Below are 144,179 nucleotides of genomic sequence, written 5' to 3' on the forward strand. Positions count from 1 at the left end.
AGTTATCACACTTGGGAGGGTGCTAGACAGGCTAATTGTGCCCTACTTCCACTAATCCATTATGGTCTCCCTAGGGTACACATAGATCTGCTGACACCATTGCTTCAGCCCCTCCTCTAAGCCCATTACCATTCCCCTAGGACCTGTCTTCAGAGGGGGTGTGGACCCTGAGTTCCCCTAGTTTTCCCTATGCTTCCCTCCTAAGATCTTCCTTCCAGACCATCTCCATCCCTTTTATGACACTCAGTTTATATAAGGTTTAACCAAAATACATGTATTAAAATTTCCATAGCATATCTACTTGTAATGTATAACTGTCAATAACTCAAATATACATCTGCAGTTGAAAGAATATAAAAGGACACTTAAACGATGAAATATTATAGAGAAATGGCACATTCCAAAACATAGATTAATCTTAAAAATAAAGTAGCAAGCAGAAAAATCTAAAAATTGAGTGTCATCTTACTGAGTTATAACAATTTCAAGCACAAAGGAAATCTATGATTCTAAAGAGTACTTGTATTGTAGGTGAATACCAAGACAGGAGCTACAGATTCCAGGAAGAGATGATGTATCTTTGTGGGATTATATTACTCAAGTTTGGGGAAGTCACTTTAAAAAGTATGTTCATAATTGAAATAGAATTATATTACTTTCCTGTCTCCATTTCCTCCCTCCAGCCCCTTCCAGGTACTCTCATTCAAACCCCTCCCATGCTCCCTTATTCTCAAGGTGATAGCCTCTTTCATTTATTATTACCATTACTTACATACACAAGTGTGTGTGTGTGTGTGTGTGTGTGTGTGTGTGTGCGTGTGTGTGTGTGTGTGTGTGTGTAAAGCGACATAGATAAATATAACCTGATGATTCTGTTTTTGTTGTTTATGTGCAAGTAATTTCAAGACTGACCACTCTGCACTGGACAACCAATAACGGGGCTCTTCCCTGGCTCCACCCTCTTCTTCTCCCAATATTCATTAGTTGTCCACCCCAACCCTTTTTCAAATCTAGGAGTGGAAACTCACATTTTCTTTCTTCCACATTAAGATGTCCGTTGATATTTCTATTGTTCCAGTCTTGTTTATGAGGTCATTTCTTGTGTGTTGCTGTGTTTTGTTTTCCTTTTTGTGTTTTGCAGCAAGCTCTCAGCTGGATTCTTCTGCCTCTACCTCCCAAGTACTGGTATTACAGAGACATTTGACAAGCTTGGACTTATACTTATTTTATGAACTTCTCTTATTTAGAGAAACCAGAAGGTGTCACCAGAATACATGCTGCTTTAACATAATTTTTCTTGCAAATAAAGAAGCACTGCTTTCTCGCCTCTGTACATTGTCTTATGCAAAGGATGCTGCAATGTTATTTCATATACACCTTTAACTTTCTCACACATTTATCCTCACAGTTTCCTATCTCTGTAAGCCTGTCTTCTTTTCTCTCTTTTGTGACTTCTCTTATTTCTTTGACTTTTCTTTTTACAAGTCTTTCTCCACAAGATATATACATCATGCATGAAATAAAAACATCTTTCCCCATAACTATCCTGTCTTTTATTACCAACATGTATTCTAACTATAAACTTGTGTGCATTGAAAGAAACAAACTTATTTAGATCCTCTCTATTATAGATTGCATTTGTATAGCAATACTATAATAATAGCATGACATATAAATTTTACTCTGGACTTAGTGAAAATATATACAGAATGAAAATTTATTTCATCAGGAAAAAACTCTCTAAAGCTTTTCTAAAAGAAAAACATTTTCCTTCTTAAGAGAAAAAAGGAAAGGATGCAATGTTGATCATAGATACCAAGCATGTAATCATGCATGCTTTCATAACAAAAGTTTGTAAGTAGAAGAAAATGATTTGGAAACATTTAGATTAGTTGACAACTTGGTGATGCTTATGAAAGGACAAGGCAAAATCAGGCATAGACTCTGCGCCTCTTCTCCCATCACTGGCCCTGTATATCATTTATATCTGATTATTTACCTGTGACCTTCTAAATAGTATTTAACAATACATATCAGCAAAATAATCTTGTGTGTTCTATGAGCCACACGAGCAAAGTAAGCATGAGGATGTGGTCATGGGAACCCTGATTTCTAGTCTGTCAGTCATAGACACAACTCATATCCTTGAGCATCTAGATGTCTTCTGACATTGAAGGGATCCTGTTTGTGATTTTAACCCATAAAGGTATATAGTATAAAAATTTAGGTAAAATAAAGGCTGTCTAGCTGGTATTAGCTAGATAGCTTACCTTTTGGTATTTGAGGTAAAGCTTCTAAAATTTTTGGTTACTGGATATGGGTAATCATCTGTAAGTAGTAAGAAAAAATTATATTTCCCTTAGAGAAGAAAAACGTATGGAGTTTGTTTTTTGTTTTTCAGTTTTTATAAATGAAGTAACCAGCAAGACTTTTTTTATTTGAAAACCCACTATATGTTGATCCATGACTATCAAAGCAAGAAACAGATGTTTACATTCAATGTAAACTGAAACTCTAAGATAGCATCTCCAAAACAAGAAGGAATTAACAAATATTAAACATGAAAAGTCAGTATGACTTCTCCTCATGATGTTCTCCAGCTGAGTATTCCAAGACTCAGATAAGAATCTAGCAGGAGAAAGTGAGATAGGAGTCAATGCAAGGGCCATGAGTCTGAAAATCACCTATAAAGAATATAAAATGAATAGTTAGAGAAAGAATCAAATAGGAATTTGCTAAGAATCAAATTTTGCACATGTGAACACTTCGTTGGCAAAAAGGTTAAGACTGACAAAGGAAGTACAGTGTCATCACAGGAACTGGAAAATTAAGTAGATGTTGAACTGTTCACACACCAACTCTCCTTTTTAGTGGAAGATGGTGTTAGACTTTCATGCTTATATTATATTGTGACCAGGTGATTTGATTTGTCCAAGGAAATACGTAAACATTAATGTGTGTTATTTCTGGATGGTATTGATAAGAAAGAGAATTAGACTTGACCAGATGTTTTTTTTTTCCCTTTGCATAGTAATTATGGCAATTTGAGAGACTATGTTGAGATGTCTATCATCTGAATTTTCCATTGGCCTGAATTCTATATTTACTTCCAGCTCACTATGAACATGTAGCATAAGCTCAAGATAAAAATTCCATTGTGTTTACAATGAACTCTCAGAATTGCTTGCTTCTACAATGTAACCTAGGCTAACTCGATCACACTAGGAACTTTTGTAGAAACAGGGAAAAACCAGTGGTAGTATATTTGGTGGAGAAGCATTAAAGGCCATAGTGATAAGAGAAAGGGACATTAGCTTTGATAAATAACATGGTCATCAAGGAATGCCTGATGGATCAGTGGGTAAAGGTACATGCCACTAAACCTTATGATCTCATTTGATCCCAGTCCCCACATGGTAGAAGTACAGAACTGACACCCTCAAGATATACTCTTCTAACCACATATGCACTATGGCACAAGTTCACCTCACACATACATGCATAAATTTCCACAACATATAATTGAAGTAAGAATATGTTTGTGGTGACCTGAAAAGAAATGGGTACAAATGACTATAAGTGAAGAAATAAGTATCTAAAAAGATCTGACATTAAGACACAAAGGACACATTTTAGAGCATATTTGAAATAGATCGAGTAACAGTTAAAGTAACACCAAGAGTCGCAAAGTACCAGTCCTTTGTTCTTACGTATCTTTTGCTCTTAAGTATCTTCTCTGCAATATAAAGCAAAGGTCAGCACAAGAATCCTGCCTTCTCTATTCTTAGGTATCTGTATAGTGCTGGAAAGTATAGGATAGTTGCACTATTACAAACTCATAATACAAAAGTCAGTTGATTTCCAGGAATTTCTTTTATCATAAATCTTTCTTCTTTCATATCCATAATTGTTCCAAACCTCAATCATCCTCTAGCCTCATGCTGAATTCCACTCCACACAATCTAAACAGAGAATCTGTTTCTAGGGCTATAAAGAACCTTCCTTCATAAATATTCAGTTTCCACCTTCTACTAGCTTAAATTCACCCATAATCCTCTTTACTCATTTCTTAGTGTTCCAGAATAAGATACCTGTATTCCTTGTAGGCATTTCTTTTGCCTAAGTCATCTGACATGACCTTCTTTGGGACTTTGCCCCATTAGGTTAGTTCTTCTCTCCTCATTGCTTCCTTTGCTTAAACTCTACCAGTTCTTACTAATTTGGTCTATGAATAAGCTATGAACACTGTCTTGAATTATCCATCTCTCATCACTGCCATCTAATCATCTTGGAAACTTGGCATACCTAATTAGCCCTTTATAACTGTTGACTACGTTCAAAATCGCTGACTTAATTTTGCTTGGTCTCTCAGTATCTCTTCTTGGCATTACCCTGAAATGGTGACAATCTCAAGAGTTTTCCCCTTAGTCCACCGTTCTCATTGTACAATCTCTATAAGGGATCTCATTTGTCTGCATGAATATTAGGTATATGCTGTTGATGATTTCCAAACCTGAACTGTATGTCCAGGTCTCTTTGTTGATGTTTAAACCCATAATAAACTATTGAACCCTCAAATCCAACATGCCCAGAAATAAATTCTGTTTTTCTTTCTAAATCCATTAGCTCTTTAATGTTTCTATCAATGAAAGTATCATCTAGCACAAGTCCTGGGGTGGCCTATTTTTAAATCAAGTTTGGCGGAAGATATGGTTGCCTGTTTTCATTCCTAGGGTCTTGCCATCTCCATATGTGCCAGTCTGACTGGCTGACAGTGGTACCTGCATCTCTGTGAATTTCAAGTAAGAAGACCAAATGATTAGTAGCCTCTGCTTTGGACCAGTGGTTGATGAGAACTGGTTTATAAATATCCTCCATCCATTCTCTTTGGGTGGCATGCATTTTTATGTGTCTGTTAACATAGTTATAAAGCATATGTTCTCTACTGTCTTCTAAAGTTTCTTAGCAGGATTATGTGCCAGTTGCCCACAGTGGTAATTTGCATGAAAATATGCCCTTTATTCACTGAAATATCTTCCTTGCTTTATTTCCTTATTTTCTTGATGGCATTTTCTTCCTTTCCAAATTAAACTGTTACCACTTGAATTCTCATCTCAAGGTCTGCTTCTAAAAAACCTAAGCCAAGACAGCTTAGCTTTCTTCTGAATATAGAGTCAAACACTTGATTTGCATTAGTAACTATATCCAGATTCTATCCACATTATTTCTACTGTGTTTTACATTCCCACAATCTTTTCCTCTTGGAAAGTTCTGCAGACTCTTCTTTTGCTCATGTTTCTGGTTCTACACCTGCCTAACTCAAAATCCATTGTTCACACTGCTAGAAGAATTATGTGCATTCTTCCGTTGGGTTGACATCCGACATTATGAGTACCAACATTCAGTAGAACAGTTCTGCTGCTTCTTTGGCCAAAACCTTTCAATGGCCTCCTGTCACCAAGGAGAATCTTGACTTCTTATCAATATTCATTGATGATCTCTATCATTATGTGACCCTGCCTATATTTTAATCACACTTGTCTCACCTGATATGTTTCATTCCCAAACCACCAAATGAATTGATATCTCACTATCAATCTTGTCCTCATATTTCTAGATAACCAAATCACAACCCTGAACTATATATTCCAGAAAGAACCCCTATGTTCTTTTTAACCTCTCTTTTAGGCCATCATTCATCTTGTCTCAGTTCAACATGTTCCAGCCAAAATTCATTTTCTAATCTTCTGATACAATGCTAAATGTCACAATTCTTTTGGTTTTTGGCTTAGGATAACACAGTTGTCTATAGAAATCTCCATATTTCAAATTCTCCCCCTTTTCAATGTAAATGACACAATTCTGCTGAAGTTAAATTTTAATAAGTTAATTTTAACAACAGTATCTGACTCCTTCTCCAGTTACTCAACTCTAGTCTTCTGTTCCAGTTTTATAAAATTAAACTACTTTTTTATTCAATGCCATAGTTCCTTGTTCTTTCATGTTTGTATGTATCAGTATGCATCTCTGACTGAGATCTCTGGATCTGCTCAACTAATAACCAATCTAGTTTTATCACAAATACAACTGTTCCTTAGTGCAAGCTGCAAATTTTCTCCCTCCCTGCTGGAAAGTAATTTCTCCTAATGGTGTCTCCTGGTACCTAGAAGTATTCCCTTCCTAACATTTACTACATAGCCTTGTAATTATTTGTAAGAACTTTATGGGCCATTTTTTCTCAGCTTAATATCTGATATAAAGCAAATAATCAAGAAAGAATTCCTGGGAAGGCCTAACTCAGTATACAAATTAATGGAAAGGAAAACTACTGTTTAATCAAGATGAAGGCAATCACTGAGTAGCAAATATGTTGATCACAGTGCAGTTATAACTTAGAAGTGTATCTCTCTTTCCTAATCAAAATACAATGCTCCACCTGAACATATACTTTAAAAAAATCTAGGGAGAAAAATCAGAGGTAAATATAAAGACATAGGAGGAATATGGGGCTGGATAAAGAAATGTATAATGGAGACAAGGAAGACGGAATAAGACACATTCCCCAATCCTTGTCATCTCCATCTCAAGAAGCTTGTTCTGAAGAGAATTCCCAAAGAAAGACCATAGCAATGTTAAAGACTAATAAGCTAATACAATGGACTTGTGTGATTTTGGACTATTAGAATGTTACAGATTGAAAACCCAAAGTGCCTATGTCGCTTTAGCCATTTGAAATGACATTTATCACTCACCCCTTTAGCTGACCTAACATCCCTTTGACTTTCAGGTAAATCCTCTGGAATTTATTAACTTAGCAGACAATTACCTCATGCCAACCAAAAAGCCAACATGGTCAGCAGACAACATAGAAAACCTATAAAAGAGATTTCTGTGTCTTGCTGTAGGCTGACTACCTGACATTCCCAGAAATGTGTTTAGTAAATGTGTAGGTTTATGAATTTCTTTTATTCTGTTATTATAAAAATTTAATTACTTAATTCCCACAATGGCAAATGTCATCCAAGGCAACCTGAATCCAAGTTCCTGAATCACATTCATCCATGTTTGTCTCTGAGGGGAGAATCTCTCATTTCATCTGAGAAATAGCTGCATTTTCCCTCACAGTTTTATAGAAGTTGCATAATTTATTCATATACATGGTCTCTATATTCAATGTCCACTCATGTTACATTCATTGAAACTTAAGTGACAAAGATTAAGTATTATTTTTCTCAGAGGCGCTTTAGTTTCACATCATACATTCTCTGAAGGCACCAGGGATTTAAACTTCCAGCCTAGAGATATTGCACATTGTATCAAGTCAGAGAAGGAACATAAGTTAAAAGCAATAATAATAAAATTAAACCTTCTTGGTCTTAAATGGAATAAGTATTTTCCAAAATGAAGCAAATTATTTAATGGATTGTTGTTACCGGCTGGTCATTTTAGCGGCAGATGGATGGTGATGCATCCTACCCCTTTCAGGTGAGGTTTCATGCTCTGAACATCTGTCTGCTGACAGAGAAAATATGTTCCATTCAGTCTGAGAAGTGTGAGATATTCACAGGTCTAAATTGAGGGAATAATTCCATTTAAGGGGGAAAAAGTTGATCATTTTGGCTTTGCAGGGAGGGGTGTAGGGATTTAAAGCGAAATAGATTAGTTGGGGAACAGAAATAAGTTGCATAAGTAACACAAATACAGAATTTTAGCTCAAATCTGAAGCTCAGTGGCTAAGTCTACAGCATTGTTGGCCATGTTAATGACTGGGTGGTAGTTGGTGCTGCTCGTTATGCTTCCCTGTCCTATCACTCACCCAGTAGGAACTCCAAAAATATCTCATTATAGTTAAGCACTGCAAGTATTAACCTCTTCCCTGGAAAGTTCTGGTTGTCTTCTGTGATAGATTTCCCATTAAAAATTCACCAGTAGAAGAGTTGGGAAGACATAAGAAAATCTGTCTACTAACGTTCATTAATCAAAAAGTAAGAACATTATTTACTCATTCCCCTGAGTGACATGTTTGTGCCCTATCCCAGGGTTTAATACCTTGCCTTCCTTTTCCTACCTATCACTCCCCTACTATAAGGAGAACAATTTCCTCAGAGCTATCAAACACATCACACCTTGGCATCAGCTTGTACAAGGATGTTTTTTAAAAGGCAATGTCTGAATATGACAAATGACATCAGCCCCGTGTTTGGCAGGGTCACAGGCAAAGCTGAATCTGATATTTACAGTATGCTTTATAAAACCACAAACATATTCCTTAGTCCTATGGGATGTCATGTCACAGGGAACATATGCAATTAATCTCCCAGTGTGACATTTATCACCTTTTTCCTCAGGCAGGCCTTTCCCAGGGACGGTTAAGTAGCCATTGCTGGAGCTGCAACCTATCAGAAAGAGTCACATGCTGGAATTGTATGGTTCGACATTAATGTAACACTTGAATCAGCAGTGTCATGGAGTAGTGAGCCTTGAAAAGAGGCTCACGTGTAACTGATTGTGTCACAAAAATCTTTCCTCACTAGAATAAAACATGCACTGCTTAGAAGAGATGCTGTCCTATGGGAACTGGCTGTGATCGGTTTTAAGCCTTATATAAATTTGCCTTAATTTAGCTCTAAAATGACCATTTATTTCAAGACTTGAATACACTGAAATTGCAGAAGCAGAAGTTTCAATCCTGGAAACCATGGGTTTTAATCTCTACAATTACTCAAATCAAGGCAGTGCTAACAAAATGATCTGAATGGCTAACTAAAGTTTATAGGAAAAATGTTCAAAGCTAGATCTCTATAATCAGCCTATATTTATATACTGTACTCATAGTCCAACTCAAAGTCCTACCCTTCCTTTAAGAGGCATGGTCAAGTCTAAACACTGAGGCAGATGCCTAAGTAAAGTTTCTCTGTCAAAGAAGACCTCAGAGCTAAGATCTCACTTGCACAGACAGCATCTTGATGATACTGAAAATGATCAGACAGACATAGTTCACTGAGACAAGTACAGATTTACCCTTTCATATTAAACAGTTACTTCAACAGCATCTTCCAACTCTGACCCCCATCAAGATTGACATTTGTTTATGATACCTCCCCATAAACACCTATACACATATATACTTATGTTGGTTTTAAATTCTAAACATTTCTGATAATTAAGAAAGTTTATCAGAGAGTATGACTGTCTTGTTAGAACTATTATTGATTCTTTTTATTGAATATAAAGGTTAAAACATTTATGTATATTTTTATTTCCTTATAAATGGTAGGATAATCTAACAAAATTCAGAGGTTGAGACTCTATGCTCTTTGTATGCTCACCCAGTCTACCAAGTAAGAAATGTTTGTTGTTCACTGATTTTCTTTATTTCTAGTCATCCTTGTTTTCAAAATGAGTTTTTGTCCCTATGTGTATGTTTTATCTTAATGTGTTGGATGTTGTCATTTTTCCACCTAATAATTTCAGTACCCAATTCATATGCACATTTAATCATGATCAAAAGAGAAGTACTAGGTTATCTGACTAAGGTCCCATAACTGCTAAAGTTTAAATCTTGGACTTGAATCTAGTTTTGTCCTGCTGCACAGGTCATGCTAGCTATTCTTCTACTTCTAATAGTACTATGCTCCAATCATTACTTCCAAAAAACAGCAGTGTCACAAACTGTGACCCAACCTACATTTGTAGCCTTGATTTTTCTTCATATTGTAAGGCCAATATCAAATGAATTCTCTCTGATGACTCTTTTCATAAACATGACAGAAGTGATTGTTCCACTCTGAGCAGTACTTCTCACATGAACTGTAAAAATCTGCTACAGATCCTGCTAATGACTACAAGGCAACAGAACTCTCTCCTAACCAGAATTACCCATATGCCTTTTAATGTCAATAGGGTAAGGATGAGAAATCCTAATATAAATGTTGTTGCTATTTGTAACTTACTCATGAATTTTAACAATTTTCTATCACACAACATTCTGAATCTTCCCAGAGGTCACAGACTTTGTCTCACAATCTATGTTCCACAACAATTTCCTCAAATATGACTAACATTCTCCAATAACTAAAAAGTGCCCAAATGTTTGGGAAATGAATACTGATGGCTACTCTCCTGACTTTCATCACTTAGAGTTATCCCTGAAGCAGTTAAAGAATTTTGTGGGATAATGCCTGTGAAAAGAATACCCCAAACTTGTAAAGTGGAAAATGCATTTGAGGAGCACCAATCTCAGTCTTAAAAGATGGCTTGGGATGACCAGAGGAGTAAGAGAGATGATCAAAGTCACAGATCAGTGCCACGTTCTCAGTCTTTAGGAACCACCCTAAACAATAGCACAAGACCAAAAAGAGAAAGCTTCATTTTAAAATGCACAATTTATCCTTTCCAGGAAAATGAAAACCTCTTCATGGTATATGATGAGTATGTGAGGTTTTTTTTTTTTCTTTTCAAAATCATAAACATGCTATGCATCGGTGCTTCCTCTAATCATACTGACAGTGGCGATCAATGCCTTTTACCGAGATTTGTGGAAACCACAAAGAGTCAAGCGTTGCTACTATGGAGATAAATGTCCTTGAAGGCTCTCGGCCTTAGCTCACCACTAAATGCCTCCTTAGAGGATGCTTTATTTTATCCCAAGTTATTACTGTGTTGGGGCAGTGGTTCATACTGACTCAAGAAAGAGTCCAAGGTGGTATATAAGGACCTCACTTTATGATTCCTGTGAAAGACTCCTTCCCCCATTATTCTTCTTGTCCTCTTGTCCTCCTCATGATTCTTCAGTCAATTAGTTCATGGCATTTCTTTAGTTCTTTGAAAATAACAATAAACCACAATGTGAAATTTAATCCAGGTTGCTCAAGCTACACAGAGGAAGGAACCTGCTTCTTTTGGATCACCCATTTCTTCAATTTCTCTTCCTGATGAGTTGATATTCATTTGCAGATCACTTTGTGATGGGATGAAATGCTTACAGAATTGCTGAGTATTTCAATATGAGCCATATATATATATATATATATATATATATATATATATATATATATATATATATATATATATATATATATACCATGTCTCTCTTAGAAAGGGATTGTTGGTTGCTCAGCCCTCAACAGGTTTTGCTAGGCTTAGAGAATGCCACTCCAGTCTAAGATTAAGGTGTATTCTGTGTCAATGAATAGGCAGAGTTGCAAATAATAGAACAATAGAAGTCTAATGTTTTAGATAGTTATCCAAATATCTAGGTCTTTCTACAGGTAGTAACATCAGGGGCTGAGTGGCTAAAGAGACAAGCTTCCATTAAAGACTCTCCCACTCCACATAAAACAATAAAGAAGTTGTGATGTCCCCCTAAAGAAAGATTTTTTGCCTCTTTCCAACCTGGTTACTGATCCTGGTGTCAGAGAACTTAGTTACATTTGCACACACACCTTGTATCCATTATAACTGTACTCTTCCGTCCATGGACCAAATTAAATGCTTACATAGATAATGAGAGTTAGACCCAGGAGCAGAAATGTATGAATCTCTCAGCCTTTCATAACGATTTTACTTCTCTCCATCTTTAGACACAACAATTAAACCCCAGAGGGAAAATTATCCTCTGTGGCTAATGCACACAGTGGATTCTTAATCATATGTGTGGATTCATAATGATGCTACTATTATTAAGAGGGACACTAATGAATAAATTTGCTACTAAAAATAAGAGGTAGCTGAGATTTTTATAACCCTGTTAAATATCTGTATTTTATATGTTGCATATTATTTTTCTCTCTATGAGATGACCTGAGTCACATATGCATTTTTATAGCTTCCTAGAGAAATCAGAAAATGGAGCTATAACTTTTCTTTTTTTTTACCATATGTGATAGGTCTGAGAATAATATGTATCAAAAATACCCTCTTACTTTATCATTGTTCTTTTATTTTTATCTGGAAAGGAGAGATTGTTATTGTTTGCTGAATTTTATTCAAAAGAACTAGTTTTATGCCGTGGGCATTTGAGTGGAAAAGAAAGGTATTACTCCCCCAGACAGTCTACTCAAATAAAACCATCCATTTAATGCTATAGTGTTTTCTGAGTGGCTTTTGCCATTTACTACTCTAATAGAAGTGCCTAAAAGTAAAGCAAGTAATGCTTCAGGATTCAGAGCTAACATTGAAATCACAGTCTGCATGTAAGCAGACAAATATTGGGAATTCAAGATGAGCACTCATTTGGGTACCATTCCTCCAAATGCCTTAATAATTGACTCGACTTCCTTGCTCCAAAGGAAAACAACAGACAGAATGAAAGAGTGACATGAAGAAAACATTTTAACAGAACCAGATGGCTCAAAGAAGAGGTGAAAGTGCAAAAGATCACAGTTGTACACATTCAGTGGGGTTTTTTTAATGGCAGGTATTCACATCTAGAATGCACTAAAGAGTCATTCCTTGGTTTCCTTCTATCGGCTTGAGGCTGCAGATGTTGTCTAGATGTCAGATCTAGTCATGAAGTTTCACTTGGGAAAGAACCTTCAAAGTGCCTGCTCAGTTGGAAAAAGTCCAGGTCCCAAGGGATGCTGAAGGGGAAACAGTCTCATAATTCTTAAGTGCTACCATGTCACCCCCAACTCTGGCTCCTGCTAGCTTCCTCGTAGTGTTCAGAAAGTTTTCTTTTTGGTTAATATCACATGTATCCTGCATCACCTGGGTCAATTGTTCAAGCCCAGACTTCTGAAGCTTGCAAGTCTAGAAATTAGGATTTGCATTTCTAACAATTTTCTAGATGATGACCAGATTTCAGGTCTCCAAACTACATTTTGTAGATCACAATTATATTCTATTACATACAGACTTTCATACCAAATCTTACTCAAACACCTATAAAAATCTAACCTCACCATTTTTAAAATATACTACTACTACAATCAGAAATTTTAAATTATACGTTTAATGAATTAACTTTACCCACTTGGAATCAAACCTCCATGGTATTTAAACTATTTGAATTCATTGGTATGGATATCCACAAGATATGCTATGGACTTCTGTTGAAGAACATTTAATTCTACTGACAGATAAAAGGAAATGCCAAGTAAGCCTTATCCTTTATAGTGTCAGATTCTTTACATGTTGTAAAAATATTATGACCAGTATGTAGGAAGAATAGGTTATAGATGTCACATCATTTGGTGTTTAATTTTAATACTTTCACACAGCCTTCCTTCTGAGGCTATTTCATCCAATAAAATGTTTATCGCCTATAAGAGAATGAAATGCCTACTACGTACATGGGAGTCTTCCACTCCCTGTAGATCTTTTTTAAAAAAAATCAATGGAGAGCAAAGTCTCTTAGTTAAAAGCACACCCTTACACATAGCATAAAAAAATAAAAGATACAATTTCCTATAAGAAGTCCCAGAGTCAATAGTCAGATGTATGGTGTAGTCTCTGTAGGAGATTTGCCCTCTTCTGAATGTTCTGATTTTTTTCCTTTCATAGAGAAGTGGTCATTGCCACTTTGATTAGGTGTTTTAGTGACTGCACTCTGCCTATGTCAATCATTCTGTTGATTACTATTGTCTCTCTTTTTTTTTCTCCCATAGGCCTGCTCAGCTGGATATAACAAAATATCATAAGCGTGTAGCGTAAAATCAAATCACATTTATTTCTCAGAATTGGAAAAACCAAATTGGGATATCCAAGACCCAGGATCAGCAGACACAATGACTGTTGAGGGTCAGTTCCCCATGATTAATATTTTCTACCTATGCTGTCACATAGACAAGGCAAGGCAGCTCTCTGGGGCCTCCCTTCTGATGCACTAAGCCTATTCATGGAGGCTCTTCTTTCACAATCTAATCTCCTCTCAGTGTTCCCACCTTCCACTATCATTATATGAGTGACTGGGTTTCAGCATATGAATATTCACAGGGTACAAACATGGATTCCTAATAAAGTTATCCCAATTCCTTTGACCTTTCACTCAACCAAACCTTAATTATCATATTTCAATAACAGCTATTTCCCTGGGAAAGGAGAACAAAAATAAGTCAGACTACAAATCATCCCCCTAGAACCACTAGGAGAAAGAGAGAAAGATAAAAAGGTACTGGTGTCATGGTGCCGTAAGTGATGAGACAAGAGAGAGACCAGGTAGGGAAGGGTTTTCTGGGTCCCTTAATACTTGAGACCAATTCAGATTTAAAAGTAGGAGAAGCCAAAGAACAAATTAGGAAAATGGCAGAGGGAACAGTATTATCATAGTAGAACACTTTGTTTATTAAGGAAATCCAAATTGTTCACCAACTGCTCAAAGAAAAATGTAAGGAAATAACACAAATCATATCTCAGTAGGATATAAAGTTCCTTTCACATCCAGAATTTATTTTTTATTCACAGAATTTAGAGGAGCTTGGGTTTCCCTCTAAGAATCAGAATCTACTCATTAATTTGAAGACGAGAGAATGGCAAGATGAGGTTTGGACTTTGGAACAAGTAGAAGTATTTTCTAAGATGTAAAGTTGTTGGAGCTTTGGGTCGTTGCCCTCTCTGGGTGATGATGACCTAAAGGGAAAACAAAAAGTGCCAAGAAGAAATGATAATATCAACTCATCAGTTAGTGTTGTGACTTACATATAACACCCCATGGAGGCTCAGGATGTACTATTTTCCAGATTTGGTTTCTACATCTCTATTTGAGATATGTGATGTGGCAGAGCCTTCAGTCAAGACAAGGAGACGACTCCATCCTAGGTCTGAGAGACACGTTGACTCTATGAAAGGACTGTCCTCATTTGGTTTTCACAATGACACATTTGCTTTCTACCAGACTTAAGGGTAAAATAAACAAAGAGCTGGGCATCGATCTGGCCAGTTGTCAGCCATAATGATCCTTATATATTTTCTTACCAAACTATTCAAAATTGTCTTGGTTTTACTTGTCTCACAGTATTAGAGTTTGAGCCACAAGATACTACTCTTTCTTTTTGCAGGATGTTTCTGCTGCTGCCTAATCACCATCTAAATTCTCAATCACTTGGAATTTTCACCCTTTGTTTCAGATTGCTCATCCATGCCTTACTGGACTGGTGTCTCTTCATTTCATGGTTGTCTGGCACTCTCCATTGGCTGTCTCTTATTCTCCCCAAATTAAATTCAATAAATGTCATTTTAATGTTTGGAACTTTGGACTAAAAACATGATAAAGGTATTTTGAGTATAGACCTTAAAAGTAATAACAGAGAAGGAATCAGAGTTTTCTGAACTATAGTACCTTTTCCTGCCTCTACTCTTTTTTACTTTTTGAAGAAAATTTAAAAATGAATACCTGGAATGTTCTATAATATCTTTAAAGGAAGCAATTTAATCAAAAATCAGAGAGTTTCTAGTTATTTTAATTCCCTCCAGACTCACATTCCTTCCAAATTGCACACTTCAAAACCACAGAGGCAAAGAACGTTAGATGCCCTCTGAGAATGCCTGAAGAGAAGGGGGAAAAGGTCCATGAAAGAAAATGAAAGTAAAAGCTAATTTATGGAAAGAAAAGAGAAAATAGTGAGGAAGTTTCAATTAATCTGTGATTGATTTAGCACTTAAGACAGATTGTTACAAAGAAAAGCAATATTAGCATTTAATTAATTATTTAGGAGCCATTGTAGGGAATATATTGTGTAGTGTTCCAAACCTATAGCCAGCATGAAGAATGGATTAAAACTCCCCTAGGAGATTGCTAAAGTATGAAGTACCAAAGGAACACTCTAATTCCAAGTTTAAAGATGAAAGAATAAAAATGCATAATGGAGGAGGCTGGGGAGATGGAACAGTTGGCAATGTGCTTGCTGTACAAGCATGAGGAGCTAGTCAGCTTCTCAGGAGTCATGTAAAAAGCTGGGCATGGTAATAGATGCCTTCAATCCAAGTGCTGAAGAGAAAGACACAGGAGGCTCCCTGGAGTTCACTGGTCTGCTAACCTAGCCAAAAGAGTGAGCTCCAGGCTCAGCCTGATGCCCTGTCTCAAACATGAGGAAGAGAATGATTGAGTGATTGAGGAAGAAGTTTATTGTTGATCTCTGACATGTACAAGCAAATGCATGCAAATGAACATGTACACACATACACAAATGCACACATACATACAGCCCCTCTCACAAGCATACATGTTCACACAGGAACATGTACATGTCCATACATAAAATGAAAAATAAGGTAGATGTTGGAAGTGTATCTATTGTGAATTGCACACAGTTTTATGTACCTGGATCACATAAAGTCATTGACAACTGGTTTGGCAAATCTAAAAATCTGAAGTAACAAACTGCTTATTTCTAAAATATCAGAGTCTCCAGACATTAAGGTCTCTAAAAAAAAACTAAACCATCATTATCTTGATGTCCCCTTGAGATAGCTGACCTGAGCTTGTGGGAGCTCAAGGACTCTGGATAGATAGCTAGGGAGCTGACACGGTACCTACCTAGGTCCTCTGCATCTAGGTGACAGTTGTGTAGCTTGGTCTTTTGTGGAGTTCTTAGTAATGGGACCAGGACCTGTCCCTGATGCGTGAGCTGACTTTTTGTAACCTGTTCCCTATGGTGGGATACCTTGTTCAGCCTTGATGCAGTGGGGAGGAGCTTGGTCCTGCCACAATATTTGATATGCCATGCTTTGTTGATTCCCAAGGGAGACCTTACCACGTCTGAATGAAGACAGAGAAGGAGTGGATGGGGCAGGGTAAAAGGGAGGTGCAGGGAAGGAACAGGAGGAGAAGAAGCATGGAAAACTGTGGTTAGTACATAAAATGAAATAAAGAAAAAATAAATAAGTTAAAATTTAAAAAGCTAAGACAGGTAATAATCACATATATTCCCACAGGAGCCATAGTAGTTAGGAATTATTGTTAGAAATATATTCTGTAACATTTTCTGACTAAATAAGAGAAAGAGCAGTGAAGGAGTAAAACTGCTAGGATGTCTATGGTCCCTTATAAATAATTTGGGTATTGTTTAACAGTTCATATCATTTTCAGCTTTATTGTTGATTGGGAAATCTTGATCTAGGCATGTAATTATGTTAAATGTGTTCGTCTTTTATTTGTTTCTTTCTAGATATGTTTGTCTAACTTTCATATTTCTATACATCCATGTGTCCACATGCCTATCTGTCTGTCACATGCATTCAAGACTGGGCAAGGAAGGAAACATAAGCATTTATGAAGTATTTGGTTAGGTATATTAATCTTGGGACATACCTTCTATGTCCACTGTGCTGTGTATCTGAGGAAATTCGATCTGCAGCTTTAATCTGGATCCACCTTATGTCTTTTCATTTTGGAATCATTTCTGTGGCTCTGAAACAGATCAGATCACTTTCCCTCTCATGTTGTTTTTAGTTCAACAACCATCTAGCTACCCATGCTCTTCAATGGCAGCAGCAATCTCTAGCCAGACATGACATGAGCTCTCTTCTAAACACTTTATATGCATTCAGGGTTATGACACTGGACAGTAACTGTTAGTTACAATTGACACTATTATTTCCATTCCTCAGATGAAGACACAAAAGTTGGAAAAAATTATATTTATATATATAGATATATATATCATATATATCTAGATATCTATCTAGCTATATATATATATAGCATATATATATGCTATATATATATATATATTCCCAAGGATGCAGAGCCCAGCAGTCCTGAATTCAGAACCAAAATATAGATGACTATAACCCAAATTCCAAACACTATACTAATAAATTTCTGCTTTGTTGTAGGGGGTAAAGAAACCACAATGTCAACATTATTGAGCTTTAGGATAAATTTATTTTACCTTTCATTTGGAATTCAAGTACATCCAAATGCACAGTCTTTGGTTTTCACACGAGATGGTCACTATACATATAACTTTTTTCTTTCTTATCAACATACTATAAATTATCTGCATATAAATTAGGTATAAAAGAAGAAGCCACGGCATTAGACACCAGGACAACTGATTTATGCATCAATATTAGAAAATTAGTAAAATACAGGAGGATGGAATTTTTTTTCTAATGACTATACATTGACTTCCATAAATTTTAGGCACATGTTCTAAGATTTAGGGACTGAAAATATAGAGATGGTAGTTCTAATATACTCTAAACCCAAAAGATTTCACTTCTCAAGATAAAGGTTAAAAACAGTTAAAAGGACATTTTGCTGAAGGCTGGTAGAAAGAATGATTTTTAACTCCAGCTGCCAGTCTGTTCAGGCTGACCTCTTCTGCCTTCTGGGGGACGCATTAGCATGTCCAGAGAGTATATTAACATGGATATTCAATCCCTATAGGGCTTCTGAAAATTTCCAAACCTTAGAAGGCTTATCAAAAGGTACACATTGCTACCCATGCTGCTTTCAGTTTAAATGCAATCAATGAAATCCACAGAGACAGCATTCCCCAAACTGGAAAAAAAAATTGTGGAAGCCCCATCTCCATATATTGCTCTCACTCCTGGTGGCATTGTGCTCATTATTGTGCTCATTCCTTGGGGTTTACCCCTTTACAGTCCATGTCTGGTTCATGTCAAGGCTTGGAAATTTCCCTAATTTCTATGCCTTATGACCTACTGCACACATGAATTGCCCATCCTCTACTACAATTGAAATGTCTTGATCTTTGGAGTCTGGTTCAAATGTAGATCTGATACTTACAGGCACTTAATATTTAACCACTTGGGTTTCAGTATCCTGACTATAAAATGGGCATAATAATAAAATCTCTTAGGGCTGTTTGCAGGTCATAAAAGTAATAACACATGAAATATATTCAATGTATCACCTACCCATTTTAAGCTCTCACTAAGTGATGCCAGACATCCATAGCATATGTAAATCCCATCTTTAAGGAGATAGCCATTCATTCCTTTCCTTGCATTATTGTAATATGCCTCACAATAGCTTATGTGAGTCCAGTTTATTTGATATTCTCCTATGTGAACTTAGTAACAGCTACTCTATAGCCAATGTATTTATTCTGTAAGTTACTACATAAAAGTTTTCTTAAATACTTCTTACTCATGACCCTTGAATGATGTGTGAACATCTTAAAAATTTTCAAACTAAGTATAAATTCCTCTGTCCTTCAATCATGTTGGCCCTACCAAATCCCTTTCTCATCTTTCATAAGCATTTATTATAGAAGAGCTAAGCCATCTCACTATACTGAAAAAAAATTTCTATTTCATTTGAATGTTTATGAACTTTTCATTCTGTCCTAAACTACTGGGCTGGCACCTTTATTGTGAACATATCTCTTCTTTCCTGAGACAATCTACCTTTTTTCCTAATGTTTCCAAATTATCACCACTCAATGCTGATATGTTTTAATATGTAGATCTCTAAGTATTTGCTTATAAGTTGCAATTTACTGATGTGGTGTGTATTGCATATTTGTTTCGTCTTGGAAATGGCTTCCTTTTTTGAAAAAAAAAAACTTTTATACCAATGTGTCTTTAACATGAGTTTTAGTAGTATATATCCTTTTTAATGTTGCTTTTTTGGATGAGTAAGTGCCCCAATCAGTGACAGCAGCATGCTCTTGAACTAGACACTGGAACCCTATTCCCCATCCCATATTTGTTTCTATCTATCTATCTGTCTATCTATCTATCTATCTATCTATCTATCTATCTATCTATACATATATAGATAGAGAGAGGGAGAGAAATAGATGATAAAGAGATAAAGGTAGAGATATAGTATAGAAAGATAGATGATAGATAAGATAGATAGATAGATAGACAGACAGATAGATACAGAGATCGATAGAGAGATAGATAGATGATAGACATAGATATAGATGATATAGACAGATACTTCCTCCTCTTCTATGTCAGGAGGTAAACAGCTCAGTTCCAACATAAGCTTCCCACCAGGGATGTACAATGTCTCTACAGGTCCAAAGCAACAAGACCAAATGATGATGAACTAAAACAGACAGCCAAAAAATCATCAAACCCATTGTCTTCAACATTTTGTCACAGTAACAAAAAAGTCACTAATGCAGCTATTTTCTAAAATGTTAAGCTATGGGTCTGGATACTGGGGTAAACATTCATGAAATACATTCTTTCACATGGTGAGCAGTGCCAGAGTAAGAACATGCATGTGACTGTTCTCACTCACCTAATCTCTGTAGGCTTCATGTTTTCACTCCCTACTGGTAGACCTAAAATTGAAGGACCTCTGATATTGCTTCTCCTGTTCTTATAAAAATAAATTCCGGTACCAATTACTTAAAACAGCTAACTCATGAACTTATGTGTAGAGCCCAAATCATAGTGAAGTTTCCCCATCTCCCTCTTCCACTCTTTCCTTTCTAAATTGTTGCCATAGAAACCACGCTGAGTTTTCATTCTCTGCCTTCGTCATGCATGCTTCTTTCCTGAAGTCAGGGAGAGGGAGACATTGATCAGTGATGCAAAGACACAGCCTCTGGGGAGAGAAGAAGGCCACAGGGGAGTACGTGCTCAGGACACTGGATCACAACTACTCTTGCAGCAAAGACAGGTCGATTCATCCATCGTTTAGGAGGATTTAATTAAAAACCAGTCTGGGCCAGCCGTGTGCAGCACAGTGGCAGCATGGATCACCAGTATCCAATAGTGGCATGTCAAAGAAGGTGAGGGTTACACAGAAATGGCCCCAAGTATATCAGAGATTGCTGGTGTGTGATTCTGGCAAGCAAGAAATTCATTTGGTGTTCACCCTTTTAGCAAGGGAGATTTAGTGACCATGAGCAGAGTTCACTGCTCATGGTATGAGGTCTCTCTGGGGATGGGGAGATGTCTTTCCCCATTCCTGTGGCTTTTTCTATGATATAGACTGCTGCATCATTGCACACATAGATTAAAGGAAGCACACAGGCTGGGGAAATGATTAGCTTTCACTGTATTCTTACCCCGGTCACATCATTGCTGAAGTTTCCCGTGGTATCCTTTCATATGTAACTTACAGATACAATTGCATTTTTAGTATTTTTTTCCTCATCAACGAGGAAAGTGGAAGAGGTTGTTGGTATCCAAAGTCCCACTCAGAAGCCACCTGTGAGTAGCTGACACATGTAAGCAGAGGCTCCTGATGCTTAGCTAGGGAACTTCTCTAGCCCATTTATTAGAGTTCTACTATTCCTTAGAATGAGCCAGCTTTCCAAGTACCTGGCAAGCAGGGGAGAAATTTAGAGAATGCAGGACCTATTGGCTACATACTACATACCTTTTGCAACTGTGTGGTTCAAATCTTCTTGCCCTAATACCTTCTCCTACTCATGCCTCTCTATTCATATTTTCTTAACCTCCACTTGTGTCCCTCCCTTGCCTTGTTTATGTTGTATTGACATGATTTGCTTAAAGTTTATTTAATACATGAAAGGTAGCTAATAGCATCTTCATCTTCAAGTGCAAATATTACAGATATTGTAATCACTACAATTTACTCTAATATTTGGTCTAATTGTCTACTCCTTTTGCCCCACCTATTTCAGTACACATCCTGGGTACACTGTTTTATAAATTAGAGACTTTGAGCATATCTGTTTCTTACTTCCTTGCAAATCCAAAGTTACATATTTAACAAGCCACCATATCTTGCCAATCTAAAGCTACATATGTCACAAGCCACTATAGATAAATTGAGTAATATATGTCTTAACTATTGTCAATCAGTCTAGCATTTGGAAGTATGTATCATCTTCCACAAGAAAATCCCCTGCACTCAGGAACATATGGGCAACCCTATAAAGAGGATTCTCAAATTTATGGTTACAATCAGCCTTCTGCCTCAACATTCACTCTTAATGTTTCCTGGGATAGAGGCTCTATGAGTAGTCCAGGCCAGCCTCAAACTTCCAATGATCCAATTTTCTCTGTCTCCTGAGAGATGGATTTACAGTAATATACCATAATGGCAAGCCCACTTTTATCTTAACTTTCATGATTATGTATACCATGATGCTGTATTTACTATGAGCCTTCTAACTTACTTACAAAAATAGTTAAAACAGAATGATTTTTATGATCCTATAAACTTGTCAATCTATGACTCTGCATTGCTCTCAGATAACTCACTGAACCTCAGTTCTAGCTTACTCTACTGTAATACCTCATTACTTGTCAGCTGCTTATTAGTTTCATATTTTTGAGAAGATAATGCTTGAGTGCTCATTATTTTTGACTCATCAGTTATCTAATTGGACATTTAATTTATCTTCAAAGTCAAATTGAATACTACATTGTGTTTTTTTATAATCTTTCCATTTGTGCAATTGTTCTGATTCTTATTATTATGAGCTATGCCTTCCTCTTCATACCCCCAGTCCAGACCACACTGCTACAAACAGAACAGCTGTAGCATCACATGGACCCGGGAAAGGAAATAAAGTAGTGGTAGATGGAGACATGGGACTCTGGGTTCATTTTGATAATGAACAATTTTTATTTTTTCCTACTATTAATATGTTGTTTAGCTAGCTACTAGCGATTAACACTGTTAGCAGAGCCTGAGAAAACATTTATCTTTGACCCCTTGTCTGAGTTCTTCCTTCCACACATTCCTGCCCTTATGCCTTTGTTTTGCCCCAGAGGACATGCCTCATCCTTGGCCTTATCTCATGCCTGTAGTTTTCCAGAATCACATGGCCACAACTGGCTCAGGGTTTATGCTTGAGATCATCTGGACCTCAATACCACATGAGTTCTTGTTCAATACTTGCTGTTAAAGAGAACTTAGAATTCTTGTCTTTTCAGAGCACTGCTTTTCCTGCTCACTGTTCTCACACCCATTTGCTTAGTATACTTACTCACTAATCAAAATGCATTTCAAGTTTTCTCAGTGTGTGTGTGTGTGTGTGTGTGTGTGTGTGTGTGTGTGTGTGTGTATTGCCAATAAAAATACATTTCAAAAATTTTATTTCATGTAAGCATGATTTATTAATTTCACACACACACACACATACACACACACACACAAAATCATTTCTATGCCCCTGTCTGAAATGTCCCATTATCTTACTTCAGACATGAAACTATTCCTTTTGTTCAAAATGTCACTTCACACCATCTTCCATGAAGTCATCTTTGACTCAAAGTCTCTTAGATTTGATTTGGCCTCTGATATGTGTAATGTTCCCTGTGAACCTACCACTTTATCATGCACAGCCCTACATATAACTGCTATTATATGTGGAGTACTGTTGGTTTACATAAAGGATCCTCAATGATTTTACAAGTTTATTGATGTAGTCACTTAATTAAAGTATTTCCAGTATAGAATTATGTTGTTGGTATTTTACACTTTTTGGGGGTCTCCCCCACCCAGCTCCCAGATAAGCTCTCCCTCACTCATGGAGGCTTATTCTTACTTACGAATGTCTGGCCTTAGCTTGGTTAGTTTCTAGCCAGCTTTCCTTAACTTATCCCATCCACTTTTTGCCTATGGGCTTTTCTGGTTCACTTATTTATGTAAATCTTACTCTTACTCCGTAGCTTGCTGTGTAGCTGGGTGGCTGGCCCCTGGAGTGCTCCTCCTCTGGCCTCTAGGTCTCCCTCCTTTCCCAGATTTCTCCTTCTATATATTCTCTCTGCCTGCCTAGCCTTTCTCCTGCCTTGTTATTGGCCAGTTCTTTATTAGACCATCAGGCGTTTTATACCAGCACAGCAACACAGCTTCCCAGAGTTAAACAAATGCAAGAAACAAAAGTAACACACCTTAAAATAATATTCTACTAGAACTACTATATCAAGTTCTAATGAATTATATGAGAGTCAAACAAGAGCAAAGGGTACACACAATACCTGTCTTATAGAATTTTTAACTTAGTGTATGTGCATGCAGCTAAACAGACAGAAAGTATGATGAGTGGCATGAACATGCTGAGAATAAGGAGCACTAAGAGCACCAATATAGGCCAAATATGGTCCAGATGGGAAAGATGCATGAACGGAGAGAATTTCAATCTCCCCTCTCCATCCTTCCCTCAATGCCCCTTCTCTGTCTGTCTCTGTCTCTATCTCCGTCTCTCTCTCCTCTGTCTGTCTGTCTGTCTGTCTCTCCTCTCTCTCTCTCTCTCTCTCTCTCTCTCTCTCTCTCTCTCTCTCTCTCTCTCTCTCTCTGTGTGTGTGTGTGTGTGTGTGTGTGTGTGTGTGTGTGTTTTCATGTGTGCAAGTATGCCTAGCTGTGTGCACATGGGGAAGCCAGAGAGGAAGATGTCAGGCATCTTGCTCTATCACTTAATCTTTAGTACAGGCTTCTCCAGTCCCCAGTGTTTCTCTTGTCTCTTTCCCCTGCATCACTGGGCTTACAGCATAAGGGCCTCACCCAGATGTTTATATAAGTGCTGATGTCAGAACTCAGGTCTTCATGCTTGTGCAGCAAGCCTTCAGTCACCAGACAGTGGAATCTCATGACTGAATTTGCATGCAATTGGGAACCTAGATAACAATTAGCAATGCAGTCATTGAATGAGGATGAGGGAATTAATGTGAGATTGGGAGAATCTTGGAGGTAAAATAAAGAGCATACACAAAATTGTAAGTATTAAACAGAGCATTGACCATTCAAAGAACTAAAAGATGCTTGGGATGGCAGAGCTTGTGGATGCAAGAGATGTTATCTGAGCTTTTACTAAATACGGGACTTGCAGATTATAATGAAGATTTAGAAATTCAGTCCGATAATGCATTTTAATATTGAGTATAATATGATTAATTTCTTAATATACAGTAATCTGGGAAGAACATGAGGGCTGCTTAAATTGCACCTTCTGTGGCTAAGATGGAATAAAGTAGATGGATGCAGGAGATGTTGATGAAGTAAAATTAACAGGAACTGATGGGAGTCTAGACTCCTAAGGGTAGAAACTGTACTTTAGTGTCTGTGTATCCCTCACAATGCCTGCCATGGTATTTTAGTGCAGAAAGGACTCGATAAATATTTGTTGAATGAATGAATAAATGAAGCCTCTAAAACTTCTCTCCCTAGAAGAAATATGAATTACATTCATGTTTCATTTATAAGGAATGTAATGAATGCTGAAAGCCGAAGCAAAGGCCTTTCAGCATCAGTCTTGTTGAAGGAGCTAGTAAGTAAGAATTTCAGATACTGCTGTGTACAGCCCCAGTGTACAGCCCCAGGGGACTATGCTGGTTTCAGGCCAAGGAGTTGGGGCTTCTATCATAGCCAGCTGGGAGAACACAGCAGACTGAGGAGGTGAAAGGGCAGCTGCAAATCTAATTTCTGAGTTTTGCAAGCCTAATACGGATTCCTGGAAACAATACTTGCATCAGAAATACTACAATTACTCATACCAGGAGAGGGAATATGCTACCTATGAATTTGCATGCTTCTTCAGAAAGTTGAGTTGGGCTTAGGAGAGGGCACTTAATTCAGCACCATATTCTATAAGCCCAATTCTGGTCTGGATGTCTTTCCATGTCATAAAGAGTTCATTTGCAAAGCATGTTGTTTTATTCTATATGATCTCTCCCTTCTTCTACTCTGAAATTTCTTTCCTCGTGCCTTCCATTTCTCTTGCATTCTTTTCTTGTTTCTTTATCAATCTTTGTTCTCTTTTACTTAGCTCCAGTTTCTCCTTACCCAGATCAAGCCCTATATAGAATGATCTTTGGGTTTGAGAGAATAAAAAAATACTTTACCAGGCCTAGTAGGTTCAATAGTCTGCAATACCATATTAAAGTGCATATTAAAAGGGTTGGACATGTAGCTTAGTGGTACAGTATTGTTCAGAATGACTGTGCACACAAAACACACTTACATGCACATACACTGATGACAGTACCTACTGATCAAAGATTATTTATATTTAATGTTCCATCACTAAGAGAGAAAAATACTAAACTACTAAGAAAATGATAGAACTTCATGACACGTGTCCATATAGCTATCAAAATGCTATTTGTGAAGGGACCTAAATAAGAAACCCTTTTATTATCATGTTAACAAAGAAGCCTAAGAACAAACTTTTCATTATAATTTTATAAGGTGCAAATGTGAATTACATAATAGAAATTCATATACTGATGTGTCAGCTGATTAATTTTGTACACGACTTTCATTTCCTTCAAGATATGGTTGGGTATTTCCAATTTGTCTGAAATAAACATGTGATCAAATTGGATATCATGCAGTGTGTCTGATTCATAGGAAGGGTTCCTTTAAGTGAGTGTACTGAGCTTGACATGACTCTCTAAGAGAATGTGACTTTTTCAGGTGTCCGTTGGAACATGAACTGAAAGAGTTAAATAGCCTTTAGTTCTTTGTGAGTATCTTTTAGCTCAAGGAGACAGGGAAAACACAGAATATCTCTTTCTAAGAGTCATTAAATGGGCCTAATTCTCAATTTTAATCATTCTCCCACCATCTTAAGAACGGAGTGTGCTGAGTGACAATTGTGCTAAATACTTTATAGATTTGTTTAACCATTTATTTGTGTACTGATTTTTCCCTATTTCAGGGGTGCATTTTGCCTATATATTCTCTGGCCTGCTCCATGGTTTACTTCTTTTTCTGTAGTTTTGATTAAAATATTTTGGCTACAAGTAGTTCTGAAGTATGTGTGAGCATACATTGTTTGGGGAATTATGCATTCAACATCTGTTTTGGTAAAAAGATTTCTGTAAAACCACAAAATAAAGATGTGAAACATTTGCCATCAAATGATCTATAAAGACTCCTTCAGCTTTGCTTTTTTTTTAATTATTTTTTTCTCTTCCTCCTAGCTAGTCTGTGACACTCTCAGTCATGCCTTTGGATTTTTATAGCTGAGATTTTAAGTTGAAATTCTTGTAGGGAGGATGAATGCTAGAAGGTACTAGTCTGCCATCTTATTGACATTTGTTTTCTTGGCTGTGCTTTAAATAGTCTGTGGGACTCCCTGTTCTCAACCCACCTACCCTGACTATTCTAAGGGAAGAAAATTATCACCAACCTGAGAATCCCAAGAAAGAGTTTAATACAACACTCTGCCTCTGCTCAGAAACCCAAGAATTTCAGTCTTTAGCAAAACCACACACACACACACACACACACACACACACACACACACACACACGTGTTTCCATCTATCCCAGTGTTACTTGTCTTAACATAGAGAGGCTGTGTCCAGTAGAGGACACAATGCTTGTGGATGTCACATGCATCATACATTTCATCAAATATCACTGTAGTGATGGCTGAGTGTATTCAATGAATTCAATGCATTTTGTATTTGTGAACACTCAAGGACAGACTTGATAATATGTCATGTGTAATGGTGATATCTCTTTCCCCCTCTCAATGACTAGATAAGCCCCTTAAAGACTTCTTTCCTATTTTTTGTGGGTTCCTGTCTTCCACCATGTCATTCCGTATAATCCATGCCAAAGAGACCCTCAGTACCTCCCTGACTGCTCAATTCCCCCTAATTTGCCTCTCTGTTGCATTAAGCATGTTCACTGACTGATCTCTTCATTTCTCTAAACTTGATCTTCTTTCCTGCCTTTTATGTCTTTCCTCTCAGAGCTCCTTTCATCAATTTACAACCAATATGTGGTATTTTGCCTGTTCTAGTTACTTCATTTCTTCTTCATTTTTTTCCTTTTCATTAGATAACCTCATCCACATATAGCTGCAGTTAACCCTTCCTGAAAACACATTCCAGCATTATGGTCATTACCTAGAGCAATTCCTTGATTTAAATGTTGCCACATATCATTACTTGGAAGCCTAACACCTCTAACTAAACCCACCAATAACTGGGATTTTGATGTTTTCCCCCCAGATTTATCTCTACCTCTTGAATTTATCATCTTCTCACCTTAGCTAAGCTTTGTGAAGTTGGCCAACAGATCTCATTGTTGCTAAGTTCCCACTCCTCTATCTGTTCATTATACCCTGACTGAAGCATAATTTCAAAATTCTCAGTGCCATCAATTCCTTAAATGAGATCCAGTTTTGACTCTGAGTACCCACATATCTTTAGTTATAAACTAAACTAAAATACAACCCCTTTCTAATAGTCACTCAGATCTTTCACTATAGAAAACTTTACCACGCTGGGTTCTGTAACCTGGTAAACTCCTGAACATCTTTCACAGGAACTGATCATCACTCTCTAACAAAGCACGTTATTGTTCCTGTTTTATCTCAATAGAAAGGCTCTTTCAATCTTCTGAAATTCTATTGTAGACAATACATATTTCCACAATAGCATCTATCATCTATTAGTTTTGATTTTTTGGTAGTGAACTTAAACATATTTGTTTTCTTATTATAATAACATTCAACAGGAATATAATCTCTTAAATTTTTATTGTGTAATATTTTAATAACTATAAATGGAATATTACACATGTCTAGGACTTAATCATCTATATAAGTGAAACTTTAAACCCAGTAATTATCAGATCTATACTTTAACTTCCACACTAGTTCATACCAACCACTCCTTTTAACAATTAATGTGCCCTTATTAATTAGTTTGTTCACTGAACAAATCATTATTGAGTGATCTTTAAAAGTATATGATTGAGAATTAGATAGAATTGAGTTGTTACCTGGTCTGAATAACATGAAAGTTTTGGCAAATGACTTTATTTCGCCAAGCTAAGACTAGAAAAATGTTATTATCTAATGGAAGACCATGAAAGAATGTATATAATATCTCTTTGGCTTATAATAACTCCTCAGCTAACATCAACCTGTTTTCATTGTTTGGCCACCATAGTACATTATGGCCATGATATTATTAATAGTGGAGAACTGTGTATAACTCACACTGAATAGTCTCACTAGCTGGCGATGATGGAAATAGAGACAATTTCATTTCCCTGTATTGAGGAAATATATAGATACATAAACTCTTCCATCCTTCCTGCTCTGCTTGACATTTTCAATGTAGGTTTATAATAACAGTCATGCCCTCTTCAGTTTTGTGCTTCATTTAATCTTACCTGATCAAAGAGAAAATATATGGTGAATATTACATAATTACCACAACCCTCTTCATGTGAGTGATTCTCACTGATTTGATCACTGTAACATAGGAAATTTTCTGTTCAAAATTTATAAAATAAAAGTGTGAATATTTGCCCTTTACATCCCAGATCTGAGATATACATCCACAAAATGGTGATCATAGTATCATCCACACTGACACATTTATTTATAAATGCTACCAAGAAGAGAGTGCACAAAACTTACAAATAAAGAAATGTATCTGGAAATAGAATCTTTAGATTACTGATGTTTGGATGACAATTATTTCAAAACAAAACAACTTTCTATACAGGCAACCTACTTCTTACCTCTCTGGAGATTCAATTTGAATCACTCTAGACATCATGCAGAAAGGAAGGTTAGGGTCATCAGTAAAGTCCTGGGAAACATCATAACAAAGGTGATTCCTGCTGCAACCCAGTTTCCTCCATCCATACAAGCAGAAAATGGATGGCAACTGTATCACAAATGGTAGAGGGAGTAAAAGCAAGAAAATCCTCTATACAACATCAACAAACTCCACCAGCAGCACATAGTATTGTTGGTTTAAGTCATTTCAGAGAGGATATATCTTTTATATGTGCAGCAAAAAGGCCCAACTATAGCAGTAAAGACTGCTCAGCTCAACGCCATAGTCACAAAGAAAGGACAGTTGGTTGCATCATATAATGCAGTCAAAGCCCAATGGATTCTGGTGTAAGTCCTAAGAAACACACACACACACACACACACACACACACACACACACACACACACACACCGCCTCACACAGAAAGAAGATATAATATTATAGACCAGTGGTTCTCAACCTTCCTATTGCAGCCAATCTTTAATACAGTTCCCCATGATGTGGTGATCCCACCACAAAATTAATTTTCTTGCTACTTCATAACTGTAATTTTGCTACATTATGAATTGTAATATAAATTCCTATGTTTTATGATGGTCTTGAAAGACCCCTGATGAAAGGGTCATTCCATCCCAAATGGGTCGCAACCCACGGATTGAGAACCACTTTTATAGACACATCCATATTCAGTGTGCTACCTAACAAGACATCCAAACAAGACTTCCAGTCTAAAGAGAGCACAAGCTGTGTTAACTCACAGTGTATGATCAAAAGAGCAGTGGCAAGAAATGACTGCAAGAAGATCTAAGGTACATCAGGAGATGGGCCACTAGGAAAGAGTGGCATGATTGTGATATAATTGGCTATAGATTATCTAAAATGTACCTGCACCATTTTTACCATTCTTGGGAAGAAATGGTGAAAAATAATTGATGAGTACTTAAAGTGCTACAAAGAGAACTATTCTGTACACAGGAAGTAAAAACATAAGAAAGTTATAAAACAATTGGTTATCATGAACTAAATAATAATGAAAGCATTCAGCTTATGAAAAGTCAAATTTGATACCCACTGTAGGGCAAACTTCTGAGTTCTATTACTGTACAACACTCAAGGAAAGAATGGAAAATGGCACAGCATAGAAGAATACAAATTTGAATGACAATAAAAATATCATAAACATGTCTATCCTTTCATTCCCAAACCATTACTTACATACCCCCCACATACCAGTTAGTAAAGAAGAACAGGTGTTCTCTATTTTGTGGGATACAGATATATCCTCTTCAGAAAGACAATTGCATATGTGTGTGTGTGTGTGTGTGTGTGTGTGTGTGTGTACATGCACATCAGAAAATGAACACTGCTAAAAGAAAAATTGAATTAAAGCAAGGTGAGGGAATTAAGTGTGAGTGGATTCTATCACAAATGTTAAAAAAAAATTCTGTACAGGGGTCAATTCTGACAGATATGAATAAAGGAAATCATGATCCCAGGGCAAGTTCTATGAAAGAGAGCATCAAAGGCACAGGAACTTTAAGGACAAAGGACTGGGTACACTATACACTTACCATATTCCCCAAGCACACAGCAGTTTGTTCTAGGGGGGCTTGACAGAAAGGAAGTTAATTCAGAGTGGCAAGCAATGGTTAGACCATACATATTCTCCTGAACTATATCAAGAACATTTGGTGTGCTAAGGACTAGGTTGTGATTGGGTCTTATTAGCATTGTTAACATTATCAAACTATCATAATTTTAATTATTCTATAAATTTTGTCATTATCATTACAATATGAAGTCTTTATAGTGCATATCACTTAAGAACTGCTTGATTTTAAATATGTTGATAGAAGCTAGTAATAACCTATGGGGCTAGATTTTGGCAACACTGACAGTTATGACAGCTAAAGCATGGGCCTAATGCATTTTAGTAGAGAGTGGGAGGTTCATTCAGCAGGAATTTAATTTACATGGGTAGATGGGAAAATTACAGATAGACTGGAGCAGATGATGCTGGGGTGACGTTAGACAGAGTGTGTACTGAACCAGTGGATCATGACAAACACAGAAGAATTTGAAAACAGCGGATTTAATGATGCCTTCTGAAAATTCAAAACTATTAAATGAGTGAGGATCATGCTATTGTGCCACAAGAAGGCAAGATACATTATGGACCACAGCACACATCCTTATGATACTTCAAATCTCTAAAGAATTAAGGAGAACTTGAAACTGTTTTGGTTGGCAGTAGCATGACAGAAAAGGGAAAATGACAGAGTCTCTTCTGCACGTGCCCAGAACCTCAGCACACTCAGGCATGGAGACAGAGATGGATGCGTGCAGCCGTTAGAACCTGATGAGACCAAGCATCTGAATGAAGCAGCATGCTGTCCCAGCAATCTTCTACTAATGTGGGTCCCTCTCCAGCCTGTCCATGGGGCTGAAAGCCACTGGTCAGACCAATGCAAATGTCTGGTCTAGTTAACCATAATATTTTTCATTGTAAATTAATACATGGCTTTCCAATTTATATGCTTGTGTCTTCTGTGAGATTTTACAAGTCATCTCCTTTGAATAATCAGCTCTGGACATTAACCAGACCAAGTGTTGAGACCTGCAATGCTGAGGTCTGGACTCCAGCTGTGATAAACTAACCATGGCCTCCAAAGTCCCTTGGCAACTGGCCTTCTCCTGGGACACACTGACCTTGCAGTACCTTATATTTAAAATGGTGACATGTGCATTCCCACACCGGCTCTCCTAGGACTACTCACTGGGACATGTGTACCAGGGATAGAAGCTGTGATTAATTGTATATTGAAGAAATGTCTCTGTTAGTGGAAATATAATTTTAATTATGGATACACTCTTTAAGTATGGTATCAAAAGTAAATATTTTTGGTTTGTTTAATAATTTCTGAGTACTAAGTACTGGATAAGCATTTTAATAATGGTTTTATTTAAGCACTACTGTCATTTTTATTTGTGGACTAGAAAGACAGAAGAAAAAGCATGTAATTTGCACAAGTTCACACTCAAGAATGGAACATTGATTTTTCACTCACACCTGCAATTCCCTAAGTGAAGCCCATGTGCTCTGTAAGAGACTCACTTTGCCTCAATCCCAGATCAGAGCATACTGGATTTTTGTCCTTAGATGAAAATTTGGGTCATTTTAAATCAGTTTGTCTCCATCTAGCTAATGTATGGAGCTGTAATAAATGAAAGTATAAAAGTAAAGTCCTTAGCAATATCAAGTACTGGCTACCTCTTGCACCTCAAGAAAGATAAAGACAGGTTATTTGTTATTTATGGTATGATGTAATGTTTAAGATACTTGCTAGATTAGAGTTTATGCTCTAGATATTGATCAGTGGCTAGGTAGTTCTTACCACTCTTCTTGTTCCATTCTTATGCCATTATGTATTAAGGATATAATGACGTATTTATGTATGCTTCATTACAAAAAAATGTATCTGGATTTACAAATATATTCATATGGATAAAGGAAATAGATCAAATAATGACCAAGATGTTTGTTTAGAGGATCTCAGAAGTCCTAGCGAGTGAAAGGATTTGGTGCCTTTTAAGTTTCACGGTGTCCATAAGATTTGATCAAATCCCTGCCATAATTAAGAGGCTGACAGAACATACCACCTGGGTCTTCGTGAAGCCAGAACCACATATCAAATAAGCCCTGATAATTCTTATCACAATAAACTCCAGTAGTTTGCAAATAATGATATTGCCTGTCATGAATGGAAAGTGTCACCTGGCTTGAAAAACTGCCGTTTGACTATCCTTCATCTTCACCCAGATGTGGGTGCTTCCACTACTCCCAAACTCTGTGTCACCCTGTCCTCATTCTGTGCAGAGCCCCCTCTGCAGTGAGCTACATTGTGCGTTCCCTCTCATCAGCTTTTATTCTGAATTCCATGTGCTTTTTTCCATTTCATTTGGGTTGTATTTTCCAATTCTCTGGCAATGCACAGAGGAGGTCAAAGTCATTCATCTGGAACTAGAAAAAAAAATTTCACGAAATAGTGAACTTACTATTCCAAATAGTAAATGGGTGGGAGAGAGCAAATGCCTCTGGAACTTGAAAGCCCAGCTTCAGACAATAAATCAAAACCACTTAAGTTAGGACCAAAGCACCTTGGGCTTTCATACCTGACTGGAAAAAATTGAAATAAAAAAATAAAAAAGGGTAGTGATGAAGAATAGAAAATGTCACCGTCCCCTATGGAGCTGTAAACACAGTGGGAGGGGAATCGCAATGGGTTCTTGGTGTCTGGTTCCACATGTGAATGAAGCAGCTCCCCACAGCATCAGTGCTGTGCCAAAGGCTGACCCTGATCAAATCATGGCCTTTATTTTCTCCCCATTTTTTTTCTCACCCTTCATTCATCTCTGCATCGGATCCACCTTCTCAGCTTACATATACACTCTCACTGCCTCTTAAAATACTTATCCAAGACTCCACCTCCTCAGTTTTTTCCTTCTACCACCTTCACTGTGTGCCAGTCTGAGCCCTGGAATGACCTGAAGGGCCAAGGCCAGACTAGCACAGAAAGGTCAATTGCACACTGATTTTTTTTCTCAGTCTCAAGTGGGAAGTCCCAGGGTTCTTATACAAGGAGCCTGTCTTTTTCCCTGACATTTCCAGATTTAGCTTCAATAAAATAACTGAAACCCTGCCTTGGACATTTGCGAACAGCATGTTGCCTGATAGGTCTGATTTTGATTGCAAATCATATGTTCAGCTCAGCACGCAGCACGTGGTTGATAATCCTTGAGTTTTACTTTCCCTCTCTCTGCAGGGAAAAACCAACTGAGCTGTGCCATGCTCTGCCTTCCCACAGCTTCCTTCTCTTTCCTTTCTTCAGCATGGCACTCTAACCTTGGGCAAATTCTTGACAGTTTAGCTGTGTCTTTCACCTTGAATGGATGCTTATAGGAAGGGATCCTTAAACAGAATTAAGGTAATTTATTACAGGCTCAGTTCTTTGCTCTTGGACACCATGCAGGGGATGGTCACCATCATGCTGATTTCATGTAGCCACTTCTCTTCCTTTGGATGTAACACCAGCACCACAATGTTCGCCCTACTTGTAAGTTTCACTTGACATCCACTGAAAAATGGGTGCTGAAGTGTCTCAGTCAAAGACCTCTCCTAAAAACACAGTGTTCAGTTTATAGGCTAGAAATGAGCCTGACACAAAAATAGTAAATTGAAGGTGTTTGCTTTTCCCTCTGACAAATGAACATATATTCATTGCCTGGTGGCTGAGGAAGAATGAGGTTGTACAATTTTCCTAGTGCTCTTGCAGACTAGAGTTAAATATTATATTCTTTGTCTTCCTAGTGATAAAATACACAGGATGAAAGTGAAGTTTCTTCTACAAGTTCATAAATGTATGTTATTGTTTATACAAACATTAACAAAAACAGCTTCCAGAAGCCCAGTGTGGCATGAAAACACAGGCATCCATTATCTCAATTGCAGTGTCCACTGTCAACTCTCTGGTGGGGAACGTGTGCCTCAGATAGAGTTGGAGCAGTGGTAAACAAGAAGTCCTGGTATTTTCAACTTGGGTTCTCTGTGTTTCCATTGGCCCCTGATTTAGTATGTGTGGTAGTATCTCTCTACTGACAGGAACAGCATTTCTTGTTGCTTCGTGTGCTGAGCTATTTCTGCTCTGACATATATCAGTGGGATCAGGATGCTAAAGATTTATTGGGAGTGTTAATAATTGCGTGTGAGTAAGGTCCCAGCTCTTCATCTACAGCCCAGTGGGAGCCATGCTAAACGGAACCAGTGTAGATTGTCTTCTGACAGCGATATCATATTTAACACACAGCTTTGTCTTTCCTGACTGTTCTATGAAAAATTATGGTTTTAGTAAATAAATATGGAGCAGATTTTTTCTTAGTATCTTGGGTTTTTTTATTAGTTTGGTTGGGTTCAGTATTCAGCATTATGAAAAAATGTAAATTTATCTAAAAGCTTATTATATGATGATGTGATGTTTTAAATACTTTTGTTCTTAGCATATAATTTTATATTGTCTACTATTAGATTGTTATGGTTGAGAGAATCATATATTATACATTGGACATTTCTATAACTTGTTTCTTAAATTAAGGATCGTGTTCGGGTTTCAGTTTATAGATGTAGAAATTGGAATTTCTTTAACAATATCTTAAAGTATAGATTTCAAATATGAATATTTGCACACCTGATGCTGTGCAGGGAAATAAACAAAAGAAGAAACAATGCAATTTTTCTATGTCCATTTAGTATTCTCACCTTTACTTCCCCAAAGCAAGCTTTCTAAACTGTTAAGAAAACAGCAAAATTAGATTTGATCTGCCTGATCCAATGTAAAATTGAGCACCACTGAATCTATTAGGTATTAATTAAATGCAAGTTGAAAGCATCTATCCATTTGGTCCCCAAACCATTGGGTAGATCAGATTTAAGTGCCTCTGGGTTTTGTTATAAGCATTTTCAGAAGAAGCCAGTTGTGGTTAACATTCATAAAAGGTAGATACTCTTTGCATCCGATATTGCAATTGCCTAGAGATATTATTTTTATAGGCATTCATTTATTTCCAATTCTAAAACATTCTGAAAAACTTCTGCAAGAAAGATGAAATGCAAAAATGAAATACATAGCACCAGGTTATAGTTTGATGCTATAAATAGATCCCCATCAGTCATATTCATTCCCTGCATCATAATATATTAACAGTAATACCTTATCGTTTGTACACTGAAATTGCTGTTACATGTAATTATACATGACATGTAAGTATTTTGGTTCATAGTATATCATGTTTTAAATTCTATTAATGAGTTATAGCTAAGTAAAGCAAGTCTACAGTTATTGCATTACTAACTTGTGTCATATTGTGGTCCAGAAAGAAACGAAATGAGAATAAACAGCAACACAAAGGATGAGCAAAATATAAACCAACTTGCTCTTAAAACTAAGGTAACTTCAGATCCATACAGACCTGTAAGGCTTTGTATTGTGCACGTTTCCTTTTATAAATGAGGAAACAGCACAGAGGAACTTGTCTAATGACTCAGAGAGAGGTAGGCCCATATCTAAAACCAACAGGATAATGACATTTCATTTTGCTGACTTAAAATGCCTGTGTCAAGGGAGATCCTGCTTTTAGCAGAACCTCTTTTAGTTACGGTTTCATCTCTCTATTTTGCCTTTTAAATCTAAGTCCATCTTCTACTTTCTCCACTTCTAACACCAAAATGACATCTGTTTGAGCCCCTAAAATCTCATTAGCATTGTTTTTCTGTTGTTTCTTCCCTTGAATCTTCCTCTTTAACACCCTGAGGACTTCTGTGTAGAAGATAAGTCAGGTATGAGAGCCCAAGTATCCAGAGAATACAGAGTCTCCATTCCTAATATAGTATTCAATCAAATGTCTTAAATTCTGACAAAATGGACAAATTGATAAATTCAACGTGACATGAGATCTAAAACCAATTGCAAGAAGAAAAAAGAGGTAACAATGAATTCTTTATAATGTTTCCAAACACAGCCCTGCTTAGAGAAACGTAACAAGGATTCTGGGGAATTTTGCTACACAGATTAAGGAGACTATTAGAAACAAAAGACCCTGTCTGTACCACTCTAAACTCTCCTTACTCCACATATTTTTTTTTCTTGTAATCTAAGTACAACACAGAAGCATAAAAGGAAATAAATTTATGTAGCCCATTAGAAAAACAGTTCAAAACGCACCACATTGAGATCACAAAGCCATCATCTGCTAGTGTTAGAATGTCTGGGTGTCTGTGATGAATGCATTTGCAAATATTGCTGTGAAGTAATTTCCTTCCATTTCTAGAGTACTCCAGATAAATTAGATTTCCCTCTAATCACATCTGCTGCCTGTGTATGAGAAAAGCTGGCTTGTCTGCCTAAGACACATCATAAGTACATAGAGGGTAGAGAGCAGAGAGGCTTTCAGAATGTCACCGCATGCAACCATAATGGAGCAGAGTAAAAACAAATAAGAATTCTCTGCTTCTCCAGTACACATTATGTAAAATGACACCTGGAACATCAATGGGAAAAGCTGAATATTATGGGATATGTGCAAGTCACCTGTCAGATGTAAACATATAGGGCACCACATTGAGAACTGGCAAATTTTTGTTGAGTACTTTCAATACTAAAACAGATTTATGTTTCTATTTATTTGGTATATTTCCATTAAAGTCAGAAATCAGTCATGAAGTTATAAGACAAAACATAAACTGGATTAAATGATGAAATGTTCATACATAGTTTAGGAGTGTAGGTTTTTCTGACCATTTGAAATAATTAGCCACCAAGAACATCTGAACTCAGATAAGGAATAATCAAAGCAGTGGGTCTCTGACATAGCCAGTTTCTTTTATCCGTATACCATTGTACCATATGCTATTGCCAAATCATGTTTACTTGGGCCATGCCATTCAAAAGCTGTCTATACTATTCTGCTGTACACCCACAGGAATCTCTATGTAGTAGTTATCTCTTGATTTCCATATGGCAGGCTAGAAATGTTAAGAGGCTGATGTCCTGAAGAGCAGTGTTTAGCTAATGACACGAAAACATTGGAAAATTAAGAAGCATCCAGCTTCTTGACCTTTAGGTAGAATATTTCTGAGACTGAATTTCACTGGGCTTTAGTGTTTCCCAGTGATACTGAGACCAGTTTATACAAATCACATCTGCTGTAACTAGGTTTCTATTGTTGGCACAAAACCATGGTCAAAAGCAACTTTCAGAGGAAAGGGTTTATTTCACCTTACAGGTTATAGTCCATCATCCTGAGAACTCAGGGCAGAATCTCCAGGATAGAATCTGGAGGCAGGAACTGAAGCTGAGATGATGGGGTAATGCTCTTCACTGGTTTTCTTCCCCTGGCTTGCTAAGACAGCTTCCTTCCACAGTTCAGGCCTACCTGCCTAAGTATGGTACCAACAAAAGTAGATAGACTCTCTGATATCAACTAGAAATTAAGAAAATTCATTACAAACATGACTATGGACAAATATGATATAAGTAATTCTTCTATTTAGGTTTGCCTTTTCCAAGGTGGCTCTGGTTTGTGGCAGTTTAACAAATCTAATGAGAAAATCTAATTCCCCCTATTTTCTAATAGTCTTCAATTTTACATAATCTAAAATCACATCAGAAGAGAGTCTCAATAAGGGGTTTTTCTAGATTAGGTTGTTCTGGTTGTTCGATGTCTATATCTCTATAGGGTTACCATGATGACGTTAATTGATGTGGCGTGGGCAGCATCATCCCCTGGTATTTGGTCTGGAAATATATAAATCATTAGAGAGTGGGATGAACATGGGAAAACATGCATGCACTCATTCTCCTTCTACTCTAGAATTTGACTCTGACTGGCTTCCTGAGGTTTCTGTGTTCTTGACTTTCCCCAAAGAGATAGACTCTGGCCTGGAATTGAAAGTCAAATAAAGCCTTTTTTCCCTTGAAGTTATTTCTGTCAGAGTATGTTCACAGAAACAGTGACCAAGCTAGGATCACAGACATATTCTAGGGTTTGTGTTTTCTGGGGATATTTCCAATAGAAAATATTTGTATATTATCATTCCTTTGTCCTTCATGAGGAGTGAAGTCATGTAGGTTGAACTCTGCCACAGAAGAAAGTAGCCATTGCTAACAAAGGATATTCAGAAAAATTTCCATATCATGGAGTTCATAGAGTCTACTGCCATGAAAATGGTAACAAACATTAGGAGTATTGGTGTAAAAGGCAAATAAAATGTGAAAATATTAAATAACTTATAAAGCATTTAAAGTAGGGGTAATCAAGATTCAATAACTTAATAAGTCCTGACATCAGTAGTATAGTAGTAACTTAGTGCCATTCCTATTTATAGTGATGCCCTGATTCATTCATTAATCATTAAAAAGCTAAACAATAATTGTATTGTATACAAAAATATATGGAGTATGCTGCATAGTTTGTGAAACTGATATCAAAAATCATAACAATAAAGAGCTCATATTTAAAAATTGAGCATTAATTACCTGGAACTCATATTAATGTAACACATAATACTTTCCTATGACTGAAATAAAGTAAATGGTATAATATAGCTCTGTTGTAACTCAACTCAGGTAACTTGTTGAAACAAATATTGCTTTGACCTATACTATGCCTACTGAGAGCTGTCCTTGAGGTGAGAATTGGAGGCAAAGAAAATGTTACTCAGATTTGAGCAGAATATTCAGCTAATTTTAGATCAAAGTATCTTTGGGCTAATGCGACATGGTATCTCAACACATCCATCTACTAGAATAAATATAGCATTTCATCCTTTGCTCATGAGCTTAGCTTACAGGTCAGGATGAGTGTTAGTAGTGAGAGTGGGTGAATGTCATGGAAGGACTTAGGCTATAAAAATATCTTCCTGTTGATCAATAGTTGACACTTTGAATTCTGCCACTAGCAGCCTGTATCTTTGGTTTAATCACTGTTGTATTTCATCTTGTGAGATTAACATGTGCCTAAGGGAAGTATCAACTCACTCACACATTAATGTGTATCAGCAATGTCAAAAGCTTTATTTACCAACAAAAGGGACCTTCAGTTACAGATATTATAGTTACCACAGTAGTGGTGTTATTAAGGGTAGTATTGCTCATAAAACTATGCAAAACTCATACTCAGCTCTGTGAATACGACTAGCATTCAGGAATTACAGATAGATGCATAGCCACCTTTTATTTACTATCAGTCACTACAAGTACAGAGGCCAGAAAGAGTCAAACCATGTGGCATCTGCCCATTACTATGAGAAAAGGTCCTGATGCTTCTCTGACAAGCATTGATGTGCCTGCCTTCACGTTCATTGTGCTCATTTCCATGTCTTTGTCAAGATCCCCTTCAAAAGCCCATATCTTGGAAACATTCCTATACAGATCTATAGCCAACATTTCCTCAGAGCTTGTTCTGTTATCACTGACCTTCCTCCGTCTGTATGTGTGACCTCTGCGAAGAGAACAATCTCTGATGTAACTCTCTATGGCCAGACAAGCTAGACAGATGGCCTGGAACATTACCAATAGTCAAGCAGAACAGAAACTACTACCAAAAAGCAAAACGAAACAAAAATAAACAAACAAAAAACAGCAAAGAGGGAAACCCATTCAGTAAGGTCAAACATTTCAGCAATACAGAGACCAAAGAAAGTAAACTTCCTGTGGCCATCATGAGCTTCCTTAGTCCAGAGTCAAGTCACAAATTTCTGATACAATTTACATTCTTAAGAGATGGAATGTTAAAAGAAATCAACTCAATTCAAGTATTTTTGTTGTATCTACTCTGTGCCTAGTTCTACACAGGACAAACAGTTCAAAGCAAAGAGCAGGATCACAGTCTCTTTCCCTCAGAAATGTAGGGGATTCCCCTTACCCAGCATTGAAAAAGCAGAAGAAATGGTTGGTTCTCATGAATACAAAAGACAGTGTAACCTGAGTAAGTGGAAGCTCTGTTAGGGTTCATACAGTGGTCTGCATAGTATCACAGAGTGATTTGAGCTGCCAGTCATTCAGAGTGACTATTCCCACAAACTCTGACCTACTAGACAAGAAACCCTGCCAATAACTTACTAAGGAGGGAAGATGCAAGACCTGTCTGTGTTCCCTTCAATTAGTGAAGAAGTCTGGCCAGCACAGATCTGACACACACAAAAAAGACAAAATCTTTAAAACACCATAGAGTCTGACTAGACAACTGATCAAGACCCTGTTGGGACAGAGGAGAATTTGGGATGAAGGACAGCAAGGAACCGCTCAGACTTTGGATCTCTTATGCATTCCTATATGCATTTCAGGTCAGCATGCACTAATTTGCATTGAGGCCAAAGGCACAAGAATGGTCAGGATGACAGCAGCCTGAATGCCATGCATCTTCTGGTCATCTTGGCACAGATTTTGTCCTCAAGTGTGACAGACAATGGCAGCAGGCCTGAGAAGTTTTGGCAAGCATCCAGATTGTGTTCTGTGCATTTATTAGAATGACAAAGACTTCAGTAACATACAATAAATTTACCTTTTCATAACATCTCAATATTTTGTTTTTAATTCTTACTAATTCATAATACTCTCATTTGTCAAAGAAAGCAACTGAGTGGATTTTTTCATAGTGTTCCTCTATAAATTACCTCTGACTTCATTTTGTAAATGTATTTACCCATCACAAGACTTCCAACTAAAAGCCATCACTTTAATCATAGACATGGAATGAAGTGAGTTATGCATTCGTCCCTCTGCCTCCAATATAGTCCAAGCTCAAACACTCAAAGAAAAAAACAGCAAAACTGAAACTATCATGTGCTATATGCCATTGACACTATAATAGTATGAGGCACAGTCTTCTTTGAAGAAGACTTTTATTTAACAATGAAGCCAAGTCACACATGGGTATTTAAACAGTGAGACATAATAATAATAACAAATTAGAAAAGCACTATGCCCAAACATACCCATAGGTAGAACTGAGACAATGTGGATGACATTCATTAGAACAGTATCTTGATGGTATTATAGCACTGAGCTGTACTTTGAAGGAAAGGCAATAACAGCTTAGATAACAAAATAAAAAACATTTTATGTGTATTGGCAATCATGCATAAAATCCAACCAGTCCTTTGAAGCCATTCACAAGGTAAGTAGGGATGTTAGATAGGTTTATTTTCAACTTTAATTTAATTCTATTTTTCTTAAAATCTCAATGTTTTCCCCTAGAAATAAGTTTGTTCAGAGTCCTTCAAAACACAGCATCCTAACAGAGCTGGCGCCGACTCCTCTCTCTGCCTCTGCCTCTTCCAGTTTAAATAAAATCGTCTATGTGTTCCATGATGACAGAAAAGATGGCTGAGGTGCCACCTGTGACAAGCCTAAGTGGATAGTTTTGGACATCAATGGCTAGTACTGATCTCAGTGCCCCACAATTTGATTGCTTAGATGATTAATGGATTCTCATGACAGGTTTGTAGCATGTTTCTTCCTTTCTGTTATTTCTCTTTAATAAAAATGGGATTATCCATTTTTATCATGCTGTATCTAAAGAGGCAGTCAAGTAGAAAGAAAAAAGACCCTGAAATTTGTCTTAAGAAGGTGGAAGGCAAAAAAAAAAATGGCCTAAATCAGTTTTAATTTTTTCATGTTGTCGCCATGCAGGGAGTTTCCTGTTGTCTTATCTGACCAGGATCCTTCATTGTCTGTCTGACTGTAGATCCTGAATGCCTATGCTGTTGAGCACTAGCCTTCTGTCTGAGAATGAAGCAAATAATACAGCTGTAGCTCAAGGAAATCTGTGAACAGTAATTAATAAAACATGACCACTAAATCCAATGCAAACACAAAGCATCTTATGAAGCTACTTGGTTAGGTAGTAATAAAGTGAGGCCCATAAAGCACGGGACACTCTGATGGAGGCTCAGGGTCCTACCATCCTTATTCTGAATGGGTCTGCTTTGGTCCCCTCTTTCATAATGTTTCCCAAATCCCAGACACGGGACCCTTTCACATCAGAGGCTAAACTCAACACTAGACTGCTCTGGTTCCTTCTGTATCCATTATTTTTTTCTCTACTTTTGGCTCATCTTAGTTACTAGCTTTTCTTTTTCTTTTCTGTTTCTCTGTATTTGCTTTAATTTTTCTTCTTTGAGAAAGGGTAGAGTGTATTTCGATCTGGCCTTAAGGTATATGTGTGAGGATGACCTTGAACTCATCCACCTCTTGTCTCTACCTTGAATTTGCAGGGATTATGATACTGTGCTACCACACACAGTTTATGTGTTGCTGTAGATTCAGACCACAGATTTCTGCATGCTACTCAAGCAATCTAGAACTATGCAACATCCTTAGACCCCATTGATAGCTTTTCCTTTTCCTTTTTATTTAGGTATTTTTGAGAGAGAGAGAGAGAGAGAGAGAGAGAGAGAGAGAGAGAGAGAGAGAGAGAGAGAGAGAGAGAGAGAGCGCTGTCTGAGATGGTGCACATGTGAAGGTCAGAGGACATGTTGAAATTGGTGCTCTCCTTGTACCATGTGGGTTCTGAGAAGGTTCTGAGAATTGAACCCAGGTAGCCAAGCAAGGCAGCAGCAGCTTTAGCCACTGTGCTCTCTCTCTCTAGCCCTAGTTGCAGCTTTTGATTTACTATTTCTCACACAGACATTTCTCTTTTCAATTGTCTCATCCAATAAAATGTGCTTCCCACAGTAAGAGGAATCCCATACACACATGTTTCACCTAGGGAGTGGTGAGTACAATAGGTGTTTGTCCCCCAAGCCCATTATGCTCATCTCCACATGTTCACAGATGTGCATATGGAGAACTTAGCTTTCATTAATAGATGTTGTGAGACAAAAGAATATATCTTCTCTGGCTTCTAGATCTTGTAGCCAGTGAATATGAAAAAAGCAGATCAATTAAAAAGTTCAGTTTAAGCAAACTAAATACTTACAACTGAGGTTTGTCTCTGAATGGCTTTATACAACAAAGGTTAGTCTCTAGCCTCAAGAGAGATGTATACATGAGTGACCATATCATAAGCAGAACCATGGTGCGAGGAGAGAACAAACAGATGTATGCAGGAAGAATGGAAAATATGCAAGATGAAGAGTAAAGACAGTACCTATGAGGCCAATATATTGTGAGGATTGTTAGATTAAATTGAACTATTAAATGTGTTATATGCCAACTATTCTACAAACGACAATATAAAATCTGTGATATTTTTGGTATTTCCAAACACATCACCTATAACTCATGCAAGAAGTGCCACATTCCAAAAACTTCCATAGAGTTGGGTCTTCTTTATTTTTAACTCGTACATATACAATAATTACTCTTTTCCTGACCCTGCCACCTTATCTCCTATCAATACCCAATCAACTCTACCAATTTGTGTGTGTATGCACGTGCGCGTGAGTGTGTGTGTGTGTGTGTGTGTGTGTGTGTATGCGCATGTGTGTACATGCCTGTGCAGAGGTTTTCACCTGTGAAAGCATACCTGTGAACCAGAGGATGATGTTGGTATATCTTTTCTCAATCTCTTCTCCAACTCATTTTTAGAGACAAGGGTTCTCACTTAATTTGAAGCTTGCTTGGTGGCTGGGTGGCAACAACCTAGTTTTGGGGATTTACCTGTCACTGCCTGCCCCACATCCTATGCTGTTTTCCAGGTACACACCACCACCCTGCCCAGCTTTCACCTAGATTCAGGTCTTCTGCTTTTTTTTTTACATTTATTATAACGTCTATTATTTATATTTATATAGATTATATTGTGAAGGTGTAAAAATCCAGTGTGAAGCTCCACAGCTTCAAAATGGCTATTCTAACATTCTAACTGTATAAAAGTTTTTTGAGATGTATAGACTTTGGGTCTGGTTAATTTCAGTGTGCAATATCTTTATTTGTAAGTTTTTTATAATAAATTTTTAAAATTAAAATAACAATTAACCACAATGTATCTTCACCCATGGAAAAAAAAGTTCTTATTTCTGAAAAGGCATCGAAAGTGTTCATGACTGAAGTGATCACTTTACTTCACATCTCTTAACCCTAGTTATACTACCATGATCTTCAAGCTCTTCCCTTCTGCTCACTGTCATCTTTTTTTTTTTTTTTTTAATTTTGCAATACAATTCAGTTCTACATTTCAGCCACGGATTCCCTTATTTTCCCCCCTCCCGCCCCCCTCACCTTCCCTCCAGCCCACTCCTGATTCCCATCTCCTCCAGGGCAAAGCCTCCCCCAAGGACTGAGATCAACCTGGTAGACTCAGTCCAGACAGGTCCATTCCGTCCTCCCAGGCCGAGCCAAGTGACCCTGCATAGGCCCCAGGTTTCAAACAGCCAACTCATGCAATTAGCACAGGACCTGGTCCCACTGCCTGGATGCCTCCCAAACAGATCAAGCCAATCAACTGTCTCACCTATTCAGAGGTCCTGATCCAGTTGGTGACCCCTCAGCCATTGGTTCATAGTTCATGTGTTTCCGTTCCTTTGGCTATTTGTCCCTGTGCTTTATCCAACCTTGGTCTCAACAATTCTCGCTCATATAAACCCTCCTCTTTTTTGTGTGCACTCGGTGAATATCATTATATTATTGATATTAAGTAAATCCACATAGGCAGTTAGTTATACAGTAAGTAAATGGACACATGGAAACACATTTAAAGTATAGTGTGACATGAAGCAAGATTACACCTTTTCTATGATGTATCAGAACAAACCACTTACTGGAACAGCACTCATGAGGCCAACAACAAAACAAACAGCAAGGTCTCAGTGAAATACCTTGACCTGTCCCTGGAAACCATTGTCAAATGTCACAAAGCACAACACTGAAAGTGTATGGAACTGGAATGTGTCATGGGGATCAGTACAAATGAGATAATTTATGAAATGAGACTGAATGTTAATGACAACCTAAGATTTAAGGACAAGGTGAGAAATGTCTGGTTTTAAATAGTGTTTAGTTAGCTTAATTTCCCATTAAGTATAGAATCAAAGATATATTGTCTATTTCAGAGTAGAAGGATATCTGACATTCTTACCAGCTGTGATTTCTTCCCTAAGGGTTTAATGGGCTTGTATAATATTTGTACAAAGTAATATAATCATTATCATAAATGTTTTCTAATTATTTCTTGGGATTAATGAATGCATGTTGTATTATCGATAGATTAGGTACAATATTTATGAAACAGTGATAGGATTAAACAGAAATAAATATGTATATTTTTCCATGTGTAAATAATAAATATTAATTGCCTTCATCAATTTTGTGCAAAGTGGTTTAAATATACAACAGTTTTGATACATACTACTAACTTGCTAAACACTTCTCTTAGCTATTATGGACTTTTGAGTACAAAATAATGGTGATTTGTCAGCAACATAAAGAACCTGGATGAGGTCATTGAAGAATGTATGAAGCACAAAGCTCTGGTAAAAGGACAAATGAAACACAGACAATATGTTGGGATTTACTGAAATATGCAAATAGACCTTCAAATGGAAGGAACATAGCTTCTCTTAAGGACAGAAACAGACTAAATCTATGGGGTATCATAAATCTACACAGCACTTACCATGGATTCACAATTACTGGTTTATATGTATTCACATATGAATCACGTATCATAGCATCTCTGCAACTAAATTCTTGATTTTGGATCAGTCTGTTTTTCTTTCACATTTGGTTGCATAGTACAGGGATAAGCATCCATGTGATTGATGCTAAAGAAAAAAATCAGAGGGCTGGAGAGCTAGCTCAGCAGTTAAGAGCACTAGCTGTTCTTCCAAAGGACCGGGGTTCAATTCTTAGCACCTGCATGACATCGCACAACTGTCTGTAACTCCAGATCCAGGGGATGTGACACACTCACATAGAGTATATACAGGCAAAATACCAGTGTACATCAAATCATAAACCTTTAACCCTTCAATTCAATTGCAATTTGTGATTACCCACTGATTGGCTGAGAGATCTGAGAGAATGATATGTATGTTAACTCATTCTCTTGACATCATTTTTGATAACTAGGTTAATCTTTTACTGCAGCCAAGGACTTTGTTTTGTTATGAATGCAAAGCAATTTCTCTCCTCAACTACAAACTACAATTTCTCTCCTAAACTGCTATAATACATTTTAAGACTAAGATATGAACCATTCAAGAACCATATGTTTGCTAATGAGGTTCTAAAGAAATTACATCAGTGAACTGATGGAAGTCACTAAAGCAAATAGATTCATAAGAGACTACTGAAGCAATACTACAGTATTAAATCACAATTGCATCTTCAGAAGGCATCGAAAGTTGTTTTTCCCTTGGATTAATTTATTCAAAGTTAAAGGATAATGGTTCAGGGATTGAAATGCTCTTGTTTCTAGTCTATGAATAAATAGGAGTTTGAGTATCTTAACCTTCTGAATTTTTCATTTGATTAACTTGATCAATTTAATTTCTGCTTTAAATAAGTCTGTTTCTAACATACTATCCTCTTTCCCTACGGGCAAAGTTATTGTCAATAACCCTCATGATTCATTATCCTGGTCCTAATAGATTTGTTAAAAATGAAATAGCATCAGATAAAGAGGAATCATTTATAAAATCAGATTGGAAATCTGTAGCCTCTGTAGCAAGGCTCTTTTTTTCTAGAAAGTAAACCACACAATATGGTCTATTACAAAGTTTACCAGAATGACAGGTTACCACCTGTGAGGACACGCACAGATGCTGGGAGTTCAGGAAGCATCTCTAAATCTTTCATCCTAAGCTTTTCTAATTTGAACGTGTTTGGTCCATGATATAATGTGTTCTGTTTAGCCAAGTGTTTGTTTTTACCATGTTGCACCAAATTTAGTGCCATAACAACAAGTACCATTTCTTAATGTGAATGATTTAGAAGAGCTTGTCCAAGCAACAAGTGACAACACAGTACTATGCTTTCTGCTGATTCTAGGAAATATGACTTAAGTCAATGCCTCATTTCTTTAGGTAATTTTGCATTTCTGTATGACCCTGTGTAAATACCTAATTTAATGTAACCTACAAAAGTTACTCCTCATCAGCTTGTTGCATTTCATAGCCACTCAAATTAAAAACAAAAGATGTACCTAAGCACACAGAACTCCTGATTAACAAGTAGCCAGGTAAGTAGAGTGATAAAAACAAACTCAAATTAAGTTCAGGAGTCAGAAAATAAGTCAGATGGTATTTGTGTTGATCCATGTACAGGTTGTCTTTGGGAACGTTCATTCATCATAAGAATCAACCTACAAGCTGATTATGATTAATTATATGTAGGAACTAATGGGTTATTTATTATTCAAAAAGTATATAAGTATGTGTATTTCGGAGTGTGTGTTTGTACATGTGTGTGCGCACGCGTGCATGCATGCGTTTATAAGGAAGTCTTATTATGCTAATCTGGAATAAAACAAGGAAACTAATTTGTGATAAAATATACAAATCTTGATTTGATATCTTACAAAGGTGAATTCATGAAAATGGCGGGCTACATTGACATATAGTATACCAGCTGAGATATAATTAGTGATTCAGTTATTATTTTTATGCTAGCAAATACTTTAAGCAGCAAGAATAAAAGGCAATTGCTTTAACTGTGGTTTTCAGGTCTGGATAGAGGAGCATGGAAATGAGAGATGGTAGTTAAGAGTATCTTTTTGGAGTCCTAATATAGAGCATAGTAAATATATTTAATAACATGGTGTTGTATAATTGAAATGTGCAGAAAGTAATTTCAAATGTTCTTAAACCCTTCCCAAAAATAACAAGATTAATCAATTGATATAGTAATTGTGACAATCAGTTCATAATATATATATTACATCAAAGAATCACACTAGATACTGTAAATATATACAATTTTTATTGGCCAGTTTCACTTCAATAAAGCAGGAGAAATACTTTGAGGACACTGGAATGAATATTCAAATAAATAAATCAAGGCTTTTCCATCTGTAGGCTAGGTCAGTCACTCTGTAAATTTAATGAAGTCATATCTGCCTGAAAGTGAGCGTTAGTTTAACCACGATCATTATTACAAAAAGAATGTGATCCTATAAATAAATTACTATAAATATTTGTGAATTGCTTTATGAACATACTTTTAAAATAACATCTACTAGGAAAAAATACAAGCGTAGCTTTAGCACAGTAATTTTCCCAGTGTGGGTCTCAACCTAGCAGTAGCAGCTAAGAAATATTTAGAAATGACAATTCTTTAATCCCACCTCATACTTCCTCAACACAAAACATAAAAGGTATTTGGCTCAGTGGCCTACACTTTAACAGGGAACATCATCCAAATTCTCAACAGAGGCATATTTATTCCAGGCTATTTCCCTATAAAAATTAAATTAACCTGGAGTTCACTGGAAAATTGAGTTAGCTATAATATTTCAGTCTATAATCATGCCTATTGATTCAAATAAATTAGTTATTTTCCTCACTACAATATTTAGAAACTTTATTTCTATTAATGTTTAAGGTATCAGTTGTTATTTGTTTAATTACAATGGTAGCAAAATGTTTTAAATGATAAGATATAAGTAGATGTTTTAATACTTCTATCCGGCTAAGGCATAACCAGAGTATTTTGATATTTACATATCTATCAGGTTTTATATCAATGAAAGAATAAAAGATAATGTAAAGATTTTGCAATATCAAATTAACTATCCAGGAATATAGAAGGCTTTATGTAAATTGAGAATGAAACAGGCAGCCAGTGTTTTTATGTCTCCAGTGGAGCTGAGGTAAAGCACTGCATAGGAGAATAATATTCTCACTTCTTTTGGAGGCATTGATTCTGTATAGCTGAAAACCACTATGTAGACCTCCTGGCACATTTTTTCTCCTATCTTTCTCTTCTAATTGCCCTTGGCCAAATGAATGACCACTGGGCCATGAAAACAATCCCACCCACTCTGAGAGTGAAGGATTTCCAAGGCATAGATAACAGGGCCCTGAATTTTACAGTGCTGGAGCAGAAAATTGCATAAGGTGGAAAATGCAGAATGAAACAGTATCTTTTAGAGTCCGGCAGCCAGTAAAAAGCAGAAATGAGGCAATCAGGGGAAAGCTAGTCAGATTTGAGAGCTAAGAGAGTAGAGACGTGGCAAGCAGTAACAAGGTAGTCGGAGTGGGTAAGGTCAGGAGCCAAGTGAAATGAAAAACAGGAGGGACCAAGATAATTCAGAGATAGGCAAAGCTGCCCTTCCTTGAAATCCTATTGCAAGTTCTGATCTCAAGGTTTTAAGTTAAGGTCAGTTCATCTGGTAATGAACAGATGCTTTCGTGCCCACACTACTTAAGCTTCACTATACTCTTGAGGATGCAAGGCCTAGAGCCTTTCTATACTCTTTAGAACGCTGATGTTTGTCTTGTGGTAGTTCATTTTGTTCGGTTCGCTTTCCCTCCTCCTCTTTCTCAGGGAGAAAACACAAAATGCAAGTTCATTACTCAAAACATGTCTTGCTGTGTACCAGGATATGAGCTGTAAATGCGAGGAATCTCAACAGATTCTGCCTATTCTCTCACCGAGCATCTGAGACTATTGACTCGAAGCCATCATGCCTGAGCTTTTCCAAGCCTAAGTCACAATAGTCAAGTCAAAGCAATAGATCCAATAGTTAATGGTCAATCTTAATTAGCCATCTTAATGACTAAAACAATGGACATTTAGTCATTTCATCCATTAAAGGCATGGAATGGAATCATCTCTTCTGGGTGCAAAAGATGGGTTATGTAATTCCCCAAGTCCTTTAAAAAAGTAATTAACAATCCCATAAAGTAAAATTCAATGTCTTAATGAGGCTTAAGTATAAAATTTTGTTAAATATTTTGAAATACAGATGAGAAAGAAGGTTACAGCATTCACTGCTGACCTAAATCTAGATCATGAAAACCAAAGATGAATTTAGCCAGGAGAAGACTCTTATATGGACAAATCCCATTAAACTAACAATGATTCTGAGATGTTGAGTTCACACAAACATCTGGTGACAAAATCAAACCTAACCCAAAGGTTTATTCCGGCTAGTCCTCATTTCATTTTAGCAAACCTAAGCCACTAGAGTCCAAAATAAAACTATGTGGCAATTATCTGATAAATTTGATTGATGTATATAGACAAACAGGAATAAATATGGCCAGGAAATCCAATTTAGATCCTCAATTACCTACAGGGACTATCTACGTTGACCAAATAAACTGGATAATGGCCAAAAATGAACTCTCTACATTCTGTTGTGTACCCATACCCGGTGAAACACTTCATTGTGCTTTTGTGATTAGTAGGAATACCAACACTACCATGATGCCTGCAAAGTCTGACTGAAAAATCTAAATAAAGCATTTCCTATTTGGGAAACAGATTTGAAAGTTATCTCTGATTTCTCTGATTTATTGGAAAGGGAGACTATGCTATATGAATATATACATGCCACATAAATTCTGTGAATCTAACACTCAGCTGTTCCTCTCTGATCATTCTTGACTTTATTCAAGAAAAAACATGAATCTTAGTCATTTAAATTGAGACAAGCATCACAATTTGAAAAGTTGCTCACAGGTTGAAAACATTTGAAGAAAGAAATGTGAAAACAAATCCTCCAAAAATTTTCCCTTAAGAATTAAGGTTTCAAAGGAAAACTTTAGCCACTGGAATTGAGATTGGATTATCTACACAAAATTACAACAATTAAATATAATGTAAAAATCTGTTGCTTGGGGTTTAAATAAATAGTAAACACAGCTATTTCCTTCCAACATTAGCAATAGCAGCAGCAGCAATATGAGGAAAACTTGAACAGGAAATTCTAAAGAAAATTCAATTTTAAAAAAAGTGCAAGATGGTTAGGTAAAGTAGAACCCCTGCTGATCTGGGAATCAGAAAACCAGACTTCAATTCACATTTTTTACATGAAACTACTGAGCTACACTAGAAAATTCATCGTTTCACTAGACATTATTTCTCTTATCTCTAAACTGAGAAGATTGAATCAGATCAATTTCCAGGTGACTATTGGACGAGGAAAAGCAAGCAAAGGCTCATGGCCAAACAGAGGCCACTAGCTATGATAACTCAAGTTTGATTTGAAAGCAGTCAGACATGCATTCATTTCCATATATCTGTGGCTGCTTTACTCTTCTAAGAGCAGAGCTGAATAATGGTTACATATATTCTATGATCCACAAAGCCCAAAATGCTTACTGTCTGACTTCCACTATAAGTCATCCACGGCATTTCTAACATACCCAGGCACCTTGGTATCAGTGCTAACTCAAAGCCCATATTTAAGGCATTAAGATGAATTGTAGGTCTGTTTGTCTTTCATGTATCTAATGTGTAAGGCCATAATGAGTAATGTCTTTTGTTGTTTTCAAGTCATTGCGGTAATCATGACTATACTAATCCTTCAGTGTAAACTCAACATGTAACTGATGGCAATTAATAAGTACATTGTTTGGAGATGGAACATTGGAAGGTTTGGTAAAAGTGATGAAAAATCTACTTAAAAATTGGTCAGTAGCTCAGTTGCAGCATCAAGAACAAGCCATTCTCCATCTAAGTAATGAGAGTGTGTTGAAGTATTGATAACAGAAGAGGGAGCGAGGACAAAAAGAAATTTTAAACTCCATAATGTGGAAAGAGAAAAAGTCCATATAAGAGAGGGATGATATGATTCATATAACTTTAATCTTCTTGAGAAGAACAATCTATGTAGAACTCTAAAGTCTTATCAAAATTTGTAGGCTTCAATGGACCCAGACTCTGAAATTACAAATATATTTTAAAAGTCAAGTGGGAAGGAAACACTTCTATGCATGTGCTTTATCATAAAATCTGAATTCTCAGAGCTTCTCCCTTATTGGAAAGGTCTCTCATGACCACAGGGAGGGTCTAAGGACAACCTTATATGAATGCTACATTTTTCTGTCAACCAAAGACTTGCCTCACTCATCGTGCATGGGCCATTTCACAACTCACTTCCTCAATAATAATTCTGTTCTATACTTGCCACTAAAGACCCTGAGACATAGAAACTAGTTCCCCTGGAAAGCTCAAAAATCTGGCAAGGACAACCAAGAATAAATTTTCATTAAATTTATTACTTTTATATTTAAGATATGTATTTGATATCTATACATGTGATTGAGTATGTGTATCTATAGAACCCCATGGAAGTCAGAAGAGGCTAAGATACCCGGGATCAGGACTACAGACAATTGTGAGCTAATGTGGATGCTGGGAACCAAACCTGGATCCTTCACAAGATCTATAAGTGCTTTTGACTTCTGAGCTACATCTCCAGCTACCAACCACTTTCAGGTTTTAAGGTGTTATACAGGTGTAACGTGAAACCTCCTTGCTGGTGCTTCCAGATTGAACCTGGTATAGCATAATCCAATCCAGGTGAATATGTGGTTCATCACTCCTAATTTAGCACTTGTTTTCTGACACTTTCTTATGCTATGACATAGCAAGTTATATGAGCCCTCTGAACACCAATCTAGTCAACTACTTAATGCCAAAAGCTCTCCTTTAAAAATGTACTTAGAAGCTGGGCAGTGGTGGCGCACGCCTTTAATCCCAGCACTCAGGAGGCAGAGCCAGGCGGATCTCTGTGAGTTCGAGGCCAGCCTGGGCTACCAAGTGAGTCCCAGGAAAGGTGCAAAGCTACACAGAGAAACCCTGTCTCGAAAAACCAAAAAAAAAAATGTACTTAGAGTAGCATACAGCATGTAGGCCTATCGAAATATCTGTTGCTACTCTCAGAGTCATCATTCAGATATAATACCAAATATGTTAGTTCATAGTTTAACTCCACAAAGACATCATTAATTCTGCTTTTCAGAGAAGAAAACTATAATCTGAACAAGTTAATGGCTATATTAATTGTCACATGATGCCTAAATGGTATGACAGATATTGAATTCAGGCCTTTTTCATTCTAAACCATAGGCTCTTTCCTGAAATCCTTGTTGTCTTTCATTGATTGCTTCATTGGCACTATAAGATACACATGAGTTTCTAGTCTATAGTGCTGGTGACTTGGATATAGAGGTCTAGAACACATTAACTTTACCATTTAAGAATCATTTGCCCTCATTGGGTATAAAAGCTTATGCCTCAAGAGGATTCTCAGGCATTTATCCTATCTTTTTACATCTAGCATAGACTTTGGTCAGTGGACTCCAGCAGTATGGTGTGAAGTCTATCCTCTCCATCCCAGTTGATATGGCCAGTCCCTGGTGCTTATCATTACACCTATATATACAAAATAAAACATGAAGCAAATATCAACATCTCTCAGACCATTGGCATAAGCTAGTCATAACTAACCATTTTCAAAATCACTTTACCATGAATAAGATACTCTCTAGGCTTCCCCTTCCAGGGAAACTCAATACACATATGAATCGTTACAATTTTATCTAAAACTCAAATGTGAAATGCTCATTATGTATGGCAGATGTTGTTGGGTTATATAGCTAGTCTTCTCATTGTCTTGACCCTGTCTCCCTAGCTTTGCTTATCATTTGTTCAATAGGGCTTCCTTTAGTGTAGGTTTGAGGTTCACAGAGACAGGTCTGGAGCTGAATCAACTGCAGATGCTGAAATCAAAGATAATAAGAAACATCATCTATGACTTTTGTAACCTAAGTGATGTGAGTTGCTTCCTCATGTTGGGTCACATCAGGAACCAGTTTCAAAATGAGAGTCCCATGGGACCTCAAGGAGAAAAAGACTGCTGAGTGAGGGCCTTTTGAAAAAGTTGACTTTATTTAAATGCTGTTGCTTTTTAGAATCTGTGTTTTTCTGGTGAAATTGTTGTGGGTTATGAAAATAAAAAAAAAATTCTTGTAAAATATGCACATTTCCTCTAAGAAGTGTACTTCAGAATTTCATACAGGAAGTTCCTTTATAACTCAGTGTAATTTGTTCTAGCTCAACATAAATGTTTCTAAGATCCCAAAGGAAGTATGCAGAAAAGATATTTGAAATTAGAGAAGAAATGTAAAGGAAGAAAATGGGAGAGTTCTGCCTTTCAGTGTGCTAATTCTCTTGTGTATTCATCAGCTTCTACCCAAATACATTTGCGATCATATCTCACTTATAGACTATCTGAGAAAATAGTCCATCTCAATATATTCATATTTCATCTGATACAATTTCTAGTATTTAAAAATAACAACTACAAATTTGAAGAGATTCTCAATGCTTTTGAGATTCCATGGTCTAGGAAACCCACAGAGAGTGAACTCTTTCCAACTGCAACACTCCCAGGTGTATCTTTAGTAAACTTTAGTAGCAGTAGGTCACTGAAGTATGTCAATTTTCTATAGCACCTACAATAAACCTATTTAATAAAATGAATATATAATTCAATCAGTTAGATAACTAATTAGCAAATGAAAACATTAGAATTTGATTAGATATTAAAAACTGGTTTCTGATGATCTAACTCAAACACTGAAAACAGAATCAGATTTATCTTGGAGCTAATGAAAGCTAAGTTTGAGTGAAGGCACAGCTAAACTCCATTCTAAAACCATGGGGGAGAACCCCCCTAATATGTTAAATGTTTCAGAAATAACTTCTATATTCTTTTTCTGAGAAGCACGCCCCAGAATTGTAAAAGCCACAAGATCCACAAAATAGACAGTGTTCCTAGTTAAAAAATAAAAGAGGATGGTGATATAAAATGCATAAAGTAAGAAATTAGTATTAGCCATGCACAGAAAGTCGATGTCTTCCATTGAGGTTGACTCTTTTATTAATAAAAATGTCACACAATCTAAAGTAGATTGTAATTTATTGTCACATTTTCTTTCATTACTTTTTCAGTGATAGCTTATGCAGAAAGAATTGCCTCATTAATAACTTTGACCAATTGCCTTGCAAGATGTTGATTATTTTTACCTTTTGCATTTTACAAAGCTTAGAAACTGAGAAAAGGCCTTTCTTGTAAAATTGTGTTAGGTTAGTTTTAATAATAAGTCAACTGTGGGACTTTAAAAAAAACCAGTAATTTGTCTTGGACACACACACACTCTGCATGGTTCCCCAGTCACACATACACTCTGTGTGTGTGTGTGTGTGTGTGTGTGTGTGTGTGTGTGTGTGTGTGTGTATCTATGGAATGTTTAAGAAAGTAAGAAAAGAATTTTGAGTAAAACAACCAATTTGATTTGATTCATCTTGAATATATACTTTGGTAGATGATAATGTATCTAAAGGGACAGATGGTTTACAAAGGAGTTATGCTGTGGATTCATTTTCATTGAATTCTAGGACGTCTTTAATTTCTTTTTTTTATTTCTTCCTTGACCCAGAGGTAGTTCAGTTGAGAGTTATTCAGTCTCTATGAATTTGTAGGCTTTCTGTAGTTTTGGTTGATGTTGAACTCTAACGTTAGCCCATGGTGGTCCAATAAGATACAAGGGGTTATTCCATTTTTTTATATCTATCAATATTTGCTTTATGACCAAATATGTGGTTAATTTTAGAGAAGATTACATGAGGTGCTGAGAAGAAGGTATATTCTTTTGTGTTTGGGTGAAATGTTCTGTAGATGTCTATTAAGTTCACTTGGCATAAAAACAGGCATGTAGATCATTGGAATCAAATTAAAGATCCTGAAATTAATTAAACCTATGAACATCTGATTTTTGACAAAGAAGCCAAAAATATACGATGGAAAAAAAAAGAAAGCATCTTCAACAAATGGTGCTGGCATAACTGGATGGTGGCATGTAGAAGAATGCAAATAGACCCGTATCTATCGCCATGCACAAAACTCATGCACAAGTGGAATAAAGACTTCAACATAAATCCAGTCATGCTGAACCTGATAGAAAAGAACATGGGAAGTAGCCTTGAATGCCTTGGCAGAGGAGACAACTTCCTAAATATAACACCAGGAGCATAGAAACTGAGAGAAACAATTAGTAAATGAGACCTCCTGAAACTGAGAAGCTTTGGTAGGGCAAAAGACACAGTCAACAAGACAAAAAGACAGCCTACAGAATGGGAAAAGATCTTCACCAACTCTACATATGACAGAAGGCTGACCTCCAAAATGTATAAAGAACTCAGTAACTAAACATCAAAATACCAAATAATCCAATTAAAAAAATGGAGTACAGATTTAAACAAAGAATTCTCAAAATAAGAATTAATTAGAAAATAAAAATATTTAAAAAAAAAAAGAACCTCAAATGGCCGAAAGACAGTTAGAGAATTGCTCAACATACTTCGCCATCATGAAAATGCAAATCAAAATGACTCTGAAATACCATCTTACACCTGTCAGAACGGCTAAGATCAAAACACTGATGACAGCCTGTACTGGAGAGGATATGGAGTAAGGGGGTACTTCCACTGCTGGTAGGAGAACAAATTTGTATGGCCACTTTGGAAATCAGCATGGCAGTTACTCAGAAATCTGGGAATCAATCTACATCATGATCCAGCAATATCACTCTTGAGCATATATCCAAAGGATGCACATTCATACCACAAGGACATTTGCTCAACTGTCTTCATAGCAGCATTATTCATAGTAGCCCCAAACTAGAAACAACCTATATGCCCCTTAACCAAAGAATGGATAAAGAAAATGTGGTACGTTTACACAATGGAGTATCACCCAGCTCTAAAAAACAATGACATCATGAAATTTGCAGGCAAACAGATGGAACTAGAAAAAAAGCATCCTTAGTGAGGTAACCAAGACACAGAAAGACAAAAATGGTATGTTGTGGTGATATTTTATTTGTGCTGAAATGTGATATTGTATTTGTATGTTAATAAATAAAGGTTTGCCTGGAGCTCAGAGGTCAGTGAGCCATAAACAGAGGTCAGGTAGTGGTAGCCCATGCGCTTAATCCAATCACATGGCAGGCAGAGTCTCTGTGTGGTCAAGGACACAGCCAAGCATGGTGACAGGAGCCTTTAATCCCAGGACCAACCATAGAGACCTGGAGATCTGCATAGACAGGCAGTGATAAGGAAGTCATGTGGCTGTGTTTAGAGCCAATGAGAAGACAGAACAGGAAAGCAATAAAAGCACAGGTCAGACAGAAAGAAACTCTCTCTGTGGAAGCTACTGAGTGGTTGTTAGCTAAGGCTAGTCATGGCTATTCTCTCTGATCTCTTCAGCTATTACCTCTGTATTTGGCTCTGTGTTTCTTATTTAATAAGACTGTTTAGAAATTTGTCTACCATGGGGAGTCAGCAGAGCCCAGCACACTGAGCCTAGGCAGGTCCAAGCCCCTTCCTACTGCACCAAGACTGTGCAAGGTGTCACACCACAGGCACCGGATTCCAGAAGCCTGCCCATAACCTCGATTTGGGGGATGTGGGGTTGTGGGGTGGCTTTGGAAAGAGGACTGGAAGGTGGGAGGAGGGAGGAGGGGGGTTTGTATGTGGAATGAGTAGAAAATTTCTTAATAAAGAAAAATGAAAAATAAAAAGAAAAAAAAAGAAATTTGTCTACAGTATGTACTCACTCATAAGAAGATATTAACATAAAACCAAAAATAACCAGGCTACAATCACAACCCCAGAGAATTTAGGTAACAAGGAGGACCCTAAGAGATACTTGCATGAATTTCCCCTAGGAAGGAGAAATAGATAAGATCTCCTGAGTAAATCCGGAGCATGGGAGGGAGGGAGAAGATGTAAGGGGAGGTGGCAAGAGAGCATGAGGGAACAGGATGGTTGAGTTGGGGAGGGACAAAGGAGAGCAAGGAAAGAGATATCTTGATAGAGGGAGCCACTAGGAAGAAACTTGGTGCTAGGGAAATTCCCAGGAACCCACAAGGATGACTCCAAGCAATAGTGGAGAGGGTCCCTGAACTGGTCTTCCCTGTAATCAAATAGATGACTACCCAAATTGTCATCATAGAACCTTCATCCAGTAACTGATGGAAGCAGATGGGGAGATCCACAGCTAAGCACAGAGTGGAGCTCAGTCCAGGAGACCAGTCCAAGAGAAGAAGGAGGGGTCAAGATCATGATGGGGAAACCCTCAGGGACAGCTGACCTGAACTAGTTGGAGGTCACTGACTCTGGACTGACAGCTGGGGAACCTGCATGGGACAGAACTAGGCCCTCTGAATGTGGGTGATAGTTGTGTGGCTTGGGCAGTTTGTGGGGCCACTGCCAGTGTGACCAGGATTTATCTCTAGTTCATGAACTGGCTTTTTGGAGCCCATTCCCTATGAAGGGATACCTAGCTCAGCCTTGATACAGGGAGGAGGGGCTTGGTCCAGGCTTAACTTAATATGCTAGACTTTGTTGACTCACAGTGGGAGGCCTTACCCTCTCTGAGGAGTGCATGGGGGTGGGTTGGGGAGGAAGGTGGGGGTTGAGCAGGAGGAGGGGAGGGAGAACTGTGGTTGTTATGTAAAATGAAAAAAAAAAAGCTTTTAAATTAAAAGAAAAAAAGAAAAGAGATAACTCATGCTTTAAGGATGAGTCTGACTTCTGAAGGTGAGTACAGAAAAAATACCCTGCTAGAGTCATCAGGAAAGAGCACCTGTTTTTGCTAGATTGAAAGGCCTTCCTTTCAAAAGTCTTTTATTTTCTAGTATTCAATTTGATTAGCCTTGTCCTTCACATATGTCTAGCTTCTCACAGTAATATGTGGTAAAGAAAATTGTTTGCCTTAACTCAATATAAGTTTTAGTGAATTGATAATAATCTCAATGTATAATATTTACTAACATCAAAGTAAAAGTGAAAGCTAAATTCCTCTATAAGAGAAAAATTAACTTTCTAATTTTTAAAAGTGAGATCCCCAAATCAGTTACTGATTTGGGAAGTATCATAAAAATTCAAAGGATGCAACTGAAGATAATATGTGTTGCTCCTAAAACCCAGAGCAGATAGTTAAATGCACACAGTAAAAGCTGAAGGCCACTCAGTGGCTTCTGAACTGAAAACATTCCCAAGAGAGCCAATCCATTTTCTGACAAACTCAAGAGTTCAGAATTCAATCAAGAAGAGTTTTCTCAGGACTCTAACACTGGTACTCTCTATCCATCTACAAGCCATGTAAATTGCCACCTGTTTGGCTCCAAAAGATTATAAACCAGCCGAACATTAGCTTATTAAGCTAGACACCAAGGATATTTACAAAATTTCAAGTCAAAAGTAATTCAAATGCTCTATCTATCACAAATAATTTAAATCCCTACATATTCATATCATAAGGCAAAGGATTTTAGTGCCCTTATCCCCAATGACATAACTCTATTACCAACAGCACACTTATTAAAAAAAGGAGAAAAAAATCTTCCCCTATATCTGATGTCATCTTCTTTCCTTTTAATATAAAGCTTCTGATGATTCAATAATAAGGTTTAGCCTCAATAATATTCCTTCTCCTGTTGTTGTTGTTAACAGAAACTTCTCAGTCTTTTTTATTTCCCTGGTAACTACAAGCTAAACGACTTTCTTAACTGGGCCCTTAAATGCAGTTGTAAAATTTTCTCTGACTGTGTCTTAACAGAAGGCAGTTGTTGACTGTCAACCACAATATTTCTAGATGCTTTAGCCTTTTAGTGTCCATAACTTCCCCAAACCCTGTAGTCCAGGCTATGTCTACTGAAATAGCCAGATAATATCCAGGATTTCTTTATTATTCCCTTTATCTGCTGTAGACATTTATTCTGTGTTTGCAAACTTGACACATAGCTACAGAATGAAAGGCAGGCACACCGTCTCAGTTAATTTGCTGCTGCTATAACAGAATACACAAGACTGGGTAAAATAGAGAAAAGATTTATTTCTTAAAGTTCTAGGTTCTGGAAAATCCAAGGATGGAGGACTTGAATTGATACAGGACATTTTGTCTTTATCATTTTTTGCGGGCCATAGGGGACAGAAGCACAAGAACACAAAAAGTACTTTTTATTTATTTATTTTTTTAATCATGAATCTATTCCTGAGATAGCAGGGCCACTCCTGCCAGTAATGATGGTAAGTTATTTATGAGGATAGGACCTTCATGATCTAATCACCTTTCAAATGACCTAACTCTCATCATCATCACATTAAAAATTAAGTTTCCTACAGATGAGGTGCGAGGACAATTCAAATCATAGCACATACAACCATCATAAACACACACACACACACACACACACACAAAAAAAAATAGTGGTATCAATAAGAGCTTTAAAGTTGTTGATAAGCACAAAAAAAGAAAATGTACCTAAAGAACAACAAAGGAACAAGATGGGGAGCTAGTCATAGATAGGATAATGGAATGAACTCAGGCATCATAGATCCCTGGATGCACCCAGCCTGTGATTTTCGATTGAATCAATCCCATCTTCCTCTTACTCAAGAGCCTACCTACTATGTGACATTATTCAACAAGTGACTGCACACTTTCTCCACCAGAGGTCATTCCAGTAACCTGCACCTTTCATACCTGGGACACATAATAAGAAAAAGGAAATGGGGTGAGTGTTATTTCTAGGGCATTGTTCCTCAACTTTAACTCTTCTTCTGTCTTCTTTGGCATCAGATCCTCCTTGTATCCAGATTTCCATGTTCAGCCTGGACCCAGTGGAGTGTCTAGAAAGAATTTATTTCTTTTACAGCCCCTGAACAAAACCAGTGTTCATTTTCCAGGCTGGAATCACAAGAGAAATATGAAAGCTAACCGCACATAGTATAAATAAACATGGTATGGGAACACAGGAGCGGAACACAGTGGCCTGACATACACGAGAGAGAGAGACAATCCAGCATAACAAATAGTAAGTTGTGCTTTGCCGGTGGCATTTTCTGGCTCCATCAATAATTATATAATACAACAGTCACTGATTTCTCAGCCCTGGATCAATAATGGGTTTCATATCCCCTCCAGAGCTGGTTGTTGACCAAGGTGCTTGCTCAGACTCCCCACCCCATCCATGGCAAAAAATCGATTCTTGCATAACTGCTTGTGTGCTTGGAATGTCAGCATCAGAGCAATGGAGAACTGTGGAGCTTAATAACACTGTAGAAAACACGAAGATTTTATGTCTTCTTCTTGCCACACATCTCAACTAGTAGCTTCAAAGGAAGACCCCCAACCCAAAATATACAATGGAACTGGATTTTCTTAAGCAATAGTATAAAACAAAAAAATAAAAATAAAAAATAAAACTTGTAAAACATCAAGGACCAAAGAAGAGCCAGGGCAGGGTACCACACTTTCCTATTTATTATAACTGACATAGCCCATATTCAAACAGATGATCTGATCATATGTTATTCTACACTGTTAGCACAATAAGATTAGAATGTCTCAACACTATCTGGGATGAACCTGATTTATGGTCCCCAAATGTTCAATCATATCTTATGGGATATCCAAGGACAACTAGATCACACTTTAAAACATATCATTCAAAATGTAGAGAGGGTCTATGTTTTTTTTTTTTTTTTTTTTTAACACAGGAGTATATTTTTAGTTGAATATTCTCTGGAATACAATGCCATTTGTATGTATTCAACACAAAAGGAGAAGGGGATGCTTAGCAATCATCCTAATCTGATAAAAGCAGATGGCCAAACTTGATAATATAGATACCAAAGTAGATTTTCAAAATTGAGTTATCCTGTTTGGTTGTCTGCCTTGATTTGGTTAACTAGACAAAGGCTCTAAATCTTCACTACTAGTAAAGCTCTTCAGTGTAGTTTATGAATTAGAATAGCACTGTGAATTGTCTTGTTTTGTTATTTTAAAATTTGTTTCTTTTTTCCATTTATAGTTTCACCCTAACTGTTTTATGTAAATGGCAAAAAAAAAAACCTATCATAGGCAATGAAAGTCTTCACTTTACAACAGCAAAAACAACAGATTGACAAAACCTGGATAGAATAAGGAAAATGTCCAAAGTCAGAAAAAACACCCTAGTCTCATGGGTTCAGGACAGGCATATAACCAACTGTACAGAACTGTTTCTAAACTGAAAAGTACCTCTTTGGAATTTAGAATTCATGGCCTTGAATTATTTTTTGCTCAAAATAAGGTATGATCCCTTCTTTCCAAAATTCTTATGTTAAAAATCCTAATTGCCGATATGGTGGTATAGGAGATGTGGCCTTTGAGAGTTGATTAATTAAATTAGGAGAGTGGAGGCTTAAGTGTCCTGAGAGTTAAGAAATAAACAAATGATTTAACTCTCCTCCCACCCTTTAAGCTGGGTCTCAAAACATAGCCCAGACTTTTCTTAATCTCATAATCTTCCTGCCTCCGCCTCCAGAGTACTGGGATATAGGCAGGCATGTGCTCACATGTCTGGCTTTGAAACATTTTCTTAACCATGGTTGATAAGCAAAATTAAAACAACATAAAATAAAAATTTGGGCTGTGGGGTGGGAGAGATGGCTAAGTGGTTAAGAGCACTGCCTGCGTTTTTGAAAGGACCTAGGTTAGATTCCCAGCACCAATAGAACAGCTTGCGGCCACCTATACCTACATTTGCAAGGGATCTGATGACTTTGTCCTGCCTTTATGAGCGCTAAACACATGTGGTGCACAGATATGCACCATAAACATAAAAATCAAATAGAAATCTTCAAAGACAACACTTACTTATTTAAAGAAAGAAACTACTGCTCCCTGGGGAATATCTTTATATCACTGAAAATGTAAAAAGGCAGCTTATTAAAAGCTAAACAGGGGGAACCAAATACTACTAACTGCTAAAAGAACATAGAAATAAAGTGACTCTTAATGACATTTTGCTCTAGCCATAGATCAGTGTCTTGCTTAGCCATCATCAGAGAGGCTTCCTCCTGCAGCAGATGAGAACAAATACAGAGACCTAAAATTGGACAATGTGCAGGGAGTGAAAGACCTTGAAACACTCAGTTCTAAATGGGATGTCCCCATCAAATTTCTCCATGCAGGACTCTGGGATGTCTGTAGAAGAAGATGTGGAAAGATTATAAGAGCCAGAGAGGATGGAAGACACAAAGGACATAAAACCTTCTGGACACAGCAGGACTAACACATACAAACTCACAAAAACTGAAGCAGCATGCACACAGCCTGCACAAGTCTGAGCCAGATGGACTCCTGTAGCTGAGAGAAGTGGATACAAGCTCCAATCCCTAACCCAGAAGCCATTTCCAATTGATAACTACTTGCAAAAGAAAATTAATTTTTCAAATGGAGTCTCACTGAGTATACAGCCACACATAAGGTCAGGCCCCTTGCCCAGCAGTAGGTGTTGAATACAAAACAAACTCAATGTTATTTTTTGAGAACTTTTTTTTTTCACAATGCTTTGTCTGGCATTTATTTTAATATTTCTTATGGAACTTTTGCTTATATATTATGGTTTCTAGTTTTATTTTTATGGGTTTTCTGTGTTTGAAAATGTGTGTGTCTTAGTATATTATATGTGTTTCTTATAATTTTCCTTGGACTTTTTTCCCTGTGTATGTTTAATTCTATACTGGTTTGTCTGTTTTATTTTATTATTATTATTATTATTATTAATATTATTATTAATTTTATATGCCTTTTTGTATTCTAATGATAGAGAAAAAGAAATGATGTGGATTTGAGTGGGTTGGGGAAGTGGGTAGTATCTGGGAGGAGTTGGAGGAGGTAAAATAGTAATCAGAATATATTGTATGGAAAAATATCTATTCTCAATTTTTAAAAAAAATCTATACAACAACAACAAAAACTAAACAGAAGAGAGTCATTTATCTTATTAGCCTCTGAAGCAACTGATGTGATTTGTATTGTCACAGTCCTTCTTGGATAAAGACCCAAGTCTTTAACCACATATACAAGTTTATGCTTGAGAAGATATAAGTACCGGACATTCATTGTCATTTCTAGATTTACCCCAAGAAAGTCCATTGAGATGGGGCAGATTAGGAAAACATTTCACGGAATCTTGCAAGGTGATGACTGTCTGGATCATTTGGGATAAAGACTAGAACCTAACTAAAGGTCTGGAGATTGAAACCTTAGCCCTGATCGGTGTCTTACATTTGAACAAGCTCTTTATCCTGTGCTTTATAGAGCTTGGCCTCAAACTCAAGCACAAATAAATAGATTGCTCTGCCCAGAGTAAAAATCAAAGACTGACACACAAAAGAATTGCTCCATCATTTTGAAATTTAGCTGCAATAATTCTAATGAATATCTTATTTTTCAAATAAGAACTGGATTTACCAAAGACGTAGGATTAGCCAATGGTCACCTTCCTATATCATGTGCCACTTCATATGCTTTTTACATTATTTGATAATTTTTTCAAGAAAGCGTATGGGGGGGGCAGAGAGAGATGCATGCATTTGCCATGGGGTGAATGTGGAAATCAGAGACTAACTTGTGGGAGTTGGTTCTGTAGTTCTACTAGTATCTAGGAATCAAACTCAGGTCAGCATGCTTAGCCAAAAAGAATTTTTACCTCCTGATCTATCTCCCTGATCTATACTTTGATATTGGAATCTTTTTATTGAATGTCTATAATCCCATTCTTATGTAGAATCACTTTCATTCCAGTTAATATAGCTGTAACTGACTAGATAGGGCACAACTTCTTTGTATGTTCACTACTCTATCCAAGGCACTTAGAAAAATGCTTGGCAATTATATTTAGTATAGAAATAATAGATGAAGAGAGGGATAACTGGAGAATAAAGGTAATTTCATCTCATTCACCTCATTGTCCATAATGACAAGAGAGTTATAATTTTAGGACTTTGTAATAAAATAAGAAGCTAGTTAGCTCAGATTGGAAGTAGAAACACCTCCATCTACTTAATTTCAAAATAGACGCCCCTCGTTTGGTTGTGGGTCTCCTTTTCTGATTTTCAAAGTCAACCCTAATCTGCAGATCAGGTACAATGGTGCCTTATCCATGCTCACATACAAAGGATTTTAATATTTTCTAGAAATGCTCTCCCCCCTTGCCCCTGTCACCTGTGGTGGGTGAGGGAGCTGACCCTCCCCCTCACCAGCTGTAGCACTCCAGAAAGTGGACCCTGTACCTTGCCTGGGCAGCACAGTATAGTTGACCCTATTGACAGAAGTGTGGGGGAACTATCCTGAGAACATGGGCATAGGAGATCTGGATCCTCCCCTTGTCTGCCATATGGTGGTGTGGATAGGGAGAGATGCCTTCCTTACCAGCCACCCCTTGCTGCCTGTGGCAGGTAGGGGAGCTGACCCTGAGGTCATAAGAGCTGGAGAGCTGTCCCTGCCCCTCGTTAGCTGCAGGAGAGTGGCCCCTATGCCTCTTGTGTGCAACATAGTAGAGCTGCTCTTGAAGGTGTAGGTGTGGAAGAACCAACCCTGAGGCTATTACAGCAGGAGAACTGTCCCCTCTTTGTGCTCATTGCTGCAAGGAGTGAACTGGCCAGGGCAATGCTGGGGGGCTCCCCCTGGTGGTGAAGACAAGGGAGAGCTGGTGGGCTGACCAACCCTGCAATTACCCAAGCCCAGAACCAGGGTTACGGGTTGGCCCACTCCAACATTCACCCCACGTATAATGTGGAACACAGCTCACAAACAGCTGTAATTCCACTCCCAGTTCCCTCTTCTGGTCTCCAAAGATGCTGCATGCATGAGGTGCACAGACATACAGGCAGACAAAACATCCATAAGCTTTAAATATATAAATATTTTAAAAAGATTTTTCTCAATCATATCACAAGGACACATGCTCAACTATGTTCATAGCAGCATTATTTGTAATAGCCAGAACCTGGAAACACTCTAGATGTCCCTCAACCAAAGAATGGACTAAGAAAATGTGGTACATACACACAATGGAGTACTACTCAGCTATAAGAAAAACAATGACATCGTGAAATTTGCAGGCAAATGGATGGAACTAGAAAATATCCTGAGTGAGTAACCCAGACTCAGATGGACAATCATGGTATGCACTCACTCTCAAGTGGATACTAGATGTAAAGCAAAGGATAATCAGACTACATACAACCCACAGATCCAGAGAACCTAGCTAACAAGGAGGACCCAAAGAGGGATGCATGGATTGCCCTGGGAAGGAAAAATAGATGAGATTTCCATGAGTAAACCAGAGATGAGAGGGGCACAATGGAGGATAGGGGATGGGGGATGAGAACATAAGGGAATAGGATGGTCAAGCTGGAACAGGGATGGAGTGGGAGAGCAATGAAAGAGACACCATGATAGAGGGAGAGATCATGGGGGTTGGGAGAAACGAGGTGCCAGGGAAGTTCTCAGGAATCCCCAAGGACGACTCCAGCTTAGACTACTAGCAATAGTGGAGGGGGTGCCTAGAGAGAGGCTTACCCCAGTAATCAGATCAGTGAATACTCTGTTGTCAATAACTTATGGAAGCAGATGCAGCCAAACACCATGCTGAGCTATAGGAGTGCATTGGAAGAGAAAGAAGAGGGATTCTATGAGCAAGGACCATCAAGATGATGATGGAGAAACCTACAGAGACAACCAAACCAAACTAGTGGGAACTTGTGAAATTTAGACCAACACCTGTGGAGCCTTCATGGAACTGGACTAGACCCTCTGCATAAGCGAGACAGTTGTGTAGCTTGATCTGCTTAAGGGGCCCCCTGGCAGTAGGATCAGGATCCATCCCTGGTGCATTAGCTGGCTTTTTGGAGCCCCCTACCTATGGTGGGACACCTTGCACAGCTTTGAGGCAGGGGGAGGGGCTTGGACCTGCCTCTACTGAATGTACCAGGCTCTGCTGACTCCCCATGGGAGGCCTTATCTTCTTGTAGGAAGGAATTGGGGATGGACTGGTGGGGAAGGCTGGAAGGGTGGGAGGAGGAAGAAGGAGATCTGTGATTGGTATGTAAAATGAATAAAAACTTTCTTAATGAAAAAAAAAGATTTTTCATGGGGGTAGAATAGTAAATTTTGCAGTACAGTGTACTTAAAACCACAGATTGAAAACCAGTGTGGCCTTTTGACCTGTTAAAACAGGTGGGGTACATGCCTTCTGAACCTTATTTTCTCCCTGTATAAATATGAACTGACTGAAAGATTGAGATGATTAACTGAGATTGTTTTTCCCCCCAAAAAAAGCTTAATAATCGTTCTAGTTGTTCTTTATTTAAACATGTATTTATGGTTAACCTTAATAGGCTCGTGCACCTACCTAGAGACATGATAGATATCGACAAATATTGTGTGTGTTTATGTTTCCAAATTAGCTCTGGAAGTGTATAAAATTACTTTTAACTCATTTTTGGAGCTCAAAGGTCATTCAAGAACAAGACCCAAAAATGTGAACCACATCTCACAGCTACTAGTGGTTTGGTATTAGGTTGCTGGAGTAGAATAATAAAGAATAAGAATGTAGGACTCTTGATTAAGACCCAATTGTTATGTGTGTATACCCACTGCCTCCAGACATCATGTTATTATGTACATCCGCATCATTATCCCAAGGCCAAGCCTCATCAGGTTATCTCTCAGTTCACCTCACTTAAGGGGCGGCATGTCTGAGCAAAGCAAAACTGCCACTGAAAAATGGAATTGCTTGGTAGACAAATACCCAGAAATGTAGAGGCAATCTTGGAACTGTGTGACTGGCAGAGGTGGAAAGAGTGTTGTGGTACATCTGTAAAAGCATTTACTGTCATTAAATATAACATCTGGGTCAATAATGGATAGAACTCATGACGGTAAAAAGGAGAGAGGAAAAACCTCCATCTTTTCAGGGAATATGTAATGATCATGTATAGAATGAAAGTAGATCGACTGATACCAGTTGGAGATGCTGAAAGTTTTCCTAAAAACTTGAGAGAGTAAGATCTTTGATTTTAGTTCTGTGATGATAAAGAACTTCACTGGATATACTTTCCATTCCAGTGTTTTGTGGATGGCAGAACTCATGGGAAGGATGTTCTGAGAAATGTTTGGAAGGTACAGACAGCATACATAAAATGAAAGAAAGATGAATGAAATGAAAATAATCTTTTTTTTTAACCAAAAGGGAAATAGACCTTAAAATTTTCCAAAAAAAAAAAAAAATTCTCAGCTTTGCTATACTGGAAAACAAGAAAACACCCATTCCTGAAGAGCACAAAGTATGTGATTAAATCACCTTTTAGCATGGCTCTGTGGAAAACTATGCAAAGACAATGAAAGAAGGGCCCCAAGATAGTATACATTCACTGCTCCTTGTCACAGACCTGGAATCCAGGGTCTTGGAAGTATTCAGTATCAGCCATAGTCACCATTCTTCAGAAATGTGCAAGTATTGTAATATTTTATGGCATTCACCAGAACAATGACAATATAGGGCTTGGCTACCTCCACCTAGGTGTTTATGCTGGCTATGTTTAGGTCAACTTGACACAAGCTAGAATCTTCAGAGAAAAGGGAGCCTCAATTCAGAAAAAAAGCCTTCATAGGATCAAATCCTACAGGGCATTTTTTTAAAGTTAGTAATTGAAGAGGAAGGGCCCAGTCCAATGTGGATGGACTCACCCTGGGGATAGCAGTCCTAGGCTTTATCAGAGAGCAGGCTGAACAAAACAGGGAGAAAGCTGTGGTCCCTGAATTAGCTGCTGCTGCCAGTTTCTGTCTTATTTGAGTTCACGTCGTGACATCCTTCAATGATGAAGAGTGATGTGGAAAATTAAACCAAACAAACCCTTTCCTCCCAAAGTTTCTTTGGTCATGGTATTTCTTCATAGCAATAGAAATCCTCACTAAGATCGTGTTAAGGGAAGGAACATCACCAAGCTCCCAATTCTCCTCCAAGGCAGATGACCACTGTGAGGCTATGAGTTGCCACTACAATAATGCCCAGTGAAGCACCAAGGGTGATGTTGTTTCCATTATTCTGGTCTTGCAAAGTTGTCAGTATAAAATTCCACTTTGGGGCAAGTGCAGACGATAATCTCTAGGCCTAAATAGCTGTAATGCTGGCTGCACTCACAAAAGCTGTGGAGTCAGAACCATATACCACTATGCAGAGTAGTTAGAGTACTGTTATTGCCTGAAAGAATTGTGGAGGCAACATCTTTATCCCAGTAGGCTTGGAGTGCAAAACCTACAATCAAAAAGGGGACTTTAAGTTTGACTGCATTGCTCGGCTTAGAACCTCATTTGGAACCTTTCACTATGTTTCTTTATTATCTCTCTCATTTAGATTGAAAAGGTCTGTTCTACCCAACCTGATTCCACAGGAACAACATTTAAGAACAACCTGCCTCAGAGTTAATCATATCTGGAGTCTTACTCCTTTGTGATTGAGATGTTATCCAGGTGGTGTTCTGGCCTTCTGACTTTTGAGTTGATGCTGAAATTAGCTGAAACTTTGGCTGCTATTAAAATGCATGAGAAGTAATTGTACATATTTTGGAGCTAGAGAACAATTCAGTAAGTACATATATACAGTGTGCAATGATCAAATCATGGTAGCCAGCATCCCATCTCTTTATCATTGTTCTATATTTGTGTCACTCAATTCCTCATTGTTATTCTTAAAACAAAGAATAGGTCATTCTGAACTATAGTTACTCGATTGTACTATGTTAATTTATTTTAAACTTCTGTGTTTGTGTTTCCAGTTTCCAATCTCTATCTATCAATCCCTACCCCTATTTATCACTATTCTATTGTCAGATCAACTTTTTAGGCTTCTGCAGGTGAAAGAACATGTAGTATTTTTCTTCTGTCTGATTTACTTTGCTAAACACAATGTGTTTCAGATCCATCAACCTTCCTTCAAATGAGACGATTTTATTTCTTTTATGTCTAAATTATATCCATTGTGTTTACATACCACATTCTTTCAAATATTCACATATTGATAGGCATTTGGATTGGTCTCATACTTCAGCTATTATTAATATTGTCACAGTGAACACTGGAGTACAGTGGCTGAAGTCTGTTTATATGCATATCCAAAGGTGGAATAGCTGGTTCCTTTTTAGTTTTTCTTAGAACTTCTTACTGTTTTCCATAATGACTGTACTAATGTTAATTCACACCTATAATATGGAAACCTTCCCTTTTCTTCACATCTTCACCAGCACATTTTTTTTTGTTTTCTTTTGATAATGATCATTCAGATTTTGGTAAAATGATATCTCATCACTTGCCAACACTTTTCCTCATGGCTAAGAGTGTTCAGCAGTGTTTAATGTACTTATTGCCATTTAAATTATTTCTTTGGAGATATTTATTCAAATCATTCCATTGATTTTAATTTTGGTATAAATGTAAAGTATACATGTGAATATGTTTTTTTGTATGTTTGTATATACACAAGTGTGAAGGTGCACATAAAATGTATGCACATATATGTAGGGCCTAAGATTGACATTGGATATCTTTCTTGATTGCTTTCCACCTTATTCACTGAGGCAGGGCATCTCAGTTAAACAGAAAGCTAGTCACTATGTCTTGTATGACTTATCAACTTGCTCCAGGGATTGATTATGACTCTGCCTTTGATTCTAGGACTTCAAATTTCTGTCCTCATGCACGCTGATTCCATGGCAAACAATATAACTACTGAACTATCTCCTGTACCCTATTTCTCCATTTTGTGTTGGATTATATCATTTCAGTAATGTTGTTCTTTGAGACTTGGGTTTTGTTTGTTTGTTTGTTTGTTTGGCTGTTTTTTTTTGCTGTTGTTAATTCATCTATATTCTGTTTATTAATCCTTGAACAAGTGAATGAATAACTGTCAAATATTCTTCTCATTTTAATTTGTCCTTTCACTCTCTTGACTTTCTCCTTTGCTATGGAAGGCTTCTTATTTTGCTATAATTCTATTTGTGTATGGGATTATAGCAAAAAAGTCCATCTCCAGCAATATACTTCCTCGAGAGAGGCTGCACTACCAAAACCTCTCTAAACAGTGCCACCACCTTGGCACTGTGCTTTCAAACACCCAAGCCTATGTAGAACAGTTCTCATTCAAATGATCGTCATAAGGAAATGGAGGTAGATCATGGGGAGGGAAGAATAAAAAAAAATAATCTACTGAATGAAATCCTCAAAGAACTAAAAATAAAAGATAGGAAAACATGAGGGAAAAGAAATTAAAAATATCAGAGCCAAAATAAACTAATAAAGATATAGTATACAAAAGCCTACATACAAAAAATAAGTAGCATTTCTAAATACTGTGAGCAAGCTTACTAAGAAAGAAATCATGACAGTAACAACATTTATAATAGCTATAAAATATCTAGAGGTAAATTAAACTAAGAACAAGGAATAATTTGAAAGTGAAATTTCCTCAATAGAAATTGAAGAAGTCACAGAAAAAGCGAAAGATTTTATACTTTCATGGAAGAATTAGTCTTGTCAAAATATGCACACTACACAAAGTGGTTTACATTGCCCACGTCTTTTAACCAAATACTAATGACCACCTTAACAAGTGTAAGAACAAAAGTTTTGAATTTCTTGTGACAGCACAAAAGGCTTCATAAAGATAAATCAGTCACATCTCACACACACACACATGCACACACACACACACAAAAAAAAACCCCACTAATCTCAGGAGATACTATAGAAGTATGGTAAGCAAAAGAGCATGGTACTGTCATAGAACATAATTTAAAACTTTTAAGGAAAAGAAAAATGTCCTCAACATGATGACTAGAATAGAGGAATAGAACAGAGATGCCAGAAATAAAATTATGAATCCATGATCAATTGATTATCAAAAATGCAACAAATTATATGTTGGAGAAAGAATAGACTCTTCCATTAACAGTACTGGAAACTAAATATTCATATGTAGACCGTTAAAATTTGAACCCTATCTTTTACTCTATATGAAATTGTAAAAGACGGACTAAGGATCTAGATATAAGATCTGAACTCACATATTATCTTTAGGGAGACAGTTCAGGATTCTTTCATGGATGAATTCTGTATATTTAGCAACAAAAAAGAGTATTCTTTAAGAGTTTAACTATGTACAAAATGACAAAATTCAAACAGAATAATTTGAACTAGTGCAGTATCTGTCACAATAAGGCTTGACTCAGAGTTTATATTTTTTCATTTGTTAAAACATTTTATACAAATATTATCATAAGAGTAGATAACTATGATTCACTTTTAAAGTATTTTATAAGATCAAATCAAGAATTGTGTAAACCAAAACAATAAAAATGATCAGTGCAAAATCTTGAACATCACTCTATAGAAAATAAGTACTATATACATGACCAAAACAAGCTCACATTGATTTCATAACAGCCATAGCTATGCTCATATATCTATATCTGTATCGATCTACTATCTATCTATCTATCTATCTATTTATCTATCTATCTATCTACACACACAGTTATATCATACATAGTGTTTTAGTACTCTAAATATGAATATATATATATATATATATATATATATATATATATATATATCATCACATTTGGAATATGTTTAAGCTTGCATCTATCATTTTGGACATAGATGTTCCACATATTACAACATATTTCAATGTCACATTGTAATATGATAAGTACATGTACCATCTTGGAAACTCTCAGCCCCTCGTTCATACCATGATGGCTGGGAAGTCTTCTCTTGCCTCACTGCTCTTCTTTTCTGTCTCCTTATTGGATACATGCTCAACGAATGTGTTTCCAAGACATTTATAAAGAAACATCTTATAGCCACATTTGTTTCTAAACATGCTGTTTCACACCTTCCATGGGACAGGTTAACGATTATTTTTGGCTTTAGAATCCATCTGTTACAGCTTCTGTTAGGCCAAAGATCCTGTTTATGTCAACAAATTACTTAATTAAGCAAACTAGGTGACAACAATGATGAGCTTGTGAAAATGAAGTGAATCTTTTTGAAAATTGTGTGACTCGGTGTTGAAAAAAGACAGAGGAACCTAGGTTTGACAACAGGGCAATGAGAGGTGGGCTGCTTATAAGAGTTCGCAGACACAACCCCATAGAATGGATTGGGATGTGATCTCATAGGGATTGAGGAACTGGCTTTATGTCAAAGGACTGGCATATCTCCCTCCAATATTAGAGCAATATACAGTTCTTGCTGGGAGAAAAGAATGTCAAGTTACCTGAGTAAACACTATTTAAGTCTTTCTCTACATCACACAATACTTGTGACAGGGACAGAGATGAGGCCATCTAACTGTCTCTGTGCAGCTTCTGTCTCAACATCCCCGAATTCTAATTCTTCTTTGATGTATGACTATTTGGTGTTCTTGCATAATCCATAAGGATATGACTTCAAATTAGGGTGATTCCACAAGCCCTCTTGAAGTGTTACTTTTGTAAATTGTCTTCTTAAAAAATAGGGTTTCAATTCAATTGAGAAAATTTTGCTAACTCTGGGAGATTTTCAAATAATGCTTCTTGTTTATACATTCGTAACTCACTATTAGTTTTACTAAAATTCTTATAATATTCAAGGGACAGACTTAAAACTACTATTATAGAAAGCTTTGCACTTACTATAATTCAAGGGGTGGATTTAAATCACTGTTATTATCAGGTTTTAGGCCTAACTATTCAGAAAAACCTTACCTTCTGTATGTAACAAGAGTACTTTTGGTTCAAAATGGGCTTCTAAATGTAACTTTTCCCAATGGTACAAGAGCTAAATAATACTTACTCTGGCAAAAAAAAATGTGTGGTATACACATGTTTTATGATAACTCTAATTATACTAACTTAGGGAATATGCACAGCTGTATAAAAACCACCATAGGACCATTAGCCTGTGTAACTCTTGAGAATAACATAGCATGTCCTACACCCTAGCTATATGAAAAAATTCTAGAGTCCTGAATTATGAATAATGAGAATAACACCATTATAAAAAATCAATTGTGCATAAAGTATATAATGGGAAGGAGGCAAGTGACCATATAATACTAGAAAGTGCTGCCTTATAGTCGGCAAAACTGAAATAAATGCCTGTACTGCCTTGCTACAGGATAGAAAGCCTAGTGAGTGCAATTCCTGATGACAATAACAAAGCTTCCAAGAAACAGATTATGAAATGAGAGGATCATGGAGTAAGATGAACACAATCCCTGTCACCTTCCTTAATACTCAAAAGCAAGTTAAGGAACTCTAGTATGAGAATAGTCATATACCTTAGTTGTCTTCCTTGCTGCTGTTTTATACAGGGTCCTAGGGTCATTACTAATAGAATTCACTTTCGTTCTCAGTAGTGTCTCAGTTGGAGCAATAAATTATATAGTCACTCCTCCAGCAAGTCATCCAATGAATGTCTGAATTCCCTTCAGAGTATTCTGATATTAAAAGGAATGGATCACTTTGTTATCTGTTGCTGTCATTGTTATTATTTAATGCCAGGAAAACAGCATTGGGTTGTTGCAGACAGAAATCAATAACACACAATGTTATAAGCCGTCAGAAGAGAAAATAAAGCTTCATTGTGGAGAATCAACTCTTCAAGTGAGTAACATTTTATGTTCACTAAGAAGTAGTTCATTGTCTGTATTCCATGGAAATACTCAGGCTATGGTTTCATATTAGGGAAATATTAAGTCAAAATTCATATTATCAGAATCCATAAAGTTAATCAAATGGTCATACCTCTATCCTTCCTCCTTTGCCTTTACAACATGAAGGAATAGTTAGTTTCCAAGGGTTGAACCCCAAACTTGTATGAGAAACTTGCTATACTTTTTGCCCCCTTGCTTATCACTATGGGATAAAGAATTAGCCACATAATTACCACGATGATTGCCTGTTTTTATTAATAAAACAATGCTTAAAAATCACATATAGTAAGTATCTAATAATATTACTATCCCTCTTATGATAATTGTTTTGTTACAATTTCTGTAGCTATGATAAAACACCAACCAAAGTAAACTCAGAAAGAAAGGATTTATTTCAGTTTACAACTCTCAGGTCAAACTCCATGACTGAGGGACGTCAGGGAAGGAACCTCACAGCAGGAATATGGAGGCAGGAACTGAAGCAGAAGCCCTTGAGACTGCTTTCTTGCCTGCTCTTTATGGTGTGCTCAGCCTGCTTTCTTATACAACCCAATCCTAGCTCTCTAGGGCTAGCACTGCCCCAAATGGACTAGGCCTTCCATGTCAGACATTAATCAAGAAAATGCCTCACATATTTGCCTACAGTTTAATCTTATGGAGGCATTTTCTCAATTAAGAATTCCCCTTCCCAGATATTTCTAGGTTTGCATCAAGTTGACAGAAATTAAGCATGCCATTAATTTTAAGTGACTATCTAGAATAGTAAAAAAAAAAAAGAAAGAAAAGAAAATGAAAGAAAAAGAGAGAGCTTTGAATATATTTAATTTGATCTTACATGTAAAAGATGCCAAAGGTTTAAAAACGGAAAAGAAATGCCATAAGAAAAAAATTATCTGCTAATATTAAAATTAATTAACACACAGTAAGGAGTTGGAGAGTAAAGTGATGTTCATTTTATTTAATATTTATTTATGTACTGTGTGTATGTTTATGTGGTGAGTACATGTATACGCATGTGTATGCCTTGTCATGCATGTAGAGGTCAGAGCACAACTTTCATGAGTTGGTTCTTTCCTTCCAACGTGTGAGACTTGGGTATTGAACTATGGTCATTAGTCTTGTGCATTTACCCATTGAGCTATCTCATGGACCCTAATTTCAAACTGAGATAAAAAATAGAATTGAAAAAGACATGAAGGAGCTTCATTCCATATGCTCTAGATAATTTGCATGATTATTTGGTTTATATTTTGGTTAATATATAAATATTAAAATCCATCAAATATTTATCATCTCTGTTTTAATAAAAACATTTTATAATGCATTGAGTGCATGAAAGAACAATAATAGATGTTATAAAAATATATACAAACCTTTCCTTATTCTCAGTGGGTAAAAAAGAAACCAACTTTATTGAAGAAAAATATGCAAAAAGATAAGCATTGCTTTCCTTAGGATTAAAACATCTAAAGGTGTTCTTTGCTTGCTCTGAAAAGTCAAAGAAATATCTATTTTAATTCTAGGGTCAAATCTTGAACTTCTTCATTTTTAATGCCAAGCATTGAGTTTCCAGATGAGAGCTTTGAGATTCAAGTATTAAATCATTTTGAAAAACACAAATGTTATTAAAGGGATACTTTGTGCTTTGTACTCTTTTCTCTCACTTTCTTTCATAAGTGAAGAGAGTCTCAATGAAATTTAACCTAGTCCAGCACCTGGGTCCAGCCACTGACATCACTTACTTGGTTTAGTTAGCTATCAAGCTTTCTTCCCTGGATCTTTGAACTATTGTTGTTTACTAGGAACAACAACAGTAACAACTTAGGTGCAGGTAGGCATGCTTTATTTCTGTGAGTCTGTCTTGTCACGCTTGACTATGATCACTGTAAGACTAGAATCATCTCTTTTATTGCATCACCATCATGAGTATTAATCAGCATTTAATGAAAACTACAGTTTAATACAGAAGAATATGAATACATTTCTCACAGCTGAAGGCAGATAATCGTCACAAAAAACAAATGCATTCCTAATAACCTACTAAACAGCTTGAAATAATATGAAGACTAAATAGATGTAAAAGTTTTTAATAAAAAAGGTAGTAAGAGAAATAGATTCTAAATAAATGGATAAGACATGAAATCAATGCCTACTCAAGAATGGCAAAAATACTGAATTCTTCTTTTTAATGATAAGCCAGAAACCAGAAGACAATTAGGAAGTAATGAAGACACTGCTAAAATAGCTATTGATGTAAGGCTGGTAAGAAAACACTTGGAACAACTGAACATTTACAAATTAGAAGTCCCCTGCTAGATTTATTGAGCACAGTACAATGGGATAAACTAGAGAAAATAATTGGATGGATTTTTGAAAGTGAAAATTTATAACCAAGGGAGAACAGAATGTTAAAGTAGTTTTGAAAGAGAATTACCAAGCCTGTGTTCATGCTAAAGACATAATGAGTGATGATCGTACCTATAATTACTAAAGCAAAAAAGTCACGTATAAGACCTCCCTATAAACTTTCTTTCATGGCCATCATTTATCCAATGCTACTTGCTACTAGGCCAACATTCAACCAGTATTTTTCTGATATCCCAGCTCTAATTTCTTCCTGGCTTACAGCTATTTCTATGAATGTCAATCTAGTTTAACTGAAAAGCTTCTAGCTACTGACCACTCCAAGATAGATACTGTGAAGGGTATAGAGCTGTATGCAATATGAATATAGCCACCTCAGCATGTCCAGTTGGGACAAGAGAAGTACCCAGATATAGCTTAGTCTCTAGGGAACTGGTCTAAATAGCCCTGCCATCATTCAGGTGTCTTATTTTCATATTACCCATACAATTCTAAATGGCCATTTAACCTTTGCTTCCTGTGAATATCACATGTGTGAGGGCAGTGTTGTCATGGTCCGGGATGACATACTCATCTCTGTGACTCCATCTTATGTACTTTCACATCCTTTGCTTCTCACAATCTTCCCTAAATTCTCTCTTATGTGCTAACCTCCCTATTTCACCCCTACTGTTTTTGCATGCAATCTTGTCATTTATAATAGGTATTTCTGACAGCAGCACACATTTCTTGGTTTTACATTTTAAATGACCAACACCAGGTGCTGTGACACCCACTTGTCACAACAGGATTTTTCTAGGAAAAATTCCAAATCTACTCATAAAAGAGTTTCTGATTATGAAAGAAGAACAAGATGTCAATGTGACTATTTAAGAAAAAAGCTTTGCATGCTGAAGTTAAGAAAACAGCTAAAATTAAATGATAGTTTTAAGTGGAAAATTGAAGAGTAGTGTAATAAATATAAACCTTGGGAAGAGCTAGAAACAACATCATGGAGCTATAGGAAGTTTTCCTTCCCTTCCCTTCCTCTTTCCTCCCCTCCTCCTCTCTTTCTTTCTTTCTTTCTTTCTTTCTTTCTTTCTTTCTTTCTTTCTTTCTTTCTTTCTTTCCTCCTTATTTTGTGCCCCCCTTTTTTTGTTTGCCCTCTGTATTTCAGAACTATAACTTGCAAAGTAGAAGGTAAATTACCATTAAAGAAACCTAGAGTTACTCTCAAATTTTAGTTATGGGGTACGTGTGTGTGTTTGTGTGTGTGTGTGTGTGTGTGTGTGTGTGTGTGTGTGTGTGGTTTCTCTTTAAAAATAATTTTCATGTAGAAGATAATCAGGCCAGAGATTCTGCTGTATTTTAGCCCTTTGGTCAACAGAGACAGAACAAATTCAGAAACATGGTTCCCTTTCCCCTGCAATTTATACATATTCATTGTTTTTCTTTGGCAGAAATCAATGCACACAATTTCATTGAAAATTTATTTAAGTATGTATACTATACATGTAAGAGAATAAAGATTTCTTGATATGCAAGTTTTGTATTAAATATTTGCTGAAGGGATAAATGAGAAAATATATAAAAACTTGATCGCTAGTTAAATTTGATATTAAGGGAGAGGTGGTATTTCATGAGTTAGAGAAAACACAGATGTATATACTTCTTACACAAGTTTTAAGAGAGAAGAGAATGCATGAAGCAGTGAGACTAGGTGCTGAAGATTGTCACTGTTGTGTAATAGGATATTTGTTTAACTTTGTAAAGATATGTTACATTTATTCATGCTGCATTTGTTTAGTAATGCACTGCCCATTAGGAAGCAGCCCCAAGACAGCACAGGCTTTGAAATGTATTGCTTTTGTTTATACTGCATTTGTTTAACTATGTAAAGATGTGTTGATGTTTTACTTTGCCTGTCTAAGGCACCTGATTGGTCTAATAAAAAGCTGAACAGCCAATAGCTAGGCAAGGGAGGCATAGATGGAACTGGTGGAGAGAGAAAAGGGGAGCCAGCCAGAGGCCAGCCAACTGGAAGACACAGATAGATACAGAAAGAAGCAGGAAGAAGGTATATAGACAATACATAGATTAGGTAAATGAGCCTTAGGGCAGCACTTAAATACTAGAAATGGGTTAATTTAAGTTTTTTTTTAAGCTAGCTAGAATCAAGCCTAAGCTAAGGCTGAGCATTCATAATTAATAATAAGTTTCCATGTCATGATTTGGGAGCTGGCTGGTGGGACAGAGTAAGAGCTCAGTTACATGTCACTACAATACAAGTAAGTTCAAGGTTGCATTTTAGTAATTACTTTTTTAGATTATAATGCAATTATGTCATTTCCCCCTTCCCTTTTCTCTCTCCAAAATGTTATGCATCACCTACACCAATGTCTTTCAAATTCAAGGCCTCTTTCTTTAATTTTTTACAATTGTTTTAATTGTTTTTGACAAGAGTCTCACAATGAAGTAGCTCTAGTTTCCTGAAAACTATCAATGTAGACAAGGCTGATCTTGAACTCACAGAAATCTACCTGCCTCTGTATCCAGAGTGCTAGGTTTAAATCTGAGCACCACTACACCCAGAGGAGCAAGCTTTTGAGGAAACAGAAGTTCTGAAGGCACAAAGTGTACACATAGTTATGTCATTAACACTTACTTTTTATTGTTATAAACTTTAAAAATAATGGTTTTGATGTCTTATATGAATTCATACAACAATTTTATCCTATTTTCCTCTCTCCCTATTATATGCAGTTCCTCACATTTCCACTGATCCCATTTGTTTCTAAAACAAGAAGCCCTAAATACAAATTTGTGATTATAATAAAAAATTATTTCAGGGTAATCATTTTTAAATTTAAAAATTCAATACCCAACATAACAAGACCAAATATATTCTATGCCTGTGACTGACTCTGCTTCAATGGTATTCTCTTGATTCCAACATCTCCCATCCTTCCTTCCCCCCTTTCAATCTCAGCAGTCTTTGCTTCTGTGGGTTGTCATTTTTCACTTCTGAGTTACTCTTTGAACTGTAGACCATTGGCCACCTAATTTACCCGTTAAGATTTTCTATGTATTATTCTCTGATCTGAACATCCTTCACTCACATATGGTCAAAATGCATAGTGTTAACAATCCCACTATGCAACTTTGCACGGCATGCTTAGAATAGAAATAAATGTTTATTCTTGATTGGATATTCTGGGCTATATGTTCCATGGGTTTCGGCTTCTTTCATTATTCTCAATTCTCATATTTAACTAACTGTAAATGGTCACAGCTTAAAACTTAATCATTGTCTTTGTTAGAGTTTTTATTGCTGTGAAAAGACACCATGACCTCTCTAACTCTTATAAAGACAACCTTTCATTGGGATGACTCACTTACAGTTTCAGAGGTTCAGTCCATTATCATCATGACAGGGAGTCATGGGCAGCATGTAGGCAGATGTGGTACTGGCTAAGTAGCTGTGAGTCCTACATCTTATAGGCAACAGGAAACCACCTGAAACACTGGGAAGTATCCTGAGCACAGGAAACCTCAAAGCCTGCCACCACAGTGACACACATCCTCCAACAAGGCCATAAGCACTCCAATAAAGCCATACTGCCTAATAGTGCCACTTACTTTGAAATTATCGTGGCCAACTATATTCAAACTACCACAATCATGATTATTCAAAGCCACATACAATCTTTTTTTTTAAGAAAAAAAAAAAAGGTCAGTTACCAAGAGTACACAGGAGATTCTGCAAAGTTATGATCTCTCTGCTAACATTGGCATTATTTGCATAACTCTCACTATGTACTCAACAGAATCTATTACCTTTCTCATATTTGCCCTTTGATATGCTCTTATGGTCTAGTGGCAAGGGACAAAACTTGAAATCAACAAAAGCTATGCTTTATTCTTTACCCTCTACTATTTTATAAACTTTTGCTTGTCATTCAAAGTATCTTGTGCTATAGCCTCTCATCTATAACCTATTAGAAAAACAATGCTGCACATATGCCTCATAGGCATTTATAGTACCAAATGAGAAGAAAAGCTTTCAACATACAAAGGTTCTGCCAATGCTTGGTGCTTCTTCTCAGCCCTGATATTTGCTACCTGATTTTCAGTCCAGTTTCATAAGCCTTCTCTAAATCTTTTGTAGATTCCCATTTGTTTTTGTCTTTGAGATGCCACGACCAGATTTCAGTACCCAGAAGACAGCCTGACACTACATGATCAATTAGCATTATTTGACAAATAGACTAAATAGCTTGTGTTATAATGTATCAGTTAATTCAAGATAAATGTTTTTGTGTGTTTATTTTTTATCCCTTTTTTGATTTATCAGTACACAGAAGGGTTATCACACAGAATGGTTTATAATAATGCCCATTTTTATGAGGATAAAGAATAACTCAATCTACTTTTGGTAAGCATAGCTTTTATTATTTCTTCCTAAGTGAATTACCTTTTATTGCTCACATTGAATATCATCTACCACTTTTCTGCCCACTCATGCAGGCTGGCATGTCCTCCCTGTAGTTTATCTCCATCTGCTTGGCATTTCACTACCTGGAAGAGCTTGGTGTCATCTGCAAACTTGGATAATTCACCATTCATTCTCTCTTCCAAATCATTTATGAAAATGTTAAATAAGAGAGGTTTCAGGGCCAATCCCTAAGAAACCAAACTGTTTTTACAGTTTTTTTTTTAATTCAGAGGCAATTCATTTCCCTATAGTTTGTGTTATTCTTTCTCCCTGTTAAAATAAGTGTTGTATAATCTCTTTATATGATATATGTATATATTTCTCTGAGCACTGAATCTACTTGAAGTATGTTGAAAAGAATTTATTTAGAATGTGTTTCTTCCATTAAACTCTTTGCTACCTTAGAGGCAAGAGAACTTTAATAGCCTTAAGGAAGCTGAACAGATTGGACTCTGGAATCAATAGGTTCAATTGAGGGGGGATGTCTGTTTTTGTCTTCATATTTCCAGATATAAACTCATGGGAGGAAATGTCTTTTAAAATATAATTTTGAAACCACTGATATAGAGAGAACTCTCTGGAAGCAGGAGTCCAATATTTGCGCATTGTTCTGTAATAGTGTATGTACTAGCAGTGTTTACTTCAACAATGATGCAACCTTGATGACCTACTGTTGCCCAAACTACAATGCAGGGCATAAGATAGCCACTGCCTTGTCTCCCTTGTAGAGATTGCAAATATGAAGTGACAGCATGTGTGTAAAAGCAGACCATAGAAATAAAATCATATAGACAGGTAGATCAGAAGGTGCAAAGAAACCAGCACTATGAAAGAAAGCATAGTCTAGATGTTCTCAAGGCAGGCCTGAGCTTGGAAGGAGTACTGTAGATATCAAAAGATAGTTGATACACCAAGAAAATAATCATAATGAAGACCTATGTGCATGAAAACTAAAATTTGAGAGAGAAAAAGAGAAACCATGGTCAGGGTGTATCATGGAGCTTATTGTTTCTACCTTCTGCATTTATATCTGTTTCTTGTCCCTTTTCTTGGGCTCCTTTCCTTCTGTTTGTTTTGTTCTGATTTGTTTGTTTTTGCTCTTATTATATTATGTTTTAATTTTATTTTTATCTCTTAGATGCCTGTTTGTTTTCTAATGAGAGACAGAAAGGAGTCTGTCTGAAGGGAAAGAAAAGTGGTAAAGATAAAAAAAAGTTTAAAAATATTTCTATATCACAGAATTACAATTAGATGCTTTCCAGTGAATTTAGAGAGAAACATGTAAGATTGAAGAAACCTTAGTCTCATACAGCAACATATTATGAATATTTTCCAAACATGCCCTTAATTGCTCAGTGTAAACAAAAATGAAAACACTGCTTTGCTACAAGTTCAGCAATACAAGGGAAAGCCATGAGATCTATGAACTCTGCGTCTAAATAGGGTGGAAAGCAACATGGCATGGACATATGGAAGAACCTTAAAGGAAGACCTCAGACAGGAGGATGTAGATGATGAGGAGGAGCTAGATTTTCTGCTGATGCTCCATGGACCTCTAGGTGAAGAATTATTCAAAAAAAAAAATACTTCATTTACAAACAGAGGTAAAGCTACACCAAAAAGTCTGTTGAGATACAAGAGTACGAGTTTATAGAGGACCCGAGGAGAGACATTGAAAAGCTGAAAGGGGTTTCCCTGAGAAACATGAGAAGTGAAAAGAGTGTGAGAGCCGTGGGAGGAGACAGGTTTCTGAAACCAAACTCTTTAGAGCTAAAAACATATTTTCATGAGAACAAACGATAGCCTCATTTCTGCTGTAGTATTCATAGCAGTGACTGAAGAAGAGAAATAGGGCCCATGATTCCATCTGTCCCTGACTCAGAAAGTGGAGACAGTTATTAGAAAGTGCGCCTAGCCTTTATAGACCCAATTTTTAAGGAGACAAAAGCAATCTAAATTCAATTCACATGGATTAAAGAGATGTTAAGGACCACATAGCTACCGTGCATATATACACTTTCTGAATTGGTCAACCATTCTTTAAAATTCAATTCAAATGAAACTAAGAAATAGAAACTTTATTGGTTGTCATCTACACACTACACATTAGGACATCTATACAGGAGTCTGCTTTACTGTAGTGTTGTTCTGAGGCTGTAATTTTGTTTATCTTTAGAAGACAAATGAGTGGAAAGAGTGAACTCAGTTTTTCTTGTATTATGTTTTTCATATTATGGACTGTATTGTGCTCACTAGTTCATATACTGACATCCTAATCTCTACTATGACAGCATTTGGACACAGGACCTTTAGAGTTTAAATAGGTCCTGTAGGATTGCCCTCAATACAACCAGAACTAGAATTCTTATCAGGTGAGAGACTCCAAGGATGCGTATGCATGGAGGAAAAATCATAATAGGATGAATGGAACAACAATTTGGCCACTAGGAAGTATCAGAAAATAATCACAAAGGAAACCAATCCTTCCTGCATTTTGATGTTGAACTACCAGCCACCAGAGCAGTGAGAAAATGTATCCAAGTCACCAGTATGGCATTTTGTCACAGTAGCCTTACCAAAGCAGTAAACCAATTTTCTCAGTAAAACCACTGTCACTTCATGCCCTAATTTGAGTAGGACACTGTCTGAGAAAATTTGTGTCTCCCAAGGTCACATTAACTACATTCACTGTAGAGGTATTATATAAACAGAGGGAATAGAGAAATGAAGAAAATGTTAACGGACAACCGCTTTGGATATTTTTGGTTTCTATGATTAAAAATAAATATAGTAATATAAATTATCCTTTGTATGTTTAGTAAATTTGTACAACTACAGTTATTCTAGAATAAGCTTGTAGCTGTTAAACTGCTAAGCTGTTCTATGTATGTTTTGCATTGTTTTTTTTCCTTTTTTAAATGTATTATAGTTACTTTTTATTTTTTATTAAGGAAAATTTTTTATTCATTTTACATACAAATCCAAGATCCCCCTCTTTCCTCCTCCTGTCCCTCCAGCCTCCGCCTCCCAGTCCACCCCCCATTTCCTCCTACAAGAAGGTAAGTCCTCCCATGAGGGAGGTACATTTAGTAGAGATAGGTCCAAGCCCCTCCCCCTGCCTCAAGGCTGTTCGAGGAGTCCCATCAAAGGTAGTGGGCTCCAAAAAGTCTGTTCATGCACCAGGGATGGATTATGATCCTACTGCCAGGAGGCATGCATTGTTTTTAAAGACTTCTGATAGAAACTTTCATTTTATTACATTCCCTGTCCACAACTCAATGTCAACCTCATAGACCCCACCCAAAACAAACTAAGAAATGCTGTCATTCAAGCAATTTTAAAGAGATTATCTTAGTTTTATGTTCTATGTGTGAGTGTTTTGTCTTCAGGTATGAATGTATGTGTATTATTTGCATTCCTGGTGCCATCAAAGACCAGAAGAAAACACTGGATCCACTGGATCATGAGTTGAAGATGGTTGGGAAATGTCATATAGGTGTGGTGCTGGGAACTGAATCCTGGTCCTATGTAAAAACAGCATGTGTTCTTAATCACTGAGCCCTCTATACATACCAAGTATCAGGAATGAATTAGGTGCTTTTGAATTGTTGGACACAGAGTCCAAAGATGCTCCTCCTAAAGCATTACAGACTGTAGCTAAGGCAACTGAATACCTTCTGTGGTGGTTTGAAAAAAAAAAAAATGGTCTCCAAAGGTAATGGTGCTATTAAAAGGCATGCCATTGCTGGAGAAAATGTGTCACTGTGGGGGTGAGCTTTGAGGTCTTTTTTTACTCAAACTTCCCTCAGTGTGACAGTCAATCAACTTCCTGTTGCCTGCAAGATGTTAGACTCTCAGATACCTCACTACCACATCTACCTGCATACTACCATGCTACCAGTAATGGTGATAATAGACTGAACCTCTGAAACTGTAAATGAGTCACTCTTATTAAATGTTTTCTTTATAAGAGTTGCTATGGTCATAGTATCTCTTCACAGCAATAAAAATTTTGACTAAAACAGAAGTTGGTATCAGGAACTGAGATATTGCTGTGATAAGCTTGACTATGCATTTGTTTGGAGGAATTTAGACTTTGGTACTTTGGGTTTGGAAAGCAGTGAAATGTTTTAAGCACTGCTGAATGGGCCATACTAGTAGGAACATGGAAGACAGTGGTGATAAGAGTTATTTGAACTCTTGAGGTGGGGGGTGGGGGGGGGCAGGGATCTCACTCAAGATGTTTCTGAGGATAAGAATTTAATATGTTGACTAGAGATAGTTTTTGTGATATTTTGATGAACAAAGTGACTGCCTTTTGCCCTTGTCAAAAGACGCTGCCTGAGGTTAAACTGAAGAGTTTTGAATTAATTCTATTGGCAGAAGAAATCTTCTCAAAACAGCCTAGTATAGACTCTCTGGTGTAGTTTTTAGTGGTAATTCTAATGAAGGTTTATATTGAAAAGGAGCAAGCTGTGCAGGGTAAACTACAAAATGTAAATTTTGAGAAGAAAAGGAGTACCAGGAAGTGAAATGTAGCTAAATCTTAAATTCACGTAGAAAAACTGATTAAGAAATAGAATATGGGGAGTGGTGACCTCAGGGCAAGACACCACCCAGTTAAGTTTCCAACTTGTGAAAAGAAACCAAAGAAAAGCTTAGAGCTGGGTTGCTGTGGGATGTTCTGTATGGCAAATGTGTTGCTGATTGGTCAATAAATAAGTCACTGATTGGCCATTGGCTAGGCAGGAAGTATAGGCGGGACAAGGAGGAGAATAAAGCTGGGAAGTGGAAGACTGAGTCAGAGAGACACTGCCAGCCGCCACGATGACAAACAGCATGTGAAGATGCCGGTAAGCCACGAGCCATGTGGCAAGGTATAGATTAATGGAAATGGATTAATTTAAGCTGTAAAAACAGTTAGCAAGAAGCCTGCCACAGCCATACAGTTTGTAACCAATATAAGTCTCTGTGTTTACTTGGTCGGGTTTGAGCGTCTGTGGGACTGGCAGGTGAGGGAGATTTGTCCTGACTGTGGGCCAGGCAGGAAAACTCTAGCTGCACTGGGTATGGTGGGGCATACTTTTATTCCCATCACTGGGAAGGCAGAGGCTGGCAGATCTCTGAGTTTTAGGCCAGCCTGGTCTACAGAACAAGTTTAAGGACAGCCAGCCCAGCTTAGGCAGTGAAGGACAGAAAGCTGGTGAAGATGTGATTGAACAAGGGGCCATGTTCCAGTCCCAATAAGCAGCAGAACTTGGTAGCTTCAGCCATGTAGTTCTGGCTTTATAGTTAAGGACAGAAGAAATGGGTTATAGAATTTGCCTCCTCGCCTAAAGAAAACCACTGAGGCCAGGCGTGTTTAGGGGTGTCCTGGAATGTAGGCCTAGTAGAAAGGTCATTGCATGAAGCTGTGAAGTTGAAGCCTGGATTGCCTTGGAGAACCCACAATGTTAGAGATGCCAGTGTTATGGGATACCTGCCAAGTATAGCTGCTAACAAGGAGTAGAGGCAGCCCAAGGGAAAGAAATGTGCTGTAGTCAACAAAGCTGAACATAGGTGCAGATCTGAGGAGCATTTTGACATCAGACATGGAGATGCAGATTTTAGAGTTTATTCAGCTGGTTTTCAGTCTTTCTTTTGTCCAGTATTTCCTTGCTATGCCCCCTTCCCTGAATTTTGGAATGGTAATGTATATCCTGTGCCATTATATGTTGGAAATATATGATCTGCTTTTTTATTTTGAGTTTTACCAGGGGATTACAGTTAAAAGATTGCCATGCATCTCAGGAGAGACTTTAGACTTTGAAAAAGACTTTGAATAGACTATGGGGACTTTTGAAGTTGAACCTAAAGCATTTTTTTTTTTTTTTTGCATTATGATATGGCTATAAGACTTTAGGAGCCAGGGAACAGAATGCAATGGTTTGAAAGAATATGCCCCCCAAAGGAAGTAACACTATTAGAAGGTATGGCCTTGTTAGAAGAAGTGAACCACTATGTGGATGGTATTTGAGGTCTATTTTGTTCGAGCTTCCCTCAGCGTGAGAGTCAATCAACTCCCTGTTGCCTGCAAGATGTATGACTCTCAGCTACTTCTCTACCATGTCTGCTTGCATGTTTCCATGCTCCCAGTCATGATGATAATAGACTGAACTTCTGAAACTGTAAGTGAGCCACCCCAATTAAATGTTTTCTTTAGAAATTTTTCTGTGGTCATGGTTTCTTTTCACAGCAATAAAAACCTTAAGACACCTTCCAAAACTTGATAATAAGAGACCCTATTGCTGAAGATATCCTATATTTAAGTCACAGAACTTGGAGAAATATAGCTGGTACTCACCTGGAAGCTTAGTCCTTGATAGCTTACTTTCACAGTGTTGGCAGGTGCTACGCACACAACCAGAGTGAAAAAGTAAATATCCATTTCACACAGATGTGAACCCTCCAAGTCACAATAATGACTAGCCTAGCAAGATGTGACCACTGGTGCAATAGTGGCATTAATGTTTTGGGACTAACCATCTATTTTTTAAACTACATTTAAGGTCTACTCCATGAGATAGAACCCATACCTGACATTGCCAATGAGATCAGAAATCTTTATAGATGTAGAGTCTACCGCTTCTAGGAAACATAATCTAGCAGCAAAGGCCTGATTCTCTGGCTCTTACAATCTTTCCACATCCTCTTCCACAATGTTCAGTGAACCTTAGGTGCAGGAATATAGTTTAGATGTATTGGGATGAGGTCCCACAACCCTGTATTTTAATTGGTTGTGGTTTTCTGTAGTAGTCTCCACTGTTGCAACATGAAGTTTCCTTGATGAGGAGCGAAGGCGATGTTTTTCTGTGGTTACAAGCGTAAAATGTTTATAGATTGTTGTTAGGGATTATGCTGATTTAGTAAATAAGAAGTTGTAGATTCTCCTCTAATCATCATGATTTTGGTGACTCTGAGCAGTTATCGAGGTTTCCAGAAACAGGCATCATGGTTGTCTTATGCCAAACAGTCATCCCTGAAAATGCACACATACATGACATTATATGGACTGAACAGGTTATGTTTAGGAATCTGAAAGAGAACAGGGAGTGGTAAATGGTGCACTTTGAAAAGAGGAGAGGGTAAGCTTTATAATTTATTATGATCTCAACTTTTTAATTAAAAAAGAAAACAATTTCAATGAAAAAAGTAGATTATAAAATACTGTTTGTACCTTTTGCCTAGAAATCCTCATGACAAAGAGAAGTTGAATTTAATATTCTGATACAATTACACATGGATTAAAATCCCACTATTTTCTAGATTTTGGGTGAGGAGGTAAATTTGATTTCTTTATCTATAATTAAAAACTCTGCTTGGTGGTGATGGTATATGCCTTGAATCCCAGTGCTTGGGAGGCAGAGGCAGGCAGATCTCTGTGAGTTCAAAGCCAGCCTAGTCTACAGAGTAAGATCCAGGACAGCCAAAGTCATGCAGAGAAGCCCTGTCTTGAAAAAACAAAAACAACAACAACAACAACAACAACAAACTCTATTATATTTTTGTGTCTATGTGTGATGATCACACAGAAGTCAATAGCACATGTTGGTTCTAGCATTCATTAAAAGACTGTTCTTTAGAAAATACGGTTAGGTTCTACTTCTTAGGAAAAAAAAACAGTTTCACATTCTTCATTTCAGTTTTATGACAACCAGGGAAATGGGCTAATTAGGGACTTTCCTCACTCAAATCTTAGTATTTTGGGATGTCAAGTGGGAAAACACTGATTTAGCTAAGAGCTGCAGTTCCATAGAGCTGAATATTAGACCCTTAATGAAGTTCTATGTGATTCTACAGGAACAGGGATGAGACAAATAAATAATGTGCATACTTTTGTACTTTATACAAAAAAAAATTAAACAGCATCAAATTAACTCTCTGCCTCCTAGAATTCCATGATAATGAATGGCAGCCTTACTTCTTTTAAGGATAATAACAGTATTGACAATAAATAAAATGATTGGAGAGTAATGATCATTTACTTTGTAAAGGGAAATCACTTAGTTTATGGTTGCTTAAAGAAAATATATTTCCTGCTTACTGTAAGAATCATGCTTACATTTACTTATTATTGAGTTTGCTATTGTCTAAAGGTTTTGTTATCATAATAAAGTATTGACACACACTAAAGATATATTGAGGACATTCCACCTTCTTGTAACAGAAACTCTGTTGTGTTTATTATATATAAGTCCTTATTAAAGAATATTAAAGCAAATACTCAGTACAACTAGAAAGAGATAATTAGAAATGAATCTATTAAGTATTTCTGAAAGAATATCCAAAGAAACATCGGTTCCACTGTATGCTTTGGAAATTTTTCCTGTGTTGAAATGATTTGTAAATCACCATGTAATATGTGATCTTTGTGAAGATTTCAACAACACATTGCCACATCGTAGGCTCTAAGAATCCCCAGAGTTAAACTGTTTAATATTTAGCTTAGTCCTAAGCCCAGAATTGTTGTAAATATCATTGACCATAAAATGCTATTTCTCCTAGTAATACCTATTAACCTCCTACACAAGGAATGTTGCTTCAGACACCCTTCAGAAATTACTAATCTTTGATACAGAGTGTGGTGCCCATATAATGTAATTATTATGATACCTGTAAGAGCAGACTAAAGTGGGCTTTCTATTCAGTAGGTACAAATATTCAGAAGGGCAATTAGCTGAGAATAGATGGCTTACATGCACGCAGATTAAAAGGAGAGACATTAATGTTGGTATGGGGTTTTGTAGCCTTAGATTCATACACCATTATTCTTACAATGTTCCTGAGGTGTGATAGAAGTAGCATCCATATATTAGTAATGAAGCCATTTTCCTGATTAAAAAAAAATATAGCATATGGCTGTGGAAAGTACAAAGTTATGATAAACAATTTCTTCCAACATGGGTTCCTCCTGAATTCTAACACCTCTTGAACGAATAAAGAATACCAAGCTAAAAGCATTAGCTTTGTCTAAAATGAGTAGGTGTGATGTCATTCATTCCTTGAAAATCGTGTTTTTATCTGAAATTTGCATAGTGAGACACAGTAATGGAAGATAATGCATACGAAAGTTTTGCTTGAATGGGGATTCCCAAGCGAATTTGATATGGAAAACCAGCTATAACGTTGGTTGGCATAGTACCTTCATGCTCCCCTTTCAAGTTATATAACAATTATATATGGATAACTCAGCATGAGTCAAACCCAAATAGGATAATGAAACGAATTTATTTTAGGGTACAGGTCATTATTTCATAGATGTTTATTCTCTAATTAGAAAGGTGATACATACGCATGAAACAGGTAATAAAACCAAGGAGATAAGATTAAGTATCGTGATAAACAGTGAGTGAAAAAGACAGGAGGTGATGTAAGAGTACTGGGAAAGAAAAAAATCAACTTTTACTATTTTTGTAGAAATAAAACATGTTAAATTTTAAAATCAACTTGATTTAAGGGGATTTAGCTTGTAATTTTATTTTGCATGCTCAAACTTTTATAGACTAGATACTCACTTCGCCTTTCCAGCTTGCTCACCAGGTAGCCAGAGAGAGAGAGAAAAGAATAATCAGTTCTGTTCCCACCATCTGCCCATAACTCCTGCTGAAATCAGATGACAATGTATCTAGATACTTGCTTGCTACCCAATTCGTATTTGCATGGGGACTGAATATTTTGAGGTTCTCAGATTCAAGAAACTGTGAAAATATTTCATCTCATTATCTAAACTTTCAGTCTGAGGTTTAGCCATCCCTGAACGATCATGGCCCAGCACGGAAAGTAAAGATGTATTCTACATAAGCACAAATTGTAACAATAACACTTTGCATTTCTGAAACATCTTCTATTGAAATAGCTCATTCTCAGCCCTGTGTACAAGCATTAATTTAGCCTCACAAGGGAAAGATAATTCGCAAGAAATAGGCTAACTGTCTGGTTGAAGAAAGCACAGCTCAAAAAGTCAGTGTAAGGTACCAGCACTCTCACTCTTAGCCCAGTGAATTGCATAAGCAATAACCACTGCCAGCCCTCAATTTTTTTTTTTTTTTACTTTCAACACCAATTGGCATACTATCATAACAAATTATTTCATCTTTATAGGTATAGCAAAATAATCTAGATAATTCTTCCTTTTGTGACTCTTGTTATTACTATCATTCACAAATCTTCAAAAGAATGCTAGTCTGTATCTGCTGATATGAAAGTTTTGCTAATGAAGAGATTTAATGTGAAAATAACTGTACAATGAAATGATGAGTGAAAACATGAAGGAGGTCTATTCACCTGACAGACTTGTTTCAGCTTATTTAAATCTTTTTATTAATGACGTTTGTTATTTACCAAATTCATATGGGTACATAAGATAACCTGGCCACTCTCAAACCCTCCAATCTCTCCCAACTTCCTACTACTCCTATCTACCCCTTCCCTTTACATATCTATTTTTCACATTCATGCTCACTGCTTTTGTTGTTGTTATTGTTGTTTTGTTACCTACTAAGTTTAACTAGGCCAGTGTTAGTGGTCATCTGTTTGGAGATATCTACCAGAGCCTCATGGGCTCAACTAGAAGGGGTCAGTGTCCTGATCCAAGACTGTAGAAATAGCCAACAAATCAGCAGAAATGGGTATGGCTCTATAAGATGAGTCCTCTTCTGTGATTGATTGTTGATAAGGTATGTCTTGGTAAGCTTAGCGCAGGTAGCCCCAGAATCTAATTCATCACTGTGAAGGCTGTGTCAATTCTAGAGAGTCTGGATGTAGTTAGAAGCTTGTAAGATTGTGGGGAAGGGGCAGAAGAGAGACTGACAATTCATGTCAGCACCTACATGTATTCGTTTTTGTTGGATTAAATGAATAATTCCTGAGTGTTTTTCCATAATCAAGATGCAAAACTGAAATTATAGTCAAAAATCCTAAAAATGGGTAAGCAAACAAAATACATATGAAAAAAATAGTCATCATTAGCCATTAGTGAAATGCCCATTTTGTCCATGATGCTCACGGTGTGGTATAGGCACCAAACCAACAGACACAATGATAAACATGAAACCCACAAATGGTACAAGAGTACTGAGGACAGCAAATGAGTACCATGAACTGAAAGACAATTTGAGTCAGTCAGGGAAGACTTCTTCATATAAAGAGAATGCCCCTCACAGGATATCTAGGAGCTACTAAAGAAAGGGGTATACTATAAGCAGAAAGAAGATCATAGACAGTGTAAAATTATCACAGCAAACTACAAGAGAAGACAGGGCTTTAACCAGGTTGATCAGTAAAACAAAGAAAGAACAGCTATCTCATAGCCTGAATCCTTCTATGTATATTTCCTCAACGTCGTAAGTATATTTTCTTGGACTGAGATTCAGATCACTTCTCTGGACTTATTTCACTGATCTCAAATTTCTCCTGAGGATAAAGGAAATATAAAGTGCCACCAGAGTATACGTACCTTGTTTAAATGCCTTGAGAAATATTAAAGTATTCTGATATTTTCTCTTGGTGAATACTATTTGAATTGACAGACTGGGAAATCTACTCTGCATTTCACATTTAGCATGGTCTTACCTAAATGCTAAAGCAAATGGCTTCTTGCCTAAGGGTTTGAAAGAAAACAAAGCCAAGCAATATGCACCCAGGGCTCCCCTTGGAACATTCGATCAAAGAAAATATTAAGTAGTGCTGTTTTCATAACTACCATTGTGGGGACACATTGGTGTTGAGAGAGAGAACCCGAAGCTAATTGCTAGTCTTAAAATGCAACGTAGTGGAGGAAGCTCAAAGGGGAGCTTGTCTCATGCACTCAAATATGCAGGAGGTGACTCCATCAAAACATCATGAGGCATCTTTATAAGAAGCGTTTGCATGAAAATAGGCATCTATGTCCTGAGGCCAGTTATCTCTACTTCTGTAATCTCTTTCCTACATGGCAGAGTGATGGGCAAAGCACAGGTCATTGAAAGCCCATTGAAGAATCTCTTGCTAACTCTGGATTAATTCAGAGAAACAGCAAACATGGCAGACTCTCAGGGTCTCATTTGAGAGCATCCTTTTCCTCCTTCTCCACTGTTATCATATGTTTAACAGAAATGGAAAGAAACTCATTCTTATCCAACTCTGGGTTGGGCAATGCTTTTGAAGGAATGCTAAGAAACGTATCTGACCTGTGGTGATTGACATGGGGAAAAGCTGTAACCACTATTTCTGGTATCTTCCCATCTTACTCAGTAGATGACTGCCCACTCCCCCTAGTGTGCCAAGAAAACAAGAATTAGAACTTTGACCTATTTCTTTGGAAAGGCTAAAAATCTATGCTTCAACGACTAATTCCATGAGAAGAGGGGCTCCAATCATGCGTTCTAATTTGAAAAACAAAGCCTCTTGGTAGACTGTGAAACAGTGAGCCCTTTGTTTGTGATGGCCATGCCGATAGTGAGCTTTTGAAAAATATTTAGTGTTGAAAAATAATTAAAACCTTTCTAATTTGGAAGCACCTCCATAAAATATATGCCTTTTTTCTTCACCTTTTATCTTTCATTAATTATATTGCCTTCTGCTTAATACTTGTGAAATGAGGGTCATAGAATGGAAAGTCCAATTATTCTACATTCCCAATGTTGGATCCCAATGATGCTGACAATATAGTACACAGTTGCCTTCAGGTTGGGGAGAATTATAATCAACTTTATGATTTCCCTAAAACTGAATGTAAAGATAAGTGTGTTGATTTATGAGCTCAGTCTTGCTTGAGAAGTCTCTGAGCTGGAAGGCTTCTGACATTTGTCTTATTAAACACATGCTAAGAGAAAAAAATTAAATTAAATTTTAAAATTTTTTAAATTTAAAAATGCCTCCGTGACATTTTTAAGTCCTAGGTTTTAGAATTCCTGGATTTGAAGGATCTATTAAAAATATCTACGTTTTCACCCAACATATTACATATTACACCTGATGATGTATAAATTAGTGTCTAGAATTTATGAAATGGATTTTCATTTTGTGGGCAGGGATGATAATAAATACAAGCCAAGAGAATCCAGTTTTGCTATGTATATCTCCAAACTATCTTGGCCTTCCAAAGCCACCAACAAAAAGCACTCTCCTGAGTGATAAAGCAGTAATTATGTCATCTATGTCTTTGTCATTTGTAACAATCTTTATCCTATATGGATCTAAGTAGAAATTTGTTAACATCATGAATCAAATTGTTTCATATCAACAGTTGGATTAACCTATAAGAGCACATTTAATATATGGCTTTTCTCCAGAGATAGTTCTAATCTGCAGAAAAGTGGGGGCAGCATTATCACCCCCAGAAAACTCATATTAAATATTCCATATATGCAGCCTTATTGTCTATTGCATTTTCACATTCAGATTAGAAGCTTCCTCTCTAATACTAACTACCAGAGTCTATGTCTGTATTTCCATTTATGCCCAACTTATCATGTAATCAGTTTCATGCATCCATGCAAACATCTCGTCAATGCAAACATCTATGGTAGATTCATAGTCAGCCCCATCAGAGCACTATGCATTCACATCTTCCACTTGGCTCTTCAGTTGATGATTGCAGGAACTTTCTGCATTAGCTTTAGGCAGTTCTGTCTGAGTTGCCTCTAATGCGATCATATCCTCAAGGCTAAATAAAATTGAAAAGTATCTGCTTAAAACTCTCTGAAATGTCAGGAAAATGCCTATACAAATTCACTTTTTGAAAGTGAATGTTAAAAATCCATTGTTAATGTGCATAGCAACTCACCAAAGCACCAGCTCCTCAGTCATGTTAGATTCTGAATTTTAATACAAAGTCTACAATTTGGCTTTAGATTGACATATTTTACAATCTTCACATCAATCAGATACTTAAAGATACAGACCTAAGTTGTGCTTGAAGACTTCTCCCAGGATGATCAACCTGATGGAGTCTGGACAGCCATAAAGTGCTTCTTTAAAGGGAAAACCTTGACCACTACCTTACATATGGAGGAACCATGGGGAAGATCAGGGATCAAAAAAACTGTTCTTCCAGGATGTTTCAAATATAAAAGTTAAATTTAAGGTGTTCCAACATGGTTTTATCCTTTATTTTCTACTATTTTCAAAAACAAAAGAGAGAATGATAACTTTGGAAAATGCCTGTGGTCCTTGCTAAAACTAATGTAGACAGTTTGAATAATATTTTTTCACCATTCTTTTTTTCTTTTTATTGAAAATAGAGGTTTTTTTCTCACATAATATATCCTGATTATGGTTTCCCCTTTCTCTACTGCTTTTAGTTCCTCTCCTTTCCCCTCTTACCCATATCCATTCCCTTTCTTTCTCTCATTAGAAAACAACCAGGCTTCTAAGGGATACTAATAATATAATATAATATAATATAATATAATATGATATGATATGATATGATATGATATGATAAATTTAGCACACCATAATTGGACAAAACAAAGAAACAGAAGTAAAAGAGTCCAAGAGAAGGCACAAGAATCAGAGAATCACCAGTTTGCACACTCAGAAATCCCCCTAAAACACTAATCTGGAAGTTACAATGGATACACAGAGGACCTGGTGCAGACTTGTGCAGATCTTGAGCATGCTACCTCAGTCTCCATGAGTTCATACAAGATTTGATCATGTTGATTTAGAGGGACTTGTTTCCTTGGTGCCTTCAATACCATCTGGCTCTTTACGTTCTTTTTGACTCCTTTTCTTTGGGTCTCCCTGAGCTGTATGGAGAGGGATATTTATTTCTATCTGCTGCAGGAAGAAGCCTCTTTGATGATGGCTGGGAAAGGCACTGCTCTATGGGTATAGCAGAATGTCAGTAGGAATCATTTTATTGAGAATTTCTTTTAGAATAGTAATATTTGTTTCTTTACCCTAGATAGGTCCTTGGGCAAGCTAGTGTCAGATTCTTGATCACTCAAATGGCATGAGTATGGCTTTCATTTCCTGGAGAGGGCCTTAAGTCAAATCAGATATTGGTTGGTTCCCCCACATGCTCTGTGACACCATTGTCTTTCATACTGTAGTATCTTTCAGGCAGTACAGCTCTGTAGATAAAGAATTTGTGGCTGGGTTGGTGTTTGTGTTTCTCTTCTGGTATTATGCAGAATACCTTCCTGTACCAAAGACACTGGCATGTAAGGCTGAAAGCTCTATGTTGGTACCAGTTCAACTTCTCTATGCTCAATGGGACAGATAGATCTTGTTAGAAAAGGAATGAGGGAAGAAATATGGGGAGAGAGATCTAAAATTAAGGCTCATTTAAGGGGTAGTATGAAAACTTAATATAGTAGAAGCTTCCTATAATACATACACATATGAAGGTGATCTAAAAGAAATCACCAAATAATGGGGGAGACAGAACCCCAGATGGACATCTCTTGTCACCAAAAGAAGTTTCCCGTAGCAGAACTGGGTTGAATCTAATTGAGTTGTTGGCCAAAGGGGTCCCATGGGCTCCAAACAACCCAAGCTATTGCCAAGACTATAGGTTTTTTCCACAAGCTGAAAGCAAGGCCTCACTGCAGAAGACAACACCCATACAACTCATTTCATAATATTTTTAATGAGCTAAAAACATCATTTAATGCAAACTGATAACACAAAATATCCTTTGGCTTTTTATAATGGAAGCAACATATAAGAAAGCTATCTGAAGACCCTGATCTTTATGTTAAAATCACATTGTCAATTTCTGAGTAAATCTGTATTTCAACAGAGTGTCCATTTCTAAAGAAAACATATCCTGTTGTTGTGAAATAGATAGAGCCTTACCTAGAGACCAATTTTATTCAATATTTTCAGTAATCATCTTGGGAAATCAAGGAAGAACCTTGCAGAAGTTAATAAATACATTCTGGTATCCTGAAATTCTATCTCTGTCCAACAGATGGTAAACGCATCCAGAGGTCGTGGTTGTAGTCATTGAGGGATTGCTGCATGCCAATCATCCTGCTCAAGGAGCAGTTGCACTGTTAGATATTCAGGAGAGCATAGAACTCAACTCAGGCTGCACAATCATCTGGACTGACAGCCAGCCTAGAGGCACTTGAATCTGTTGGAAATCTAGTCAAAGAGAAACTTCGTGGGAGGCACGGTGTTAAAAATGATCATGAATTCAGCTTCTATATGACAGCACTACATTAGAAAACCATGGAAAGTATGTACACATTATAAGGATGCAACTGCACATTATGGATCATTAACTAATAAACACAATTTGGTGACAGTTGACAATTTACTTCATAAGCATGCTGCTCCAGTTAACTCTATAGCAACTGGATGACATCTTGATTCTAGAACATATTTGTCAGCACCATTTCACAGTGTAGTGAGATCTATGGTAATTAATGTCTGACATAAAAAATTTGATAATAATAATAATAGTAATAAAGCACTTATGTGTCCACTTGAGTTCTGAAGAGATGACAAAGGGAAATTTATTACCCATTGCTGCTTGATTTGTGGGGTAGGAGCAAGCATTACAAAGAACAATGGGAAATTTGTTAAGCTGAGAGAAAACCCAGTAATATGATTCTTGAAAAAAAATACAGCACAAATTAATTCCTTTAGAAACAGTGAATTCTGTTGGTCTTTTTGCTTATTTGTATGTGTTAGTGTGTTTAGTGATAGCAGGTTGTATGAAATGGAAGAACAATCAAAGACAAAGAAACACACAACACTTTACTCAATTTTTTTTCTCCCTAGATACCTGACATGACGTCATCTGCACATAAACCCTACAAGGAAGTATTTCTGTGGAGGTGTGAAAAATGCCTTCTTGTGAAACAGGGTCTTCCAATAAATGTAATTCTTTAAAGACCACATCTTGAACACTATTTGTCAAAGGAGATCAATTTTGAAATCAATTCCTCCAGTCCCTCTTCTCCCATGAGTAGCATTGTTAATACTGACACCATGGGCAGATCTGTGGAAGTGGCAATTGTTGCGGTCTGCTATACCATTTCTAAACTTCCTGCAGACCCCATCCTGTCTCACTCTCAGCCACAAAATCATCCCTGTAAACACCTGAAACCTTCAGAAATGTCCTAGCAAATGGGTCTACACCCATGTGTGCAGAGGAGAAGAGGATGTAATCTGCCATATACTGTGATCCTAAGTAAAGGGGCAGCATTACAGTTACATCTCCAAATGAATAGTGCAAGGTTCCTTCTGTATCTCAATTTACTGACAAAATTGTAACCAAGAACATCACAATTCTGCCTTAGGAAAGGGCATATGGCCACAGAGAAGCATAGCAAGAAGGCAACTGAGATTATATATATTTTCCCCATTGGGACAATGAGACAGAAGTGTTAAGGAATTTTCCTCTTTATGCAGTGAATAAATTGGGGACAAATGAATTAAGGGCTCTGAAATCCATGATTGAGTCATGAAATCACAGGATAAGCGCTGACTTAATACTGTTTAATCCTTAATATTGTTGAAATTTACTTTTATTAATGGTGAGACTAATTAAGGATGATATTATTACCCAACTATATTTTATATTGTATATATTGCCAGGATATACTTTCTGTGCTTTTATAAGGTTTGAATAGACAAAATATTGGGATATTTTGCTCATTTTTATCTTGAAAGGATATTTTTATTATCAGAATGAATGTATTTTTATTGTAATCTTTTGAAAATATATTAATTCTTTGGCCCAGTTGAATGCCTCTGCAGGGAAAGGAGCCTACAGCCAAGCCTGTATTTTGATACCTAGTACCACATGGTAGAAGCTGAGAATCAACTCCCACTAGTTTCTCTCTCTCCACATGTGCTTGTGGCATGCACACACTTACAGACATATACACATGTAAGTACATAAAACAAATAAGGTGTAAAACACAGTCCCTATTTTTAATCTTTCCAAGTAATGAGGTTTTCTCTCTTACATGTTCCTTAATGTTTAAACTCTTCTTTCATTTCACATGAACTTGGCAGAAAGTAAGTAAGAAACTTCACTTTTCTCAACTCATCACCCTATGAACCTTCAATGGTTTACTAATATGAACAATCTTCTCTCTCTTTATTGATTTGCAATACCACCTGTATGACGTATTTCATTGTTGTGATGCTTTTCTTTTACAACGATTCAGATACAGGTTTTATACTGGGACTAGTAATATTATTACTATCAACACCATTGCTATTATTTTATTATTACTGAGTAAACATACAGAAATGAATGAACTGTTATGAATATGGGCCCCAGAATGAAAGACCCTGTGTTTCAATACAAGGTATTCAATTCCATTTTGGAATTCAGTAGATATGAAAGTATTGTACAAACCATAGAGTCCTCCATTTCCTAAATTGTATTCAATGGTGAACTAACATTCTTATTTTGTGAAGGATGTAGGTGATGTAGATAAGCTAATGCAATAAAAGGTTAGCAGATTATAACATGCTAAGCAGTACATACTTAGATAGATCATGTTTTGCCATTGTCAGTCATATATTTATTTAACTGTAGAATAACAATGTAAAACTCTACAAATTATTAATTTAGAAAAGGAAGATTTGTAAAGTAAGTTAAAAGATTTGGGGTACAGATATATTTATTGTATGATGACATAATTCTGCATATGTAAACATATATATCGCCAGGAGGAGGTGGCGCATGCCTTTAATCCCAGCACTCAGGAGGCAGAGGCAGGAGGATCTCTGTGAGTTCGAGGCTAGTCTGGTCTCCAAAGTGAGTTCCAGGACAGGCTCCAAAGCTACACAGAGGGACCCTGTCTTGAAAAAAAAAAACAAAACAAAAAACAAAACAAAACAAAAAACATATATAACTTTTATAGGACATTAACATACCCTGAAACTTGCATCCTCAATCATTTTAAAAACACACTTCAGTGGCATTGAATTCATTAATGATGTTGTATGGCCATGAATAACTATTATCACTAATTCCTTTCCACATTAAACCTGAAGATTTCAAATTTAAAATGTTTATTTTATAAACAACCACATATCAAAATAAAGCTTTGTTGTGGTCATGTGTATTGAGTTTTCTATCTTTCATATAAATAGAAGTAACTTTATATTCTTATTCCTCAGCCCTAACTTCTCATTTCCTGATAGTATAAGGTAAACAAAGACTTTATTCTCTAATCAATAATAGGTATAAGAAAAGTCTCTATATTAAATTCTGCATTCCTGGAATAGATTCTTCTTTATAGTAACATATATATGATTTATATATTGATGAATTATTTGATTTGTTCTTGTTTTATTCTGGAGTTTTATATGTGTGTGCATTATATATTTACTATCTGTATGATGTTTTGAAAATATAAACTATAGAGTGGATACATAGAGGTAATACACATGCACAATTACTCACATATTTGTCATTTTTGTGTTCATAATGCTTAACATTTACAGTTTTAGTGATTTCCAGAAATATATTTTAGTAAGTATAGTCCTCATGTTGTAACGTATTTTTACTTAACTCTTCGGGGTTTTTTGTTTGTTTGTTTGTTTGTTTGTTTGTTTGTTTTTTCAGTGCTGTGGATTGAAACCAGAGCTTTGTACATAAGGGGTAGTTTTCATCAGAGCTACATCCTCAGCCCTAGGACTCTGTCATTTAATTCTTGAATTTAACTCTATTTCTTGAATGTAATCCAAAATTCTATGCCATTTGACCAACATCTAATCAAAATTTCTCTCTCCTGCCTCACATCTCATGCCAACTACCATTATACTCTCTGCTTAATACTAGTACCTCTGGATTATATATATATGAAATTATATCTCTTTTTTTGCTCTTTTGTATTATGAATAAACACTATGGTTACACAGCTTCATAATGATGAAAGGTTTTTTATGTTTTTTTTTTTTTAATTAACGTAAGAATTAATTTTATCTTATTATTTGACTTGACTGTTTCTGAGCACACAGAGAGAAAAGCTTTATAAGAAGTAACTCTTTGGCATTTATTTTCTATTTTCTCAATATCCATTCACTTAATCTGTAAGTGAATTTTTATAATTATAATTTCCAAAAATATCTCATACAACTTATTAAGAATTTTATTATGTGAAAATGGGCTTTTGTAAAGTAAATTTTTCATAGTTCTAAATCTTACTATCAGTAGTTATGGCTTCTTTATCATTTGTTAATTTTGCATGCTTTATTTTTTTCATTTTTATTGAAATTGCAAGACATTTGCTGATTGGACTGATTTTTATCCAAAGATTTTATAAACTCTCTTTTTGTTTCCAGTTAATTAGTTTCTGCTCCTATTTTATTATCTCTTTCCTTCTGTTTTTCATTTTGTATTAAAAATGTATAAACTATTTTAATGAAAGAATGTGATTTAATGGATTTTTGTGAAAATACTACCCAGTTACTTAATTGTAATTGAATTGGTTTTTTGAAATGAATTTAAATTGTTTTTATTTGAAGTATGTTAAATTCTCATATTGCCATTGAATATGAATTATAATTTCTAATATATCTAGTATTTCAAGAAGTATAGCCTTACAGCATTCAAAATTGACATTTTATAGATTGGCTTTAAAATACTACATAGGCTCTCCCAGTATTTGCAAGGAAGTCACACAGAAAAATCCCAGAATACATAGTCTTCAGCAGGCTTTTCAGTCCTCGTGTTGTTTGAAAAGAGTTATTTTTATATATTAGCTGATCTCTAATTGTTACTTAATATGTGGTTTGGGGGATATTTATAAAGAGAAGATGAATATAAATTTGAGATGAATCATTTGAAGATATTTGTATTTAGACGAATCACTTTGTCCTACTACTGGTAGAATGGCTTTGGGTGAGATTATAAGGTCACACTAATATGACGAGGAGAGTCACAGCTGGGCATCATTCCAAGGTATGTCTTCCCTCATGGGAGCAAACTTATCTTTCAGTTTAGACTGAAAAAGAGAAACAGCCATGCTTCTGGTCAACTAAGGGTCCAATTTTGTAGGATTCCTGGATGTTTATCTTTCACATTGCTTAGAAGATAAAAGGAAACCACTGGAACTAATAGGTATTAGCACTTAGATCCCAGATGTTTAGTGTCTTAGAAGATAAAAGATTAACGTCAAAGATGGAGGTTACAGATAACGGGCAACCAGTTCTGTTATCTTAATATGGCCCACTTCTGTTCTTTTTGTCATTAAATATTACTGTATTAAAAACACTTGGATTTACTTTTGAGTAAATATACTGTATATAAACTAAACATCATGACTGAAATAAATTTTATGTTTAGTATTTGTTTCTATGGCAGAAAATCTGGGTAAGAAGACAGAGAGATCCCTCACTAGTATATAAAAGTATATAATATGGAACTGGAATTGGAGTCTTTATAAGCCTTTGCTATAATTACATTTTAATTTGTACTCATCTTCATCTAAAAGGGTTTGCAAAGCTTTATATGTCAATTAGTTTTTGAAGCTAAAATTTAATCAATAGCCATCCAGTTTTCTATCGCAGTTATATATTCTTCTGAAAACATATCAACAATCACATAAAGCAGAAAATGTGATACAATATGGGGCCCTACAAATACCATTTGTGCACCTTCCACGCTTTCTTCTCCATGCAGACAGTTGAAAGTAACCAAAGACGTTGTTTAGCTTCTTTTAATTTAGTGTAGAGTAGATTTTTTTTAAAGGGATGGGGGATTGTTGGATTTGCTCAAGTACTGTTCAATGTACTAGCATTCTCAACCAAAGAACAATAGATTTCTATTTCCCAAACAATAGCGATTTGTGTTGTTATTTTCTTTCAGTTAGACATGGAGATATGTAAATTATGGAAAGAAACAAAGTCATTACTACAAGATTTTCTTTAACAGACCTCAATTTCTTTATAATTTTATTTTAACACATCGGTTTTTAATTACAAACCAATTTAGGTTCTGCCTTGCTTAAAAGTAATTTGATAATGTTTACATTCTTTACACATTATCCATGGACTGGTAAAGGTCTGTCCAGTGTGTTGTCTAGCATTTATTGGAATATCTTGGACATAGTTTGATGTCACTCAGGAAATGTTTGCTGACACATATTATGAAATTATTTTCATTATAGTCATTTAACACTTGAAGAGATCATTTAAATTTCCCAGCCTAACTTCATATTATTTTACAGAAAATTGTTCATATTTAGAATACCCCCATAATTTTTTGATGAACACAAAATTCTCCGAGTCTCCCAACTCCTGTCTCCTGCAGAAGTTTTTATACTTTAGACAAATTGAGATTTTCTTTTGAGATTTTACATCTGATAACTAAAAATGAGTTTAAAGATGTGTGGTGACATATATCAGTTTAACCCGATAGGTGTAAGAGATCCAAATTAATATGCATGCAAAGCCAACAACCGACTTGGTTTCTATGTCCTACTTTGGATGGTAGACACTTTCTACTGGAGACCATTAATGCCTCTCAAAGTATATTTATTTGGTAGACAAACAGAATGTTACTTATTTTTATAGGCAGTTTAGGCACATACAAAATACAACCTTGTAAATAAATTATTTCTTAAGAACATCAAAGACTTGTGTGGAAAACAGAGGCTACTGTCACAGAGACTGTCATTTATCAAAATATGTTTTATCCTAGACATTCCCAAACATTCCTAACATTCCCAAATGTCCAGGAATTTGAATTGTAGCATATCATTCTATTTCTACCCAATAGGATGTGATAAGACATGATATAAATTGCTTCCATAATTCACCATAGTACAGTCCCTGCTTTGCCTATGCCATTAGGGTCAGGTACCATGCATAGTACAAAGTTTTAAGTCATGTGCTGACTAAAGTTCTCAGCAACATCCTCATCCTTAGATCCAAAAGACTCTGAGGATCTGAATGAGCCTGTGAGCCTGAAACTCCTTTGAGCTATCAGATCCTGGCTTTGCACTATCAGATACGAAATTTCATAGCTTTCAACTCTTGTGATTCTTTGGGGATAATTTACTACCACAACACGTGATGCCTATAACTCAGATTCCTATTGCATAAGAAAATACATCAGGCCTATCAGCTAGAAGAAACCAAGCTTCTGTACAGGGGAATAAAAAAGGAGTAAGTATCAGTCTATGATGACTTTCTTTCACATTTGCTAGTGAATGCATACTGTACTATGAGTTTAGCTATATACCAAATGCTGAAACAAAAGGAATACACAGGATCTAGTACAAGGTACATGGCTTCTATTAAATAAAAGAGTTCTTTCGTGATCAAAATTGTCAAAAACAGTATCTGCGTTCTGATACAGTATAGAAAAGCTGATCTTACAGGTAAGTCATGTCTGTTTTACAGAATGAGAAGAAAAACCTCATTGAATATAAGAGGAGACGAAAAGTTGAGTTAAAAAAAGGAACAAATTTGTAAGACACTGTCTCAGTCTGGGAGAATGAATAGAGAATAAAAATGTCATCTTAAAAATTAACCACAAGAATAGAAAGAATCTCACTTTAGCTTGAGGAAAAACAGCCAGTCAAGTCTCAAGCAGAACTACATCAAAATATGTTACGAAATAATTGGAGCAAGAGTACATGTTGCACAGTAATGAGGACCAGACTTCAGAACCTAGCACCCATATAACAATTCCAGTTTCCTACAAATATCTGTACTCTATCTTTAAGGAATTCAGCACCCTCTCCTGGTCTCAGTCCATGAAGGCACTCACATATACAAGTTCTCATACACACATATAGACATGGGCATGTATACACACACACACACACACACACACACACACACACACACACACACACACACACAGAAAGATAAATGCTTTCATCAACCAGTCAAAAGAGGAATACTTGTCTTGAACACCACACCTCTACCTTCCAGATGACAATGAGCTCATTTATTTCACATGACAGCCACATTCTGATTGCCCGGATTGGTTGAGAGTTTGTCTGCAAGACTATAGAGCCACCCACCCTGAGTAGCATGCTTTTCTAACCTCCATAGGTCAAGAAGTCAGGGCTTGTGTGGAAACTGACTGGCAGCAAGATTTCTGCAGATGATGTAAGACGAGGTGGAGTGGGACTTATGCAGCCAGAAGGATGAAATCAGCCTTCAAAGATCCACTGAAGCCAGACTTCAAATACTATAGTGGAGCAGTGGATTGTTTTAAGCTTTATTTATTTATTTATTTTTGTAGGCATGAGAGTGTGTGTGTGTGTGTGTGTGTGTGTGTGTGTGTGTGTGTATGTCACTGACTGACAGGCAAGTCTTGTTTACAAGGATCTTGGAAAGAAAAGCCTTTTAAGGCAGAGGCTTGGGAAGATGTGGAATCTAAGCAGCAGAATTGAATAAACATTGACAGTGCTGTAAACAATCAAGCATATCTCTATTTGAAAAAGCAAGGAAAGGTTACACATCAGTCAGTCTCCTTAGCTGGATTAATAGAAAATTCTTGTTTGCAGCATATGCAAGGTAAAATGATCACAAACTGTAAATTTAGAAGGGTAATGCTAATACACAGATATTATATAAAAAATTATATTTGTTTATGAACCGCCTAAATGCATAGGATGCTCCGAAGTTTTTCAACCATGATACTTAATCTTCCTACCCTTTGTAGTAAGTGATGTCAGATCAATTTTACCCATTAGAAAATGTAGACATTAATATACAAAATTTGAGTCTGCACTAATTTTTGTCACTTCTGAAATATTTTTATCTTAGCCTTCATACTATATTGAATCAGTTCTTAACTAATTATTATCCAAGATATATACATTTGGCATTTTCTTAATGTGGTAAGTATTTTTAAAGGGATGCCTTTTTCACAGTATTATCTCAAACTGGCTTCTTGCTATGGATGGAAAATTTCAAGCTATTTCTTGCCTCTGTCAGAGAAGAGTATTTTCAGGTCTGGATGTTGCCTGAAACTCTGACCCTATTTACTCAAAAGATATATCTGTGTGTTTTGTTCTCTCTCATACGCAACGTCAAATATTCTCTCTGCTATAGCAGCTGCCATCAAAAGCTAAGCCTTTGTATTCAAAAGCTACCTCTCCAGACTTTTGATCAGTAAATGTGACTGCCTCATCTCCAGGAGTGCCCAGCCACACCATACCAACAGCAACATCAGTCATAATCACCACCATTGTCTACACCATCAGCAACAAACAGGTCCACATCTAATGGCCTTCATTTAAAGAATTGTTACTAAAGATTTGATGATAACAAAGGCACAAGGGCCATTTCAAGCCCTGAATGAATATATATAAATATCAACAGCTCCTTGAACTCTCATTAGTGATGATTATCATGCATGTAAGAATTCTTGAAAAGATGAACAGGCAGGGAGAACAAAGAATAGGAGACCATGGTAAATGAAGACCACATGAGAATAGGAAGAAACAAAGTGCTAGAGAGGCCCACAGAAATCCACAAAGATACCCCCACAACAGACTGCTGGCAATGGTCGATAGACAGTCCGAACTGACCTACTCTGGTGATGGGATGGCCAAACACCCTAATTGTCGTGCTAGAAACCTCATCCAACTACTGAGGGATCTGGATGCAGAGACCCATGACTAGGCCCCAGGTGGATCTCTGGGAGTCCAATTAGCGAGAATGAGGAGGGTTTATATGAGCGAGAATTGTTGTGACTAAGGTCGGATTAAGCACAGAGACAAATAGCCGAACGAACGGAAACACATGAAATATGAACCAATGGCTGAGGGGTCACCAACTGGATCAGGCCCTCTGAGTGGGTGAGACAGTTGATTGGCCTGATCTGTTTGGGAGGCACCCAGGCAGTGGCACCGGGTCTGGTGCTCATTGCATGAGTTGGCTGTTTGAAACCTGGGGCCTATGCAGGGTTGCTTGGCTCGGCCTGGGAGGAGGGGACTGGACCTGCCTGGACTGAGTCCACCAGGTTGATCTCAGTCTGTGGGGATGGCTTTGCCCTGGAGGAGATTGGAATCGGGGGCGGGCTGGGGGGGAGGGTGAGGGGGGCAGGAGGGGGGAGAACAAGGGAATCTGTGGCTGATATGTGGAACTGAATTGTATTGCAAAATAAAAATTAAAATAAATAAATAAATAAATAAATAAATTCATATCTGTATAAATAGTCATCTTTATTGTGAAGCCGTGTAGGATAATGGTTATGCATGTAGGCCCCTGAACCACATTCAAAGCCCAGCTTAATCAATTTTTAACTGTGACAAACTTCTTTCTATTCCACTTTCTTCATCTACATGCTAGTAGCCATGGAAAGGAATGAATACATTAATAAGTCTAAGCCACTATGGAACTATTAATAGTATTAGCATCATTTTCAAATGGCTGAAGCCTGGTCTTGTAGAAATCTTTGCTTGACATCATTCTCTGTGATCTTCAGATACCATAAAGCCTCTATCTATCTCTTACTGCATTCCTAGTAGCTACATTCTGAGGAGACTAGGGTTCTTCTAGAATTTTCTGCTACTTCTCAAAGACCAATATGGAGAGACCATATGTAACCTCTTTCTCAAATGGGAAATGAAGATTAAATTTTGAAATAGAAATTAAAGAAAAGGTTATCATCTACTAGATGACAAATTCTAAGTTTCCAGTTTGTATCAAACATCATTTCCTGTGACATCACTCTACCTACAATGATCTGGAAAGGGTATTTGGTACTCTGCAATGAGACTTTTGGGGGGTCTTATCTGTATGAGTAAACAAAAAGTTGGACAAAAAAATTTGTAAATAATGAAGAAACATTAAAGTTGAAAACCCTAAAGACAAGAATGAGGTTGGAATGGAAGTATTCTTTTTGAAAAGAGCTCTGATTTTGATAGTATGTAAAAGGCTGTGCAATCAAATCAATAAGCTTCCACCCGACTTTACTCTTCTACCTGCTCTAAAGTTGGTGACAGTATGGAAGATGATAATTTGAAGATGAATATGTTTCTTGGAACAAATTGCTTTCTGGATTCTGAAATTTCAGGCCTCTGCTTAGCATAGTCACAAAGCATGGGAGTAGAATATGCTTTGTTTATTTCAATAAAGTAATGAGATCCTAAGACACAGATGGGAACAACATGAATCAGAGGAGCAACAGATGAGTCTAATCAGGAGTGACTTTGGAAGCCCTGGCCCAAATAATTTGTAGAGAAGTACATACTAGTTAGAACTTCAGTAGTGAGTACAGAGATAGTAAGTAGTCTGTAATCCTTCCTTCAATTCTTCTCATAAATCATCACTGAACTCTGTTTCAAAAGCAAAATAATTCCCCAAATCTATGAGAATATGGCTCTCCTTCAAGTTCAAATGATCAAATTTATTAGATGTTTCTGTTTGGCGGGGGCCTCTGATTCTGAAGGACAAATTTGAGAAAAACCATTAAATATCCCAAACCTGAAAATAGAAACATCAGTAAAACACCATACCTGATAATAAAACAGAGAACATACTAACTACTACTATCACTATAGTTGCCTCCCCAAAACACTACAATGAAGATGGATTTCATCAAAAAGTCAGAATGTCACCTCTGTGGCTGATATATTATGTACCCTAATAAACTTATCTGGGGGTCAGAGAACAGAACAGCCACTAGATTAGACATAGAGGCCAGACAGTGTCGGTACACACACCTTTAATCCTATCACTCAGGACTGATCTGGATCTCTGAGAGTTCAAGGCCACACTTGGAACAAAGCCAGATGTGGTGGCACACACCTTTAATCTCAGCACTTGAGATCCCATGTCTTTTCTTGGGAAGGACACGCCTTTAATCCCAGGAAGTGATGGCAGGAAGCAGAAAGGTATATAAGGCACGAGGAAACAGGAGCTAGAGGCTTTTTAGCAGCAGTTCATCTGAGATCCATTTGTGTGAGGACTCAGAGGCTTTTGGTCTGAGGAAACAAGATCAGCTGAAGAGTTGGCAAGGTGAGGTTGGCTGTGGCTTGTTCTGTCTCTCTGATCTTTCAGAATTTACCCCAATATCTGACTCCAGGTTTGTTTGTTTTTTTATTAATAAGACCTTTTAGAAATTTGTTTTACACACCCCATTCTTTCTGGGAACAATTACACTTACATTGCTGAAAGATGTCGGATGGAAACAAGTGCAGATGTCACCGGGTGAGACTTTTACACACAAACTGTATTCCCCTCGTATGATACTCACTGTTTACTGGCATCCTTACCTGTATCCCACAAATTAGTGAAGTCTTTGAAATTACCAGACTATGAATATGAGGTAAAATTTGCCAAATTTCAGCATACAAAATCGCAGTAGAAAATATAGGCAGCGTCTCTGACAGTTTGAAATGCACCCAAAAGTGTACAGAGTATTGGAGATGCTTGGTTCTAATCCTTTGCAGTGTCTTCAGCGTACATGTTGCAACAAAATTACAGTGATGATAAGTGACCTTCCTAAGTTGGAATCAGGCATTTCAGGTTCCCCCATAGACCGTGCTAACAGTGGATTTATTTAGAGTCACTCTGTCTCAATATAAAGAAATAATTATCATGGCCTCAGTTAGAAAGCTGTAGCAATTTTCTGAATGGTTGATAATTCCATATATAGTAAGAACAGGAGCAAACAGAATAAAGAAAATTAGACATATTTTAGAAGTGTCCATGAGTGTTTGAAGAAGAACTAACAGAGGATTCAGCCTTTGAAATAAGAAACAAGATAAAATATGAGTATTTGAAGTATGGACACATTAGTTTTAGGAGATCTGTGTGGTTAGATATTCTACTTCTAAATAATTCAAAATTCTCAACTGTGAATCATATTATGATAATAAAACTAATTTTCATTAAAACTGAAGCCAAGAGTATATTAATAATCAAAAGACTTTATGATTAATTAAACTAAAAGAAGAGTAAAATCTAGGATTGAAAACATTAAAAAGATGAGTTTAATAGGTAAGCTTCTCTAACTGCTGCCTGTGAGAGATGCAGAGTTAACTGGAAAATAGGGTTGGGAAGGACAGGAATCTATAAAGAGATAAGCACATATGAACAGAGGTGACGTTCCATGTAGCAAAAACAGAGCCTACATCCTGCAAATCCATAGGAATTAATCAAACTGTAATATTACCTAATTTTAGAAAAGGAAATGATGACAAAATGACATCATTATTAAAGAAAAATTGTAAGGATAAATAATACAAAGAGAGTTATAAAGTGCCTTTAATTGGACCTTAAAACTCTGAATGAATGTGGAATCAGGAAACAAAAAGTAAAGACAGAGCTCACAAAATGTCATTATTGCCAAGTGGGAAGTATAAGAAATATCTAAAGGTACAAAGAAAATATATAATAAATACATTTAAATATAAATAGATTTTAAAAGAAGACAGAAAGGATCACTAAAGGTGATACTTCAAACACAACTCTATAGTCTAAAAGAAACTGAGGAATGTTATGCAAGATGGTCCAGAAACCCAGGAGACATTCATGAGTTGAACAAAGAGAAAAAAAAAAAACTGGGTAAGGAATCATGCAACATACATGATCACAGAGAATACACATGTAACCAAGCTCAAAGGGGAAGTTAAGAAACTAGAAATTTTAACCATAATCTTTCTGAAGGTCCTTACTTGTTTCATATTTTAAAGGGACATTCAAATCCAAGTATGTTAGGTGTGCGATCTCTGAAAACAAATTGACAACCAAATGTAGATGACTCATCTCTTCTGGACAGTATCCATCTATGAATTCTAAAAGTAACACAGAGGTGAGACCTTTAGTTAGTAGATCAATGTAGATGTGCTTTTAAACTGCCACAGTTCTAAACAATTTGAAATTTGTCAGAGAGATTTTCCCACAACCACTCATGAACAACAGCCCAGTGACAGTCCCCTTCACAATGAAGTCAAATGCCAGCAAAAAGCATTAGACAAAGGGTACTTGAGCTGAGCCAGAAACAGCCAGGTGAAGAGGAAGGAAGGGCTGGGTGGGAAGGAAGAAGACACCACACTACTATCAGGCATCTAAAGTCTCGGTTTATGAATATACTGGGAATTTGGAGAAATGGCTCAAGAGGAAAAGACATCTGATGTTAAGCCTGATAGCCAAGATTTGGTCACTGGGACCCACATAGTGCAAGGAGAAAACCAACTCCAGCAAATTGTCCCCTGGCCTCTACAGGGTAGTCAAGATACTCATGATTGTACAAACTGATACACAAAATAAATAAATAAAAGTGTAAAATTAGAGTAAACTAATTTAACTGAGAAAAAGACTTAAGGAAATAATTCAGCTATGATTGTCAAATAATAGTAACAACTAATACTTTAGTACTCTCCCTATAATCCTAAACACAGTCCTAGGTGTTTCCCATGTAGTTTCTCAATACTCTTAGCTTTCTTGTCCCTCAGAATTTTCCTGGGGTCCAAATGAGTTACTATATATGAGCATTTCATAGAAGGTAAGTTGCTGTGATCCCCCAACTACCTCTGGAGAGATGGTAGACTCTGTAACAAGAGCATATCCCTGAACAAGGAAACATAACAGGATTATCCTGCTAGTCAATTTTCTAAAGTTGCAAAATATCATTATGGTCACAAAGTAATAGCTAATTTAAAGTAATGCCTTCCTATTTTAAAAATAAAAGCATTTACCAAATGTTTTCAAGGACAGGTTATTGATGAAGAAATTGTGGTACAGGCAGCTATGTAACCATTAACATAAAGTAGTTGAATATCTAATTACAGAAAAATAATGATAAACTATTAAAAGAAAATAATAAATCAAAATATATGTGGAAACTGTGATCCAGTTTGTTAACTTATATATGTCTTTGGTTGAAAGAGAGCTAGGAATGTTAAACAATAAAATTATTAATAAGTTTCTCTGGTATTTAATATCTGTCTAATTTTTTCATTGCTTTCTTGTATTCCTTGGTGTTTTCTCATTTTCTACAATGAGCACATTAATTTATAATGAAATTTCTAAAGACTCAAGTCATTTTTTTAAAGCATATCAGAGAAAACTGTAGCTTCACTCATTCTAAGAACATAAATACACGAGCGTTGCTTCTGAATGCAATGGGAAGTACTTCAAAGTTCCTTCAATGTTGCCAAGGTTTATTTAACAATATTTTCTCACTATATATTATACAAGAACAGAACTAAACAGATGGTCTACATCGGGAATTCAGCAATCGAGGAAAGCTCTCCTCGCTGTACCTACTTGTCATACACTATGTGGTACATATTATCCACGTGCATTCATGCAACCATTAACACTTTATCACCTCATCAGATACATATCTATACCACACACAGGACCTGTATGTTAATATCATACTACAGACACATAAATATGTGTGCCCAAAACATAATATAGGCATATCCATCTTATAATATAAGCCTATGGCATTAAACACTATACTCTTGGAGCTGGAGAGATGGCTCATCAGTTAAAGGCATTTGTTGCTCTTGCAGAAGACCTGAGTTCAGTTCTCTACACCTACATGGTGGGTCACAACCATTTATAACTCCTGTTTCAATGATATGATGCCCACTTCTGGCCTCTGAACACAATAGGCACACATATGGTTTACATATACAAGCTCTGGAAAACACTCATACACATACAAATAAAATTTTTAAAAGCAGTAAAAGGATAGTCTTGGCTTACATATTTATATATTTATGTAAAAAAAAAGGTACTTCAGTGTTTGTAATAAAAAAAAGGCCAAGGCTGAATTTTACTCAGTATTTGGTATGCAAACAGTATCTGGGCACCAAACTTGTCCTACGGGCACTGTATTTCCTTCATGTCATTCCTTCCTGTGCTAATCAAAGGCCCTTTATTTCTTTAAGGATCAAGCACAAATGGTTCAGTCTGGCATCCAAGGTTCACTCTGTTTCTGGAAGCTTCTTTGGCAATCCTTACCAGCATAAGTCCTTAACTCCATGCAGGCTGGAGTCTGGAATACAGTTTAAAAAATCAGAAGAATATTCTTTTCTGTATTCCTATGACTTCCCCATGAAAACATCTCTCATTTTGTCCTTCTGTCCTACCACCCGGCTTAGCTCCATGTGCAGAATATAGCACTATCATTCAATTTCTCTCAACTTATGTTCCAAATCAGTCTGTTACAATTTATCATTTTTCTTCTATTGGTGTTCAGGGAAAAAATTAAAATATTGACCCCTCACAAGTTTATATTGAATGAACTTAGTATCCACTTCTATACATTACCACACAAATCATTTATAATGTTTGCCTGAAAAAAGCTGATGCTATAATTTTTGTGACTCAATTGTAAATACATGATGCTGCCATCAATTTTTTAAAAATCAGTTCATTTTTAATCTGGTCATGCAAAAAAAAGTCAGCAAGATGATATTCTCCTTGAGATGATTTGTAAGGAATTGGTTTTGTCTGTACGTACTTGAATCTAATAAAAGTGTATTGCTTTTAGAATAGTATTTAATTCCATTGCTTGGCTAATTAAGACTAGACTTCTCCCCAATCAGAGTAAAATCATAGACTCATCTCATACTTGGAATGCAAAGGCACCTCACAGATTATTTCCAGAATTAGATAATGGCTTGCCCAAGGCCATAGAGGTGGGGAGCCAGAGCCCATTCTTCTGTCTAACTCTATAAGCCGTTCCCATTCGAACTATTGCTTACATTGAGAAGCATAGTGCAATAGAAAGTGCCTGGATCTGGAGACAGATGGGAGCCTGGGCTTCAATGTCAACTCCTCTTTAACTTGCTTTACATCTCTGTCCTCAGCTGTTGCAAGGAAGTATAGTACCCACATATGACTTGGAAAACTCTTAAGGTTAGAGTTAGAGGAGAAGTAATATCCATGCACAGCCATTTTCAATTGTAAACTTAGTTTGTAAACGTGGATCCTCTGCCTAAGCCACTCTGTCTGAGACCTCTCAAGCACACCCTGAAGATTGTGCCTCAATCTGCTTAATGTGTTCAGTCTGTGACAGTGGTTGCACACTTCCTCTGAACACCCCCATCCACCTTATCTAATAGAAGCCTCTGAGCAGGCTTCTCCTCAGTCAAGCTCATCCTTTCTCTACAAGGCAACTTGAGGCCTCTTCCAGAAACTCACAGGTCAGGTGGCAAATCCCCACTTTAACTCCCTAATGCCTTTTCTTATGTTTCTTCCGCCTTGGAAGAAGCCACATCTGTCTCTGCTGCTTCTCTGGATTCCACGGGGCTAGGCATACCACATTTCTCCAGGCCTGCCCTCTGGCATTTCCTTCCCCATTGGATTTTGCCCTCCTTCTATTCCCGATCTCTGGAATAGGGTGGTCTCTGGAGCACATTAAAGCCTGCATAGGTTTCCTTTTGGCTGCTCTAGCTCTGTCTATGCCTCTGTCTACATATCTAAATCTCACTTATCATTCAAACTCTAATTATGCATCAGTTGACTATGGGAATACTTTCTTAATTCTACAGACTAAGTTAAATTTACCTGAAACATATAGTCATGGTACTCTAAACTCTTCCTCGTTATATTTCATTGTAATGGTAATTAGTTTAATATCTTTAGAGTGCCTGTCTCCCTTGCTATAAGGTTTATGAGAGTGTTGACTTGAGGACTAATAAATATTTATAAAAGGAAAGAAAAGAACCAGAAAGGAAGGGGAAAATATTAGTGATTATTTTTGCATATCCCCCTACTTTTCTGTAATCTGTACTTTGTTTATACCCAAACTAAATGACATAACTACCTATTTTTCATATAGCTCACATCATAAACACAAAAATAACTTTAAGCCCACAGAATGCCCACTCTCCTTCCTCCTCAGCACAAACCACATCACTGCCTAATGGGAAAAATAGGAAATTAAAATTTCAGTGACAAAACCATCATCGTTAGAGAGATCAACTTTCAGCCTGCATATGATATGCTAGTGCTAGCACAAGCTTTGGTTAGGTCGCTGGGATTCATCTTACCCTACCACATGAGGTAAAAGCAGCATTAGGCCTCTTGCTCTTCCTATTCAGACAGAGGGTAATGACCAGGAAGCTGGCCTGGACAGGCATTGTCCAGACCAGACATGATCCAGTCAGAACACCCCCAAAATCTTCACCCCAAAGTCGCCCATATGGGCTTCTTTCTAGCTGCATGCTGTTTACTCCTAGAAGTTGGTTATACTCTCCTGTCCATAGTAGGAGTATATATTGCCTTTTAAGGGAGAGAAATGGAGGTAGGGACCTACAATGAATAAGACATGCATATGGATTATTCTCACTTCCTTATTTATTTGACTCAAAAACTAAGTTGCATTGTTAATTTAAATGTACTCAATTCTACACTTGAAATAAAACTAAAATGTGGCCTGATAAATGATATCTAAAGCCATCCACTTGGTATTATTGTTATTTCAATGGAAGACTATCATTGTTTATGTATGTCAACAAGGCTAGCATATTTTAATTCCTTTTTTTTTGCCTGACCTTGTTTCATACTGAAATGAGGAAGGAGGGACCTCATAGAAGGGAAGAGATGGAGGTTATTTGAGCAGCAGCGTTCTGCTCTACTGCCACCTCAGCAAGATTTATTAATCTTGGAGATTCTCAGTCTCATTTACTAAACAACAGTGATTCACAGAGTTTCATAGCCACAGTGGCAAAGTTAATTGAAATCTAGATCCCCTAACAGTTCTTCCTTCCTTCAGCAATTTCTCAGTACTGCAAGCTAAAATATTAAGGGAAATTATTGTAGGCTTATGGAAAATTGAAACAAAGGTGGTTAGCATGGAATTACAAGTGGACAAGTGTTTTCTTTTGTGTTTTGGCTTCAGCCCTTTGAGCAGAGTAAGAAAGCAAAGCAGCTTATGTAACCCCATATCAATACTATATCTCGCCTCAGCATTAAATTTGCACTAAGAGTTCAATGTGGCTCTCACCCAAATCCAGAGAAAGGTGGCAGGGGGTGAGGAGGGTGCAGAAGGGAGGAAGAGAGAAACAGATAGAAGATACAACAGGTAAATTCTGTTCAGACTGTTGCAAAAAAAAAAAAGCCAGATAATTCCTTTTAATTTAACTCATTATCTTCTCCACAGAAGCAAATAATGCTTCACAATATGCAAATCATGCATCTTGACACAAGGCAAGCACTATTACCCAAACTAATCAGAAAAGTGAAGCTCACAGGAGATTATTACCTCTATTTTACCATGAAACATTGAATTCAAAGGCAAGAAAAGGTATCCTACTTATGTTATCCCATGTCCTTTTCATGTGACCATCTTTACTACTTACAGTCCAGACTAATGCTGTTGGTGTTGAAAGAGATGTTCTCAAGTGATGAAGGATTAAAGAAAAACCCATAAGAATTCATGAACAATGGAAGAGTAATATTGGATAATATAACATATGAAAACATTTATTTATTCATAGAGATACGCTATGTTGGATAAATATAGTAAAGAAAATATACTAAGTAGGAAAAAATGAAAAATATCTTAATTGGCAAATATTGTTATGTGGTAAAAGACAAGATGGATTCTGGATCTAATCAGACCTGTGTAAAATGAATCACAGACCTGTGGTGTTCACATTTATCAAAGGAAAGAATTCCTAAGGTATTATGGACAATTGCTTTACCTCCAGGTTATACTGTATCTTTGTACATTAATAAAATACTTGTAAATTTTCAACACTCAAGAGTGATAATTTGAGCCACAAATTGTATGTAATTAATAATCATCACTAAATCTGTGATAAGTTCTCTTCAACTATCATAAAAAAATTGAGAGAGAAAACAACTCTCTGGGGAAATGGCTAAACTTTTCTGAATACGAACATATTATTTTTAATCAAATAGTATCAAAATTTTTCTTGAAATGCAAATGTAATAGAAAAATGAGTAGTGGTTTTCCTCTAACTTAAACAGAGGGACTTAGAAACTCTGTAGTCAATGCTCATTGAGTTGGTTCCAGGTTATGTTTGGTGATAGGACTCACATCAACATCTACATCTTGCAAAAAAGCTGCATCTGCAGCCAGTGCTTTATCTCTACATTACCATTTAATTGCTTAAGTTTCTTCAAATTTGATACAGTGTATACCATCAAGACACCACGCAACTTCAACTGTTAAAATATATTCCTTGTAGGATCATCTTTTCCAAAGAAGCTATCACAAACCTGCAGGAGGGCTACATCCACTAATCTTCATTGCAATTATAATGAAAGCAAAGTCACTAGGACTGTCATGAGCCAGTCACATGGACATAGCCATGGAGGACACTCCTGGTGGTTGTAGGAAGAGCTCACATCCTGGACATGTCTGCAGCTCCCACACTAAGCAGCTGGTGTGAGGCTCCCTTGAGGGTTCACTGTATTGTCTGATGTAGTAGAAGCGTACCCTCCTCTTCTCTTGGCCACTAAATCATCCAAATCTGGCTTCAGGCTGAAGCCAAGGCGACCTTCATGCCCAGATGAGCCAAAGATGGGGGTGGGGTGGGCCAAGTGGATTTCATCTCCTCTACAGTCCTCAAAGGGCACACAGCTACTGTCATTCCAGATGCCAAATCGAGAACAGAGCCAACCTCAGAGCACAGCACTGGCTGCTCTTTGGTTCTGAATCTGGAGCATGAGAACGAAGGGACAGTTGCCAGATGACAAGGAGACCCAGCCAGATCTGAGCTAATGAAACAGGGGACTTAAAATAAACCAAGCACAAAGTGGACAGTCCTGAATAGGGCAGGCTTTGTTGGCTGTTTTGTTTTCTTCTCCATTCAAAAAAAAAAATTCTCAGTTGAACTGTTTCTTCTTGCTTCCTTAAGGTTACAAGCAAATGGGAAGATAAAAGTATAATCACAAATTTTTAGGATTTCCTTTGAAAATCTTAGACATATTGCAAACCACATGTCTTTAATATAATGTACAGTTATCAGAATATCCAGACAAACACAGCTAGCCACTATATAATCTTATCAGCTTGTCAACACTTACACGTTAGAAATTGTCCCTGTCGATATCAGAAAGATGATGTGTGGCTGGAGAATAGCAACTTTACGAAAGTATTGTAAAGTATTTGGCAAAATCACAAGAAAAAACTTGCTTTGTTTTTACTCATATGTAAATATATCTTGACAAAAATATCACGTATAACCTATTTCAAAATAATGATGGTGATCATTGCATGAACACTATGAACCAGAACATAGCTATTATCAATATATGTCAGATCTGCCTATGGCTACAGAGTAATAAGCTAACTTTGTAGCCTCTGTCTCCTGAGGCTAATCCAAAATATACAGTAAATATCCCTACACCTCAGAAACACATAGTGCAAGACATGTTCAACGTTTTGAACAAATAGAATCTAATAAAAATGAACACCCATAACAGCATTCATCTGTGAATCCATGAAGGTAATCATGAGAAACAGCAGAAATAATCTGCTGCAGATGGAGCTGATTTAAAAGGGACCACACACTCTGACACGTGTGTGTGTGTGTGTGTGTGTGTGTGTGTGTGTGTGTGTTTTGCATCTCCATGCACTTACACTGGGGTGATGGAATAGAGCATTTTGTCTGGCAGCCTCTCCCAGACTTTCTAAGATGACAGAAGGAAAGAGTGAGTATGACAAGTGTTTGTAGTGAGCCTTTTTCTCACTTCCATCTGGCTGCACGACCTTCTCGCCCTATACAACCTATTATTCAAAGCTACCACTACCTGTTCTTTATCAACCATTGGGGGATTTTAGTGCTTGAGAACTGGGTTCACTTCCCAGGAGCCACTGAGCTCTGTTTAGTGACCCTTGAAAACTCCCCCTTTGGAAATTATATTCTCAGGAAAAAAAAAACACTTTGCACAGATAATGCCACTATGTCTTAGTAAATTCTTAGCAATGGTGTTACCAAAGAAGACAGGGATGTGCCTTTTTTGGTGGGCTAATCTTCTGGAATATAATGATCTGGTTTCATCTTCCATCTGACCTCACCATCCTTCATAAGTGCCATGTGACATCAGCTCAGCATTTTGCTCTGTCCTTCACTCACGAAACCCTATGTTTGTGTAATGAATAGTCCACAGCTTTATTCAAACTTAAGAAAGACATGAAGTGACTTACTGTTTTATCTCAAGAGCTAAGTTCCTAGTTCAATAGAAGAAGGAAGAAAAATGTCCCTCAGCTGCTGGCATAATACAATTGCATTGTTGCTAATGTCTCAATGTAAAATAAATAATAAATAAATAAATAAAATGCTGATGTGCAACATCAGAAATCACAGATAAAGTACTGGCAGCATGGGAGGAAGAAGAGACAATAAAATGTAAAAATTCAGTTTTCAAGGATGGGTTGGGGTACTATTTTTCATGCAGGCATGTTTAGTCAAAGAACTGTGTATCACAGGACCTAACAATTTAGATAAGAAAAGAAGGGGTCAGTGAGTTCTGAGAGGAAGTTTGTAGAACCTGTAACTTGTAATTGTGCTCTGGGTGAGTTCCAGCTGTCAGTCTATGTGTATTTCAAAAAGAAAACTTGGACATGGTATTTAATTATTTGCAATGCTTCAACTAGTAAACAGCCAGGAGTCTATTCTTTGGCAAGAGGGCTGTATAGCCACACAAAATATCCCCTAGCATTGACAAATGAAACCCACAAATGGAACATTAGCAATCAGCTGTCAGAAGAAAATCCAGGGAGGATTGCCAGTCTGGTCATTTCATGGTGAGTATTCATGAGAGAGGCGTGTGTGTGTGTGTGTGTGTGTGTGTGTGTGTGTGTGTGTGGTGTGTGCAAATGAGAAGCCTTGCATGTTCAGTATTGAGAGAAATGTAAGCGGGCTCAGGTCCTCTTAATGGCAGGATGCCTGAGCACGAAGGGATAGTAGAACCATCAATGGTAGAGTGAAATAGCAGTCTCAATAGCTAATTGTGCAAGGCTGCTATCAGCGGTGGGAAGGGTGAGATAGAGAGACTCAAAAAACCATATATTTTTATTTTGGAAGGAATCTCTGTAGTGTAGGTATGCATGACATATATGAGGGCTTTGGATTCCCAGCTTTAAGTGAGATGCAAAGAGTATGTATGTGTTTGCCTTTTTAACCTTCGTGAATTCACTTCACAATCTCCCCAAGACACAGAACCAAGTCATTTTCAAAGTAAACACCCCAGTACTAGCTATACAGTGCCCCAAGCATACAACACACTGACCATTCAGAGCTAGTTATTAACCCGTGAATTCTCAAGTGCATATTCTCATTCTCTCTCTCTCTCTCTCTCTCTCTCTCTCTCTCTCTCTCTCTCTCTCTCTCTCTCTCTCTCTGACAGACACATTTCCTTCTCTTCTCCACTCCCACCCCTCCCACATCTAGTGAAAGAAGAATCTTGTAGGGGTTGTTCTGTCTAGAAATGCAAGTGCCAGGTGGCAAGCGGCTACCCAGCAGCCTCCTAAAGTTAATGCCAATTCCCTCCTGGAAGAGCAGGAATGCAGAGGTATCAGCACCGCGGACTCAGGGACAGCAAATACCAAGGCAGCACTTGGAGTTTACAGAGGAGCAACCCCAGTGTCCCCGCCACCGCCTCCCACTAGCACCACCACCACCAATACACACACACACACACACACACACACACACACACACACACACACACACACGCACACACACACGCAGCGGCACCCGCACACGCGCCTCTCTGCCCCCCAGCCCGCACAGGCCAGCTCTGGATCCGCCACCGCCAGCACGGATATTGCAGCAAGTCTGCAGGCTCCCGCTCGCCTGGGGACCCAGCCTGGACCAGCACCGCGGGAAGAAGCGCATCACCGGACTTGTCAATAAGCCGGATTCTGTGTAGACCGGGAGCGCCAGTGACCCCACCGGGCATCCCAGAGCCATCGGCAGCAAGAGGGGGCGCGCGGGGTCGCTGCAGGCTCCCCCTACCTTGCAATGAGAAGAGGGACAGGAAGAACCCCAGCACCCAGACGCTGTGCAGCCAGTAGGTCCTCATGTCGCCGCGCGTTCCAGCCGTCTCTCCTCACTCCTGCTCTCTCTAGTAAAACGCGCCGCTCGCTTCCCTCGGTTTCCCTCAGGGCTCTCTTGGCTCTGGCCACCGGGACGGACCAGGCTCCCGCGAATCCCAGCACAGCCTTGCTCTTCTCTCCTCGGAGAGCGCGAGCCCAGGTCCTGAAGGATGCTCACAGCCCGAGCCTGATGTCAACACAGCGAGCCCCGTTCTTCCTCGAGCTCTCCCGCTCTCTTCTTTCCTATCCTCCTTTCCCTCACTCCCCTGCAGCTCCAACTAAATGAGACTGTACTTAAACAAGCAAGCGCCTTATAGGACCGGGAGCCCAGCAGAAAGGGCCCCGCTACTGCCATCTAGTGCGCACAGCCTGGCAGCGCCGCGGCCCTGCATTTGCTTGTGTGCGCGAGGTCGGTCCAATGCAGCCAAAGTCCTCTTTCATCTCAGCAAACACAGGTGAAAGGGCCTTGTCTTCGTAAGACCTTGGCTTGACCTTGTCGCCCCATACATCTGACTTTCTCCTTTGCACGAAGAAAATCTTGAACCTCCGTATCCATGCGTCTTCCTATCCCGTGGCTCCCTTTCTCTCTGACATCTCTCTTCTTACCCCAAGGACTGCATGAAAGCTTCCTCCAAATGTCACAGTGACCTCCACCTTGAGATTCCAGTAGCCATCTGAAACCGCATCCTATCCAATTGTCATGCTGCATAACACAGTATTCCCAAAGCTCTGTATACGGTTTTGAATCACTAGGTCAAAATGGTTCTGACATGGCTGACCTCACCTATCCTAACACTCAGATGTCCCCCACATCTTGATCTCCCTTGCTTACATCCTCTGTCTTCTTGTTTTATTCCTTTAAATTGAAGTCATTTAGAGAGAAAACACATGTGCTATGGATACTCCAAGATGAAAAACCTACCCAACTCACCTTCTTGTAAGTACTCCAAACACATTCTCAGCAGGGTACCAAGTATCTCCAATTGAATGAATGACTCAGGAACACCTGCTAGTGAGAGCCCAGACAGAAGACCTCTAACTCACAGGAATGTAGAATGAAGGGGAGTTGGATTTTACATCTGTTCCTGGGATTTCCACTGGCTGGAGACCCTTAAAAAAAAAAAAAAAAAAAAAAAAAAAAAAAAAAAAAAAAAAAAAAAAAAAAACAGAAAACTTCTGAATTTCATTTTATTCACCAATGAAATTAAATATTTGAATTACGTGATTGTGATGTCTTTGGCTCCTCTCAGTTCTGCATGTAGTATCTCTGCATATTTCTGACCTTGACTTTCCCAGCACATTGTACCAGTTGGTTCTTGCTGTGGGTTCTTTACTGTCATGTGCATTGATACTTTGCACCTATTTGGTAGTTTTAAAGACTGAAGAGCATCGTCAGCCACTGGGGGAGCAAAATTGTTCCCATTGAGAATCTCTACTCTATACCTACTGCTCTTTCCTTTGGCAACTACTCCGTTTTAGTTACAGTTTCTACTGCTGTGAAAAAAAAAAAATGACCAAAAGCACCTTGAGGAGGAAGGCTTATAGTCCATCATCCAGGAACTCGGAGCAATAACTCAGGGTAGGATCTTGGAAGATCATTGACAGACACGGAACCTTGGACGCATGCTGCTTATTAGCTTGCTCCTCCGGCTCTGTCTGCTTTTTCATAGCACCCAGGACTACATGCTCCAGGCTGAGTCCTCCCCCATCAACTATCAATTAAGAAAAGGCCCTACAGCCTTGCCCAAAGGCCGTTCTGATGAGCACATTTTCCCAGCTGAGGTTCCCTCTTTCCATATGTCTCTAGCTTGTTTGGAAGTTCACATAAAACTAGCCAGCACGATTGAACCCTTGTCAACTTGACCCACAAACATGTCACTATTCAACAACAACCTTTCCTTTCTTTGCTTATCCCCACAATCCTATGTTAATGTCAATATCACAATACAAATTATTACAAATCAAGTTCCACATTCATTCAAAATCCAAACACGGCGGGCGGTGGTGGCGCACGCCTTTAATCCCAGCACTCGGGAGGCAGAGCCAGGCGGATCTCTGTGAGTTCGAGGCCAGCCTGGGCCACCAAGGTGAGTTCCAGGAGAGGCGCAAAGCTACACAGAGAAACCCTGTCTCGAAAAACCAAAACCAAAAACAAAAAATTAAAAAAAAAAATCCAAACACCTGTTAGTTCAGTCTCTTTAAAACATACAAAGTCTCTTTCAAAGTAAAAGTCTCTAAAATATCCAAACATCCAAAATGCTCAAAGTCTTTTCAAAAATTCAAAACATTTTTAAAATTCCAAAGTTCTTAACCAGAGGCTCCTGAAAAAATAATTTAAATTTTTTTTAAAGTCCTTAAAATTTAAAAATTGTTCAATACTTCCTTTTTCTTCTTTTTCTCATTTTTTAAAAAAAATTTGAAGTAGAATTACCTCACTTTCCTCTTTTCTTTCCCTCCTCTCCTCACTTCCCTGCTCGCCTCCTTCTAACCTTTCCCCCACACTCTCCTGCTCAAATTGATAGTCTCTTTATTCCAAGAGTGAAGAATCAGGACACAGACACAATCAGATCAAAGCAAAACAAAAGTCTAGCAGAGTAAGATCCATGTCACACTTCTGTCTCTCAGGATTTTCTAGGCTTCAAAAGGTTTGCCATAGCACACAGTATGTCTCATGGTCTCAGGCTGGCAGCTCCACTTCACAACGGCTGCTGCCTTGGTGGTCATCCCATGGTAATAGTATCTCCAAAACTCTGGAATCTTCTATGCAACTGAGTTGCATCTTCGCAAATAGCCTCTCCTGGGCTTTCTTCGGGAACTATGACCCTGCCATATAGTGCCAAGTCTCAACTTCTCTCCATGATCCCTTCGACCCTAGGGCTTCAACTGCAATTGAGGCTGCACCCTGACCATTCACAGTGCTGAGCCTCAACTGTTCTCCATGACCCCATTCATGCCTTCAAAGCAGCACCATGTGGGAGACTCCTACACATTACCAAATTTGGCTGCCAGCACAGTACACAGTCATTGCCCCCTCTGGAACACAACTTCTGTGTGCTGACCTGAGGAGACAATTCCAGAAGAGTTCACCTCGGTGATTCTGGTCTCTTAGTCATGCACACTAACCAGCATCAATTTTCCCAGGAAAACAAGAGTTAAGGTTAAGTGGTTCTGGTCTCTTCTTAATCACAGCCAACTCTTCATCCCCAGCTTACTAGAAATATATTCTTAGAGTTAAAAATATTGAATGCTCCCAAAAGTCTTAACTTCTCTCTAAAACTTGCCAAGCTAGGCTTCCATTGTTTGTACTGCTTTCAACACTCTTATCTTCCAAGCAAGTGAATAATTGCTTGTAAGTATAGATCAGAAAAAAAGTTTACACATTCATATTGCAATTGTTCAAATGTCTTTATGAAAAGTTTTCTTAAATGTAATATTTGCCTAGAAACTTCTTCAATAAATATTATTTCCTAAGGGCAAGAATATGTCATATCATCTTTCTTCTCATGTATTTTATTTTTATTTCAGGGACACTGTTTGAAGCAAAGAAAAGTGTTTCTCAAATTGACCAGATAAAGCTACATATAGAAATCTCATAAACAGACTCCATTGAGGCCACATGCCTGGAGGCTTTCATTTCAGTGAGGATGGGGCTACAAATAAGTCTGACACATTAACAGAGCTCAGTAACCTGGAACTTTTAAGTGTGTGTGTGTGTGTGTGTGTGTGTGTGTGTGTGTGTGTGTGTTCTAGTAGAATTTTCTGACTCTGACTCTTTGCCTATATTCTGTAAAGTGCATTTCATATAAGAATATTGATGTTATAATTAATATCATGGTGGAAGACATACCCATGTATGGACATATTGTATAGATAGGTAGAAATTGTTTTATTCCCTACCATCATTACAACTACTTCTATATCTGCACCCACTGCTACATTCTGCATCATCAGTACAGCTTAAAATCATAACTATTTTGGTTATAAAGCTACCTATGGCATAAAAAATAAATCATAGACATAGAAACCGTTCATAAAATTTTACCCAGAGGCATTTTATTCCCTTTTCTACAGCTGTCTTCCAATCCAACCGAATCTCAGGGTTTATAAAACCTGTCAACTTCCATCGCTAATGTTCAGTGATGGGATTGTAATTTGCTCTGGGAAGCTTTCTTACACTACAGTTAAGTCATTTACACTCTATCAAATGATGTTCTGTTGGGTTCAGGAATTCCTAGACATCTGCCCACTCCTCCCACTCACTTTAGATGGATTCTCTTCTGAGGTGCAGAAGCCAAAGGAAAGGGGGGAGAGAAGCTGTTCTTCTAAGTACAATTAGATTCACATCTGTAAAAGCACCCTTTGACCAGAGACTCCGTAAGATGCTATGCTGAAGCACTGAATCAAAAAATAATAATAAAGATGATTCTTTTAAGTAAGTGAATAGCTTGCCTCTTTTTACCATTTCCTGTATTAGAATTGAACCCTAGTCCTTTAGGCTAGGGAACTATCTCCTGTAGTTACTTCCTGGCTGTATCATACCCTGGATGCTTGACTTTATGCAAGAGAATGTAATACACACAATATCTACCAGAGTATGTGATCTGGTCTGTGAGTTTCCTTTGAATATTCCAATGGCAGTTAGAGCATGTACACAGGTTTCAGAAAGGGCTGCGTAATTTATGTAGAATCAGAAATGATGAACAAGAATGCAGGCTTTTCCATGTGTAACTCTGTCTAACTATTCTAACTCAGGAGTAAAAAGCTAAAAGGAGCAACATCGTTCATTTACTATTAACACCTGTGGTTGGAAAGTGGCTTCACGTGCAGGATCTCGGTATAGCAATGGAGAGAATTTTAACAAGTGAGAATTCTTCTTCTTGCTTTGATTATTTTACTCTTGAACTTCACAACAACAACAACAACAAAAGGGGAAATGCTGAAATTCCATGTGTCAAGAAACCAAACCGAACTTCAAGAAAAAAGCTTTAGTGTTTGGAGGAACATGGAGGAAGCAGCGAATTGTAGGAGGAACAACCATCCATAGCAACAAATAGATACAAGGTTTCCCATTCACCTAGTGTGTGACCATAGCTAAGTCACCCAACTTCTCTGAGAACTGGTTCTTTCTAGATCTCCCTGAGAACATTGAGAGGAGCAACTGACGAAATGGGTACATATTGAGTTTCCAACCTGCATTAAGTATTCTGTAAAGGTTGGTCCACATGAACTTTAAATCTCACCTTAACCTCTCCCTTCATCCCCCTCTTCTCATCTTACGAGAAAGAGCAAGTCTTTCAAATCACAAGCAGTGGGTCTGATGTCACACAGCTAAAGAAAAATGCAATGCTCAATTCTCCCAAACCTGAAAGGAAGGCCCTGCCATACTACACCACTTTATTTTACATGTTATAATTTTGAACCGTTTACACAGAGGTTAAGAATGTAGAATGACTGGTTAACTTTAATAAAATGTATGGTCATGTGAGGTGAGACATTGGACCCTGCCCAGTGAAGAATTTCACTGAGATGGGAGGTTTGACAGGTGTCAGAAATAAAGAGACATAATAATCCCCCCTTTGATCCAAAATAACTTCTTTTCCCTTAAAATATCTCCATTTGCAACTGAAAAGAAAGCAAGCTCTTCTGGCTGAAGAAATTGCTTTTGCCATTAGGATGCAAATGGCCAGGCAAATTTGCTACCCAATAAATCTTTTTGGGCATTGTATAGACATAGTCTTTGAATTTGTAAAGCCTAAGCTTTAAAAACAAATAATATAAAAAAGAAGCTATAAATTCCACATCTATATGACATTTTTGTAGGTAAGGCTCAAGAAGGCCAAACTACCCTTTTAAGGAGAAGAAATTACACTACCTAAAAGCAGTTAGAAAGACTTCTTAGTTACAATGTACTTTTTGTAATTAATGGGATACCTTACCTGGAAGTGAGATTTACGAGAATCTTGTTTCTTCATTTCTATAGCCAGTGACAATTCTTGCCTAAAAATAAAGCATTAAAAACACCTCACCAATGGTTTGCCTGCCAAAACAAGGGGCAAGACTCTATTGCCAAAAGATCATATGTCTCAGTGGCAGGACATAGAGAAGTCAGGCCGAGAATGAGAAGGAAGCTTCATCCTTACTGGCTAGCCTTCAAAATGAAGGAAGAAACCGTGAAGGCTGCTGGGGGACAATTGCCATCAATAGTCTTACTCAGATATGGACCCTTTGTGTAACTAGTATACTCATTGTGCTCAGTGTTCTCAGTGTGCTGTTCCACCAGTGTGCTCATCTCGTGGGCAGGCAAGACTGTTGTACACTGGTACAACAGTCACAAATCTGTTATGGGGGCAACTAACCAGCTTCTGCCCATTTGATACCCACTACACAGGAGGGAATTTAACTTCTGCTACAATAAACCTAGTCAAAATTCCATGCTTCACTTGGTCTTAGTCCCTACTAATGTTGTTTTTGCTAAATGGGCATGTGTGCTTGTCTAATAGTCTTCTAAATGACTGCATGTTTATGCCCACACAACACTGCTGCTGTTAGTTTTAGTCTTTCTGCTTGGGGCAGTGATGACTTCAGAAACTCATGAATGATCAAAGTATAGAGAATAAATGACTGCTGGGTGCACACCTGCAAAGAAAACATCTACATGACCTTCTCCAAGGCTCAGGGAAAGTAACAGAAGGGATGGGAAAAGGAGGAGAAGAAAAGGCAGAGGCAATAGAGTAGAACTGACTCTGAGCACAACATGACTGTTGTTTATTGCCCTTCTGATTCACAGCAGTCTTGGTTATTTGTACAACACTCAGGATGTCAACAGGTTAGGGAAGATGGAGCTTCCATGTTATGGAAGGTGGAGCTCATGGAACTCTACCCCTCTCCAAGGATTCATACACAGTTAACTTTTAATAATGTGCAGAGTGACTGAAGGGACAGTAATAGGCCTGAGCAAAGCAAACATGGCTCTACCAGGCCTTGCCTTTCTCCTCCATTCCCGCTGCCTTGCTAAAAATGGTTGGATTACATTCCTAAAGCTAACCCCCATGGCCTATTCTTTTATTTGGCCAATTCCTCCTCCTGAGGCTGACTACCAAGGTCCAGCTATCAAATACAACCATCAGAAACCCCCTTGTGGCTGCCCTAATGAATTTATCCAATCAAAATGAAACATCTCATCCTAACATAAGGTTTCCTCATGTTCCTTTATAAACTGTCATTTGCCTATGGGCCATGTCTGTCTCCTCTCTATACAGAGGCAGTCCTTTGTCCCTTTGAGATAAATATCCTTCCCTCTCTCCCTTCTTTCCTTCCCCTTCTCCCTCTTCCTCTATCTCCTGTCTTTGTCTATTATTCCCTGCCCCTTTTCCCTCTGAGGCAAATAAATCTCCTTTGTGCTGAGAACTTGTTCTTGGGGTGTCTTGAGTTGACTTCGAGGTAGTTACAGGAATGATTTTTAGTAGTGTAGCCCTTGGGAAGGTGACCTTGCAACCTGTCAACATACTCTCTCCCACACATCTGTCTATAAGCAACCCTAACCAAAAAAAAAAAAAAAAAAGAAAGAAAGAAAAGCTTTAAATAGCAAAGAACAAGGATAGAAAGAGAAAGAAGAGGTGGAGGAAAAAGAGTAGTATGAGAATGAGAAGGAGAAGGAAAAGGAGAAGGAGAAGAAAATGAGGTTCATTGTTTTTAGGTGGTAGAAACTTTAGGAGCTGAGGACTTGTTAGAGAAAGTTAATTCATTGGGGTGGGGGTGGGGGCGGGGGTGGGGTTCTTTAGTCCCTCTCTCTCTCTCTCTCTCTCTCTCTCTCTCTCTCTCTCTCTCTCTCTCTCTCTCTCTCTCTCTCTGCTTCCTGTCTGTTATGAGGTAATAATTTTGTTTCAATGAATACTCCTTACAATTATATTCTGCCTTTCCACACGTCGCAAAATACCTAACAGGTATTTCTAAACACATCTGTTGACTGAGGAAGTAAACCTTCCATCTTCCTTCTGTAAGGGAGCACCTGTTCTCATTCATACAATTCAAGTGCTTAGTCCTTGACTGTGGCTGCTTGTGTGGGTGACACACCTCTCATTCAACTGCACTTTTACTAAAGGGAAAAGCATGCCTGAGAAGGTAATCTAGGCCTGCAGTCACAGTAAATCATAAGAATGAATACATGAGAAATGTATTCCATGGGAGATTTTGACTTTGTCACCTAAACTAGATAAACCACAAAGGTTACTTGAACTTCAATCAATTCAAATGCAACTGAAGACTAGAATCTTGGCTTTACCCATAGAAAGGTAAGTCAGGTTTTTTTTTTTTTTTCTGTTAAGAAGGATACTTATTTTTTCTAAAATTCACATGCCTTCAACATTTTAACCCAAGTCTTACAAATGTATATTCACTTACCACGATTGTTATATAAACTCAGGTCCCTTTCATTAAATAAACACGTTACCTTTTTTTACAGAAACTTACATAAAAAAAAACTTTGAAAAAAAATCTGAGTATGACTTTTCTCTTAGACTTCTACCATTTTTCTCTGGGTCTCTCAGAGTTGGCTCATCCCACCTGTTTCTTCAGGGTCAGGGATCAGTATCAAGGACTGGCCCTCATTAGGATAAGTACTCTATCCCTAGCCACATTCTCAGTCCCTGACAACATCTTTCACAACTCAGCTTTAGCAAAAGTGGCCAAAGTATTTGACACAGTTTAGATTAGATTCCTCCACTTTCTTTGCTCTCATTACTCACTCATTTTAAATGGTAAGTAGTTAAAATGCATGACTACCATAGAATCCAAAGCTGACATACCCCTGTTTAAAGAAAATATTGACACTTGGGGAACATACAATGTAGCTGATAGGAACATGAGAACTTAGTTCTGCTCCATAGCTGTACTCAGCCAGAACAGAGTGATCACAGTGTTGGAGATTGGAGAAGAGATCTCTTGAAGCACAAATAAATCAATAGAAGATTGTCAGTATCTATCATTAATTTCAAAAAGCACACAGTGTTGATATATCAGAATACCTACAGCAACAAAAATAAATTGATGTATGGGTCATATTCTTAAAGTTGATGTTTTATTAACAAATAGATATCATATTTACTCACCTATAAAGCATTCCTAAGCCTACCATTGTTGAATGATGAAATCTTGATAACATTGTGTCATGAACATGAGTATCTTATTATATTATTTCCAGAATGCAAGACATTTATAGGTAATATACAGGGCAAGTGGTCATTGATTAAATATCATAGGTAAGTAGGCATATAAATAATAATGTAGAGGTAGAAAGAAATAAATGACACAGGCAAATACACAAGAAATAGAACCAGGTGACACACACAGTCAATTATCGGGGTTTACAATTTAATAGAAAGAAGAAACCAATTAGTCTTTAGCATCAAAGTGAGAAGATGTTTATATGTTTATTTGGACTAATGTATAAATATGCAAATACTACCTTATCACACACTATAATTCTGTGGCAAGGACTGTTATCTGGCTGCCTTAGTCCTGCACATGGCACAGACACAACAATTCCAGGACTTATTCTTAGTTAGTTATTAGCATGCCCTCCTTTGGGCAAAGACTCCCTGGTGTACCTTTCCATAAGATAGCCAATATTTCTACAGGAGTCTTCTGAGCATGGCTGACATAGGCGTTGATTTCTGTAATTCAGCTGAATGTATCAAGTGCACTACTGTCACGTGTGACTGGCTGTTTGAAAGAATGTCACACGTTCATGGATCGTTCTTTGTATACACTTACACAATTTTATGCTTTTTTGTGTGCTATGCATGTTTCTCTGTGTGTTTGGGGGTCATAGTAAAGTGGGAGAATTGTGTTTCTCTTCAAGAAATCACCATTTATCAAGTTAGACTGACTATCAGTCCGGAACTGCTTTCAAGGTCAAGGGCTGCGGAATGTCCAAAAATGAGATTTCTCATGGATGGGCGCTACAGTCTATCAAGAGCTTGATAAATGTTTGCACACCTGGCCAGGCTCAGACAGAATGAGAAAACTGGATTCAAATTCCTTATTCACTTCTTATGTGGTGATTGGCAAATCTCATCCTAATTTTGTTTCTGATCCTTGCATAGCAGACTTTCAATTTTTGTCCGGTGCACATTGTATTCTGGGTCTATTTCATCCAATTACTCATGGTTTGACAACTTTTTCTGACTCTTGATTGCTTTCTTATATGTCTCTGGTGTTAATGGGAATATGATATCTATTTATTATTTTAACTAATTTATTTTTAAATTAAGTTATTAATTTAAAAATTTGCAATACAAAATGACTCAATCATTCCTTTGTTTCTTTTCGTAGGTTGAATGGTAGAGGTGATTATAGTCAGTTAGTCCTTCATTTTCTGTTTGAAAATTTTAACTCCCAAATTATTTACTTATTTTTTTTCAAAAATAAAAAAAGGAATGCACAAATGTGACATATTAGGACACACTAACATGCCTTGTAACAACTTACACAGAAATGAGATACTACCTGATAATTATCACCCAGTGCCAAATGTCCTTTTCTCTATTTCTTCTTCTTCACTGCAGATCAATCACACAGAATAGAAAATTCATAAAGTTTATTCCTTACCCCTAAACATACTTGTGGTGACATTCCTTTTTGCCAGCCATTGCTTTCTGCATCACTCAATTGCCTCACAATCACATGTTGCCTCTTATGATCCTTTTCTCTATTACAAACTTTGCAATTTTTTCATATTCGTCATTTGAGTATGATCTCTCAAGTTCTACATCTGATACCATTGCAACTACCATCAGACAGAAGGACAAACAGAGGAGGTGTTGTTCTCTTTTCTCTTTCATTGCATTTTATGTAGATTGCTTATTATTTCCAATTTAACTACAAATTTCAGAGTAAGCCAAGTTTAATAATTACATGTAAAATAAGTGTAGAGACTTGGCATATTGTTGTTTCTCATTTGTTCACTAGAGCATTTATAGAATAACAGAATGTTAAAGTGGGGACAATTTTGCATATGCCTGCTTGTGTGTCAACATACAACATGTGTTCGATGTATGCATGCATGCACGCTTGTGGACACTAGACGTCTGACATGGAGTGTTTCCCTCAACCACTCTCCCCTTTATTTTCTGAGACAGTATCTCTCACTGACCATGGAGATCATCACTCTGGCTAAACTGATAGGCAATGATCTCCAAGGATACACCAGTGTCTGTGCTGCACCTCTCCCAGCGAGCTGGAGTTGCAGATGTATGCTGTCATGCTCAGTACTTTTATGTTTGGGCTGGGTATCAAAGTTAGGTCCTAAAGCCTACATGGCAAGAAAGTTCCCAACTGAGCCATCTTCCTAGCCTCTTGAGAAAAGCTTTAAATGAGAAAATCCAATTGTTAGAATTTGATTTCTACAATTATAGCTCCTTTCCAGCAATCAATCCATGCACATATTACAAACAAAGAAATTTGCCATGTCAGTTCATAATAATGACTGAAGTCCACTCCCAGTCTTGATGTACTCAGTCCTGATGTCTCTGAGGCAATCACTGACTGAAGAAAAGTAGTTGGTTATAACAAGTGAACAGAAAATAAGTGATGTTTTTTTCTTCTGTTCTCTCCACTACAAATTATTCCCAAATTATGATCACTGGTGCAGTGCACCAAGTTTCAGAAGATAATAACAGATACTATGGACGGAGGTCCTCAGCAGAGAGTTAGAACTCAAACAAAGTAGAGAAGTAAATGACTCAAATGTAGCTAACTTAAATTAGCATTTAAAACAGTGCTATTTGGTAGCTCTAAGTGTGGGAAATCTTGCTCTCAAGGAAGTCACGGCAGCATCTGGAAGATGACACATGTTGGAGACTGTTCTTAGACTGTGTTAATGCCGAATCTCTTTCAGCTTCACACATTTTCCAGTGTTTATTTACAGCAGTGGCAGAGTGAAGATCAGAAAGCTATTTGTATGCCTGTATAAGGACTGGCTATTAAAACACATCTCATCCCACTAATCAAAATGCCCTGGTAGAATTGGAATTCAAGGATAGTTTTGGAGAGAGAAGGAAGATGATTTGACGGGATCATTCTGAGGTCTGAAGTAGACTACTTAACCATTCCAGCTTATCTAAAGGTATAAGCTTAAGTTAACATAAGTGGCTGCAATTGTTGATATGAGTGCACTAGAGAGGCATGCTACCATGGAAACAATATCCCTGAGTTTGCATTACACCTTGTAGAGGTCTTGGCACCAAGACTGATTGCCTCAAGCTAGAAAGCAAGGCAAGGATTTGCAGAATGCCATTCAATAACATGTAGCCTCTTCAAAAGGAAATCACTAATGGCTAGAAGGACTTTTGGCATATACTCTATTGTAAAATTGAAGTCATTGTGTAAGTAAATGTATCCAAGCAAGGATTTAGGATTCTGCTATTGCAGAAAGGAACCTTGTGAAAAATATTTTCCAACCACGCATTTTTCTTTTAGAAATAAACTGGTCAGATCAAAAGCAAAGTCAGTTGACTATCATGTTATTATTTTTTAATTCATCGAAGACCTACAAACTCTATAAGAAATCCAGATTGAAAAAAAAAAAAAGAATTCCAGATTGTGTTCTATCACACTGGAGGCAACAACATGCAATGTGAATACCATTAAGCTTGAGGTTAAGTCTGTAAAAGAGACTGAATTTTTGCAGTAAGTTCCTTGACCTCTAAATTTAAGATCTGTGTTGTTGTAGAAAATAGTTCAGTTATTCTTCAAGGTGGGAGGGAAAATTGAGATACAGAGACTCTCTCTCTCTCTCTCTCTCTCTCTCTCTATATATATATATATATATATATATATATATATATATATATATATATCAGCCATTTTTGTTCCTTGTGGTAATTTTAATCAAAATAAATTTTAAAAGTTGTGAATTGTATAAATCTGCAAAATATTTTTTTTAAAAATAGAAAAGATAATCACAGATTTGTTTCTCAATTGTAACATTCAAATGGTTTTTGTATACTTTTGTCTCTGTATTAATCCTTGAGACATATTTAAGCAATGCTGATTTGCATTACTAGGAATGTGATTCATAATTTAATCCAGACACATTGTACTAAAGCTAGAGTATTGAGTCTAGGTGAAATAACACTAAAGCCATCCCAACATTTATAGACCACATTTTACCAGATTTTATTTACAGCTGCAGAGGTTGTCATGCCTAGAAAGAATCACAGGGATTTTCAATTCTAGCTGCACCATTTAATAAGTGGGAAAATTTACGTCCAAAGAAGTCATGCTATTTGTAAAAGTCATACAATTATTGAGTGATTAATTTAGGCTCATCAACATTCTCAAAATAGGCAAATGTCATGGTTACTGATTATTTTAAAGCACATTTGAACAACCTTCAAACTGTTTGGTGACTAACCTGATCATTTTGTATTAGCTTTATCCATTTACTAATCTGTCAGTCTATCTCCTTGCCTTCAACAAAGGACCTGTGAGGACCATTATCTCCACTGTCATCTTACCACATAGAAAGCCCTAGCTCAGTGGCCTTGTTTCAACATGGAGGAAAGACAATGCTCTTCTTCATACTCTGCAGTCCATGAAAAAAGTTCTAGTAAGAGAGAATAATTAAGTGTATTCATGGCTTGTGGACACAGAGGATCAATGTACTAATAGAGAGAGGGATCACACAGATGATGACACTGACATTTCAAAGAAGACTTATCAGTCCACTTCCTGGTTTCTTCCCACTCTAGCTCTGTCTGTGTCTTTCTCTTGTACCACATTACTCCTTTTCTTCTCTTTCCTTTTACCCAAATTCAGTTTTATCCCATGTGTTGGAAGGAAAACCCCAGATTGGAAACCTCTAAACCTTTTCTCTTATAGATTTTTCTTCAAATTTGAGACAATGAGAAATAGGAGATTACAATAAGCAATTAGAGAAAAAGCTGAGGGTAGAAAAAACAGAGGAAATAGGATGTGGACAGTAAGTCTACCACAAGATTCTATTAAGCCCAAGAAATAGTTCTAGAGGGAAAAAATGAGATTGTAGGTTATTTGATTACCAAGACGCAGGAAAAAGTGTGTGTGTGTGTGTGTGTGTGTGTGTGTGTGTGTGTGTGTGTGTGCAGATACACATGTAAGCAAGTCCACATGCTTATGGGAGCTTGTGTTTGTGTTCAGGACCGCCAGTAGTGATGAGCTAGATTACAGAAGAAGAGTCATCTTGCCAGTGTATTTGATGGTCTATTTCATTGTATGCAGTCCTAAGTCTCTGACTTACTTTATAGCATATAGTTGCCAATACATCTCCTATAAAGGATGATGTGTTTTCCAAATTCTAATTACATCCCTATGTTCTTATACTTCTGAAATGTCCAGAACCATGTGATATCTGAGGTAACAGTGTGGTTGAAAATTTCCAAAATATATGAAGACAATCCTACTGAGGTCTCCTAATAACGGCAGTGATAGAATCCCATCTGGCCATCATTTGTCACCAAACAAGTCTTCCAGTACCAGGAATAGGTTGCTTTCAGCAAAATGACTGTGTGGGTCCCATTGCTGAAGAAAACATCCATACAGCTCAGTGAACACTGAGAAGCTGAGCTGGAACCTTCACCCCTTTGTTCTAGTGTCCTTGGTGGGGAAAGGTAATCTGTAGGCTACCAAAAGAGAAACATAAATGTCCACCCATCTTCCAAACATTTGACCTACATTACTTTCTGCCTACAAGATATGTATGCTAGGGTAATGATGACCCATAACTGTGTGAGTAGCCAACCAATGTCTGATTTGACTTAAGGCCCACTCAACTAGAACTTCATACTCCAAACTGTTTGGTTGACCAAAGACCAGAGACTGGATAACCCAGAGATCTAGGGTAAAACCAAATACTACTGATCTAAAAAAAAAAGAAAATAAAAGTAAAATGATTCATAATGATATGCTGTTATACTCATAGATGGGTACCGTATTCAGTCATCATCAAAGAGGCTTCCTTCTGAAGGAGATGGGCACAAAATAAAGGGAGCCACTGCCAGGCATTATGAAGAAAGAGACCTCAACATGAAGCCAGGTACACAAAACCTGAGGGATGAGAAAGTGGGGAACAGCCTTGAACTCATTGGCACAAGAGAGGACTTCCTGCACAGAACACAGATTTCACAGTTACTAAGAACAACAATCAATAAATGATACCTCATGAAACTGAAAATCTTCTGTAAGGCAAAGGACACCATTATTCAGATGAAATAACAGTCTATTGAATGAGAAAAGGAAAAGGTTTTGTTGTTGTTTTTGTGTTTTTTTTGTTTATGTTTATTTTGGGTTTTTTTTTTAGGGGGGGGTTTCCAACTCCACATCTGAGGGAGGACTAATACCCAAAATAGAAAAAAAATATAATAGGTCAGTTCCGAGGCTTCTAAGTCAAAGCCATCAGTTTGTAGAAAATGGCAGTAACTTCCTTCCTGCTTCAGCCTCTATTCCCTTCAGCTTTGCCAGAGACGCTTTGCTTAAGCAATACTGTTTCACCCATGCTGAGCACACTTTAGGCACATTTTCTAACATTGGTGTAAAGGACCTAACCTGGCTCTTACTGGCCTCTTGTGCTTTGTTTCTTCACACACATCCCTCATCTGTGACTATCAACTTACTAAGGGTTCATTCTGTAGGAAGATGACTCATCTTTATGGATGTTTTTCCTTGGAGAGATAGCACTTATGTCCTGAAAACTTTATCTAAAATAACAAAACTCTGTTCTTTAATCCTTTGTCTTTTGACTTACATTTTCTTTTTCTACAGTACTCGTTTGTTTAACTGTCTGATACATATACATATGTATCAAATTCATATCAAATTCAATTGTGTGTGAGTGAGTGTGTGTGTGTGTGTGTGTGTGTGTGTAGTGGTTTTTTTGCTGTCTAAAAGTTCCTACTCCCCTGAGTACATATACTTGTTATGTTATTCCACTGATAAACCTTGAACATCTAACAGATGCTCAATATAGATTAGCAAAATGGGTAGAGTATACTGTTCCCTCTGAGATAACAGAGAGTTAAAACATACTTAATTACTTCTTATGTACTTTGAAAAGGTGTACTGTATACACCAACACTTTGTGTGTTTTGAGAAAAGTAACTTGGTATAACAAATAATAAGATAGAATTTATATTTTTAGACAAACAGAGATTTAGGAATCACTTTCATGGTCCCATTCCTTTCACATCTCTACACGCTTTAGTGATTGAAGAACCCACAGTAAGATTTAGAGGTAAACTAAAGATCCAATCTCATCTGCTGCTCACATTTGCTAAAGTCAGTTCTTTGGAGACTAGTATAACCATCCAGCAATTTGTTCCTGATGAGAGCAACTAAAACAGAAGGTTAAGAATCCATTCTTTAAACTGATAAATTCTTAATTTTCATGATTGTCACAATTCCTTAAACTCATAAGCCTACTCAGAATGCTTGTTCATGAACACAGAGAACATGAAACTTTCTTTTCAAAGTCCAAACTTCCGTTAAGTTGGCCATTTTAAAGCATGACCTACTACTTTCCTTCTTGTACAAGTAGCTAGTCAGTTTAACCAGCACCATTTGGTTAAAATACTGTCTTTTCTCCAATGTGCATTTTGGGGCTCTTTGTAAAAAAAAAAAAACAGGTGAATGTCAGAGTGTCGGCTTACATATGGATCCTCAATTTTGTTTCACTGACCAGTGAGTCTTTTTTTAATGCCAGTACTATTAACACTATAGTTCTGTATTGTAACTTGAAATCTGATGGTTGGATCTTGTTTCTTAAGACGCTACATACTTGAGTCTTAAAAAAGAGAGAAATCAAAGTTGTACTCAACTAGAAGCTTCATATCTCCCTGCTGGTGTTCACAGTGTGGGAAGTGCTATGCATTCTACCAGAGGAGAAAATGAGTCACCAATCTTACCCAACTCTGGATCTTTCAAGCTACATTAATGATTCATATGGTAAGACCACTGGTGCAATAATGGTAGGAAGGTAGTGGAAGTAACTAACTACTTTCTGGTTGGATTTAAGGTCCACACAGCTTGTTGAAACACATGTCTGACACAAATATCAGGAATAAAAGTCTGTGGCTATATAGGTAACAGGCCCTGGGGGAGAAACTGATACTATTACTTTGCCAAATGGACATTGTGGTTGATATATTATGCACCCCAATAAAACTTATCTTGGCCTCAGAAGAAAGAGCCAGCCCCTAGATTGGACATAAAAATCAGACAGTGGTGGCACAAACCTTTAATCCCAGGAAGTGATGGCAGGAAGCAGAAAAGTATATAAGGCATGAGGACCAGGAACTAGAAGCTTTTAAGCAGCAGCTCAGTGGAGACACTTTTGGGTGAGGACTCAGAGGATTCCAGTCTGAGGAAACAGGATCAGCTGAGGAATTGTTGAGGTGAGGTTGGCTTTTTTTTTTTTATTAATAAGACTGTTTAGCAATTCATCTTACAGGACATAGTACTGACTTCTATTTATCCTTATACCCATAGGCTAGTACAGCAATCAGTCCTCATCAATGAAGTTTCATTTTGCAGTAAATGATTATCACAAAGACCCACAACTGGCCAAGATGGAGAGAACAAGAGATTGTGGGAATTTTAGCTTTAAATTGGACATCTATATCACATCTTTCCTCCCTACACTCAGGGATCATTGTGGAAAAACCAGGTGGACAAAACTTAAGAGTCATGGGATGTAGATGACCACTAGGAATCAGCATCTTCTGGACATACCAGGTAATGGCCCACATTAATTAAGAGTGGTTAAGACAGCATGCACTAGACTGGCACAGTCTCAGGAGGAGCAAAATTCTAGCACGGAAAGGGGAATGAACATGGAGTTCTACCTTGAGCTAAGGAGTCATTAGCAATTGTTAGTTCCTGGGAGAGGGCAGGTCCATTTTCTTTAAGGCTGCATTCCCTAGTGAGTTGATCACCATCCAGTGAACCACAGTCTAACACTTTAACGACAGCACAAACTGTATTTGGTGCCTTACAAAGAGAGGGCACAAATTTGGATACAGAAGGGGTTGGATCTGGGAGCAATGGGGTGAATATGATCAAAATGCATTATATTACATTCTCAAAGAATTTAGTATATAACTTCTATAACTGAGAAAAAGTCACCTACTATGATTATCAGCACATAGTAGGTATTTTAAAATGTTATTTCTCCATTTACTTTGTTTTTTTCTCAGCTTTGATGGGGACAAAAATGTCAGGAACTTATAACTATGTGTTATTGACCCTTCCTGGTTTCTTCATTATGTTAGACAGGAGCTTCCTTTATTGAGAAGAATCAAAGCAATGAACAAAGTGGGAAAATATTAACAAAATGACTGTTACACAGTGAATTCTTCACAATAAGAGAATTGCGGAGAGGATGAAGGGGACCCACAGAGAAGAGAGAGGCTAGATTTAAAGACAGAGCTACCCAGGTTGGAGATGATGTTTGGAAGCAATTGGAAGAGGACAGCTGCCAGACAAGTAACATAAGAAACAACACACTAGAAGAATAATTTTCCTAAAAGTATGAGAATTGTTGTAACCATAAAACCCTGTTGAAGCTTTTGAGAAATATTACAATAATGATTCAATTTCCTCATAACTAACTTTTGCTTCTAAATCATATCTACCTATATTTTCTATTACTATTTTCTGAGGCCAGTATTAAAATAATAGCAAGCCAATCTATCCTCCTGAGATCTTCCCACCCTTGTGAGAAACTCAAGTTCTTTAAGCTCCTACAATCTGTGACTGAACTTGCATGGGCAGTACAAAGCTGAATTTAGAAGGATTTCTGCAGTTAGCCTCTGTAAATCCCACTCAAACAAGAAAGAGAATTAAAGAGATTGGTCTGTAAAGAGGGAAAGGTATTAGAAAAACATAGCTTGCTCTCTTTGTGAGACCTACAGAAAGTTGACAAGAAATATCATACATCACATATTCAGTCTACCACTCAATAAACAAGGGAGCTGGAGGAACTTAGAGGATCCAGGCAGTAAGGAACAAAGGCAATGAGAGAGAAAGAAAGAAATACTCATTGTGTCTTTGTAGAGGATAGAGAGTTTTCTCTTTAAGAATTTACAAAAGGGAAGACTATGTAAATGAATGGTTGGACAATAAATCTAAGAAAATCAGAATTTTAGAAACTGTGTTCTGGGTTAAAACTGAGATCTGGCTGTTAATTTTGTTTTAAAGAGATCGTGTTAAATGAGTTATGTTTAACTACATTTGCATGTGTATCTGAGTAGTCTGGGTTCAATCAAGATCTAAGTAACTCAACTTTATACATGTTAGAAAGAAATGATCATAACCTACTTTACTGTGACCTTTGGGGTGAATCTGTAACAGGTAAGCTTCAGAAAGGCTGAGTTTCATTCACTATCCATGGGTCCCATGAGAATATGTAGCACAAACAACAATGTTTAGTGGATTAACTAATGGATGATTGAGTTAAAAATCTCATTTCTCAATCAATGACTGTTGTCTTTATTGACAGAAATCATTTATTTTGGACACTTATAATGAGAGAGCAAATACACTTTTATTATAGTTTTCTAACAGAGGCACACATTGAAAAAGAATCAGAAATTATGAATTATGTTCCTGTCAAAGAATGGTCAGCTGAATAGCTATTCATATATTCATTAGAAATTTGGTTTCTTGCCACTTTATTTCCATCCAGCCACCAGTGGAATTGATACTGATAAATATTTTATTGAATGTCTTTCATTTTAACATAAGTGGCAAGTAGGAGAGCAGATGCTTCTGGTTCCACAGGACTGTGTTTGTGATGAAGCCAAAGATTATGGCCACTGTAGCAAGAACTTTTATATCAACTAGGTCTTGGGATCAACGACTCTCATTATTTTTTTAAGTTACCACATAATAACTGCTAAATATTTTATTAGTCATTATTCAGTAAACATATGTCCTTCAATTTACTAGCTAAAAACACAGTGAGTGTGGGACAATTGCTTAATTATTGAACAGTTTCTATACTGTTTGGGACAATCCAACATGTCATCTCTTCAGTCTTACTCTTCAGAGGCTGCCTCCTCATCATCATCCCTCCCTTGTGCCACATACTCTTGCCCTTAATGATTCCTTATGAGATCTGTTGGAAACTGTGATGTAAGTTAAACTCCACATCCCCTTTCTTCCTTCATTCAGGATTCTGGGGCTCTACTTTATGTCTTCCTTTCATTTTTTTTTTTTTTTTTTTTTTTTTTTTTTTTTTTTTTTTGGTTTTTCGAGACAGAGTTTCTCTGTGTAGCTTTGCGCCTTTCCTGGAACTCACTCGAACTCACAGAGATCCGCCTGGCTCTGCCTCCCAAGTGCTGGGATTAAAGGCGTGCACCACCACCGCCCGGCTCTTCCTTACATTTTCATTGGGCAACTTTTACTCTATACACTAAGGATAGGAAATGCATCTGATTATTTGTGCTATATTTGAGTCATGAAGTTACTGAGGGAGGTGATAGAGGAGGCAGTCAAGGTGAAGTAAGTTATACACATTAAATGTTAAGTTGTTGCCTAAAGTTTCTGGTTAAATACGGTAGGGTATGTCATAACAAAACAGAGTAGCTTCAATAGGACAAAGACTATAAGCTCACAAGTAGGAATCTGCAGGGTTGATTTAGTAACACAGCAATCACAAATGACTTTTCTTAGCTTTTCATTATGATTACTTGGTGGTTGTAGAATTTCTTGCCATCAGATCATATCAGGCTAAGAAAAATAAGAAATTAAAAGCATCATTGATGGGGGAATGCCTTTTTGTATGCTGTGAAAATATGTTGCTCTTTAAAACTAGATTTAACAATCCACCCTTTCATCCTATGATATCTATATCATATATTTTTATATTATATCCTCCTTTCTTCTTTTAGAAAGAGATTAACTATGACTAACAATTTGTAACGAACAACCTAAGCAAATACAAACATCCATAATCCATTTTTGGGGACTGTGGGCATAGTTTTCTAGGTTACTTCCTGCTGAGAAAGGGCACTGTATTCTTATGGAGATCCTGAGAAAATTAAGAATTATGGTCAAGTCCTGACTGAAATACTCTGTGAGGCTGCATTGTCTGAGCCAGTTTCCTTGAAACGATTCTGGATGTTGGATCATCTGGGCCATGGTGTCATCAGAGACCTTTCAGGAGGTCTTGGCTGGTCAAACCTGATGTATCATAATCTGGAACAAATCCATAGCTTCTTGCTTCCTGTGGAAACAAAAGCAGAGTCTCCTTTTCAAGGCAACATGTCCTTAGATCCAAATTTTGAAGTTAAGATACCTTTAAAATATACATATTGGTTTAACTGAGAAGCCTTTACAATCAAATGTCTTTCTGCAGTTAAAAAATCCCAAAGACAACACAATCCAGACTCTATGTGTAATATCTATCTTTACATGACTTATTTTTTATATTGCCTTTACTGTCTCTTTAAAGACTTCATTTTTTAAAACTGTCTTTTTATATAACTGTATATAACTGCATATATGTCTTTTTTCTCTTTTAAACCTACGTACATTTTTACATACATTGTAAACTATTTCATCTGAATCTGTCTTATTGTGAACCTGTTGCTTTAAACTGCAGCGTTACTAGGACTGAAATGGCAGCTGTGGCTGCTAGCCCCGCCCACCTCTGCTTTCCAACATGGTGGAACTATGTTTACCACCAGCTTTGGGGGAACAATGCTCACCACCCAGAAACCTTTTCTTTTTCTGTACTAGCAAAAGCCATATCCACCACGCAGCATACAGTTACACATCCTTAGTAGTTCCATCCCATTAGCTGTAAGTTTGTCACATACAGCTGCTTAGGAAAGGTGTTTCTTATTAGTCATCCCTCCTTCTGTC

Source organism: Peromyscus eremicus, chromosome 12 (genome assembly GCF_949786415.1).
Source record: "Peromyscus eremicus chromosome 12, PerEre_H2_v1, whole genome shotgun sequence".
Classification (NCBI taxonomy): domain Eukaryota; kingdom Metazoa; phylum Chordata; class Mammalia; order Rodentia; family Cricetidae; genus Peromyscus; species Peromyscus eremicus.